At 39.0% G+C, this 144,179-nt stretch overlaps 1 protein-coding gene across 2 annotated transcripts; it reads left to right on the top strand.

Moving 5' to 3' along the window:
* Positions 1–41,076: 41,076 nt before the first annotated feature.
* PQLC2L (PQ loop repeat containing 2 like) lies at positions 41,077–89,535 on the top strand. 2 transcript variants are annotated; one of them, XM_025377423.1, is made up of 4 exons: positions 41,077–41,157; positions 68,935–69,066; positions 69,711–69,799; positions 89,273–89,535. In XM_025377423.1, the coding sequence occupies exons 1-4, from the start codon at positions 41,077–41,079 to the stop codon at positions 89,376–89,378; spliced, it is 408 nt and encodes a 135-aa protein (XP_025233208.1). In that variant the 3' UTR covers positions 89,379–89,535. The 2 variants fall into 2 exon arrangements, with proteins under 2 accessions (XP_025233208.1, XP_025233209.1); XM_025377424.1 differs by lacking the exon at positions 89,273–89,535 and adding an exon at positions 75,956–76,570.
* The last annotated feature ends 54,644 nt before the right edge of the window (positions 89,536–144,179 follow it).

The raw sequence follows: 144,179 nt of genomic DNA, 5'->3' as shown, positions 1-144,179 counted from the left end.
GCTCCAACATTTGGATATTTTGTTTATTTCTTTTTTTTTTTTAATAGAAATTGATCCATCTCTTATCAGGATGGAGTCTGCATTTCAAGGAATATTGTGAACAGTGGCTTTTGTAAGACCAGAAAAGTTTCCACAATACATTTTCCAAAGACAGTGAGAACCTCTTCATTCTTCATTACATAATTAAAAGAAAGAATCAATTGACTCTTACCTGAAAAAAGCAGATCTGCTGTAAGATAACTAGCTTTATTCATACAAGAGGAACAGGGGCCATTTCTTCATGGATAAATATCCAGATAGACAGGTGAATAAATGAGAAACAAAAAGAGAGAGGGGAGGAAAGAAGGAAAGAAGAAGGAAGAAAGGAAGGAAGGAAGGAAGGAAGGAAGGAAGGAAGGAAGGAAGGCAGGCAGAAGGAGGGAGGGAGGGAAGGAAGGAAGGAAGGAAGGAAGGAAGGAAGGAAGGAAGGAAGGAAGGAAGGAAGGAAGGAAGGAAGGAAAGGAAACCAATCACCAGGGTGTTAAAGGTGGATATCTACTCTGATGAAGCCACAGGAATGCCGTTTTTTCTTATTTTACTTCTCTTATTGTTTTTTCTGCACTGATCATGCTATTTTTGAATAGGAAAAATATGTTAACATTAATAAATTTAAAATGAAATTATATAACCATATATAACTAAGATTCACTCAGCTACAGAAAAAAATATTCTAATCTGATTTGAATTTTTGTTTTTTCAATGCAGTCATAATAAAAAGAGCGACTGATTTGAAAATGTCGTAAAATTAGATTTCTATCAATGCTTTAGAATTGAAACAGATTTATCTAAAGAGATATTTCAGAAGGCAAAATCATTGCATCAGAATTTTTGAGCTTCATAAAGAAATGGAATCTTTATGTTTTGAGAGGCATTCATTTATAATTAATTTATATTCATATATATCTTTTACATTGAAAAAAATTTCAACTATGCTTTGAAAGCTATTCATATGTACATAAATAATATAGCTACCTAAGGATGGATGCATAGATGATAGATGATAGATAAATAGACAGACAGATAGATTGCTATCCTTTTAGTTGCTGATAGCATTTCATGTTATGAATATAGCACATTTTTTATATCCATTCCTCTATTCCTTTATACCCATTCCTCTATTGATGAAGCTCTACGTGACTTGCAGAATTTTACTGAGCGATAATGTGAATTTAGGGTTGAAAGAGCACACTTGGGTTGGGCTGCCTGCCTAAGTTCAAATCCATTCCTACCATTTACAAGCCACATGACCTTAGGTAATGTCCTCAACATTTTTGTTATGTTAGTTTAAAAAAAAATCTATAATTTTTTAGGGTATCTTAATGGTACTTACCCGCTAGAGTTGTTATGAGGATTGTATGGGGTAATATTTGTAAAGTGCTTGGAATCAAGACTGGAATGTAGTAAGTACTACATGAGTGTTTGTTAGATACATGCCAAAAGGAACATTCTTGTAAGCGCTTCCTTGTTCACAGTTGCAGGAATTTGTCTAGGATTCATATCCAGAAGTGAAATTTCTGGGTTGTAGGGTATGCAGATTTTTAATTTTATTAAATGCTGCCAAGTTACACTTCAACATGTCAGTACTAATTAATGTTCCCACAAGGGTGACTTTTTGTCACATATCTGACATTGTTCAACAAAACCTCTTTAATTTGACATGATGGATGAAAATGATATCTTCTTTGTATTAATTTACCTTGTCCTGATAAGTGATGAGAGTAAATATATTTACACTCTGAACATATTCATAATTCCTCTTCTGTTAAATACCTGTTCAAATTAATATTCTTTTCATGGATTCATATGGAGTGGCTTTTTCTTACTGATTTGAAGGAATATTTTATATACTGCAGATACTAAGGCTTTGTTTGCTACGTTTGTTGTAATTATACTTAATTTGTTTTTCAGCTTTGTTGACAGGAAATCTTTGCTATATGCAAGTTTTGTTTTTCAAAATTTAAAATTAAAAATGTAATACATTAGCATAGTTAAAAATTTAAGATATATATATTAAAAGATATAGAGTGAAAAGACACCCATTCGCATAGCCTTGTTTCCCATTTACTTAGTTCTTGCCTGACCCTCTGCCACAAGAAACAAGATGTATCCCTCCCAAGTTTCTTAATTCAGATACAAACAAGTCACAGTATGTATTTTATTTCCACAATTATTTTTTTTTTTCCAGCAAGGTTTCTGATACCCAAGCTGGATTGCAGTGGTACGATCACGGCTCGCTACAGTCTCAACCTCCCAGCTCAAGAGATCCTCCCACCTCAACATCTCTCGTCGCTGAGACCATAGGTTTGCACCACTACATCAGGCTAATTTTCGTGTGTGTGTTTTGTCTGTTTGTTTGTTTTTGTGTGTGTGTGTTTTATGTTAGTTAGTTAGTTTGTTTTTTGTAGATGGGGTTTTGCCATGTTACCCAGGCTGGTCTTGAACTCCTAGGCTCAAGCAATCCACCCACCTCAGCTGACCAAAGTTCTGGGATTACAGGGATGAGCCACCAAGCCTGACCTATTGTCACGATTTTACATACAAAGTTGGTTGCTCTATACACTCAGTTCTGCAAATTGCTTTAATTACTTAACAATATATCTTGGTACTCTTTCCAACTCAGCATGTGGAGGGCTTACTGACTCTTTTGAAAGCTATTAGTCCACTGTGCAGATGTGCCACCATTTATTTAATGACTGGCACTTGCATAATTTTAATATTTTGTATTCCTAAAAATAGAGCAATAAATTAGATTGAATGCTTTTCATTTAAAAGAATCATTTTCTTTGATCATTTATGTTTTTTTCTGTCTAGTTAAGAAATCTTTGCTTACCCCAAGTTCATAAAGATTCTCCTTTATTTTCTTCTAAAATATGTAGAGGTTTTTTCCTGTTTATGTTTTAATGCAAAATTCATTTGTTGTTTTTAATGTGAGGTAGAAGTCTGTTTTTATTTTCTGTATATAGAGAGCATGTTTTTCTAATACAAATTTTTAAACGTAGTTATACTCTATCTATTAATTTATGATACCAACTCTGTTATACTCCAAGTTTACATATGTGTTCAGGTCTATTTCAGGAGTCTCTATTATGTTCATTGGTCTATTTGCTTTCTTCTGTGCCAGTACTATACCATTTTTTATTATGTTCATTTTTTTAATGTCTTAATATAGAGTAGAAAAAGTACCCCTTCATTGTTCTTTCTTCTTGAAATGTCTTAGCAATTCTGTGACTACATACATTTTACCTGCAACCAGAGTCCATAGAAATCAATTTGAAAACTTGATGAGAATTATAATGAATATATAATTTAGGGAATATCAATATCTTTCACATGTTGATTTATTTAATTTACACACAAGATAAAATTTCCACTTATTCAAGTACTCTTTTATTTTGCTCAATAAACTATTACATATTGTTTTCATTAAGTTCATGCACATATTTGTAGGGTTTATTCCTAGATACTTTATAGTTCAATCGCTGTTGCTTCTTTTTTATGTGATTCTTTTTTTCCTATTACATTTATATTTCGTTATTCCTAGTATAAGGGAACTTTAAGGTTTGTATATTGGTTTTTATCCACACTCTTGCTGAACCACATTATTAGTTTTAAATATTTATGTGTAGATTCTCTTGTATTTTGGCAATCTTATCATCTGCAAATATAAACTTTTTTTCCTAATTTATTTATCTCTTACTTCTTTTTAAAATTCATTTGTACCCACTTCTGATTTTTTTTTTTTTTTTTTGAACCATCTTGCCTGTAGTCATTTCAAAGAACCGGCGTCAGTTTTGTTGGTCAGCCTCACTCTCACCTTTTTCATTTTTATTTTTATAATTTCTATTTCGTTGCCTTCTACTTTTTTCTCCTTGTTTCTTTTCTACAACTTTTATTGGGTTTACATTTTCCCCTGGCCTCTTGGAATTACTATTTAGCTCTTCATCTTCGATTTTGGTTTGCTGAAGTCTTCGCTGTAAGTTGTATTTATGGATTTTATATTCTTATCTTCATTACTTCCTTCTACTTTCTCTAGGTTTATTTTGCTGTTTTTTTTTTTTTTCCACTTTCTTGAGCTTGAAGTTGACGTCATTGATTTTTTAGCTTTTCTTTTTCCCTCACATTTCCCTTTAAAACCATAAGTTTCATGACTGTAGTTGCCATTTTTAAGTATTGATATGTTGTATTTTTATTATTGAGTTCAAAATATTTTCTATTTTTATTGTGACTTTTTGACCCAAGCAGTTATTTACAAATCCACTGTTTGATTTCCAAACATTTGGAGATTTTTCTAGTTACCTTCTTACTCTCCAACAGTGGGCAGAGAGCCTACTCTGTTCAGTCCTTTAAAATATTTTGAAACTTGCTTCATGTCTCAGCATATGATCATTTAAAAAATGTTTTGCATGCTGAATCCAGTGTTCTATTCATGTACATTAGATCAAGTTTTAAAATTATTTTTTCTATTATTATAATCTTAATTTTTTATGCCTTGTTCTATTAGGTATTTAGAGGTGTGTTACAATTCTTGGTATGTTTAGGAATTGTCCATTTTTCCTTATGTCTGTTTTGTAATTCTATCTATTTTGAGTCTCTGTTATACCTAGAGAGAAAATTTGAATTGTTATAATCTTCCTTGTGGATAAAAACTTTTATTATTTTATTTTTATTTTTTAGAGACAGGGTCTTACTCTATCACCCGGCTGGAATGCAGTGGCATGATCATAGCTCACTGCAGCCTTGAACTCCTGAGCTCAAGCAATCCTCCCACCTCAGCCTCCCGAGTAGCTTGGACTACAGGTGCACCACCATGCTCTGCTAAGTTTTAAAAATTATTTTGGAGATGTGGTCTTGCTGTGTTGGCCAGGCTGGTCTTGAACTCTTGGCCTCAAGAGATCCTCCCACCTTGGCCTCCCAAAGTGCTGGGATTGCAGTCAGGAGCCACTACACCCAGCAAAATTAATTTTATTATTATGACGCATTCTCTAATAGTGCTTTTTCATTCAAAGTTAGCTTCTCTGATAATAATATAACTACATAATTCTTTTGGTTAATATTTGCATGCTATGTTTCTTTTCATCTTTTTACTTTTAACTTCTCTTTATCCTTATGTTTTAGATGTCTCTTTTTTACATTATATGGTTTTTATCTTTCTTTAAATCTATTCATCTTTGTCTTTTAACTAGAACATTTAGACAATTTGCATTTGATTTCATTATTTATATATTTGGGTTTAAGTTTACCATCCTGGTATCTGTTTTCCATTTGTTCTATTTGTTTTATGTTTTCTTTTTCTCTGATGTCTTGCTTTTGTTTACATTGAGCATTTTTATTCCTCTTTTCTCCGCAATAAGTTTAGAAATTATTAATATATACTCATTTACTATTCTTTTAGTACTTCCTTAAAGAATATAACAAGTAAACATGTATATAATTTTATATGTCAATATATAATATGTGTGTATGTATGTGTGTGTATATATACATATGTACATATGGAGGAATCACCATGACACATTTTTTCAGCAATGATATTATGATGTGCCTAAGTGTGGATTTCTTTTAATTTATCCTGCTTAAGATTCATAGGGCTTCTTGAATCTGTAGTTTGAGGTCATTTTTGGAGTATTTATAGCTGTTGCCTCTTCAAATTGTTATTCTTGCCCCATTCGCTTTCTTTTCCTTGTAAGTCTTCAGTTACATGTGTAAGAAACTACTTTATTGCACTATTTATGTCTCTTAATTCCACTTGTAGTTTCTATTTTTTTCTGATTTGTCTTCCACTTTTTAAATTCCCTCTTCAGCCATGACTAACAGACTTCCATCCACTAAAATTTTAATTTTAGCCATTGTAATTTTTGTTTATCAAATTTTCACTTGCTTCTTTTTTATATATAAATTCCAATTCTCTGCTGAACTTTTAATTATATCTTTTTCCCCTCTTTGAACATGGTAAGTATAATAATAATAATAGTTATTATTATTATTATTATTATTTTGAGATGGAGTCTTGTTCTGTCGCCCAAGCTGGAGTGCAGTGGTGCAATCTTGGCTCACTGCAACCTCCACCTCCTGGGTTCAAGCAATTTTCTTGCCTCAGCCTCCTGAGTAGCTGGGATTACAGGCACAAGTCACCATGCCTGTCTAATTTTGATATGTTCAGTAGAGACGGGGTTTCTCCATGTTGGTCAGGCTGGTCTCAAACTCCTGACTTCGTGATCCTCCCCCCTTGGCCTCCCAAAGTGTTGGGATTACAGGAGTGAGCCGCTGCACCCAACCAGCATAATTATCTTAAACTCTATGCCTAATAATTTAATTTCAGTACTTGGGGATTCAGAGAGTCCATTTCTGTTGGCTATTTTTTTCTAGTTTTTACTCATATTGTATTCTTTCCTTGTATGCTAAGTTGTGTGTGTGTGTGAATGGACATCGTATTTGCAGTGTCCATCATAGAAATAATTTAATGCTAAGGATGACATGTTCTTAGGAAGAGAATTTGCATTTGCTTATGCCAGCTACCTAGAGGCATTAGCATGGTATCAACTCAATTCAGTTTAGGTACTGAGATAAGTTTAAGCTGAATTCACTTCTATTTCCAGTTTATCCTGTCTCTGGGATAGATGCCCTCAGAGTTTCTACAGGGGTTTCTACAAGTCCCCTTTCCTTCTTGATAGGTCCTAAACTCTAACGGCCATTCACTTTCCTTTGTGAAGCTATGAAAAGTAATACTCAACTTCTCAGCCTCTTAGGCTTTCAGGTTCCCTTTGAGTCAGCAAAGCTCACCAAAGAAAAATGGACCCCAAAGACAGGTTCACCTCTCTGGGCTTTGATCCCTCTCCACATCTTGACTCACTGATACTTTAATATCTTTTTGCATTTTCAGAACCTTGGAACAAACTGTTCTTTCAAACATTTAAAAATTATATTTTTTTCCAGATTTTATTGTCCTTAGTAGAACAATTGGTCAGATTTATGCAGCCTATCTTTATTGAAAGTAGAATTCTGAAGCAGTTAATATTTTATTTTAAAAATGATTTTTTCCATAAGATTAGAAAATTTGTCTACACATGCACTGGGATTGCTTTGAAATGGCATTTGTGAATACTTTTGTGTCATTTCTACAACCTTACTTTTAATAGCTCAAGAGTTCACATTGTAAAGGCACTAAATAAAGCAATAAATTGCTTTGAAAAATGTCTCAACTCCAAATATGCTTCACCAGCATACATAACTCTAGTTCTTTATAAGCAATGGTATTAGAGTTGCCAGGGAAACACCTTAACTAGTTCCTTCATCCTTGAGCCATCATAAAAGATTTTCACCAACATTTCAAGGACTAAACAATGACTAACTTTCTTAACTAAAGGAGATTTCAGAAAACAACTACTAAGGCTGATATGAAACATATGCTAAGAAGGCAAGAGCATGAAATTAATTTTTTTTTAAATGTGGGTACTATTGTCTTTATCTTTACTACCCCATAAAGAATGGTTTGTGAGCTGGATGCAACCCCCATCCCTAATATGCTTCATTATTAAAGCAACACTTAATTAAGTGGCATACAAAGCCAGAAACATGCTGTGGTTTAAGAAAGTTTCTTAGGTTATTTTCAGATGTTTCTAGTTTGGCAAGAGCCAGAGCATATTTTGTTGAGCACATTTTATTCCTATGTGTATTTTAAGGGAAATTTAACCCATGTGTTTTATTTCATTAATATTTTGCCAAGTTAAATGGTTCTTTTGTAAGATATATTTAATGTTGTTATTTTTATGAGGCTTTTCCCCCTGGATTATGAATTCATATGTCACCTAAAATAAGTATACTTTGATCCAAATATCTTGTAGTTACAAAGTCAGAAACCCACAGAACTTGGGTGATTTTTCCAGCAGTGCCAAATACAATATTTTATGTGTACTACTAACATAATGAATTTTTCTCCTATTTGTCAATCAGCACTTTATTGGAAAAACAGAATTATCCACATTTTAAAGTCCTGCTTTTTGATCAATATCCAGAGGAGACCGTAGCCAAATTCAATATGAACCACTGACTTCAGGTAATGGGTGTAGATCTAAGTGTGTGATCTGTATAATGACTAAATCACAGCTACGCTGATTTAAGTGGACACATCAGAGGACTTGAATACTAACCCATATCAGTGTCAAAAGTGACCAGGCCGGGCGTGGTGGCTCACTCCTGTAATCCCAGCACTTTGGGAGGCTGAGGTGGGTAGATCACGAGGTCAGGAGCTCAAGACAAGCCTGGCCAAGATGATGAAACCCCATCTCTACTAAAAATACAAAAAAAAAAAAAAAAAAAGAAAAGAAAAAAATAGCCAGCGTGGTGGCAGGTACCTGTAATCCCAGCTACTTGAGAGGCTGAGGCAGAGAATTGCTTGAACCCGGGAGGCAGAGGTTGCGGTGGACCGAGATCGCGCCACTGCACTCCAGCCTGGGAGACAGGGCATTCTCCGTCTCAAAAAAAAAAAAAGTGACCAGTGACTATATGGACAATAGGAACTTTCAATCAATATTAGTCAGAGTACAAATTAGTAAATTGCTTTAGAAAACAATTTAGATTATCTAATGAAGTTGCAGATGCACATGATGTATAACCTAATAATTTCACTCCTAGGTATAGTCCTAGAGAAACCTGTACATGTAAACCAGGACACATATACAAAAAGCTTCACAGTGTCATAACAAAAAACTGAAAATAACTTAAATATCCATCAATAAGAAAATGGGTAAGTAAATTGTGATAGTCATACAGTGAGATTATACAGAGCAATGAAAATGAATGAATTATAGACACATACACAATTATAAACACATTAACATGGATGAATCTCAAAAACAGGGTGCTGAATGAATAAAAACAAGTTATAGTAGAAAAATGCACTATGATTATATGAAATTCAAAAATGTGTAAGAAAAGACTTTAACATTTAAGAATATGTATAAATATAGAACACTAGAAATAAAAACATGGAATGATATAAATAAAATTCAAGATAGTCATTATTTCTCATAGAGTAATGGAATGTCAAGGAGCTAGAATACATGAAGAGCTTTAAGATTGCATTAATGTTCTGTTTTCTAAAAGCTGCACGGTATGTACGTAAGTTTTCTTTTTTTATCCTCTTTGTACTTAAGAAATATGTAGTGAATATTATTTTGTATCTATTCAACTTTTAAAACTTAATTTAAAATGCAGATTCAAGCATGCAATCAACATACTGTATTATTTACCTACAACCCCAATTCCCATGAAACCAAAGCAAAAGGTGCAGTCTGTCAGAGTTTAGTTATATGTTTAATGCTTCCTTTCCTGTCCTGACTTAAAAAAAAAAAATCCCTTTGGGTCTTTCTACGTCTTACATAGCTGGGCTATTCCTTGTATTTTCGGATTAGATTAAATACTATCAGGCAGCTTCTGTCATTACATGTAAGTAGCAGTGATTACTCTATCAGAAAAAAAAATCTATAATAACATGGCATAGTAGTTAATGTTTGACAAGCAAGTCTCAGTGGTGTACTATAGCTGTCAGTATAACCATTAGTAACATGAAGACACAATGGGCTAAATTCTACAAGAGAATAGAACTCTCCCTCCGTGAAAACAAGCACTGAACTCTTTCCAAACAAGGAATCTATTTATTGTGTAGAATCAATTATTTACAAACTGAGGGCAGTTAGCTTCTTTCTTCCCCTTTCTCTGCCTTTCTCCCCTCTGTTCCTCACTTACTTCCTTCCTTTTCCAACTTTATTGTTGTTATTACTATTATTCCCTTCCTTCCTTCCTTCCTTCCTTCCTTCCTTCCTTCCTTCCTTCCTTCCTTCCTTCCTTCCTTCCTTCCTTCCTTCCTTTCCTTCCTTCCTTCCTTCCTTCTCTCTCTCTCTTTCTCTCTTTCTCTCTTTCTCTCTTTCTCTCTTTCTCTCTTTCTCTCTTTCTCTCTTTCTCTCTTTCTCTCTTTCTCTCTTTCTCTCTTTCTTTCTTTCTTTCTTTCTTTCTTTCTTTCTTTCTTTCTTTCTTTCTTTCTTTCTTCTTCTTCTTTAATTTTTTTAGAGCCTCACTCTGTCACTCAGGCTGGAGGGCAGAGATGCAATCTTGGCTCACTGCAACCTCCGTCTCTGAGGTTCAAGCAATTCTCCTGCCTCAGCCTCCCAAGTAGCTGGGATGACAGGCATGAGACACCATGCCCAGCTAGTTCTTTTCTATTTGTAGTTTCACCATGTTGGCCTGGCTGGTCTCAAACTGACCTCAAGTGATCCACTCACCTCGGCCCTCCAAGGTACTGGGATTACAGGTGTGAGCCACCATGCCCAGCCCTTTTCCAACTTTATTAAATATCTATTTTGTGCCAGTTGCCAAATGTTTATGTATGCACTGGTGTCCCCAAAGGATTGCTGGAACTTCTGGCAGTGCATATCCTGCTGTCACAACTCCTTTTCGTTCTGGAAAACAATGATACTTTCTTTGGTTAATCAAGTGACACTTTCACAAATTTTGCCATATTTGTTACTTGTATAATTTCTTTTTTTTTAATTGTGAGTTCTACAACATATACAAATGAGTATATGTAATGTATATTTATATATAAAGAATGATGACATTATATATTACACATAATCTATATTATGTGTAAGATATAATTTAAAGAATGACGACATTAACACTCATATACTCATGAATCAGGCTAAGGAATAGACACTAACTGCAATTAGAATGTGTACACTCACCAATTTTTCCTCCTTCTTCTCATTTAGAAATAATGCACTGCTTGAATTTTATATCATAATTCCCTTACTTTTTGCTTCATAGTTTTATAACCTATTTGTTTCTCTAAATATTTTACATGTTTTGAGATATTAATATTAATGTGGTAATATAGTACACATTCTTCTATGACTTAATGTTGTTTATTCAACATTCCATTCTTGTGATTCATCCTATGATGTTGTGGATGATTTACTTTTTACAGTTGCATAGTATTCCACTGTATGTCTTTTTCTCATTTTATCCTTTTTTTTTTGATGGACATATGACTTGTTCCCAGCTGTGGCAACTGCAAGAGTCAGCTTTGGACATCCTTATAGGTGTCTCCTAATGCAAACGTGCAAGTGTTTCTCTTGGCAATGACATTGTTAGGTCATAGGGTATTTTATTGAAAATGCTTATTTATTTTCCAAATAGCTGTCCAAATTTACATTCTCATCTGCAGTGGGTGAGAGTTCTTTACATCATTATTAACAGTTAATAGTGCTTGAGTTTTAAATTTCTTCTCATCAATGAGTTTGGACATCTTTCAATATTTATTTGCCGTTCATATTTTCTTCTGTGAAGTGTTTTTTCATGTCTTTTGCCTGTTTTTCCATTTTGTTCTTGATCTTTTTCTTCTTGATTCATGTGCTCTTTGTATGTATTTTATGTGTTCTTTTTGCTATATATGTATCTCAAGTATGTCCTCCCAGTCTGTAGCTTAAAGTTTGATCTCTTTATGATATTTAAAAATCTCCTTTATTATATTTATTTTAATGTAGTCAGCATTATAAATATTTTTCTTTATGCTTTGTGCTTTTTGTGTCTTATTTAAAAAATCCTTCTCTACATGATTATAAATATATTCTCCTTTGCTGTCTCCTAAAAGTTTTCAAAGTTTTGCATTTCACATTTAAGTCCTTAATCGGCAAAGAATTGACAGTTGTTCGTGGTGGAATATAAGGATCTGGTTTTTTTTTAAATTTTATTTTTGTATAATCAATCAATAGAGTTCCATTTGTTTTAGGAGTTAATCCCTTTTCCAGTGATCTGTACTGCCATCTTCACACATACCATTTTCTTCTAGGGAAGAGTCTGCTTCTGGAATCTACAATATGTTTTGTTATTTTAGAATATTGTCTATCCCTGTGCGAATACCACATTGTTTCAATTACCATATTTGGTAGAGCACATTGCCTTCTTTTTCCTTTCTCAAAATTATTCTAGTGATTCTTGACCCTTAGCATTTCCATGTAAACTTTAGAATCAGATTGCAACTTCCATGTAAAATTCTGTCTAAATTTAAATTAAATAGTATGGGACCTGTAATCCCAGCACTTTGGGAGGCTGAGGTGAGCAGATGGCTTGAGCCCAGGACTTCAAGACCAGCCTGGGAATTATTGTGAAACCTCATCTCTACAAAAAAATAGAAAAATTAGCCAGATGTGGGAGTATGCAACTGTAGTGGCAGCTACTCAAGAGGCTGAGGTGGGAGGACTGATTGACCCTGGGTTGAGACAGGGCTGCAGTGAGCTGTGATCATGTCATTGCACTCCACTGTAGGTGACAGAGTGAGATAGAAAAGGAAAGGAAGGGAAAGGAAGGGAAAGGAAGGGAAGGGAGGAAGGGAGGAAGAAAGGAAGGAAGGAAGGAAGGAAGGAAGGAAGGAAGGAAGGAAGGAAGGAAGGAAGGAAGGAAGAAAGAGAAAGAAAGAAAGAAAGAAAGAAAGAAAGAAAGAAAGAAAGAAAGAAAGAAAGAAAGAAAGAAAGAAAGAAAGAAAGAAAAGGGAGAAAGAGAAAGAAAGCAAGGAAGGAAGAAAGGAAGGAAGGAAGGAAAGGAAGAAAGAAAGAAAGAAAGAAGAAAGAAAAGGAAAGAGAGAGAAAGAAAGAAAGAAAGAAGAGAGAGACAGTATGAAATTTACAGATAATCTGGGAAGAATTAACATTGTTACATTAAATTTTCACATTCATAAGGTTGCCATAGTTCCAAAATTATTTAAGTCTTTTTGACGTTTTTCAATAAATTATTTTATTTCATATTTGGCTTTGAACATTTCTTTGCTAGGTACTTTATTTTTGTTACTATTGTCAGTGGTGGGAATGCAAATTGATAAGACTGTTCTGGAAAACTACATAACAGTACTTTATGATGTAGAAGAAGTGCGTGCCTATCCCTGGCAATGCCAGCCCCAGGTGTCTACCAAGGGAAGCTCTTGCCCGTGAACATCAAGAGATCCATAAAAACAGCCTTATTCACATTCAAAAACAAAAAACAATCCACATGTCCATAAGCAGTATAGCGGATAAATTACTGTGATAGATTCACTGAAATAGCACATAGGAATAAAATTAGCAAAATCTATGCATATTAACTTGTATAAACATTAAAATCATAATGTTGAGTGAAAAAAGCAAGTCACAGAAGACTCCATATAGAGATCCTTTTAATATAAAATGCAAGGACAGAAAATATTATATTTAAGTATATTAGGCAATATGTTAGCAGCACAGGCATATGTGGTAAGATTATTAAAAAGGCAAGTAAATGATTAGCATTGAACTCAATACAGGAGTTACCTGGAAATGGAAGGGAACAGAGTTGGTACTGGAGGGGCACATTGTCAGCTTTGAAATATTAGTCATTTTCTATTTCTTAAGTAGGCTAGAGGGAACATATGTGTTTGTTTTATTTTTTTTAAATATACAAATGTGTGTGTATATGTATGACATACATATATAGTGTATCTACTTTTGATGTATGATATCATCTACAATAAACTCTTCATACAATTTAATTAAAACTTTTAATAATTGAACTTTTTTGTTAATCCAAAGTACTTTTATGGTTTCATGATAGCTCATTAATATGTCAGCCTCAAGAGTGGCTTATGGCTGGAAAGTTTTCCTTAGCCCCCTGGAAAATTGAAAGTGGAATAAATGACAAACTTTGAGATCCTTTTTTTATTTCCAATACTCCTTTCCTGTTTAAAATTATCCACTCCAAGCTGTATCTTTTCTTTCTTTTCTTTTCTTTTCTTTTTTTTTTTTTTTTTTTGAGACGGAGTCTCGCTCTGCCGCCCAGGCTGGAGTGCAGTGGCGCGATCTCAGCTCACTGCAAGCTCCACCTCCTGGGTTCACGCCGTTCTCCTGCCTCAGCCTCCCGAGTAGCTGGGACCACAGGCGCCCGCTACCTCGCCCGGCTAGTTTTTTTGTATTTTTTAGTAGAGACGGGGTTTCACCGTGTTAGCCAGGATGGTCTCGATCTCCTGACCTCATGATCCGCCCGTCTCGGCCTCCCAAAGTGCTGGGATTACAGGCTTGAGCCACCGCGCCCGGCCAAAGCTGTATCTTTTCATACGTCCTGTTACATTGACTGAATTGCACGAAACTCTCTTATTTAAAGAAAGTAATCTAGTTCAAATTTTCCTAAACTTTAAGTCATTTGAAAATCTCTTTATAATTTTTGAGATATCCATTATCACATATGCTGTTACATATATTGTATTTTTCTTTATTTTTCATTTCATATTTTATTTCAAAATGTAGTATTTTTCATTAAGTTTATCTTAATTGGGCTCACTTTTGCTATACTTACCTCACCTTAAGAAATATTAGTGAAATCATGAGCTTGATGTGCTACTCCTATTTTATCTGCTATTCATGAAAATAGAATCATAACTATTAACATATTTTAAAGTTTTCCACATACCACATCTGATCAAAGGTCATTCTATGTCCACGTGCCATACTTCAGGAAAGTCTAATTAAAAGTAGAAACACACACACACACACACACAAACACACACACCACTGTCTGCCTCTCTTCCCATCTCCTCTGCTCCAACAGTACATGCTCACTGGAAGGGCAACCGGCAGCCAGCTTCAGTCTCAGCATTTGCCAGGTTGCCAATCTTCCCCTTTGTCTGCAGAATGTTTCCCATTTGGATTTGGTTTCTGCCTTTTATTTGGGCTTGCCATCTTTCTGTTGCCCAGCTCACTATAAAAGGGGGTAAATTTATGCCCTGGGAAACCAACATTCCCGCAGCTGCAATGCCAGCCGGTTGGCCAAGATAAAGTAGCAGAGCAGAATTAACAGACTGGTGCTCAAGTTTGTTTATACATGGGCCAAGTCAGTAGGGGCATGTGTGACTGTGTTAAGAGTAGGTTGTCAACCTCCCCATCAGCATCCTGCCAGTAGCAGGGTGACAGCAGGCCCCATAGTCTTCTGTGACAATCCAATTCACACATCTCCTCAAGTGATCATCAACCACTTGGGCTTAACTGACTCAAATTCTCCACCAACTTTGTAGCTTGGGCATTCTCGATTTACTAAGCCCTGCTTAATAGCATGAGGCATCTCTGACACAGTTTGATTAAAGAAATTTTTTTCTCTTCCTTTTAGTTGCTCTTTAAGGTCGGATGGTTTATATATTTCCAGAAGGCTTCCACTGCCTCTTAGTTCCACACATGTGTATATGATGCCATTGGCAGGGCCTTCCAGGCGTATAGCTGAGTCTATTAAGACTTAGTGAAGCCTGAAAGAGAGAATCAATGTTTCATTTACATCAGAAGGCTCTACATCACATCACATCCTGCTGGACACAGGCTGGACAATATCTTAATACTAATCAGCTTTTTCTGACATTGAATTCTAAGGCTTGGTATTTTGAAAACCAAAAGTATTGGCTCTGGCCCTCCCAGCTGCTCTCTGACAATTGTCTGCCCCCTTGCCAGACTGTACAATTTGACACTCTTGTTCAGTGACTTCTCACTCATTAAACTGATCAAGATACAAAACTTGTTAGTTAATTTTTCATGCACTTGGGGGATCTGGTTGCATATTTTAATGATCTGCTCTCAGAATGTGCTGATCAAACTGCATATTTTGTTGATTCACTGTGACATATCCTTAACCACAGTGTTGCTCACACAGGGTCCTGGGTGATGTGAGCTGCATCCAGGAAACGCTGAGTAGATGCCATGTGTGCTAATTGAGCTGTGCAGCTCTGCTGAGGCGCTGATGTACTCTTTATTGATTGATTTGAATAATAACCATTTGGAAATTTCATATTCCATATCCTAGGGCTCAGATGATATCAAAACTAATATTTATTAGAGTAGCATTCGTTCTAGTTAGACCCTAAGGCATTTTTCTCATTTGCTTAAGGTTTGGTCATAAAAACTGGAGACGCCACACACACGCGCGCACACACACACACACACCGTGCATACATGAGATAAACAAAGAAGCCAGGGTGGAAGTCTAGACAAGGTCAAACAGAAAGATAATAGCAATAACTTAGCTTGACTCTCTGGGTCTTGTTGTTGTTGATAGCTTAGGAATTGGTTGTATGTATTTGAAAAATAAATCATCTGACCTTGCTGTCTGTAACCACAGGCCATTAATTCCAAAATGTCTGCCTTAGCCAGAGAGGGTGCTAAGGGACCCCTGCAAATGAGGAGGCAGAGGGGCTGGGCCACCAGGGTCTCCTTCAGAAGGTCAGGGGAATTGGAATTGGGCTGTTGTCCAGACCCTACATAACTGATCACATAACTCCTAGCAAATAAATAAGGATATCCAGATCTCATTTGCCAAGTTTGTTTTTTAAAAAGATGAGCAAAGCCATGGGCACCTTCCACTTCTACATTCTATAAGGTATAAGTAGTCAGGTCATGGTTTTTAAAAAAAAAATCTCTACCAAGGAAAATTATTTTACATTATAGACAGATGGATTTTGCTTTAATATACTACCAAAACACAATAGTAATAAAATGGAAAATCAAAATTAAAAAGGGGGTTTGGGAGTAGTGGGATTGTCTTCTCAGAATAGAAACAAAAAGATGACATAAATAAACATGATTTTTCAGCATGCTTCAAATGAAGACTTTTGAGGCAGATAGTCTGTATGAACCTATAAAGGGCCAGATAGTAAATATTTTAGTCTATGTGAATCATATAGTCTCTGTCATACCTATTCAACTTTTCCATTATAGTGGGAAAGCAGCCACAGAAGATGCCATAAACAAATGAGTGTGGCTATGTATCAATAAAACTTTATTTATAAAATCAGGCAGCTGGCTGAATTTGGCCCAAGAGCAGTGATTTGTTTACCCTTGGTCTACAACATTCTCCTATTATTTTTCAGTTTACTCTTCTATAAAAATAAAAACTTGATAGAATCTACTATTTGAGAATGTTAGAAAAATTAAATGAATTATTACAATATTTAGTACTCAAGTACTTAGCACGATGACTCACACACAGCAAGCACTATGGAAATGTTAGTTAATTTTTGTTACTATTAGTTATTATTTGGATTGTATAACCAAATTAATTCATTGTCCTGATAATTAAGTCTCTACCATGTGTCATTTCTGGGTTCTGTGGTGACCTAATCAATCGAAGCCTTTTTGTCATGGAGTGCATAGAATGGGGTGGGAGTCAGAGATGAATAAAGAGATATCTATCTATCTATCTATCCATCTATCTATCTACCTAGCTATCTAGCTATTGAGAGAATATATATATATATATATATATCATAAATGATAAGATTATATCTATAGAAGGAAAGAGAAAGGATGGTTCAGGAGCACATGCACATAATAGAGACAGCCAATCCATGAATGGAAGAGATGATGTTTCCAGGAGGAAGGGATAGCTAAACTGAACATGCAAAACCAGCAGGACTTTGCCTGTCAAAGGGGACAAAGAGGGATGAGGGCATAGCTGGAAGGTAGAAGAAGAGTGTTTAATCAGAGGAAACAGACTGAGAAGAGTTGAGTGAATGGGAAGTGATGAGGAGGGAGGCTAAGGAGATGGACAAAGCCTCATGTGCCATGTTATAGATTTGGGGTGGATCCTAAACTGGAAGCTTGAATGGTTTAAGCAGAGGGGTGACATGATCAGATTTTTATTTTAGATAGAATGCTCTGGCCACACATGGAGAATGAATTGGAAGGGGCAAGAAAAAAACAGTGCTAAAAAAAGTGGCGGGGGACGGATGGCAACAAGAAAACACTCAGAGGGGGCAGAATCATATGGATAGGAGGTGGAGAGAGTATCAAGAAGATGGGAGGATGGTCAGCCATTTGAAACTTTTCAGAGGCGTTAAGAAAAATAAGGCCTAAAGAGAGGTCATCAGTGACCTCATAGAAAATGCTTGTAAAACAGTGATAAGGCCCAGCTTAGACTGTAAGGACAGTGGTCACTGGAAATAAACACAAGGATTAATTTCAAGAAAATTTGAAAGAAAAGTAGAAGTTGAGTCATAGGTAAGTAAAACTGGAACCAAATAGAGGAGAAGGAAGCATAAAAGAAGCAACTCACAAGGAGAGAGAAGCGGGGTGGTTGATGGAGATGGTCACTCAAGAAGGCTCCAAGGAACAAGATCCAGAACAGAGTTTTGGGTCAGCCTTGGCAGAAAGGAAGGACTACCCCACTGCGACACGCAAGAAAATGTCTTAGAGTAACAACAAAAATTAGTCTGTTGTGGACAAATGAGAGCCAAGAAAACTACCTTAGATCTTCTAAAGTAAGGGATGGAATATGATTTCCTAAGAGTGGGAAGTGGTATCATTGGGCTGAAAAACCTGGGGGTGGAGGAATAGGTCTGAGTCAGACACAATGGAGAATGTGATGAGATAATAAGAAAAAAATGAATACAAGATTTGAATGAAGGCTTGAGGTCTCAAGTCAGAGTTTGAGAGCATAAATACATGGTAAACTCTCAGCACCATTTGGGGATTTCTCCCTGCAAGCAATGCTCTCGCTTCTCAGTCCAGATCCAGAAAAGACAAAACAGAAAATGTGAGTGACCCCGAGGTGTGAACTGGCTAGGTGGGAGTTGCAGAAAGCTTCTGAGGAAAGGGTGGTAGAGTGCTGGAGACAGGGCCGTGGGGACCATAAAAGAATGACCCAGGCCGAGGAGTCTGCCAAGGGAGGCAAGAAGCACAGGGTGGCTACAGGGAATGTCACGGATGCCCAACCTCAGTTATTACAGTCATTAAACTGGTTTTGTTTCATTTCATAACATTCACTAGAATGAATTAATTTCCAAAGCTTATTGGGCTGTCATTTTGTGATTTGAGAAAGTAAAAGAAACTTACTCATTATAGTGACTAAAGAGAGGGGAAGTAACTTCCAAGTGTCAGTTAATTGAAATGGAATTCCCTAACTGATAACTATTTCACAAAAGTAGCATTTCAAACCCAGCTTGTGGAGCTCTCCTTTGAACGAGAAATAGGGGCAGAAACCTCTGTCAGCACATCTTCTTGAAGCTTCCTTCTTAAAGGAGAGCCCTTCAGGCTGGGTGTGCGGCCCTCACACCCAAGGCACACTGCTGACCTCCTTCCCTGATAGCCACTCTTCCACTTAGTCATACCAGTGCTTCCTGACATTTTCAAATACCTGCAATTTTGGCAGTATATTTGAGAAAATTAAAAGGCAAATACTTTTTTAAAAAAAATAAAAGCAAGTTTCAGAAAACTTTCTATAATTATCCTGTTATTTTTTTGTTTGCCCATTGGCACCATGTAGCTGCTTGAGTGGAAATGGTTACTGGCCCGATAAAGTTCTCTTGTGTCCTCTTAGAGTAGAGCTCTTCTGGGTTCCAGTAAACCTGGGGTCTTTCTGTGGTTTCCTTTCCCATTTCTGCCTTTGCCTATCACAGCAAGTTGACACCTGCCCCACACCACCCACCCAAATAGCCTTGCTCAGCCAAGTACTCAGCCCCTCACTGACCTCACCTCAACTGTGTAAAAACAAATTAGTCACATTGATCCAAACGTGTCTGGACAGATTGCCCCCCAACACACAGAGAATATGAGTTGAGGGGAACCTGGTTTCCGTCTCTGGAGCAGCCTTATAGAAAGGTTCAAAAATCTTCAGCCTCACAACTTTTACAGAGCCACAGAGCTTTCCTCTTTAGTCGGTGAATGTCTGTATCTGGAAGCCATTTTTAAAAACAGAAAAGGAAATGTCTTTCACTGTTTTAAACGCACACACTGGCAGGTAATAGTGATAGCTATTTCAGTTCTGCAGACACCACACTAAAAACACTTTCTATCCTTTACCTCATTTACTCCTCAGAGCAACCTTTACCTACAACAACAGCAGCATCTAAAAAGGCACTGTTACCATTCTGTTTTTCAGATGGGATGACTGAAACTTAGAGAACAGCAAAATGACGCCCTAAAGTCACACAGCTACTAACACAGCCACGATTTGCACCCAGCCAGGCTGAGCCCGGAAACAGCACTCTGAAATGCCTCATTTCAGTGGCTATTTCATTTATATTCTTTATTAATGATTCACATTTTCTGGAACTGCGAGTTTACCTAACCCAGGTTCTCCTTTCCACCTGGCTACACTCATTTCCTTATTTGATACAATGACTTCTTCCTTATATGGTTCTTTACCAAGTGTAGTCAACAGGCTTTTAATTCATTGTTTCCTGCCTCTTTAGTCCTCTCACCCACCTTCAATTCTTTCCCAAGATCTCGGCACAATAGTTTCCTCTCTACGGTTTTTTACTCACATCTTCCACAAGGGGGCACATTCTGACCATAAAGCTTTGAGGCTCTCCAGTCAGCTAAAATACAACCAGCGTCACCCTAATGCTTTCATTCTGTTACAAGAAATGCCTTTATTCAAGCTACATTCCTCATTGTTATTTCATATAGGGGAAACAACAGTAAAAAAGGAAACCATATAATTTTTGTGGACTGTTTCACAATAATTCATTCACTGGATTTCTATGTTAGGTATGGAATCCATTAAGCAGGATATTGAAGCTTATGAATGGAAACCTAATAATTCCTCTTTAATAAACATGAGTTACTTTTATTTCTTAAACTTTATTAGGCATTTACTCAAAACATTACTCAGAAATGTTTGTTAATAATATGAATGATGATTTTGATTCCGATTGCATTATTACTATGTCTAAGGGTTCAAAACACAAAGTCTGGATTATTCATAAAGACTAGAAAATGGCTGGCATTTGAATGTAAATCTTAGTGCTTGAGCCTAACTCCATCTTGACACTTCTCACCAACCCTTGTAAGGAAGGAGTGGCTGCTACCACAGTGGCCTTTTTGTGTAGCTGAGGAAACTAAGACATGAGGAGACTCACTCAGGCCTTATAAGAGTCACATATGGGGAATAGGGCTGGTTCTTGTCAGCTCCCTGAGGCTGCACTGGTCACCAAGCAGAACTACCACAAGAGGAAAATGAAGAATGAAAGAAATATGAAGGCAATTTTCACATTAAAGGCAAGCTCACCTTGTCCTCTTTGCCTGCCAGACTTCTAAATGCTGGATTCCTCCCAGCTTAGTTTCAGGCTCTCTTCTCTTCTCCTTCACTCTTCCCCTAAACAATTGCATCCGCTTCCAGGACTTTGAATATCTCCCCAGACCTCTCCTCTGACATACTTCCCCTGAGTCATAGCAACTACCTGTCTGAAAACTCCGTGTGGAGGACTCCGTGCCGTAGTAAGCTGAGTAAGTCCAAATTGAAGCAATTGATTTCCTGCCACGTCCCTGAAAAAGCGTCACCATCCTCCCAGCATCCCCCTTTCCCAATTTCAGAAAATGGCCCTGATGTCTACCCGGTTACTAAGAGCAGACCCCTGGGAGACACCCTGACATCCACCTGTGCCTCTTCCCGAACTCAAATGCATCAGCCAGTCCTCTTGATTCTATATCTAAAATAGATCTTGTATTTTTCCACTTTTTTTCCCCCATTTTGTGTTCAAGTTTCTACAGTCCCTGGCCTGGACCACAGCAGAAGCCTCTCCCTGGAGCACTGTTTCCATTCATGTTCCTTCTTCCACAATCCAGTCTCCACACAGAAGCCAGATTAGTCTTCTCAAAATACAGATTTGACTATTATTTATCCTGCTTAAAACCCTTAAACAGCTTCTCTTGACACATGAAATAAAACCTCACTTCCTTATTATGGCCCACAAGGTCCTGTACCCTCTGGTCCCCACCAACTGTCCAGACTTAGTCCACTGCTCACTAGGCTCAGCTGCCTTCTGTGGGACCCAGAGCAGACCATGCTCCCTCGCACCTCAGGGCCTCTGTGCTGGCTGTTCCTTCAGGCCTTCCTTGACCACCCTAGCTAGGTCAGTCCTGGTTATTTCCTAGTATCCTAATTTTTTCCTTTCTGACACTTTTCACAGCCAATAATTATTTCATTAATTTAGTTGCTTACTCATTTATTATCTTCCACCCAAACTATGTAATTCGAAAGCTGGTTCAGTCAATAAAATCACTATTCATAACAGAGTTGTACAAAAATATAAATAGTCCAGTTAAATTAAATGGCAATCGGACTAATTAAATAGTCCAATTTTATTTACAAATCCTTGTTCTGCCAAGGTAAAAAATGTAATCTGAATTGAAGTGGCCCCCTATCCATTTCCATGGGGTTGTACACAATTTGTAAGAGGATTACATGGGCACCCCATTAAGATCTCCATGTTGTCTGCCCACACTAGCACCTACAATGACAACTATTGTCCTTCCAGGTCTCTGTCAAGTGTTCACAAAGTCCACCAGAGGGACATTCTCTTCCCAGTCACAGGCCTCCTCCATCCAATGAATCTCACCACTGTTTCTATCAGGTGCAATCCACATCATTTTGCAGCTCCTGCACTATGCTGGGGTCTGGACAGACTGTGTTGTTGGAAGAGGCATGGTCTGTCTCAATCTGACTCTGCAGTCTTTCCTACCTGGAACAGGCACAAAGCCCCTTTTTCAAGACCCATCAACATCTGCACTCCTTTACCCCTCCTCCAACTCTCCTATCTTTTCAGTTCAGTTTAGTGAATCGTTTCCTAGAAGGAAGAGTGGAGGGGACAGAAAGGAGACTTGCTCTTATCTTTAAGGTTCCTTACTAAAACATTATATTCTATATTAAGTCTGTGTGTTCCTCTGAGGGCCTAATTTTTTGAAACACAAAAGCAAAGAGAAGGTTTTTCCTCTGCTTGCTGTTTTCACATCATTTCCCCAAATCTATGAACCCCAAAAACATAATTAGTTGAATTTGGGGAAAGAACTTACAAAGGAGATGGGAATATATATATACATATATATATATAAATAAGATAAGTTAAAGTTTCAAAATATCTCTCCCTTACACTAGTATTGTGCCTGGTACATTGTTGGTGTGTAATAGGTATTTGTAAATTAAAAATTAATAATAATAAATGAATGAAAACATGTTCAGCATTGTCAGAAAACTGCAGTTAGGTAGACAGTCCAGATTACAAATTAGGAGGGACAAGTTTAATTCTTTACCCTCCTGCTGAGTGCTTGATACTCTACAGTTCACTTAATTATTCCATTTCGAGCCTTCACAATAGACACACAATTATGGTTGATTCTTCATAGATGATGATAGCCATGTTGCTGAGTTCTTTGAACTCCTTACAACAAAATATAAGAATATGATTGTTTATAACCTTTGTAGAAATGAGTTTATTATACTGCCTTCTCTATGAGCAGAATACTTTCAAGGATTCTTCCATTGAATTGTTTTACAAGTTTATGCAAGTCCTCATATGTTAGGTGAGTCTCTTAAAGGCAGCAGATAGTTGATTGGTGAATTCTTATCCATTCTGAAATTCTGTATCTTTTAAGTGGAGCATTTAGGCCACTTAAATTCAGTGTTGGTTTTGAGATGTGAGGTACCATTCCATTCATCGTGCTATTTGTTACCTGTATACGTTGGTTTTTTGCTTTTTATTTTTGGTTTTTAAAATGTATTTTTGTTTTATAGGTCCTGTGAGATTTATGCTTTAAAGAGGTTCTGTTTGATGTGTTTCCAGGTTTTGGGTCAAGATTTAGAGCTCCTTTTAGCAGTTCTTGCAGTGGTGGCTTGTCAGTGGCGAATTCTCTGAGCATTTGTTTGTCTGAAAAAGACTGTATCTTTCCTTTGTATATGAAGCTTAGTTTTGCTGGATACAAAATTCTTGGCTGATAGTTATTTTGCTTGAGGAGACTGAAGATAGGGCCCCAATCCCTTCTAGCTTGTATGGCTTCTGCTGAGAAATCTGCTGTTAATCTGATTTTCCTTTACAGGTTACCTGGTGCTTTTGTCTCACAGCTCTTAAGATTCTTTCCTTTGTCTTAACTTTAGATAACCTGATGACAATGTGTCTAGGCGATGATCTTTCTGCAGTGAATTTCCCAGGTTTTCTCTGTGCTTCTTGTATTGGATATCTAGGTCTCTAGCAAGGTCAGGGAAGTTTTCCTTGATTATTCTCCCAAATATGTTTTCCAAACTTTTAGATTTCTCTGCTTCCTCAGGAACACCAATTATTGTTAGGTTTGGTCGTTTAACATAATCCCAGGCTTCTTGGAAGTTTTGTTCATATTTCCTTATTCTTTTTTCTTTGTCATTGTTGGATTGGGTTAATTCCAAGACCTTGTCTTCGAGCTCTCAATTTCTTTCTTCTACTTGTTAAATTCTATTGCTGAGACTTTCCAGAGCATTTTGCATTTATATAAGTGTGTCCATTGTTTCCTGTTTTGATTGTTTTTTATTTATGCTATCTATTTCCTTGACTATTTCTCCCTTCACTTCTTGTATCATTTTTTGGATTTCCTTGCTTTGGACTTTACCTTTCTCTGGTGCCTCCTTGATTAGCTTAATAACTAATCTCCTGAATTCTTTTTCAGGTAAATCAGGGATTTCTTCTTGGTTTGCATCCCTTACTGGTGAACTAGAATGATTTTTTGGAGGTGTTAAAGAACTTTGTTTTGTCATGTTACCAGAGTTGGTTTTCTGGTTCCTTCTCATTTGAGTAGGCTCTGTCATTTGGACACCCAAAAAGTGTCCAAATACCAAATATTGTTTAGGAGTTTGAGTACAAAGGACACCACTGACTGCTGGTAGAGTGCAATGGTGCTATCACCTTTAGAAAAATTTGATAGAAAAAATTTATCACCTTTGCCAAAATTAGTAAAATTGAAGTGATATATACCCATGGCCCAGTATTTCTACTTTGTATTAAGATCCCTGAAGAAACACACATGTATATATGAACCAGAAAATGCATAAGAATGTTCATAGCATCATTTCTTTAAACACTTCTTCTCAACCATCCTAGAAAGAAAACAAAAATAAAAAACATAAACAGGAGACTAGGTAAATAAATCGTAGATATTCACACAATAAAATAGTATACAGCAGGGAAAATTAATGAACCAGAGCCATAACTTTCAATGTGGATGAATCTCACAAATACGATTAAGCAAAAGCAAGCATATAAAGAGTGCAAATATTTGCAGACCATAGTTGTTCACAGACATTCTCGACTTTCCACTTTGTAATAAAATATCAATATTACTTGGAAAATTGCTTCCTATAATGACAGGGATCTTGCAGCTTGGTGTGGTTATGTGAGTTTGTTCTAGAAAATGCACTGCAAGTGGAAGTGATGATTATGATTTTCAAGAACTTCATAAAGGGGTTTTGCTCAGCTTCTAATGACCCTTTCTTTTGCCCTTCTACATTTTTCCCTTCTTCTAGCTCACAATATGGATACAATGACTGAAATTCTAGCAGCCTACTTTACACTAGAAGGTTACTTTAAAAATGGAAACTATAAGCTAGGATGATATAGAAAATAGGTACCTGGATTCCTAAATGGCACCATAAAAGCTCTGGTTGGCCTACCTCCAGATTTCTTTAATGTGATAGAGAAATAAACTTGAGTTTTGCTTGGATTACTGTCCTTTTGTTGTTTTCTGTTATATCTATTTGTTTCTATTTACATCTGATACAGATGTGCATAAAATACAGATATAAATAACATCTAAAAACAGGTAAAGCAACCAGCATGCGACAAGGCATGAGAAAGCACACAACGGCAAACTACAAATTTAGGACGGTGGTTACTTGTGGGCTAGAATACAGAGGGAGAAGATGGGAGATGTATATACAACCTCTACCGTATTTTGTTTTGTTTTATTCTTTATGCCTTTTTGTGTATCTAAAATACTGGTACAATATTGTTTAAGATGTTTAAACAGAAAAGGCCTCTGGAATTCTTGGAGTATAAAGCATATGGAATTATCATTATGAACTCTGCATTCTATCTGCCCTTCTCAAAATTCCTTGGCCTCTGGTGATCTGAGCTGAATAAACTGCTGATTCTCTTGGCTTTTTAAATTTTCTTTTCTGTTTTAGACAGAGTCTCACTGTGTCACTCAGGGGGTTCAGTGGTGCAATCTCGGCTCCCTGCAACCTCCACCTCCCGGGTTCAAGTGATTCTTGTGCCTTAGCCACCTGAGTAGCTGGGATTACAGGCACCCAGCTAATATTTGTATTTTTGGTAGAGAGGGAGTTTTGCCATGTCGGCCAGGCTGGTCTTGAACTGGTCTCAAGTGATCTGCCTGCCTCAGCCCCCGCAAAGTGCTGGGATAACAGGGGTGAGCCACTATGCCCAGACTTGACTCTTCCTTGAAAGACAAAACAGTCACTCTGTTTACTCCTTCTCCTCTAGCCTACCCTTGCCCCTCGAAGATATTCAGAAGTTGCAGAGAAGGCTTTCTTCAGCCAAAAGTCTTTCCAGTTTTATAACACATTCATACTTCTTTTCCAAATGTCACCTCAGTCTGTGTTTCTAGAAAGGAAGTAGTAGAAGGGGAAGGCAGAGGGCCTCTATCATCTCTGTGCCTAGAGGTGGAGTGTGGTTCTACTTCACATTAAGCTTTCCTTTGTTCATAAGGCAGTATTCCAAAGGGCTGGCAAAGCAGGAGTTTTGTTATGTGGCTAGCTGGTGCTTGGTGCTTGGCACATCGGGCTGCCATCTCCCCACCATGCTAAGAAGATGTCAAACATGGTTGGTGTTGAGGAGCATGCCAAGAACAGAATAGCTTCTACAATGACAGTAAACAATTTCCCCTCTGGAATGTTTCACAAATGGGCTGATGGGATTAGACAGCATGCCTTTCTTAGAAGACTTTATAGACACAATCACTTATATAAAGATGAAAGTGGTGTTTGGGGGAAAATGCCAAGTTGCAAATCTGAGGTGGAGAAGACATTCCATTAACCTTGTATCTATGAGGCTGTCTATTAATTTCAAACGATAAAGGGATGTCAGATAAAGCCAATTAGCATAAAACACTCCTACTCAGCTTTGCAGACCTTCAACAAATAGCAGCAAGGATGAAGGACATTTGGGGATGGAGGTTTTCCAAGGGACTATTAAAAGTGATTATGTCTTGACTTTCTTTCATCTTGTGTTTTCTATGTGCTAAGTCCTAAGGAAACTACTAAGTGATTCTTAAATCCATTCTTCTTCTTTTCTTTTCTTTCCTTTATGATTTAATGCCCTGTATCTTTGCAGAAAAGAGACAAATGGTGGCATATTCTTCTGAGGAAGAAAACACATGATTACACCTGATGTCCAGAATGACTGGAGGTTCCTCTACCTGCTGGGAAGCCACCAATTTGAAATTCTTGGTGCAACTGTAGTGATGAGATTTTTTACCTGGGATTATTTCAGCACTTAAGAGCAAGGATTGAGGCACCTTGGGTGAACACATACAAATTTGGTTTGTGTGGTGGTGACTCTGTTTTCCAAATATATCTGCAGGTATACTATTGCAGGTACATATCTGAGCATTCACCTTATGCTTGGCTCCAGGTAGATCAACATGGGAGACACAGGAGGCATCTAAGGTATGAAACTTTTTACTGCTGTAAATAACTTGGGAGCAAGGACCGTGCTTTTCTCATCTTTGTTTCCCCAGTGCCTGATACGTAGTGGGTGCTCAGTTATAATTTTTGAGTGAATAGAACCATAGACATTAAACAATTAAAAACATAAATGATAATATCATATGTAATAACTACCAAAATGTGATATTGACCATAAGAGCTATAGAAACTAAATAATTTAGAGAGACAATAATAATTACTATAGCTAGCATTTAATGAGTGTGTTTTATATACCAGGGGCTTTTCTTAGTGGTTTACATTCTTGAATACATCACAAGAGGTAAATATTTGAATGAGGTAAGGCAACGCTTCCTGCTCTAACAAATTACAAAATGTCTAATGTCCAGTGGCTTCAACACAATGGGAGGTTTTAAATTAATCAATTTATTTTCTGTTGCTCCATGTTCAGTATGAGTATTCCTGCAGGCAGGCAGGTTTTCCCCAAATGGAGATCCAGAGGGCCCAGGATCCTTCTATATCTTTTTGCGCCCTCATTTCTAATGTGTAGCTTCCTGGCATGTTCTGGGCACTGATATCAAGCTAGCAAATGAGGGAAGAACAGGTGGAGGAGGTGTGCTGACTTCCATACCACATTAACAGAAAGCAACACACATCACTGCTGCTTACATTTCATTGAAATAATCACATAGCCCCACATACATGCCAAGGGAGGCAGGAAATGTAGTTCCTTGTCAGGCAACCACTTCACAGAATAGTTCTACACTGTGGATGGGGAACAAAAATCATTTGTCCTTGAGTATTTATATCACTTCCATTTCAAGGTTGAACACATTGACGCATAGAGAATTCAAGCAACTTGCCTAAAAGCAGAGTGGTGGAGTATGTTGTATTCCTTGGAAACATTATCTGCCTTTAAAATCACTGCATTTTCTTCAGTGTTTACTTTGTTGATAATTATGGATACCTGTTGCTAAATCAGGCACTACTAGATGTAACAGGAAGATAATATGAAGATCAAATTAAACTGAAAAATAGAAGTTCATAAAGACTGTCCCATCCATGCGGCCTCTCCTCCCCCATCTTTGCCTGGAAATGTGTGGTTAGTTTTGATTGTCATACACACTGGGGTACTACTCTAATTTAGTGATCAAAGTCAGGGTAGCTAAATGCCCTATACTGCCTAAGACAGTGTGATTCTGTGAAGAATTTTCCCATCCAAAAAGCCAGTGGTGTCCCTATGTGACACTAGACTAAGGCTGTCCCTTCTGAAATGTCCCTAAATGTCAGTGTGGAGAAAAGTTTGCTGAGAACATACTAATAGAGTGGTTTAGTTGGAGTGTAGACTCTGGGGTCGTACCCTGAAAATTAGAAGCTAGATTAGGGGAAGTTAGATTATGAAAACTGTTCAACTGAGAGATGGAATGACTGAAGCAGATCAGGGAGCTTCAGAGGGAAGAGAAAGCCTATTTGGAAAAGATTTAGTTCTGTGTAGATACAGGCCAGGGTTATGGTAAGGAATAAGAGTGAGCCTCATTAAGCAGAGAGAGGCATAGAGACTGAAGCTCAGACCCTGTCCCCTGGATGTTTCCAGTCTTGAATGGAAGCACGTGTAGCACTGGATGTTTCCAGTCTTGAATGGAAGCACATGCTGGAGGGAAACAAAGAAGGCAACTGGGGCTTAAGAAGGATGGACAGAACACTATTGTGTTCTGAGAATAAGAAGTCTTTTCCAGTTTTTTTCATTCCTGTTCTTTTTTGGGTTCTCTCTCCATTAAGTGCTAGTGTAACTGAAGTGAGGCTCAGTGTCAAGACTCTAACGATGATCATTGCAACATCTGTGGAGTGCTTACTGTGTGCCAGACAGGTGTGGTTCCAAGAGCTTTTGTTATGTTCTGTACTTACAAAAGGGTGTCTCATTTAACCCAGCCTCTGGTGTTGTGTCTGGCACTTGGTGGGAGGTGATTTATTAATTGGAAATGAAAGCATGAAGGCATGCACGAGTGAGTCCTCACAATAATCTGCCTATTTGGTAGGCATTTCTATCTAGGTTAACAAGGATGATGAAACTGAGACTGCTAAAGTTTCAGTAACTTGGTTCAAGTTAAATGGCATAATCCTAATTTCAATCCCAAAGACTGCAGCATGCTGAGCTGTGGGTGGAATGTGTGAATAGGAAAGTATTAGTTTCCTATGACTGCTGAAAGAAATTACTACTTGGTGGCTTAAAACATTCTTCCACAGTCCTGCAGGCTGGAAGACTCCAACGAGTTTTACTGAACTGAAATTTAGATATGGAAGTGCCACACTCCTCCTGACGGGGCTGTTACCTCCTAGCCTGTTCCAGCTTCTGGTGGCTGCTGGCATCCCTTGGCTTGTGGCCACATCACTTCAGTCTCTGCTTCTTGCTCACATTGCCTTCTCCTCTTATATGTGGAAGCATGGAAGGGCCCTCTGTCTTTCTTTCTAAGGATGCTTGTGATTGCATTGGGTCCTACTGCTAACGCAGGAGTCTCCCATCCCCAAATCTTTAATCACATCTGCAAAGTCTTTTTCTTTTTCCCTTCCCTAGAATATAAGGTAACTTTTCACAGGTTCCAGTCATAGTACCTGATTATCTTGGGATGTGGGATAGAGGGCGAGGGCATTATTCAGCCTACACCAGAAAGCCTAGTTTTTTCTTGTATGCAGTACAAAGTGTGTGCGTGTGTGTATATGTGTGTGTGGTGCGCGCACGCGCGCATGTGATTGTGTGAGCTTGTGCATACAACTACGTGTTTGCGTGTAGTGTGTGTGAGTTCGGTGTACTGCAGCTGTGCCTGTGCAGCCCGTGTGTGAGTGGGAGTGCTTTGACTGCTGCAGGGTGTGATCACAGATGGAACGCAGCTTGCAGCCGCGGGGAACCGGTCCTAGGCCAAGTTATCGTCCAGCCGCCTGCAGGGGTTACTGTTCGGTCCCGTTGTCGCACCATCCCCTGCCCTGGCTTGCCCTCTTCCCCGCATCCGTGGGCCGCGCGGTAAGCGCGAAGAAGCCGGCGGCTGCGTGGCCCAGCGACGAACTTGAGGGCTGTGGCCTTGGGCGCGGCCCGCAGATGCGTGCAGCATGCGGTGCTGTGGAGCGCTCATTGGGGTTTCTGCGTGAATCGGGGGGTTTGCAAAGAAGGGACAAGGCTGGACAGGACCTTAAATCCTGCTCCAGGCAGAGGCAGCTGTTGGCCAAAGTCTCTCCACCCCCAACCCCAGTCGGCTGGTGAAAAAAACCAGAGGGTTGGGGGCGGGGGCGGGCGTGTCCCAGGGGTCTGGAAGTGGAGCCGGGACGTCCGGGAGATGACAATCTAAACGTGACCTGGAAAGGGGAGGTGACGGGAGTGGCTGCTTCCTGGGAGGTGGTGCTCGCAAACCTGGCAGCTGACTGGGTGTGGCGTGCCTTCCCTGGCAGTCGCGGAGGGGAAGGCTGAGGGTCCCCGTCCCCGCCCCGAGTGCTCAGGCTGAACAAGTTTTCCTCCCTGATCTCTCGGAGGCGCCTGCCGCTGGCCAACGCAGGGCAGCCTCCTGCGTGCGTGCTGTGGGTTTCTCCTTCAGTTTCCTCTCATTGCCTGAGGTTGGGCCCGAACACGGCAGTACATTTCCTTGAGGTTGGTAAACTGCCCCTGGGCCTCGCTGGATTTTGCATGGGTAATCTCGATATTCTTTCTGATGGGAAACCTAAGACCACCTTTGTGCAGAATGACCCCCAGTCCACTCTGAATCTCACTCATGAGCGTCTGAAAGTACCGGCGCGGGTTGGGGGCAGAGATGGGGTGGTGGAAAATTCAGCTTCTCGGGGTCAGGGTGCCGGCCCAAGTGGACCAAACTTTGAGAACCCTGCGGTAGAAACATGAGACTATCTTGAGGCCAGTAGGACTCCTGGAGCTCTTTCTCCTTTGTAGAGCGCTTGGTGAGGTGGGAAGAAAGGCTATTTTGCCCAAAGAGCCCGTGCAATGTTGTGTGCCTTCATACGAGCATACCACTGCTAGTCCCTCCCCTCCGTGGCCCTGTGGTCTTGGGCAAGTCACTTAACCCCATCCAAGCCTGGCTTTTCCCCTATCTCTGTGAGAACTGAAGACAAATCTGAAAATATCGCATACAGTGCACGTTGCAGGCACTCAATAAATGCTAATCTTCTTATTATTATTTTAAGACAGAGTCTCACTCTGTCACCCAGGCTGGAGTTCAGTGGCACAATCTCGGCTCACTGCAACCTCCGCCTCCCGCGACCAGCCATTCACCTGCCTCAGCCTCCCAAGTAGCTGGGATTATAGGCGTGAGCCACCACATCCGGCTAATTTTTTAATTTTAGTAGAGACAGTTCCACCATGTTGGCCAGGCTGGTCTCGAACTCCTGGCCTCAAGTGATCCGCCCACTTTGGCCTTCCAAAGTGCTGGCATTACAGGCGTGAGCCACTGTGCCTGGCCTAATCGTATTATTAAATTACATTGTCATCTTATTAAATAAGTCCTCATTGAATAGGGGTTTATTTAATGCATGGAAATAAGAAAAAAGGTGGGAGATGAACAAGGGAGAGGTGTTATGGTTTAGATTTCATTGCTGGCCTGTAGGTACTTAACATCTATAGGTGCTGAGAGAGGAGACATCTCACCTGGTTGCCATTAATGGCATATGATGGCAGTGGTGGGTACTTTCAGGAGATGGAGATGTACAAAAAGTATGTGATTTTGTGTTGGCCTGTTTAGGTGGGAAGGTTTCCAGCACCAAAAGTGCTGCATGGCTGATTTTCTGCATCATAAAGTGCTCAAGTAGAGTTTCCAGGCCAATAGCTCTCTAACGCCCCTCCTTCAAAATACTAAGAGCTACACCTAGCTTGTCTGACTGCCAAAACGGGACAGGCGTGGTTGTCTTCCAAATTACAGGCATAAAAATTAAGTTAACAAAGCTGTCTTATTTTTAAGTTTTCCTCACACACATTTCCTAATGCTTTGATGCTTCTCACAACTTATTGGCCTGTGAGTATGAACAGAGGGTAAAATCAGTGACCAAGGAGCAGATGACTATTATTGGCAAGATTCAGAAGCAGCTGTGAGGTATAACTCACAGATTTTTTCATGTTCCAGCTTGAGATTTTTTTTTTTTATTTTATTTTTTTTGAGATGGAGTCTTCTCTGTTGTCCAGGCTGGAGTGCAGTGGTGTGATCTCAGCTCACTGCAAACTCCGCCTTCCAGGTTCAAGCAATTCTCCTGCCTCAGCCTCCTGAGTAGCTAGGATTACAGGCGCATGCCACCACACCCGGCTAATTTTTGTATTTTTGGTAGAGATGGGGTTTCACCATGTTGGCCAGGCTGGTCTCGAACTCCTGACCTCAAGTGATTCGCCCGCCTCAGCATCCCAAAGTACTGGGATTACAGGCGTGAGCCACTGCACCCGGCCTTAGCTTGTGATTTTTATACTCCTCACTCATGTGATAAAATTACATATCATATATTTCATGGAGTTTCTCAGAGAGATTACCAAAATTTTGAAGACTCTTCTTCCTAAACCCTATTGAGAGCTTCAGCTCTAGAATTGAGATACAAATGACTGCTTGAGAGGCTATGATCCCTTCTTGATTGCTTGGGAAAGACTCAAACTCTCTGAGTCACAGTTTAAGCATATATAAGTTATTCATAATAATTTCTACTTTTGTGAATATTAGAGAATATAAAGTATCTAAAATTGTTGGCACATGAAACATGCTCAATAAACAGCCCATCTGACATAAACAAGAAAGCGCCCAAATGACACAGTATGTGAACTACAGCAGAGCTTCTCACACTTTAATGTACATAGGAATCACCTGGAATCTTGTTAAAATGCAGATTCTGATTCTCTGTATGTCTGGACCGGGGCATTGCTAATAAGCTCCCAGATGATGCTAATGCTGCTGGTCTGTAGACCAATATCAGTAGCAAAGAACACAACTTTACAATATAGCGACAGCACAGGTGATGGGTGTTGAGAGATGGGCTTAACCAAGCAGCACCTTGAGAGAAGCTCTAGGCAGGAGATACAGGATTCATAGAGAGGAGATCAAGGCATAAGGACCAATGTTTCATTTGGCAGTGGCTCTATCTTTTAAATTGAATTACACTCTTGAGTTCCCCAGGATGATGGTTTTCTTTCCTTGCTGTTGATGTGCGTTCATATTGAAGTTAAAGTAATTCCTAGCATTTCCTGTACGGACTCCTCAGATATTCTCTGCATATCACTGAGAAGGCTAGGCTAGGATTTCTGAGACTTGGCTCCAGCTGTCTGTGGGTTATAGAACTAGGGAAACAACCAGTCTTTTTTGTTGTTTTTTAAATGTTTTAATTTTTTACTATTATGTAATAGATGTACATTTTTGGGGGTACATGTTATGATTTGATACATTCGTATAATCAAATTAGGATAATTGGGGTATTTGTCACCTTAAGTATTTATCTTGCCTTTGTGTTAACATTTGACTTGCTCTTTTCTAGCTATTTTGAAATGTGCAATAGACTAATGTCAACTAAAGTCACCCTACTGATCTATTGAACATCATATCTTATTTCTTCTATCTAACTATTTATTTATACCCATTCATCAACCTTCTTCTCCCTCTCCCCCACCCTTCCTTGCCTCTGGTAACCACCAATCTGCTCTCTGTCTTCATGAGATCTTCTTGTTTTAGCTCCCATATATAAATGAGTACATGCAATATTTGTCTTTCTGTGCCTGACTTATTTCTCTTTACATAATGACCTCTAGTTCCATTAATGTTGCTGCAAATGACAGGACTTCATTCTTCTTTATGGAAGAATATTATTCCATTATCTATAGTTACCATACTTTGTTGTTGTTGCTGAGATAGCGTCTTACTCTGTCACACAGGCTGGAGTATAGTGGTGCAATCATGGCTCACTGCACCCTCAACCTCCTGGGCTTAAGTGGTCCTCCCACCTCGGCCTCCTCAGTAGCTGGGACTACAGGTGCATGCCCACCATACCCGGCTAATTAAATAAAAAATTGTAGAAATGAGGTCTCACTATGTTGCCCAGGCTGGTCTCAAACTCCTGGGCTCAAGCAATTCTCCCACCTGGGCCTTCCAAAGTGCTGGGATTACAGGTGCATGCCACCACACCAAGCCTGCATTTTCTTTATTCATTTATCTATTGATCGGCACTTAGATTCATTTCATATTTTAGCTAATGTGAATACTACTGCAGTAAACATTGGACTACAGATATCTCTTCAATATATTGATTTCTTTCTTTTGATTATATACCCAGTAGTGGAATTGCTGGATCATGTAGTTGTTCTATTTTTAGTTTTTTGAGGAACCTCCATACTGTTTTCCGTAGTGGAAATGCACTAGTTTACATTCTTCTGTGTGTGTTTATCCAGTTTTCCCAGCACCATTTATTGAACAGACTGAACTTCCCCCATCGTGTGTTGTTGGCAACTTTGTCAAAAATGAGTTGGGTGTAAGTGTATGGAGTTACATCTGGGTTCTATATTCTGTTTCATTGGTTTGTGTGTCTGTTTTTATGCCAGTACCTTGCTGATTTGGTTACGATAGCTTTTTAGTATATTTTGAAGTCAGGTAGTGTGTTGCCACCAGCTTTGTTCTCTTGCTCAGGATTGCTTTGGCTCTTTGGGGTCTTTTATGGTTCCATATACATTTTAAGTTTTTTTTTTTTCTATTTCTGGGTAAAATGTTATTGGTATTTTGATAAAGATTGCATAGAATCTGTAAATTGCTTGGGGTAGTATTTGCATTTTAACAACATTAGTTCTTCCAATCCATTAGCATGCAATCTCTTTTCTTTTTGTGTGTGTGTCCTCCTCACTTTATTTTATCAGTGTTTTATGTGTTTTTTGTATAGATCTTTCACATCTTTGGTTAAATTGATTCCTAGGTATTTTATATTCTTTTTTTTTTTTTTTTTTTTTTTTGAGACGGAGTCTGGCGCTGTCGCCCAGGCTGGAGTGCAGTGGCCGGATCTCAGCTCACTGCAAGCTCCGCCTCCTGGGTTCACGCCATTCTCCGGCCTCAGCCTCCAGAGTAGCTGGGACTACAGGCGCTGCCACCTCGCCCGGCTATTTTTTGTATTTCTTAGTAGAGACGGGGTTTCACCGTGTTAGCCAGGATGGTCTCGATCTCCTGACCTCGTGATCCGCCCATCTCGGCCTCCCAAAGTGCTGGGATTACAGGCTTGAGCCACCGCGCCCGGCCTGGTATTTTATATTCTTTGTAGCTACTGCAAATGGGATTTTTAAAAAACATTATTTTCAGATTGTTTGGCATTGGCATATATAAATGCTACTGATTTTTGTATGTTTATTTTGGATTTGCAACTTTACCTAAATCATTTGTCAGCTCTAACAGTTTTGTGGTGTAGTCTTTTGGTTTTTTGAGGTGTAAGATCATGTCGTGTGCAAACAAGGCTAATTTGACTTCTTTCTTTCCAATTTGGGTGCCACTTATTTCTCTTGCTGAATTGCTCTGCATAGGACTTCCAGTACTATATTGATTAAAAGTGGTGAAAGTGGGCATCCTTGTCTGTTCCAGATCTCAGACAAAAGGCTTTCACTTTTTCCCCATTCAGTATGATGTTGACTGTGTGTTTGTCATATATGGTCTTTATTATTTTGGGGTATGTTTCTTCTATACCCAGTTTGTTGAGGCTTTTTATCATAATAGGTTGAATTTTATTGAATGCTTTTTTGGCATCTATTGAAATAATCATATAGTTTTTGTTCTTGGTTCTTTCTGTGAATGTGATGTATTACATTTGTTGACTTGTGTATGTTGAGCCATCCTTTCACCCCTGGGATGAATCTCACTTGATCATGATGAGTGTTCTTTTTAATGTGTTGTTGAATTCATTTTGCTGGTATTTTGTTGAGCTCTTTTTTTTTTTTTTTTTTTTTTTTGCATCTGTGTTCATTAGTGATATTGGCCTATAGTTTTCTTTCCTTTTTTTGTTGTATCCTTGTCTCGTTTTGGTATCAGGGTAATACTCGACTCATAGAATGAGTTTGAAGTACTCTCCCCTCTCCAGTTTTTTTGAAGCGTTTTAGGAGAATTTGGTATTCGTTCTTCAATGTTTAATAGAATTCAGCAGTGAAATTATTACATCCTGGGCTTTTTTTAATAGGAGACTTTTTGTTATAGTTTTGATCTTATTATCCATTATAGGTTTGCTAAGGATTTCTATTTCTTCATGGTTCAATCTTGTTAGATTATATATATCCAAAAAGTTATCAATTTCTTCCGTGTTTTCCAATTTGTGGGTGGATAGTTGTTCATTACAGTTGCTAATTATCCTTCTGGTTTCAGTTGTTAGGTATCTTTTTTAATTTCTGAATGTGTTTGTTTGGATCTTCCCTATGTGTTTTTAGTTAGTTTAGCTAAAGGTTTATCAATTTTGCTTATCTTTTTAAAAAACTAACTTTCATTTCATTGTTTGTGTTTTTTAAAATATCAACTTCATTTATGTCTGTTCTGATTTATGTTATTTCTTTCCTACTACTAATTTTGGGTTTGATTTGTTCTTGTTTTTCTAGTTCTTGAGGTTCATCATAAAGTTGATTATTTGAAATATTTTTACTTTTTAATGTAGATGTTTATTAATGTAAACTTCTTTCTGAGTATTGTTTTTTCTATATTCCATAGATTTTGGTGTGTTGTATTTACATTCTAATTTGTTTCAAGAAACTTTTAAATTTCCTTTTTAATTTCTTCCGTGACCCATTGGTTGTTCAGAAGCATGCTGTTCTATTTCTATGTGTTTGTGTAGTTTCTGAGATTCCTCTTGTTATTGACTTCTAGTTTTATTCTACTGTGGCAAGAAAAGATACTTGATATGATTTTTTCTTATTTGAATTTTTTGAGACTCATTTTATGACCTATGATACATTATATTCTGGGGAATGTTCCCTGTGCTGATTGAAAGAATGTGTTCTGCAGTTGATGAGTGAAGTGTTCTGTGAATCTCAAATAGGTCTATTAGGTCTTGAGTGTAGTTTAACTCTGAGGTTTCTTTGTTAGCTCTCTGTTTGGTTGATCTGTCCACTACTGAGTGCAGTGTTGAAATCCCCTGCAATACTAATTGCCTACTATGTGGCAATCTACCTTTCCCTTCAGATCTGTTTGCTCTATATACTTGGGTGCTCCGATGTTGGGTGCATAGATATGTATAGTTGTGATATCCTCTTGCTGAATTGACCCCTTTATCATTATATATTGACCTTCTTTGTCTCTTTTTATAGTTTTTGACTAGTAGTATCTTTGATCTGTTATAAATATCGCTATTCTTGATCTTTTTCGGCTTATCTTTTTCCATCCCTTCACTTTCAGTATATATGTATCTTTATAGGTGAAGTGGATTTCTATTGGCAGCACGTAGTTTGGTCTTCTTTCTTTATCAATTTAGCTACTCTATGTCTTTTAATTGGAGGGTTGAATCCATTTATATCCATGTTATTATTGATAAGGACTTACTACTGCCATTTTGTTTCTTGTTTTCTCGTTGTTTTGTAACTCCTCTTTTCCTTTCTTACTGTCTTTCTTTTGTGGTTATTTTCTCTGGTAGTACATTTTAATTTGTTCTTTTTTTATCTTAGTGTATCTATGATAGATTTTTTCATTGTGGTTACTATGAAGCACACAAAAAGCATCTTTTAGATAATGCAAGTTATTTTTTAAAATGACAACTTATCTCAGATCACAAGGGAATAATAGAAACAAAGAAAGAAAAAACTTTAAAAAAAAAAAAACCTATACTTTAACTCCATCCCTCCTCCCCATTTTGACACTTTGTTGTCTTTGTTGACATGTTTTAATGTTGCCCATCTCTTAATAGGTTGCTTTAGCTATCCTCATTTTTGACAGATTTCTCTTTTGGGCTTTATACCAGAAGTATGAGCAGATTGTACATTGAAATTACAGTATTGGGTTTTTTTTGAGTTGTCTTCGTACTTAATTTTACCAATGAATTTTATACCTTAAGTTGTTTTTTTTTTTTTTGTACATTATTATTTTTTATTTCAGATTAAAAATCTCCCTTTAGCATTTCTGTAAGACAGTCTGATGGTGGTGAATTCTTTTGGCTTTTACTTACCTGGGAAAAACTTTATCTCTGCTTCATATTTGAAGGATAGCTTTGCTGGATGTAATATTCTTGGATGACAGTTATTTTCTTTCAGCATTTTGAAACTATTGTCCTACTCTTTCCCATCCTGCATGGTTTCTGTTGAAAAGTCTGTTGCCACACTAATTGGAATTCCTTTATATGTTATTTGTTATTTTCTCTTGCTGCTTTTAGGATTCTCCCTTTGTCTTGACTTTTGAGAGTTTGATTATTATATGCCTTGGAGTAGTCTTACTTGGGTCAAATCTGGTGTTCTCTGACTTTCCTGTCTTAATATTTGTATCTTTCTCAAGTTTTGGAGAGTTTTCTGTTATTATTTCTTTAAATAAGCTTTCTGCCCCTTGCTCTTGCTCAATGCCCTCCTGAACACCAATAATCCTTAAATTTGTCCTTTTGAGGTAACTTTCTATATCTTGTAGGTAATCTTCATTCCTTTTCATTCTTTTCTTTTCTCCTCCGACTGTGCATTTTCAAATAGCTTGCCTTTAAGATCACTTTTGAGATCAGTGATTCACTGATTGTTCCCTCTGCTTTATCCTTTTTGCTGTTGAGAGCCTCTACAGAATTTTTTCAATTTTGCAAATGTATTTCTCAGTTCCAAGATTCTGATTTTTTCAATTATTATTTCAATCTGTTTGTTAAATGTCTGTGAGGATTTTCTAAATTTCTCTTCTGTCTGTTTTTTTTCAGAGATCACTGAATGTCATTAAAACTACTGTTTTGAAATCTTGACCGGAGAGCTCACATATCACCATCTTCTTAGGGTTAGTCACTGGTTTATTGCTCTGTCCATTTGAGGAGGTCATGGTTTCCTGATTATTGATTTTCTTGTGGATGTACATCTATATGTTCACATTGAAAGATTATTTATTCCAGTCTTCTCTCTCTAGCTTGTTTTGTTTTTATTAGATATAGATGCTTGGTGATTCTTTGTAATTTACCTTTTGAATTTCTTAATTTTTTCCCTGCTAGGTCACTGCCTCCTTTTTGATAGTAGATGATATTGAAAGCCCAGGTTTGCTCAGCTCTAACAAATGATTGGACCACTGTGTGTCCTGAGTGAGGCAGGTCTCAAGAGGGATATCCCAACAGTGTGGGAAGGCTGACTGAGTTTCATGCTCAGAGGAACTTTGGAACATACCTGCTCTAACATGGTGCTGCTCAGCAGCCATTCTGATATAGTGTCTCTTTTGGCTGAGTTACAGAGCAGTTTTCAGGGATGGGAGTGGGTGTTCCACCTTCTCCCATTGTTTCTGGCTGCCTTAAGGATATTTCTTCCTTCAGGCACTCATGATGTTTCCTGTGGGTTGAGGCAGGGACAGGCCTCCTACCAGAGAACTTAAGATGATAGAGAAGCTTGTTGTCAACCTCAGTTTCACTTTTTCTAGTGTAGAAACCATGAGTCAGGGGAAGTTTTTATGTGTTTGATGCTGGGCAGATTTCAGGGAGAGGTGTTGCAGACATGAAAATCTGATTGTCTTACCATCTGCATGGAGCTTTTTTCATTTCTCTGTGGCATGAACTGACTAGTATGCACAGTTGAGTTCTGGGATATTATTAGTTATAATCTCAGTGCTGTATATATATTTTTTGGCTTCCTGTAGTAGGAAATGAAGCCAGCTTGCTCCTATGCCACCAGCTTGGAATCCAAGGAACCAATCTCATTGAGTCCATACTGTTTTCCAAGCACAGTGTTGGTTGCTTTACATATGTTCTTGTGTTTACTCTTCACTCATAAATATGTGAATTGATGCTCAGGAGTTCACTTAATAAAATCATTTTGATAAAAAAATACCAGAGACAAAGTTTTAACCAGATCTATGTCCTATCCCCAAATTAATTCTTTGCCTTCTAAACCTTGTTGCTTTATCATTCACCCCTTCAAATAAATAATTTTCTTATGGCAGTTAAGTATTATTTGGTGCCTTATTAAGAGTAGCACCATGCCCCCCATTAATTCTGCTGAGCCATGTTGATGTTTTATGGCAGATCACAGGGAAGGGGCAGAGTGGAGTATGGGAACAAGAGTATTATCTGACTTGGAAGACTTGGGGCCTGCTTTTCCCTTTGTTCTGACACTGAGAAAAAAAACTGTCATATTACTAAGATGGGGAAAGCCAACCACAGATATCTCAGATATGGCAGTATGATGGATTTTCAGGAAAGGAGAGAAATTAACAAGACAGAAAAGTTATCTGTAGCAATTTAACAAATAGCTTTAATGAAGTGAGGAGCAAAAAAGTAAATCTATATATACTCCTTCAGCAAGTAGGCAAGGTAAGATTTAAAAAGATTTTGAGTAGATAAGATGAATAGGAGACCAGAGATTTGTACTGGGCCAGTTTGTAAAGACACAGAGATCCCTGCTTCCCATTTTGAAAATACTGTCTTCCTTACAGAGTCTTCTACATTCATGCTGTAGAAGCTATGGAAGTCGTGGGAAACTATGGAGTCAACGCTGCAAACTCAGGCACTGATAGGTCCAGAGAGCACTTGACCTGTCTTAGAAGGAATGATATTGTGATTATATACATTAGCTTTTATTTGTGGTTTCTGCCTCATAACTCCCATAGCCCTTGTTATAATGTTGGGGTGCTTTAGGCCTCAGAAGTTGGCATCAGAAAACAGAATCTCTTTCTCTGACCTTCCCCTGCTTGCCTCTCACCTACTTCTTTTTCTCCCCCCAGGCAGGCTTTTCACACTAAAAATATACTCTATCCCTTACCTTTCTGTCTAGGAGCTGATCATAAAGAAATTCTTTGACTTATCTTGTCTCATTGTGGGTCATAAAACCCTCATTTCAGAAGGAGTCCTGCTCCATATCTGAAGGAAGGAATGCTACACAGAGAGGCCATGAAGAATCTGAACAGAAAAGGCCTTGCTGAGCTTGTCCATTCAGTCTATTAGTATTAGATTATGCACTTTTTGTCCAGTCACATTTCTACACAGTTGCCAATTATGGCTGTCCAGTGAAGTCTCTATAAAAGGATCAAGAGAACAGGGTTTGGAGGACTTCCAGGTAATTGAACACATGGAGGTTCCTGGAGGGTGATGCACCCAAGAAGGCATAGAGGCTCTGTGCTCCTTCCTCCATACCTTGTCCTATGCATATCTTCTATGTGGTATACTTGGGTATCCTTTGCAATATCCTTTATAATAAACTGGTCAACATAAGTTAAATGTTCCCCTGAGTTCTGTGAGCCACTTTAGCAAATTAATGGACTCTGAGGAGGAAGTCATGGGGACCCCAGTCAGAAGAACATGTAAAGCAACCTGGAGCTTGCAATTGGCATCTGAAGGGAGAGGACAGTCTTGGGTACTAAGCCTTCAACCTGTAGAATCTGACACTATTTCCAGGTAGACAGTGTCAGAATTGAACTGAATTAGAGGACACCTAGCTGATGTCTGCACAGAATTGCTTTCTTGCTTGTTTGTTATCTGGGGACAAAAAAACACCACACATTTGGTCACACAATTCTGTGTTGTTGGTGTGACAGCAGAGGAAGGTCAATTTGTGGTTTTTCCACTCAGGGAAGGTGAAGCTCCTTCTCAGCTCCAGTCCATTGCAATTGTGGAAAGACTACTCCAGTTGCCAGATTTTCCCGTTTCTAAGAGAAGCCCAAAATTTCTACTGATATTTGGAATTGCCTCGTTTTTAGATATTGACAATAAATTTTTAAAATTTACAACCAAAGCTCAGAAAATTACCCAGTTCCAAGCTATATTTGGCCACAGCCCTCAGGTATTTGTCTGCGAAATAGATCTTAGGAGGGAAGGATGCAAAATTGAAGCTAGTAGCAGAAGAGGATCAAGAGGAGTAAGGTGTGAACTGGGTGTACTGCCTTGGCAAGGTGGCCTGTGATTCCTGGCCCAACCAGTGCCTGTTTCTGGGTTGTCGGGAAGGACCTTATCTTAGATCCTAGTTTCTAAGCCCCTCTCCTACCCAAGGTGGATCCCAAGGCAGCCCTCCACTGTCTGGCTTTAGATAAGACCCTACAGCAAAAAGCCAATGGATGACTCTCTCAGACCTATTGTTATCTATATGTGATCTTCAAGGCTGTGGTAGAGAATTCCCTTGTAAATGGAATGCAAAAGCAAGTGGGAAAATTTTCTTTTTTCTCTGTCAGTCAATAGTGATCATTAGCCTTCTCCCCATCCCACAGAATGCCTCTTCCTTGCAAGAACCAGATACTGTCGCCTGGAACCTTGTGTGACGGAGATGAGGTATGTACTGAGGTGCCCTAGAATAAAGAAAAGTGGAAATCTCTCTGGATGAGATCCTCATGCTAAACTGTAGCCCAATAACTGGCAACACTGACCACAGGAGTAGAAATGTTGATGATGCTCGATTTACATTGTCTGTCATTGATGTCTGTGTGCTTGGCAATTTGTACATGGTGATCAGACATCACCAGGTCTCATACCTGCACCCTATTATGAGTTCAAGACTCCCATGAAGTCAGTGAGAAGAATAGAAAGTAGGATGCTATATGATATTTGAATAGTATAGCACAGAGTATAAAATGATTTTTTGTGTGAGATGAAAATTCTTTATCTGATACTTCTAACTTTGTCTTAATTAATGTCTTTCATTCAGTGACTTATGTTAAGTTTGCTCTTACATGGTGTGAGGAAATTGTGAAAGTGTGTTTTTTTTTAAGCAAGGGAGAGAGTCGGTATAGAATTTTTGGTAAGTACTATTTACCTTTTTGGTGTTTGAATGATTTTGATCATCAGCATAAAGATTGCGATCTGCCAAGATTGGATTTTATTTAGAATTTCTGGGAAAATACTAATGTATTTTCCCATATAACATTCCTGTGGAAGGAGTGCTATAGAAGTTTTTACAGAAACCTGTTTAGCACTTTAAATGCCAGTGGATTTTTTAAGGGTGACCTAAACTATCAACAACCACAACAAAATCTGTTTTGCCACCCTACCATGGTGGCTGTGTAATTTGTAGATGAATCCTGGTCAGAAAGCTGGACTGACATCTAAATATAAGTATATTCTTTGATGCCTAAATTGCATCTTGAATTTCTAACAACAGGATGGCACATATGAAATATTTGCAAGAGCTTACTAACATGCTTCATAGACTAGCATTTACTGGCTGTGGTGGACAGGTAATTGCTGTGTGTGATGTGTGAGATGTGTGAGCTTTCTCCTTTTATACTAGCAAACAATTTAGAAGAGTTTAGAAAGACTGAAACTGCCTGAATATTTGCGTCTGAATGAGAGTTTTGGAATAAGACTGGTTTTTTTTTTTTTTTAAGAAAAAGATATTTAATAACAAAATTATATCCCAATTCTTGTAACAAAAGTCCAAAAGTCAATGGAAATTAATTTTTCTGTCCTCTGTACCCTTCGTACCATTTTTTTTTTTTAAAGAAAACTGTTTTTATTAGAGAATAGAAAAACAACAGGGTCAAAAACACCAAAAGATAATTCTTTGAAGAATTCAACAAAAGCGATGAACCTTTAGCTAAACAGACTAAAAAAAGAAGAGAAGATACAAATAAATAAAATCAGAAATTAAAGTGGGAATATTGCTACTTACCTTATAGGAATAAAAATAATTACCGGAAAATAGTGTGGGCAATTGTAGGCCACCAAATTAAATAGGCTGGATGAAATGGACAAATTCCTAAAAACACACAATCTACCAAAACTGACTCAGAAAATGTTAAAATTCTGAACATATCTATAACAAGTAAAGAGATTGAATCAGTAATCAAAGTTGTTTACTTTTCAACAAAGAAAAGTCCAGGATTGAATGACCACACTGGGGAATTCTACCAAGCACTTAAAGAGCATTGACATCGGTTCTTTTCAAATTTTTCCAAAACACAGAAGAGGAGGGAACTAACTCATCTTGTGAAACCCATATTACCCTGATAGCAGAGCCAGACAAAGATAACCACAAGAAAAGAAAACTAGACATCAATGCCCCCTCTGAATACAGATACAAAAGTCATTAACAAAATACTAGCAATCTGAATTCAACAGCATATTGAAAAGATTATACACCATGGCCAAGGGGGATTTATCGCAGGAAGGCAAGGGTGGGTCAACGTAAAATTCAATGTAATTTTACATTGAAAATTAATCAGTGTAATACACCATGCTAATAGAACAAAGGAAAAATGCCACATGATCATCTCAATTGATGTAAAAAAAAAAAACGCATTTGACATAATCCAAAACACTTTCATCATGAAGATACTCAGACAGCTAGAAACACTGGGGAACTTACTTAATATAATAAAGGGAATTTATGAAAAATGCTCAAAGGTGAAAGACTGAAAACTTTACCTCTAAGACCAGAAATAAGACAAGGATGTCCAATTTCACCACTACTGTTCAAAATTGTACTGGAAGATCTAGCTAGGTCAATTAGGCAAGAAAAAGAAGTAAAAGGCATCCAAATTGGAAAGAAAGGAAGGCATCCAAACTATCTTTTTTTTTTACAGATGACATGATTCTATGTATATAGAAAACTTTTAAAATACTACTATAGCTAATAAATGAGTTACCAAAATCTCAGGGTACAAAATCAACACCAAAATTAGTGTGTTTCTACACAACAGCAATGCACAATCTGAAAAGGAAATTAAGAAAATAATTCCATTTACAACAGCTTCCAAAGGAATAAAATACCTAGGAATAAATTTAACCATGGAAATAAAAGACTCGTACACTGAAAATTACAAAACATTGCTGAAACAAATCAAAGAAGAACTAAATAAATGAAAGGACTATGTTCATGAATTAAAATGCTTAATATTGTTAAGATGCAATACTACCCAAAGTGATCTACAAATTCAATGAAATTCTTATGAATATTTTAACAGCCTTTTTTTAAATTCACGGAAATGAGAAAGTTAATCCTTAAAACCATATAGAACTGCAAGGAGCTCCAAAATGCCAAACAATATTGAAAAAGAAGAATAAAGTTGGAGGACTCATAATTTCTGACTTCAAAACTTAACTGTAAAGCTACAGTGATTAAAAAAAACCCTGTAGTACCAGTATAAAGTAGACATAAAAAATCAATGGAAATAAACCAATACATAGATGGCTAATTGATTTTTGACAAGGGTGCCAAGACTATTCAACAGGAAAAGAATGGTATCTTCAATAATGTTTCTGGGACAAGTACACATGCATACACAAAAATGAAATTGGACCCCTACTTTACACCATATATAAAAATTAACTCAAGATGGATCAATGGCCTGCATGTAAGTGCAAAACCTTAATACTCTTAGATGAAAACATTAGGGTAAGTTTTTATGGCCTTGGGCTCAATAATGGATTTTTAGATAGGACACCAAAACTTGAGCAAGCAAAGAAAAATGAAATAAATTGACCTTCATAAAAATTAAAATCCTTTGTGCATCCATGAATATTATCAAGAAAATGAAGACAATTCATAGGATGGGAGAAAATATTTGCCAGTCATATATCTTATAAGGGTCTAGTATCTATATTACATAAAGAACTCTTACAACTCAAAAAGAAAAAGACAGACAGCCCATTTTTTAAGTGGCCAAAGGACTTGAATAGATATTTCTCTAAAAGAATATACAAATGTTGAAGAGGTCCTTTACATCCTTTGTAAGTTGGATTCCTAGGTATTTTATTCTCTTTGAAGCAATTGTGAATGGAAGTTCATTCATGATTTGGCTCTCTGTTTGTCTGTTACTGGTGTATAAGAATGGTTGTGATTTTTGCACATTAATTTTGTATCCTGAGACTTTGCCGAAATTGCTTATCAGCTTAAGGAGATTTTGGGCTGAGATAATGGGGTTTTCTAAATATACAATCATGTCATCTGCAAAGAGGGACAGTTTGACTTCTTCTTTTCCTAACTGAATACCCTTGATTTCTTTCTCTTGCCTGATTGCCCTAGCCAGAACTTCCAACACCATGTTGAATAGGAGTGGTGAGAGAGGGCATCCTTGTCTTGTGCCAGTTTTCAAAGGGAATTTTTCCAGTTTTTGCCCATTCAGTATGATATTGGCTGTGGGTTTGTCATAAATAGCTCTTATTATTTTGAAGTACGTTCCTTCAATATCGAATTTATTGAGCGTTTTTTAGCATGAAGGGCTGTTGAATTTTGTCAAAAGCCTCTTCTGCATCTATTGAGATAATCATGTGGTTCTTGTCTTTGGTTCTGTTTATATGCTGGATTATGTTTATTGATTTGCGAATGTTGAACCAACCTTGCATCCCAGGGATGAAGCCCACTTGATCATGGTGGATAAGCTTTTTGATGTGCTGCTGAATCCGGTTTGCCAGTATTTTATTGAGGATTTTTGCATCGATGTTCATCAGGGTCTAAAATTCTCTTTTTTTGTTGTGTCTCTGCCAGGCTTTGGTATCAGGATGATGTTGGCCTCATAAAATGAGTTAGGGAGGATTCCCTCTCTTTCTATTGATTGGAATAGTTTCAGAAGGAATGGTACCAGCTCCTCCTTGTACCTCTGGTAGAATTCAGCTGTGAATCCATCTGGTCCTGGACTTTTTTTCATTGGTAGGCTATTAATTGTTGCCTCAATTTCAGAGCCTGCTATTGGTCTATTCAGGGATTCAACTTCTTCCTGGTTTAGTCTTGGAAGAGTGTAAGTGTCCAGGAAATTATCCATTTCTTCTAGATTTTCTAGTTTATTTGCGTAGAGGTGTTTATAGTATTCTCTGATGGTAGTTTGTATTTCTGTGGGGTCGGTGGTGATATCCCCTTTATCATTTTTTATTGTGTCTATTTGATTCTTCTCTCTTTTCCTCTTTATTAGTCTTGCTAGTGGTCTGTCAATTTTGTTGATCTTTTCAAAAAACCAACTCCTGGATTCATTGATTTTTTGGAGGGTTTTTTGTGTATATCTCCTTCAGTTCTGCTCTGATCTTAGTTATTTCTTGCCTTCTGCTAGCTTTTGAATGTGCAAACCACTGCTCAGTGAAATAAAAGAGGACACAAACAAATGGAAGAACATTCCATGCTCATGGATAGGAAGAATCAATATCGTGAAAATGGCCATACTGCCCAAGGTTATTTATAGATTCAATGCCATCCCCATCAAGCTACCAATGAGTTTCTTCACCGAATTGGAAAAAACTGCTTTAAAGTTCATATGGAACCAAAAAAGAGCCCTCATTGCCAAGACAATCCTAAGTCAAAAGAACAAAGCTGGAGGCATCACGCTACCTGATGTCAAACTATACTACAAGGCTACAGTAACCAAAACAGCATAGTACTGGTACCAAAACAGAGATATAGACCAATGGAACAGAACAGAGTCCTCAGAAATAATACCACACATCTACAGCCATCTGATCTTTGACAGACCTGAGAGAAACAAGAAATGGGGAAAGGATTCCCTATTTAATAAATGGTGCTGGGAAAATTGGTTAGCCATAAGTAGAAAGCTGAAACTGGATCCTTTCCTTACTCCTTATACGAAAATTAATTCAAGATGGATTAGAGACTTAAATGTTAGACCTAATACCATAAAAAAACCCTAGAAGAAAACCTAGGTAGTACCATTCAGGACATAGGCATGGGCAAAGACTTCATGTCTAAAACACCAAAAGCAATGGCAACAAAAGCCATAATTGACAAATGGGATCTAATTAAACTAAAGAGCTTCTGCACAGCAAAAGAAACTACCATCAGACTGAACAGGCAACCTACAGAATGGGAGAACATTTTTGCAATCTACTCATCTGACAAAGGGCTAATATCCAGAACCTACAAAGAACTCAAACAAATTTACAAGGAAAAAACAAACAACCCCATCAAAAAGTGGGCAAAGGATATGAACAGACATTTCTCCAAAGAAGACATGCATACAGCCAACAGACACATGAAAAAATGTTCATCATCACTGGCCATCAGAGAAATGTAAATCAAAACCACAATGAGATACCATCTCACAGCAGTTAGAATGGCAATCATTAAAAAGTCAGGAAACAACAGGTGCTGGAGAGGATGTGGAGAAATAGGAACACTTTTACACTGTTGGTGGGATTGTAAACTGGTTCAACCATTGTGGAAAACAGTATGGCGATTCCTCAAGGATCTAGAACTAGATGTACCATATGACCCAGCCATCCCATTACTGGGTATATACCCAAAGGATTATAAATCATGCTGCTATAAAGACACATGCACACGTATGTTTATTGCAGCACTATTCACAATAGCAAAGACTTGGAATCAACCCAAATGTCCATCAGTGACAGACTGGATTAAGAAAATGTGGCACATATATACCATGGAATACTATGCAGCCATTAAAAAGGATGAGTTCGTGTCCTTTGTAGGGACATGGATGCTGCTGGAAACCATCATTCTTAGCAAACTATCACAAGAACAGAAAACCAAACACCGCATGTTCTCACTCACAGGTGGGAACTGAACAATGAGACCACTTGGACTCTGGAAGGGGAACATCACGCACCGGGGCCTATCATGGGGAGGGGGTAGGGGGGAGGGATTGCATTGGGAGTTATACCTGATGTAAATGACGAGTTGATGGGTGCTGACGAGTTGATGGGTGCAGCACAGCAACATGGCACAAGTATACATATGTAACAAACCTGCACGTTATGCACATGTACCCTAGAACTTAAAGTATAACAATAATAATAAATAAATAAATTTTAAAAAAAATTGTGGTCCAAAAAAAAAAAAGAATGTAGAAATGTTCGAAAAGCGCTTGAAAAGATATTCAAAATCCTTCATCATTAGTCATTAGGGAAATGCAAATCAAAACCACAATAAGATAGCATTTCACATCCACTAGGAAGACTATAGTTTAAAAAAATGGAAAGTAGCAAGTGTGGACAAAAATGTGGGGCACTACTATTTGGCTGGTGGGAATGAAAAATGGTTTAGCCACTTTGGAAAACATTTTGGTTGTTCCTCATAAAAATAAGTAGATTCACCATATGACCCAACAATTCCACTCCTGGATATAAATGCCAAGGAATTTAAAATAGGTGTTCAAACAAATCTATGTACAGACATGTCCACAGCAACACTATTCACAATAGCCAAAAGGTGGAAATAACCCAAATGTTCATCAACAGACAATGGATAAACAAATTGTCATGTATGCATACAATTGGATATTATTCTGCTATAAAAAAGAATGAAGTGTTGATACATGCTACAATGTGGATGAACCTTATCAGCATTATGCTAAGTGAAAGAAGCCAGACACAAAATGTCCCATACTATATGACTTTATTTATATGAAATATTCAGAATAAGTAGATCCATAGAGATAGAAAACAGATTGGTGGTTGCCAGGGGCAGTAGGTAAGATGGGGAATGAGGAATTACTACTTAATGGGCATGGAATTTCTTTTGCATGGTGAAAATATTTTGGAACTAGATAAAGAATACAGTTGCTCATCATCATGAATATACAGGAAACCAGTAAGTTGTACGCTTTAAAATGGCTAACTTTACATTATGTGAATTTTACCTCAATTTTAAAAAATCTATTTAGGTATGATTCTCATGTACTAAAATGCACCCAATTTAAATGCATGTCAATAAATTTTGACATATATGCAATTTCATGTAACAACCACGTCAATCAAAATATAGAACATTTCTATTCACCTGAAGTTTCTTTGTGCTCCTTTTCAGTCATACTACCACCTTGAAACTCCTAGGCGGACACTGATCTTTTTTTCTCATACCATAGATTAGTTTTTCTTATACTAAAACGTTTATAAATCAAGTATGTGTATACTATTTGAAGGCTAACTTCTTTCACAGTATGTATTTGAGATTTGTCCATTTTGTTGATATATCAGTAATTCATTCCTTTTTAATCCTAAACAGATTCCCTTGTATGACTAAGACACATTTTTTTTTTTTTTACTCAGTTATCTATTTGTGTTGTTTCCAATTTTTGGCAATTATGAATAAAACTTTAATGAACATCTGTGTACAACTCTGTGGTGGATATGTTTTTATTTCTTTTGGGTAAATTCCTACAAGTGGAATTGCCAGGTTGAAGGTAAGTATATGTATGTTTACCTTTTTTTTTTTTTTTTTTTTCTGAGACAGAGTCTCATTCTGTTGCCCAGCCAGGCTGGAGTGCAATAGCATGATCGCAGTTCACTGCAACCTCTGCCTCCTGGGTTCAAGAGATTCTTGTGCTTCAGACTCCTGAGTAGCTGGAATTACATGCATGTGCCACCAGCCCAGTTAATTTTTGTAATTTTAATAGAAACAGTGTTTCGCCATGTTGGCCAGGCTGGTCTCGAACTTTTGGCTTCAAGTGATCCATGCACCTTGGCCTCCCAAAGTGCTGGGATTACAGGTGTGAGCCACCATGCCCAGCCTGCTTTATTTATTTATTTTTTTAAGCCAGCCTTTTTTCTGAGTACTTGAAACATTTTACACTCCATCAGTTGGGTATGAGTGTCATATGTTCCAAATCCTCACCAAGAGTTGGTATGATCAGTCTTTAATTTGAGACATCATAATAGGTGGGTAGTTGTATCTCATTGTGGTTTTAATTTGCATTTCTATAATGTTATATGATGTTGAGCATATTTTCACATTCATTTGCTATCCATATGTCTTCTTTGGTGAAGTATCTGTTCAAATCTTTGGCTCATTTTATGATTTTTTTATTATTGAGTTTTAAAAGCCTTTTATATATTCTGGCTACAAGTTCTTTATTCAATATGGGATTATTCAAATATTTTCTCCCAATTTATGGCTTGTCTTTTCCCTCTGTTGAAAGTATTTCAAAGAGCAGATGTTCTTAGTTTTAGTGGAGGCCAATTTATCTTTTTTTTTTTCTTCTACATTGTGATTTTGATGTCTTATCCAAGAAATCTTTGCCTAATTCAGCATCACAAATATATTATTCTGTGTTTTTTTCTAGACGTTTCATAGTTTTAGGTTTTACATTTGACCTGTGAGGTATTTGGAATTAATGTTTGTATAGAGTATGAAGTGGATGGAAGTTTCTCTGTGTATAAAGTATCTGGGTTATTTTTTGTTGTTATCTTTCCTGGCAGCTTTTAAGAATTTTTTCTCATTATTTTTATTACTGGTTTGTAGCATTGTGATTTTGATATGCCTTAGTGTGGTTTTCTTTTATTTTACTGCTTGTAGTTTTTTGGTTCTTGAATTTGTGGACTGACATTTGTAATCATGCTGTTGTAAGAGATATTGATACTTTAATTTCAATTTTCAATTATTTGTTTCTGGTGTGTAAAAATAAAATTTGATTTTTATATATTGATCTTGTACCCTGCAATATACTAAACTGACTTGTTAGTTCTAGTAGTGTTTTCATGGATTCTGTAAGTTTTCCTTTAGAGAGAAACAAACCCATTGTCTGTGGACAAAGACACTTTACATCTTCCTTTACATTCTGTTTGTCTTTAATTTCTTTTTCTTGCATTATAGCACTGGCTCCAACCTCTGTTATCCTCTTAAATAGAAGTGGTGAGACCAGATTTCCTCACCTTGTTCCTGATGTTACAGGGAGCAGTTTTTTGTATGGTCCTAATTTTGCCTCATTATTAAGGCAAAACTTTTCTTAGTATTCTACCCAATGTGTTGTAAGTTATCAGGTTTTCCAGTCTGAATAGTGCAAACATGCACTAGTCCTGGCTCTGCTGGAGTTCCAGAGATTTTTCCTTCTAATCTTTTTCTTTTTTTATACTTTAAATTCTAGGGTACATGTGCACAACGTGCAGGTTTGTTACATATGTATACATGTGCCATGTTGGTGTGCTGCACCCATTAACTCATCATTTACATTAGGTATATCTCCTAATACTATCCCTCCCCACCCCCTCCCCACAACAGGACCCAGTGTGTGATGATCCCCTTCCTGTGTCCAAGTGATCTCGTTGTTCAGTTCCCACCTATGAGTGAGAACATGCGGTGTTTGGTTTTCTGTTCTTGTGATAGTTTGCTGAGAATGATGGTTTCCAGTGGCATCCATGTCCCTACAAAGGACATGAACTCATCCTTTCTTATGGCTGCATAGTATTCCATGGTGTATATGTGCCACATTGTCTTAATCCAGTCTGTCACTGATGGACATTTGGGTTGATTCCAAGTCTGTGCTATTGTGAATAGTGCTGCAATAAACACACGTATGCACGTGTCCTTATAGCAGCATGACTTACAATCCTTTGGGTATATCCCCAGTAATGGGATGGCTGGGTCAAATGATATTTCTAGTTCTACATCCTTGAGGAATCGCCACACTGTTTCCACAATGGTTGAACTAGTTTACAGTCCCACCAACAGTGTAAAAGTGTTCCTATTTCTCCACATCCTCTCCAGCACCTGTTGTTTCCTGATTTTTTTTTTTTTATTATTATACTTTAAGTTCTAGGGTACATGTGCACAACATGCAGGTTTGTTACATATGTATACTTGTGCCATGTTGGTGTGCTGCACCCATCAACTCGTGAGCACCCATCAACTCATCATTTACATCAGGTATAACTCCGAATGCTATCACTCCCTCTTCCCCCCTCCCCTAATAGGCCCCGGTGTGTGATGTTCCCCTTCTAGAGTCCAAGTGATCTCATTGTTCAATTCCCACCTATGAGTGAGAACATGCGGTGTTTGGTTTTCTGTTCTTGTGATAGTTTGCTAAGAATGATGGTTTCCAGCTGCATCCATGTCCCTACAAAGGACACAAACTCATCCTTTTTTATGGCTGCATAGTATTCCATGGTGTATATGTGCCACATTTTCTTAATCCAGTCTGTCACTGATGGACATTTGGGTTGATTCCAAGTCTGTGCTATTGTGAATAGTGCTGCAATAAACATATGTGTGCATGTGTCTTTATAGCAGCATGATTTATAATCCTTTGGATATATCCCCAGTAATGGGATGGCTGGGTCATACAGTATTTCTAGTTCTAGATCCTTGAGGAATCGCCATACTGTTTTCCACAATGGTTGAACCAGTTTACAATCCCACCAACAGTGTAAAAGTGTTCCTATTTCTCCACATCCTCTCCAGCACCTGTTGTTTCCTGACTTTTTAATGATTGCCATTCTAACTGCTGTGAGATGGTATCTCATTGTGGTTTTGATTTACATTTCTCTGATGGCCAGTGATGATGAACATTTTTTCATGTGTCTGTTGGCTGTATGCATGTCTTCTTTGGAGAAATGTCTGTTCATATCCTTTGCCCACTTTTTGATGGGGTTGTTTGTTTTTTCCTTGTAAATTTGTTTGAGTTCTTTGTAGGTTCTGGATATTAGCCCTTTGTCAGATGAGTAGATTGCAAAAATGTTCTCCCATTCTGTAGGTTGCCTGTTCAGTCTGATGGTAGTTTCTTTTGCTGTGCAGAAGCTCTTTAGTTTAATTAGATCCCATTTGTCAATTATGGTTTTTGTTGCCATTGCTTTTGGTGTTTTAGACATGAAGTCTTTGCCCATGCCTATGTCCTGAATGGTACTACCTAGGTTTTCCTCTAGGGTTTTTATGGTATTAGGTCTAACATTTAAGTCTCTAATCCATCTTGAATTAATTTTCGTATAAGGAGTAAGGAAAGGATCCAGTTTCAGCTTTCTACTTATGGCTAGCCAATTTTCCCAGCACCATTTATTAAATAGGGAATCCTTTCCCATTTCTTGTTTCTCTCAGGTTTGTCAAAGATCAGATGGCTGTAGATGTGTGGTATTATTTCTGAGGACTCTGTTCTGTTCCATTGGTCTATATCTCTGTTTTGGTACCAGTACCATGCTGTTTTGGTTACTGTAGCCTTATAGTACAGTTTGAAGTCAGGTAGCGTGATGCCTCCAGCTTTGTTCTTTTGACTTAGGATTGTCTTGGCAATGCAGGGTCTTTTTTGGTTCCATATGAACTTTAAAGCAGTTTTTTCCAATTCGGTGAAGAAAGTCATTGGTAGCTTGATGGGGATGGCATTGAATCTATAGATTATCTTGGGTAGTATGGCCATTTTCATGATATTGATTCTTCCTATCCATAAGCATGGAATGTTCTTCCATTTGTTTGTGTCCTCTTTTATTTCACTGAGCAGTGGTTTGTAGTTCTCCTTGAAGAGGTCCTTTACATCCCTTGTAAGTTGGATTCCTAGGTATTTTATTGTCTTTGAAGCAATTATGAATGGAAATTCATTCATGATTTGGCTCTCTGTTTGTTTGTTACTGGTGTATAAGAATGCTTGTGGTTTTTGCACATTGATTTTGTATCCTGAGACTTTGCTGAAGTTGCTTATCAGCTTAAGGAGATTTTGGGCTGAGATGATGGGGTTTTCTAAATATACAATCATGTCATCTGCAAACAGGGACAATTTGACTTCTTCTTTTCCTAACTGAATATCCTTTATTTCTTTCTCTTGCCTGATTGCCCTAGCCAGAACTTCCAACACCATGTTGAATAGGAGTGGTGAGAGAGGGCATCCCTATCTTGTGCCAGTTTTCAAAGGGAATGCTTCCAGTTTTTGCCCATTCAGTATGATATTGGCTGTGGGTTTGTCATAAATAGCTCTTATTATTTTGAGATACGTTCCATCGATACCAAATTTATTGAGTTTTTAGCATGAAGGGCTGTTGAATTTTGTCAAAGGCTTTTTCTGCATCTATTGAGATAATCCTGTGGTTTTTGTCTTTGGTTCTGTTTATATGCTGGATTACATTTATTGATTTGCATATGTTGAACCAGCCTTGCATACCAGGGATGAAGCCCACTTGATCATGGTGGATAAGCTTTTTGATGTGCTGCTGGATTTGGTTTGCCAATATTTTATTGACGATTTTTGCATCGATGTTCATTAGGGATATTGGTCTAAAATTCTCGTTTTTTGTTGTGTCTCTGCCAGGCTTTGGTATCAGGATGATGTTGGCCTCATAAAATGAGTTAGGGAGGATTCTCTCTTTTTCTATTGATTGGAATAGTTTCAGAAGGAATGGTACCAACTCCTCCTTGTACCTCCGGTAGAATTCGGCTGTGAATCCGTCTGGTCCTGGACTTTTCTCGATTGGTAGGCTATTAATTATTGCCTCAATTTCAGAGCCTGCTATTGGTCTATTCAGGGATTCAACTTCTTCCTGGTTTAGTCTTGGGAGAGTGTACGTGTCCAGGAAATTATCCATTTCTTCTAGGTTTTCTAGTTTATTTGCATAGAGGTGTTTATAGTATTCTCTGATGGTAGTTTGTATTTCTATGGTGTCGGTGGTGATATCACCTTTATCATTTTTTATTGCATCTATTTGATTCTTCTCTCTTTTCTTCTTTATTAGTCTTGCTAGCGGTCTATCAATTTTGTTGATTTTTTCAAAAAACCAGCTCCTGGATTCATTGATTTTTTGGAGGGTTTTTTGTGTCTCTATCTCCTTCAGTTCTGTTCTGATCTTAGTTATTTCTTGCCTTCTGCTAGATTTTGAATGTGTTTGCTCTTGCTTCTCTAGTTCTTTTAATTGTGACGTTAGGATGTCAATTTTAGATCTTTCCTGCTTTCTCTTGTGGGCATTTAGTGCTATAAATTTCCCTCTACACACTGCTTTAAATGTGTCCCAGAGATTCTGGTATGTTGTATCTTTGTTCTCATTGGTTTCAAAGAACATCTTTATTTCTGCCTTCATTTCATTATGTACCCAGCAGTCATTCAGGAGCAGGTTGTTCAGTTTCCATGTAGTTGAGCGGTTTTGATTGAGTTTCTTAGTCCTGAGTTCTAGTTTGATTGCACTGTGGTCTGAGAGACAGTTTGTTATAATTTCTGTTCTTTCACATTTGCTGAGGAGTGCTTTACTTCCAACTATGTGGTCAATTTTCAAATAAGTGCGATGTGGTGCTGAGAAGAATGTATATTCTGTTGATTTGAGGTGGAGAGTTCTGTAGGTATCTATTAGGTCTGCTTGGTGCAGAGTTGAGTTCAATTCCTGGATATCCTTTTTAACTTTCTTGTCTCGTTGATCTGTCTAATGTTGACAGTGGGGTGTTGAAGTTTCCCATTATTATTGTATGGGAGTCTAAGTCTCTTTGTAAGTCTCTAAGGACTTGCTTTATGAATCTGGGTGCTCCTTTATTGGGCACATATATATTTAGGATAGTTAGCTCTTGCTATTGAATTGATCCCTTTACCATTATGTAATGGCCCTCTTTGTCTCTTTTGATCTTTGATGGTTTAAAATCTGTTTTATTAGAGACTAGGATTGCAACCCCTGCTTTTTTTTGTTCTCCATTTCCTTGGTAGATCTTCCTCCATCCCTTTATTTTGAGTCTATATGTATCTCTGCTTGTGAGATGGCTTTCCTGAATACAGCAAACTGATGGGTCTTGACTCTTTATCCAATTTGCCAGTCTGTGTCTTTTAATTGGACCATTTAGTCCATTTACATTTAAGGTTAATATTGTTATGTGTGAACTTGATCCTGTCATTGTGATATTAGCTGGTTATTTTGCTTGTTAGTTGATGCAGTTTCTTCTTAGCATCGATGGTCTTTACATTTTGGCATGTTTTTGCAATGGCTGGTACCGGTTGTTCCTTTCCAGGTTTAGTGCTTCCTTCAGGATCTCTTGTAGGGCAGGCCTGGTGGGGACAAAATCTCTATGCATTTGCTTATCTGTAAAAGATTTTATTTCTCCTTCACTGATGAAACTTAGTTTGGCTGGATATGAAATTCTGGGTTTAAAATTCTTTTCTTTAAGAATGTTGAATATTGGCCCCCACTCTCTTCTGGCTTGTAGAGTTTCTGCCGAGAGATCTGCTGTTAGTCTGATGGGCTTCCCTTTGTGGGTAACCTGACCTTTCTCTCTGGCTGCCCTTAACATTTTTTCCTTCATTTCAACTTTGGTGAATCTGACAATTATGTATCTTGGAGTTGCTCTTCTTGAGGAGTATCTTTGTGGCATTCTTCGTATTTCCTGAATTTGAATGTTGGCCTGCCTTACTAGGTTGGGGAAGTTCTCCTGGATGATATCCTCAAGAGTGTTTTCCAACTTGGTTCCATTTTCCCCCTCACATTCAGGCACACCAATCAGACGTAGATTTGGTCTTTTCACATAATCCCATATTTCTTGGAGGCTGTATTCATTTCTTTTTCCTTTTTCTTCTCTAGACTTCTCTTCTCGCTTCATTTCATTCATTTGATCTTCAATCACTGATACTCTGTCTTCCAGTTGATCAAGTCGGTTACTGAAGCTTGTGCATTTGTCATGTATTTCTCGTGTCATGGTTTTCATCTCTGTCAGTTCGTTTATGGCCTTCTCTGCATTGCTTATTCTAGTTATTCATTCTTCCATTCTTTTTTCAAGATTTTTAGTTTCTTTGCACTGGGTACATAGTTCCTCCTTTAGCTCTGAGAAGTTTGATCAACTGAAGCCTTCTTCTCTCAACTCGTCAAAGTCATTCTCCGTCCAGCTTTGATCCGTTGCTGGCGATGAGCTGCGTTCCTTTGGAGGGGGAGATGCACTCTGATTTTTTGAATTTTTTGAATTTCCAGTTTTTCTGCCCTGCTTTTTCCCCATCTTTGTGGTTTTATCTGCCTTTGGTCTTTGATGCTGGTAATGTACTGACGGGGTTTTGGTGTGGGTCTCCTTTCTGTTTGTTAGTTTTCCTTCTAACAGTCAGGACCCTCAGCTGTAGGTCTGTTGGAGATTGCTTGAGGTCCACTCCAGACCCTGTTTGCCTGGGTATCAGCAGCGGAGGCTGCAGAAGATAGAATATTGCTGTACAGCGAGTGCTACTGTCTGATTCTTGCTCTGGAAGCTTCATCTCAGGGGTGTACCCCCACCGTGTGAGGTGTGAGGTGTTAGTTTGCACCTAGTGGGGGATGTCCCCCAGTTAGGCTACTCAGGGGTCAGGGACCCACTTGAGCAGGCAGACTGTCTGTTCTCAGATCTCAACCTACGTGCTGGGAGATCCACTGCTCTCTTCAAAGCTATCAGACAGGGTCATTAACATCTGCAGAGGTTTGTGCTGCTTTTTTTTTTTCTATGCCCTGTTCCCTGAGGTGAAGTCTACAGAGACAGGCAGGCCCCCTTGAGCTGCCATGGGCTCCACCCAGTTCGAGCTTCCTGGAGGCTTTGTTTACCTACTTAAGTCTCAGCAATGGTGGGTGCCCCTCCCCCAGCCTCGCTGCTGTCTTGCAGTTAGATCTCAGACTGCTGTGCTAGCAATGAGGGAGGCTCTGTCGGGGTTGGACTCTGCCGGCCAGGTGTAGGATATAATCTCCTGGTGTGCCATTTGCTAAGATCCTTGGTAAAGTGCAGTATTAGGGTGGGAGTTACCCGATTTTCCAGGTGTTGTGTGTCTCAGTTTCTAAAGGGATTCCCTTCCCTCTTGTGCTTCCCAGGTGAGGCGATACCTCGCCCTGCTTCAGCTCTCGCTGGTCGGGCTGCACCAGCTGACCAGCAACGATTATCTGGCACTCCCCAGTGAGATGAACCTGGTACCTCAGTTGAAAATGCAGAAATCACCTGTCTTCTGTGTCACTCGCACTGGGAGCTGGAGGCTGGAGCTGTTCCTATTCGGCCATCTTGCTCGCACCCCACTTCTAATCTTTTAGGATGTTTTTCCTCTTGATCTTAGGTAGTTCATTTACATAGATATACTGATAAGTATTTAGTTGATGATTTGAGAGGGATTGTCCAGAGTTCTCTCTTTGTGCAGTTCTATCTTTGCCGGTACTCTATTCTGCAAACTCTAGCTCTGTGGCCTCCCTGAACTCCCAGTTCTTTCTCCTCAGGGTGATCTCCTGACTCATCCTGGCTTTCCAGTATTTGTAACACAACCTTAAGACTCTCTCCAGGCAATAAGTTAGGATAATAATAGAGTTCATTCACCTCCTTTGTTTGAGGTTTCTCAGGGTTCTCTATTCTTCATTGCCTGATGTCCAATGCCCCTAAATCATTGTTTCATGTATTTTATCCATTTTGTGATTTCAGGCATGATGGTGAATGTAATCCCAACTTATCACTGTTGAAAGCAGATGTCCCAACTATCTTTTGTTATTCCTCATTTATTTTTGTTGTGACCAAAAAACATAATCTGTATTATTGTGATACTTTAAATTTATTGAAACTAGTTTTATGCCCTATCATGTGATTTTTCTTGATGAATGTTCCATTTACTTGAAATAAATGTGTCCTCTGAACATGACAATGTGTGTAGTGTTCTATAAATGTCAGTTAGATCAAGCTGGTTGATAGGGTTTTTTGTGTCTTCTCTATATTACTGTTTGTTAAGAAGACATAGCAATTTTCGCTGAGTCAATAAGAAGTTAGCAAATAGCACTGTTCTATCAATCACTGAGAGAGAAGAATTGAAATCCTGAATATAGTACTGGATTTGTCTTATTTCCCCTTTTAATTCTTTCAGTTTTGCTTCATATATTTCAAGTTTCTGTATTAGGTGCATAGACATTTAGTATTGCTATGTCTTCTTGAGGAGTTGACTTCTTTATCATTATAAAATGTCTCTTTTTTCTTTAGTAATATTTATTGTTCTGAAGTCTACTTTTTCTGAGTATTATAGCCAACTTAGTTTTCTTATGATTTGTATTTTATGGTACACTTTTTACAAATCTTACTTTTAACTTTGTTTTTACCATGTTTGTATTAGTCCTTTTTCATGTTGTTGATAAAGACATACCCAAGACTGGGAAGAAAAAGAAGTTTAATTGTACTTACAGTTCCACATGGCTGGGGAGGCCTCAGAATCATGTGGAAGGTGAAAGGCACTTCTTACATGGCAGCAGCAAGAGAAAATGAGGAAGATGCAAAAGCAGAAACCCCCAGTAAAACCATCAGATCTCATAAGACTTATTTACTACCACAAGAACAGTATGGGAGAAACTGCCCCCATGATTCAAATTATCTGTCACTGGCTTCCTCTCACAACACGTGGGAATTATGGAGTACAATTCAAGATGAGATTTGGGCAGGGACACAGAGCTAAACCATATCATTCCACCCTGGCCCCATCCAAATCTCACGTCCTCACATTTCAATACCAGTCATGCCTTCCCAACAATCTCCCAAAGTCTTAACTCATTTCAGCATTAACCTAAAAGTCCACAGTTCAAAGTTTCATCTAAAGCAAGTCCTCTCCACCTATGAGCCTGTAAAATCAAAAGCAAGCTAGTTACTTCCTAGATACAATGGGGATACAGGTGTTGGGTAAATACAGCTGTTCCAAATGGGAGAAATTGGCCAAAACAAAGTGGTTACAGGGCCCATGCAAGTCCGAAATCCAGCGGGGCAAGCAAATATTAAAGCTCCAAAATGATCTCCTTTGACTCCATGTCTCACATCCAGGTCACGCTGATGCAAAAGGTGGATTCCCATGGTCTTGGGCAGCTCTGCCCTTGTGGCTTTGCAGGGTACAGCCTTCCTCCCAGCTATTTTCACAGGCTGGTGTTCAATGTCTGTGGCTTTTCCAGGCAAACGGTGCAAGCTGTCAGTGGATCTAATATTCTGGGATCTGGAGGATGGTGACCTTTTTCTCACAGGCCACTAGGCAGTACCCCAAGAGGGACTCTGTTCAATACTATGTGGAAGCTGCCAAAGCTTGGGGCTTCCACCCACTGAAGCCATAGCCTGACCTCTGCGTTGGCCCCTTCCAGCCATGGCTGGAGTGCCTGGGATGCAGGGTGCCAAGTCCCTAGGCCACACACATCATTGGGGACCCTGGCCGCAGCCCATGAAACCATTTTCTCCTAGGCCTCTGGGCCTGTGATGGGAGGCGCTGTTGTGAAGATCTCTGACATGCCCTGAAGACATTTTTCCCACTGTCTTGGGGATTAACATTCGGCTCCTCATTACTTATGCAAATTTCCAAAGCTGGCTTGAATTTCTTCTTAGAAAATGGATTTTTCTTTTTTCTTGCTTTCTTTTTTTTTTTTCTGAGACTGAGTTTTGCTCTTATTGCCCAGGCTGGAGTTCAATGGTGGCACGATCTTGGCTCACTGCAACCTCTGCCTCCCGGGTTCAACAGATTCTCCTACCTCAGCTTCCTGAGTAGCTGGTATTACAGGCACCCACCACCACACCACCTGGCTAATTTTTTGTATTTTTAGTAGAGACGGGGTTTTATCATGTTGGCCAGGCTGGTCTCAAACTCCTGACCTCAGGTGATTCACCTGCCTTGGCCTCCCAAAGTGCAGGGATTACAGGTGTGAGCCACCATGCCCAGCTGGATTTTTCTTTTATATCACATTGTCAGGCTGCACATTTTCTGAGCTTTTGTGCCCTGCTTCCCTTATAAAACTGAATGCCTTTAACAGCACCTAAGTCACCACTTGAACGCTTTGCTGCTTAGAAATTTCTTTCTCCAGATGCCCTAAATCCTCTTTCTCAAGTTCAAAGCTCCACAAATCTCTAGGGCAGGGGCAAAATGCTGCCAGTCTCTTTGCTAAAACATAACTAGAGTCACTTTTGCTCCAGTTCCCAATAAGTCCCTCATCTGCATCTGAAACCACCTCAGCCTGGACCTTATTGCCCATATCACTATCAGTATTTTGGTCAAAACCATTCAACAAGTCTCTAGGACGCTCCAAACTTTCCCATATCTTCCTGTTTTATTCTGACCCCTCCAAACTGTTCCAATCTGTGCCTGTTACCCAGTTCCAAAGTTGCTTCCACATTTTTGGGTATATTTTCAGCAATGTCCCATTCTACTGGTACCAATTTCCTGTATTAATCCGATTTCACACTGCTGATAAATACATACCCAAGACTGGGAAGAAAAAGAGGTTTAATTGTACTTACAGTTTCACATGACTGGAAAGGCCTCAGAATCATGGTGGGAGGTGAAAGGCACTTCTTACATGGCAGCGGCAAGAGAAAATGAGGAAGATGCAAAAGTGGAAACCCCTGATAAAACCATCAGATCTCTTGAGCCTTATTCACTACGGTGAGAACAGTATGGGAGAAACCGCCCCTGTGACTCAAATTATCTCCCACCAGGTCCTTCCCACATGTGGGAATTATGGGAGTACAGTTCAAGATGAGATTTGGGTGGGGACACAGAGCCAAACCATATCAATGTTCATGTTTTCTTTTAGCTTCTTCAACATATGGAGTATATCTATAACAATTAAATGCTTGCTAATTTCAACATCTCTATCATTTTGGTGTCTGTTTCTATTGCTAATTTGTTTTTCTTCATTATTGGACACATTTTCCTGCTTCTTTGAATGTCTTCAATATTCAGTTGGATGCTGGACATTATGCTCAACATTGTGACAATCTTCCTTGAAAACTTTAAAGAGTATTGGTGTTTATTTGGGCAAGCAGCTACTTTATTTGAAAATAAGTTTGATTATTCTAAGGCTTGTTTTTAAACTGTATTAGAGTGGGTCTAGCATAGCCGCTACAGCTTGTTTACCCTTACTCTGAAGGCACAGTCTTTTTGGGTGCTCTGTGAATGTTCCTTGTCTTCTAAATAATCTCTTTCCCCTGCCTGTTCAGAATTCAAATATCTCTTAGTCTTGTGTGAACTGCAGTATTTTTCAGTTAATAGTACCCTGGTAGCTTTTCTCTCCCTGGTAGTTGTTTTTTGCCTGACTTAAAGGAGTTTTGCCCTACTTTGCCTTCCTATTCAGCCAAAGGCACAGGTGACCTATGTGCAGATTTCTGGAGTTCTTTTTTGGAGTTTCCTCCTCTTAAGAACTCCGAAGTATAATTTCTGTTTCTCACTCTCACAATATTTTATTTACTTCTTTTTGTTGTAAAAAAAAAAAAAAACCCTCACATATATTAGTCCTCTTAATACATTTTTAAGTGTAAAGTATTGTTAACTATATGTGCATTGTTGTAAAGCATATCTCTAGAACTTTTCCATCTTGCATTGCCAAAACTCTATATCCATTGCACAGCAATTTTCCAATTCCCTCTCCTCACACCCCTGTAACCACCATTTGATAATTTGCTTCTATGAGTTTAACTACTTTAGATACCTCATATAAGTAGAATTATGCAGTATTTGTGCTACTGTGACTGCCTTATTTCACTTGAAATAGCGCTCTTTTTCCACAAAAGTTTGAGAAGGATTGGCGTTAACTTTTAAAATGTTAGATAAAATTCTCCAGTGAATGCTTCTAGTCTTGGGCTTTTCTTTGTTGGCAAGTTTTTGATTACTGATACAAACTACCTACTCATTGTAGGTATAATCATGTATTATATTTGATCAAGATTCAGTCGTGGTAGGTTGCATATTTCTAGGAATTTCTCTATTTCGTCTAAGTTAAACAATTTGTTCACATATAATTGTTCATAGTAGTGTTTCATAATCCTTTTAAATCTCTGTGACATCAGTTGCAATGTCTTTTATTTTTTAGTTCATTTATTTAAGTTTTCTCATTTTTTATAGTCTTGCTAAGTAAGAGTTTGTCAATTTTGTTAATCTTTTTAAGAAATCCTTAGTTTTGTTGATTTTTTTCTTACTGTTATTCTATTCTCTTATTTTATTTATTTTTCCCTAATTGTTATTATTTTCATCCTTCTGCTAACTTGGGGCTTTATTTGTTCTTCTTTTTCTAATTTTTTTTTTTTTGAGGTGTAAAGTTAAGCTGTTTATTTGAGATTTTTAAAATGTAGGTATATACTGCTATAAAGTTCTTTCTTAGTACTGATTTTACTGCATCCCATAAATTTTGGCATGTTGTGTTTCCATTTTCATTTGTCTCAAGGTAATTTCTAATTTGCCTTCGGTTTATTCTTTGACTCAATTGTTATTCAGTATTATGTTAGTTACCACATATTTGCGAATTTTTCAGTTCTTTCTTCTGCTATTATATTCTAGTTACATTTCATTGTAGTTGGAAATAATACTTAGTATGATTACAATCTTAAATTTGTTAAGGCTTGCTTGTGATCTGAGGTGATTCATCCTGGAGAATGTTCTGTGTGCTCTTGAAAAGAATATGGATTCTGCTTCTCTTGGGTGGAATGTTCTATATATATCTGTTAGGTCCAGTTGGTCTATAGCCTTGTTCAAGTTTTCTGGTCGCTTATTAATCTTTTATCAGGTTTGCTCTATCCATTATTGAAAGTGGGGTATTGAAATCTCCTACTATTATTGCACAAGTATTTCTCCCTTCAGTTCTGTCAGTGTTTGCTTCATATATTTGGATGCTCTGATTTGGGTGCATACAAACTTATAATTGTTCTATTTTCTTGATTAATTCATCCTTTGTCATTATATATTGTTTTTCTTTGTCTCTTATGACAGTTTTTGACTTAAATCCTATTTTGTCTGACATAACTATGGCCACATCTGGTCTTTTTCAATTACCATTTAAACAGAATATCTTTTCCCATCCTTTTATTTTCAGTCTATGTGTGTCCTTAAATCTGAAGTTAGTCTCATATAGACAGCATACAGTTGAATATTTTTTCGAAATCCATTCAGCCACTTTATGGCTTATTTGAGGAGTTTAATCCATTTATATTTAAAGTAATTACTGATAGTAAATTACTTATTATTAACATTATATTAATTACTTTATGTTTATCTTGTACATTTTTGTCCCTTTTCTCCTATCTTCCTTTGTCTTTCATTGATTTTATTTTTTGAGTGGCACATTTTGATTATTTTCTCTTCTGTATTTTTTATAGATGTTTTCTTTGTGGTTACCATGGGACTTACATAAATTATCTTATATTTATGACAATCTATTTTATGTTGATGACAGCCTTAACATCAACTGCATACAAATACTGTATTTTCTTTCTTCTACTACCCCACACACTTTAGATTATTGATTTCCCAAGTCACATCTTTTTATATTGTGTATCTATTAACATTTTGTAGTTATATTTATTTTTAAATTAAATACCAGAGTTAAATGTTATCACCATCATTACAGTATTTCAGTATTCTGCATTTGTCTATATATTTACCTTTTTCCTATGAATATTATACTTCCATATTCTTTCATGTTGCTTTCTAGCATCCTTTTATTTCAACTTGAAGGACTCTCTGTAGTGTTTCTTGTGAGGCAGGTCTAATGATGATGAATTATTTCAGCTTTAGTTTATCTGGGAAAGTCTTTCTTTCTCCTTCATTTCTGAAGGACACCTTGTCAGATAGACTATTCTTAGTCAGAAGTTTTAACCTTTTGGCACCTTGAATATATCATCCCACTTCCTTCTGGCCTGCAAGGTTTCTGTTGAGAAATCCACTGATAGTCTCAGGGGGCTCCCTTGGACATGACTCTTTTCTCTTGCTGCTTTCAAAATTCATTTTTTGTCTTTGACTTTTGACAATTATATTATATTGTGTGTCATTGTGATCTTTTAAAAATTTTTAAATTTGTATTATTTTTTTACTTAATTGATGTACATAATTGATGTATATGTTTATGGGGTACATGAGGTATTTTGATACAGGTATGCAATAAATAATAATCATGTCATGAAAAATGAGGTATCCATATCCTCAAGCATTTATCATTTATGTTATAAACAATCCAATTATACTCTTTCAGTTATTACAAAATGTACAATTAAATTATTGTTGACTATAGCCACCCTGTTGTATATCAGATACTAGGTCTTACTCATTCTGTGGGTTGGCTCTTCACTTTTCTTTATAATGTTCTCCGATGCACGAAAGTTTCTAAATTTTGATGAAGTCTAATTTATATTTTCTTTTGTTGCTTGTGCTTTTGGGGTCATGTCTAAGAATCTGTTGCCAAATCCAAGCTCATACATATTTATCCCTATGTTTTCTAGATTTTACAGAGTTATATAGATTCTCACATTTAAGCTTTTTTCTATTTTGAGTTAATTTTTGTATATGGTGTGAGGTAAGAGTTCAACTTCATTCTTTTGCATGTAGTTATCTGGTTGTCCCACTGCTATTTGTTGATAAAAGTATTCTTTCCTTATTGAATGGTCTTGGCTCCCTTGTCAAAATCAATTGACCGTAGATGTATGTTTTTATTTTTGGATGCTCCATTCTATTCTATTTATCTATATGTCTTTTCTAATGCCATTACCACACTGTTTTGATTACTGTCTTTGTCACACATTTTGAAATTCAAAAGTATTAGTTCTCTAACTTTATTCTCTTCATTCAGAGTTGTTTAGACTATTTGGTATTCTTAGCAATTCTGTATGAATTTTAGGATCAACTTGTGCAGTTTTGGAAAAGAGGCAGTTGGAATTTTGATAAGAACTGCATTAAATCTGTAGATTACTTTGGGTAGTTTTGCCATCTTTACAATATTAAGTCTCCCAATCCATGAATATGGAATGTCTTGCCATTTATTTAAGTCTTCTTTAATTTCTTTCAACAAAGTTTTCTAAAAAAAAATATTACACAATATTTATTTATTTATCTTTAATTTTTACAGATTTTAAAACAATTTGTAGCCAAACTTCAGTATGAATCAAAGCATTATTTTAAAAAGAAATATTCATTCTGACATTAAATTGCACTTTCCAAGAACCAGCAACATCAACCATCCAGACTTTAATTACAGAATCACAGGTGCAACTGTGTATCTCCTCAGTAGAGGACAGGAAGATTTGTGTGACTGGGACCATATGGATTTGGCATCTCCTGCAAGATGTGTGTCCAACTCCTGGGAATACTGGAGCATGATTATAGAATTGGTTTCTATTGACTGTTTTCTGTCTGTTGCTCTCCCGTAAGTTAAGAATCTTGGATTTCAAATCTATAGTGTAACACTCTTGTCATAATTTCTTATTTTAAAAAAAATTTAAATATTTTTATATTAAGTATTTTTTCAAACTACTTGGGCTTGCTATTGAACAAATGTTCTCTTTGTATTTTATATTTTGAAGGTGCTAAAAAGCATCACTCTAAAACATTTTGGAATATAACAGAAAGGTTGTTAATACGTTATACTGACTACTTTTTTCTTAGTTAAGATATACAAATCTTTTATATTTAGTAATCAGAAAGGCAATAAAGCATATGTACCTTACCTCTTCACTGTCCTATGTTGAATTCCTTTTCAATATGTTCTTTGATAAGAGCAAAAATTTAAGTAGTCTTTGGTGAGATATTACATTATGCTATTCTTTCCTTGTGGGCATGGGGATAATTTAAAAAAAAAAAAAAATCCAAGCAGTTTAGTCCTACAGGGGAAAGTTTTCCATTCTTGCTAAGTTTATTTATAATTAGAAGTCAGATACCAACTATATCTACCCTAGAAAAAAATATCAAGCAATATCAAGCAATATCAAGCAATATCAAGCAAAAGAGGTCTGCTTCAAAGGAATTTGTAAAATATGTGTGCCTAGATAGGTCATCTGTTTATAAAATACTGGGGAAAGGTAGAGAATACAGTCAGTCCTCAGATGCTTTGGAAATCTGAAACATAACAAAAAGTCTTTTGAAAACCACATTGATATATATACCATTCACCACCGCTTAATGGAGGAATAACTCAGCATTGATGTGAGTGGGATTTTGGTCTCCGATGTGAATTCCGGAAATATTAACTTTTAGGTAGTATATGTGGTAGTGAAAGATTATAAACTTGGAGTCAGGAGATTTAGGCTGATTCCCAGTTCTACCACTGGTGGCTTATGGACATCATTTAGCCTCAAGTGGGGCCACCCATTTCAAACCTTGGTCAACTTCCTGCAATAAACATTTCTGGTTTGAAAACTTAATCTTACTTTATGATATGGAAAGTAAGATTCTGAGAGATTAAGTAATTGTCTGATGTCCCACAGGTGACAAGCCATGTCTTCAGGTCTTTTGGATCCCAGGACCCAAGATTTTTAAAAACTTTTCCACATAAGAGGTGGCATCGTAGGGAGCCAAATAGATTTTCACATTGATTTTGCTATTTGTCCACCTGTCCACCTGCATGTGGGCAACTTGATTAGAAGTAAATTTAAAAGAAAAAATAGGTACTGGCTGAGAATGTAATAACTGATAAACATTTTGAACCTCTATTCTTACATTTTAGTGATATATCTAGTATCTCTAATTACATGACTTAATATCTTCCCCCATTATGAGGCCAAGAAAGAATAAACATGTGCTTAGGACATATATATAAATTCCAATGGGAAAGATAAAAGAAAAGACAGAGATAAGAGGCATTAATGTTTTAGTATTGTCACTGAGCTTCTTTTAGGTTTTAGATATTTTTGCTGTGTGCTGTGAATGAAGACAGGTTAAAAAGAATCCTAGAGGCTTAACTGGAAGTGAATGAGATGTTTTATTGCTGTAAATCATCGGTTTTGTTTTTATCTGGTGTTGAGTTGGCTCATTAAGTTCTGTGCTCCACGTGTTTATTTGTCAATTGTCACTTTCCAGTCAGCTCTTTGTAGCCTACAGAAATGGAAGAGTGGATGAAGCAGTCTCTCTGGGTTTTCTGCTTTGCTGGATAGGTGGAGACCTGACAGATTTCAAAGGCTGCTACCTGACTAACCAGCTGCCTATTCAGGTAAAACTTTCTCCAGATTTATCTTCAAAAGAGTGAAGGTTCTGGGTTATGTGTGCATAGAGAGCTTCATGTGTAGAGTTGACAAATTTAACAAACAAAATACAGGACACCCAGTAAATTTGGATTTCAGGTAAACAACAAATAATTTTTTAGTATAGACATGCTCTAAATATTGCATAAGTGTTCTGTATCTGACAATCCTCTTAATGTGGCATCTTTTAATAGTAGAATAGAGGCCTGTCTGTTTTCAGATATATTTTTAAAGTCTACATCCAGTTTTAATTCCTTTTCTTCATACAGTTTTAATATTTTCTTGCCTCAAGGTAGCTGAACATGATATGTTGCCATTAGGGGATTCTTATTCTTTTCTATACTAAGACTGAACAATAATCCACTGATGCTGACACATAGTCTACAATGAGAGTCATGATTAAAAATATAGTCAGTGGCTATAGGCAAATATTTCTATGATAGTATTCAAATGAAAAAATAAAGTGGAATATTTGTAAGCTTTTAGAATACTTTGTTAATGTATTTAATCATGTAAATGACTTTGTCACCGTCATACACTGTACTATATATATTGGATAATGGTGGCCTGGGATTTTATATTTATAGATGTCCATCCTTATTTAGCACTCCAGATTTTGACAGCCATCTTTGACATGAACACGGATATAATCATACTCTTACAATTCATGTACTACAGGTTAAAGAATCATAAGAACAAAATGTAAGATTGGTAATAGTTCTTTCCGGTACTTCTATTTGTAATAGAACATTTTCTCATTTAAAAACCAATAGAGCATCTTTGAGTTATTTTTAATGAGTAAGGCATATTTTGAGAAGACATAACATTTCTCTCAACCATCCAAGTGAGTCCTTTGAGAATTTTTAGATGTGGCACATTTAGATTCCATGTTATTACCTTTTTTTTCCAATTGGTCTGTGTCATTGGACACATTAACACATCTATGTTATAGGAAAATAAACAGAAATGATTAATCAGAAAAAGGTAAGAGAGAGATTGACAGGAATAGTCAAATGCTTTTAGAGGTTTCTCCAGGTGATAAGCGGTACCACTTTTCTCTTGTGGCTAATCTAAAAACATATCCTCCACAAGATGATAGCCACAAATAGTTTTTAAGTGCTTACCATTTGTCAGTCCTGTTGTAACTTATTTAATCTTCATATCACCCAATGGGACAGGCACTATTTTAATGTTCAGAGGCTGGCGCAGAATAGGCCTGCAGTATAGATTCACTGAATAACTGAATACTATTATTTTTATTTTTGCTTTGACTGCTGTGTTTTTAAATGACTGTTTGTTTCTTCACGTGTGTATTTATGAGCCAGCCCAACAATGAAATTTACTTTTAGCTGTGTACCTATGAGAGTGGCCCCATTTTTCCCCTTGGGACGTGTGGAGCATATTTTTCTACTGCCCCCTGGTGGTTGTAACTATTACAAGGGTGAGAACAGCTACTCAAATCTACAAATCAAATACAAATCCCACTGGATACTAGAGTGAGGAAGGCAGGAAGATTACCCCCAGTTGTGTACCAGGCATGGTGAAAGACCTTTTCTATGTGCTCATTGAACTCACTTATTTTCCATGGCAAACTCCTTTATACAATTGAGGAAATTGAGGCATCAACAAACTGGACTGAGGTCACATAGCCAGCTGGTAAAGGGATTAGATTTCAAAATCAACCTAAGGTGATATCAGGTATGTATCAAGCTGATTTACAGTGTAATTGGTGTTATGTGAATCATAAGCTCTATAAGAACAGGGACTGTCTCAGTCTTGCTCAAGACTGAGCACATAGCCAACATTCTGCGAATAGTGGTGGAATGAATGAATTGTAAAAGATATGGAAATCTCCAGTAAAGCATTTGGTACTTAAAGGACACCCAATCAGTTTCCTCCCCTGTGTCGCTCCCTACCCCCACCAAACCTTATATATATATATATATATATAGCCACCACCATAACTAGTTTAATCAATCTGGAACTAACCATGAATTTCTGTGGCAAACAGTCTAAAACAGTATGACAGGCCAGCTCTCTTCAATTTACTCCCTCAGGGCTAAATTGAGCAACTCACACAGTTTATGAGGTTTCTGGAACAGAGTTTTGCTTAGCTGCAATATATTCTGTGGGCAAAGTAGACTGAATTTGGAATACTGTTAAACTTAGGGTCAATGCAGAGTTCAAAAAAAAAATTAAGTTTCACCAAGGAACATGTGCTTAATGGGCTATCCACCCTGGAATGTTGAGGGATAAAGCGAATCCCTCAAATACAAAGTGTGTCTGAAGGTAATTTTTTATTGAATTCTATTGTCTTAACATGTGGTTGTAATATATGAGAAGCCATGAGCTGTACCTTTGCAGTTATAACTCTACAAATGTTTTAAAATAAATGCTTCATCAGTTTTTATGTTAAACAAGTGGGAATGATTTAACCAGAATGTTGCAGTCAGATGTCTGTGTGTCTGATGTCTGCTGATATTAACCCTAGTACAGATGAAACATAACTAAAAAATTAAAAATAGAACATAGAGGTTAAAGCTGCATGGACCTATCCTGCCCCTACCAACCCATGGTAGATGATTGTCTGGCTTATAAGGAAACATGTTTTCTACTTAAACATAGGTTTTTGTATGTTTGTTTGCTTGCAGTTTTTGGTTTTGTCTTTCACTTTTACTTAGATTCTGCATCCCAGTATTTCCTAGCTTCCTGAACAAGAGTGTTCAATTTGACCATCACTCCTGGAAGTTCTCATGCTTTAATCATTAACTGATAGAGTAAGAATATAGCCAGCCACTGCCCATGGAGAATGAGTCACTCTGCTCTGTATAGTTAACAGTTATGGATCAAGTGCTTTTTGATTTTTCCTCAGAGAGCTTTCCAAAATGTACCTTGACCTGGCTCTGCTGATTTAAACTCTGAGTCATCTAGATGCAGATTTAGGAGATAATATCCATAGGATGTAATGACTTAATTTATAGTCTCTTGGAGTAGGGGCATAAATTATTTAGTTTTGCATTCTTGGTTGCTAAGAATGTAGGTGTTTAGTAAGAGTTTGTCAATTAAATGACTGCTCTTCTACATCTCTGGAAACCTGCTTGGCATGTTCCAGTGGTGCCTGGGTTTTTCATAGTCTCTTTGCTTTTTATCTGTCTCAAGCTCAGGGCTTTTTGCTTCCTCTCTCCTTCTCTCAGCGGCCTGAATCACACTCCCTGTTGCTGCCTTTAATTTCTGTTGGCTACTGTTGCCACTGACACCACTTTTAATCTCCTCTGATCCTATTCTGTGCTATCGTCCTACTTCATTTCTCCAGTGTTCTTCTTTCTTGTCTGCTGTTCCCTCCCAAGGCCTGTCAGCACTAGAATGGATGCACTGAGCTTGTAAATGTGTAGCTGGGCAATTAAAGTAGCACTTTCCTTTCCTACAATTGATCCAGCCAATCACAACCGTCCATCAGTTGCTTTCTGTGGTTTTCCTATTCTCAGATGCACTTAGTGATCTTGAGTTCTAACTAAACAGCATATTTTTTCTGGATGACATTTATTGTGTAACCATTCTGAAAACTCAAGTATTCTGGAGATTAAATACTAGATAAGTGGCATTTAGCTGCAGTAAATATATGTGCCATTGGACATCATTTCAGCAGCTTGTGGCAGTTGTTCACCATTGCCCTGGTTGTTTTTAAGCACTAGGGGGTAGAAGCCTGCAGAATTTATATGTGACTTGGGTGCCAGTGTGCATTGTGCTGTCAGTGACAATACCAAGTCTATTTTTGATGAAGAATCAACCTGAGACTTCAACAGAAGCAAAAAAGGTAATCTTTATTTGAAAAGCCCATCAACTCTTTGTTATGGATCCATTTTTTGGTCACTTTAGAAATATTTCTGCAGAATTTTTCATTGTTGTTAATTTTATAAACTCCACAAAAATATTGTAGAAGTGCTGAGGTTAGTCCAGGAAGTATTTTATTTCAAAAATGAAATGACAGAATGCCAGGGCACAATCCCCACCTCTCTCCATGTTCTCCCAATAAAAAAATACAAGAAAGAATTTTTGTTAACTTTTAGAAAAACTTCTAAGAAACTTCAGTCCTTTGGGATTTCGCAGGTAGTGGTTTTAATATATTAGAATTGACCAGGGCTCAGTAAGATCCTGAAAATCCCGAAAGCACCTTCTCTCCTTTTGGGATGTAGGCTGGTGGGCAGAAAGGCTTGTCCCAGACTGGGGAGACCCGTTCTTCTGGTGAACCTGCCCACTTGGTCCATCTACAGGCAGGTACTTTTATATATTCCAAGCAGAGAAAGGGTTCTGTGGGGTTGAACCAGAAATCCAGATGGAAACCCCATAGATACACTTATACTGAAGTTATTTTTTCCAAATCTTAATTGCCATTATTCAAAACAACTTAGCATATCCACATGCATGAATAAATGATGTTACTACTTGATTAGGGAATACCACCCATCCTAGAAAGATGATTAATATTCATTGGCCTCCAAAATAACAAGGCTGCAGAGAATAAATACTTCCACCCTAGTTTTATCCAATGAACCTCCATTTCCCTCGAAATATTGAGATTCTAATGTATGTTTAGATTGATCCTTAATACTATCACTCTTTGTGTGTTACCGCTTTTAGGATACTGTTGGCATAGTTGAAATGTTAGGCTTTATTTGCAGCTATGTATTTTGTGTATTCTACTTGGATCTCGATTTCCCCAACTATATAGAAATGTAAGTACGTTATTTGCTTTGTTCGTTCTGATGAATCAAAGTGCTTCTTATGACTTTGTGTCTACCTTTAGAAGAGATCTTGGAATTCTGAGTAGTGCTTTTGGGACCAACAATATGGAAGTCACAGTCACAAGAATCTATTCTTGATCAATTTTTTGTTGCTTGTTTATTAAGCTCCTTTAAGTTTAGGCAGCAGAATTTAGATCAGCTGGAATTGTTGTCTAAATCTCTTTTCCTGGGTTTGCATATTAATGCCAGTGTAATGAAATCACAATAAATTATACAAAGCATTTGGCATGGATGTTGTGGCTGTGTTCAACTTGTGAAAAAGTAATGATTCCCTTGCACTTTGCAACTAATATACTTCACTGTAGCAACCTAGAAGGGACCAAACGTGTACATGTGTACTTTATCTCTCCGAATTTTCAACCACCCATGGTTTATTCGAATTTCCAATGGTATATTCTTTTATTTACCACAGGTCCTGGAAACTGAAAACTCGAACTGAATTTCTGAATGCTAAATGGGAGTGAAAGAGTAATTTTCTCTAATTCATTCATTTGAGTTTCCATCTGGTCAAAATAGTCTCACATGTTTGTCAACATTTTGAAATGAAGTATTGCAAAAGGGTACACTACAGACATTGAATAAAGAAGCTTCATGCAAGCAGTACTTTTTTCAGGGGAGAGTATCATAGTCTCTCCCTCAGAATTGCCTTAAAAATGATCCCAAGAGGCAGCTTCACAGTAAATTAGCATTTACTAACTCCCAATCCAGTACTGGACTGCATGATTAAAAGGATAATAATTGTTATCATTGTCACATATAGATAATATTTTAAATGTTTAAATCTTAGTACTTTTGAATCTTAAAAGAAATGGATAAGGGAAAAAATTTATAGAATTAACTATAAATATTTAATATGTCTGTACATCAAATATAGGTGTAAAACCAAAACATACAAAACAGATAGGAAGCACATATGGCAAAGAACAGAATTTTAGTAAGAATTTCCATAAATCAAAAGGAAAAAACAGTCCTATATAAAAATTTACATAGGACTCAAAAAATGGATAATTCAAAAAGAAGGAACGGCAGTGGCTCATGCCAGTAATCCTAACATTTTGGGAGGCCAAGGCGGGTGGATTGCCTGAGCTCAGGAGTTCGAGACCAGCTTGGGCAACATGGTGAAACCCCATCTCTACTAAAAAACAAAGAAAAAAAAATAGGCGGATGTGACAGCATCCATGGCAGTGTGCGCCTGTAGTCCCAGATACTTGGGAGGCTGAGGCAGAAGAATTGCTTGAACCCAGGAGATGGAGGTGGCAGTGAGCCGAGATTGCGCCACTGCACTCCAACATGGGCAACAGAGCGAGACTTTCTCTCTAGAAAAAAACAAAAAACAAAAAACAAAAAAAAACCATGAAAAATAATTTAACTTCTCTAGGAATTAAATAAATGTGAAATAAAATAACAACTTTTTAGTCCACCAAATTAGCAAATATAAAGAAATTATAGGAATCACAGCTGATAAGGATAGGGTTTGTTTGCACATGCATACACTGCTGAATAGATGTTTAAAAGTCTTTCTGGAAAACATTTTGACAGTTTGTGTCAACATCCTTAAAAGTATGAATTTCACATCTAGATATCAATTCTAAGGAAATTACCAGAAAGATGGAAAAATATGTACGTACTGAGGAATTTGTAAAAATGCCATCTATAAGATTGGGGACACTCAAATGCTGAATACAGTGGAATATTCTGAAGCAATTTTAAAATGTTGATAAACAATTTTTAATGACATGCAAAAATTATTATAATACATAATACTGGAGAAAAGGATGTAACAAAATATTATGTATACTGTGTATAGTCATGTACCTTGCATAAAAAGAAACAAATGAATTAGAATATTTCATGAGTATTAAGATTATGGGTGATATTGTTTTAGCCTTCATGTTTTCCACATCTTCCAATATTTGTACAGGAAACTTTTTTTTTTTTAACAATCAGAAGATATTTATGATAATAAAATACAATTTAAAACGGGTGATTTGTGAAGCTGTGTATTGTATAGGGAAGAGAAAATAACAACTACTGTCATCCTTGCTTCTGTTGTTAGTTCTGAAGATTTACTGAGGAACTTCATTTCTGCTATTTGTATTGACTATTGATTGGGAACTGCACGTATGGACTTGGTGTGGTTTTAAAGATACCAGCTGGTAAGTGTCACAAGAGTACTTACTTTGTGCATCATCTTCCTTGGCTTATTGCAACATGTGGAGTCTTATTCCTTAACTCTTTTGTGTCTTTGCCATCAGATTGCCATTAGAGAATAAACATGTATAGATACTTAATATATCACCTAAAAAGTGTGTATATATATATATATATATATATATCTTCTAAGAAGTGTAAATAACTAATGCTATAGCCATTTCATTATTGTATTTGAAATATTCATTTATAAGGAAAGTCTTCTCTTTCCCAAAGTATCCTAGATTATTATTATTCTAGCAGAGGATCAAATTCAGATGAAGATTTCTTGGTTTCTTTCGTTCTTCTGATAAAAAAAAAAAAGTGGGGCCAAGATTAGAAGTGTTGAAATTAACACATCTTAGATATTAAATTTTATTAAATTATAATAGCAGATATTAAGAAAAAGCCATGCCATCTCTGAAAATTTCTACAGAGAACACTTTGAATTAATAAATGACAACTGATGCCTTGCCTTTTGTTGATAAAAGTGAGTCTCATGAATTAATAGTTTATGGTAAATAATACATTTAGAATGACTGGTTAATGAATTTAATGAAAATTGGCAATAATGTTTAAAACTACATTTATCATTTGTATGTGGGAAACAAATACGAGGGTGCTATTAGTTCTCAATATCTAAACTTACTTGTGATGATTAATACTGAGTGTCAACTTGATTAGATTGAAGGATGCAAAGTATTGATCCGGGGTGTGTCTGTGAGGGTGTTGCCAAAGGAGATTAACATTTCAGTCTGTGGGCTGCAAAGGGCAGACCCACCATTAATCTGGGTGGGCACCATCTAATCAGCTGCCAGCGCAGCTAGAATATAAGCAAGGAGAAAAATGTGAAAAGGAGAGACTGGCCTAGCCTCCCAGCCTACACCCTTCTCCTGTGCTGGATGCTTCCTGCTCTTGAACATTGGACTCCAAGTTCTTCAGATCTGGAACTCGGACTGGTTTCCTTGCTCCTCAGTTTGCAGACAGTCCGTTGGGGGACCTTGTGATGATGTGAGTTAATACTTAGTAAACTTCCCTTTATATATGTAATATATATATTATATTATATTATATTATATTATATTATATTATATTATATTATATTATATATTTTTTATATTTTTCATATATATTATATACAAAATATAAATAAAAATATATTATATATTTCATGTATTCTATATTTTTCATATATAATATATACATCCTATTAGCTCTGTCCCTCTAGAGAACCCTGACTAATACATTACTAAAATTTATCATAGTTATATAGTTAAATGGAAATATCTTTGTGTTCTCTTGCTCATTGGTAGTTCAAGTTTCAAGAAACATAGGGGTGTATATTTATGATAGGCTTGATAAAATTGGCATAAGCTGTCAGTCTGATTGTGAAGTGAGGAATCCAAGGTTTATTTTATGGATTGTCAAAGAATCAAATAATCTCTGAATAATTCTTGGCATGAATTTTACTTTTATTTTTTGGACTCAGCCATTAAAGAAAATGAAAATGGCCACTTGCACTTTAGCAGCTCTTTATGATTTTCAGTACTTTGTGACAGATCACTAATGAGTTCACCAAAGATGCTTTTGAGAAGTAGAAAAATAAGAGCCTCATTTAAAATAGAATACTTTGAAGCAGACAGTTAGGAATACACTGAGTTAGCAACAAGGTCTGGATGATTCCTGAGCACCTGTGCTCAGTGGGGAGTCCCAGAACAGAACAAAGGGGTAACCTTGAGTCATTTCCCCTTCTTCAACCTTCTAGTAAGATGGGAATCAGGGGAAGGCGAGCATGAATGGAAGAAAGGGGCTTCTTGCCATTGAGAGACTAGCAGAGAAAAATTGTGGTTAGGTGATAGTGTTTCCATTTCTTTCAAAACCCAACTTCACCACTACGCAATATATTCATGCAACACGACTACCCCTTAAATTTATATAAATAATAATAATAATAATAATAATAATAAAAATAAAACAAATTAGCAGAGAGGGTAGATTTATGATCTTTTCAGTGAACAACCCAAAATTCTGTTTTTATTTTAACTTGATTATATGAATGCTTAATCTTCTGCTCCAGATAGGGAGCACATGGGAGGGCAATGTCCTCTATCTGACCTTTCCCCAAATCGAATCCTGTCTAAAAGCTGAAACCTAAAACCCAGAATCATTGGTCTTAAAGAGGTTTTCCCAAGATAATTAGACCATTCCTTTTTCATTTCTAAATGTATGTGCCTTATGCCTGCATTCAGGAAGTGTGGTATCCTTGGCCTCAAGCCTCCCTGAATTTTAGGATATGTGTATAAGCAATAATCTCTCTGTTCCAACTTGATGGGAGCCTGAATCCAATCTCTCCTGAAATTAGTTTCAAATCCAAATTCAATTAAAAACAGATGTTTCCAAGTAGACTGAAAAAAGGCTATAAAGAAAAGGCAGGCTCACTGCCTTGGGAATTGGTTGAATTCTCTAGGTATTTATAATCATAAGGAAGAGAGAAATCAGAGCTGTTCCGGAGAGTTAGCTCTTCCTTTCACACTGGGTCATCCAAGTGCTCAGAAACAGTGTCTTTTAAGGAGGTGTGTTATGATTTGCCAGGCTGGATTTTTCTACCTGAGCCACTTTCTGATTTATTCCAGGTAAGGACAAATTTGAATCTTGGGTTAGGCACTTAATAATTCTTATTGCTAAGAATTAATTTCTACATACAGCAGAAGGGACACATTAAAAAATAACTTATTTTCTAGAAGTACTGGCATATCAGGGATTCTTGCACAGAAAGTTTCATTTAGCACATTTTTAAAAAACTCCTTCTAAAGTTAGCCTAATGGCAATTCAGAAAACATTAGTGAGTTTTGGAACGTTTTTATTTTTTTCCCCCATTGAAATCAAAACCCCATTAAGGAATGCATGGTGGGAAGAGAGAGAAGAAAGCTTACTTGTAGACAAATAGTACCCATGAACTTTAATACATTAAACTGGATTCATAAGTTTTTCAAAGATGAGAAACATGTGTTCAATTATTGTGAGATTCGCCACTCCTTACAAGTTCAGAGCAGACAGTCCTCATCTCCCTGTCTTAAAGTGCACATGTCTATTTTCAGAATAATTTTTAGCATTAAGTCTGGACCACCATTTGATTTTTAATCTCCTCTTTTATCCCTGGAATCTTGCATTCCTGGTGTACTTCATCTTTTTTTGTGAGTAATAATATCCTTCAGAAATCTTTGATGCATCAGTGAATTAAAAGAAAAAAAATGAGATGTAAGTGCTTGCTCTATTTGTCATTTTTAATACGTTTTGAACTACTTGATTTATGACTAAGCATTTCTTGGGAGAGGAGAATATTTAAGGTGGTATTTTGAGCTCCATTTAAAGCAATTTAGTTGTCATCAGGCCTCCTCACCCCATAACCTTTGTAAGACCTTGCTTCATAAGTTGGACCCAAACAATTGGCTTGTGTTTCAAGTAGACAAAGCCTTATGGAAATGATACTTTTTAAGTGTTTTTATTGGACAGCTGGGTAAGAGTTAGCCTTTGTCAGACCAGTCACAAACTATAGCTAGCCTGACTCCAACACTCTTGGTGACAATTTCTGTTCTTAGCAAACTCTTTCTAAAATTTATTTTAAATTGAGAATGAATGATATTATCTGGATTCATTTCCCCCCTGCTTTCTGCTTTGGTTCCTGATTCAGTGGCTAAGGTTAAAAATATTCACTCAATTTTCCCCTCATCTTTAGGTCAGATCTCTTCCCTTCATCCTGTGGGATCCTACCCTAGCATCAGGTGGAATCTCTGTAGCCTATGTTATGCTCATGTTCTACCAGGATGTTGTGGCTCTGCTAAAAAATGGCAGAGGGATTTCAGGTCCTGGAAGTACTAAGTTGAGCTCAGCCAGCTTGAAAGATAACCAGGATTGTCTTCACTCTCATTGCCTCCTCTCAATGAATCGTCTAAATCTAAACTAACATTAGATGACAGTAGCATAGAACCTCTTCAGTGTCTATGTGATCAGATGAGAGACAGGAGAGGTTACTACAATTCCACTCTCTTTCTTTCTCTCTTTTCTCTCTTTTCCTTCCTTTCTCTCTTTCTCTCTTTCTCTCTTCTCTCCTTCTCTCTTTCCTTCTTTCTCTCTTTCTTTCTTTCTCTCTCTCTTTCTTTCATTCTTTCCTTTCTCTTTCTTTCTTTCATTCTTTCTCTCTCTCTTCCTTCCTTCCTTCCTTCCTTCCTTCCTTCCTTCCTTCCTTCCTTCCTTCCTTCCTTCCTTCCTTCCTTCCTTCCTTTCTCTCTCTCTTTCTTTCTTTCTTGACGGAGTCTTGCTCTGTTGCCCAGGCTGGAGTGTAATGGTGCGATCTCGGTTCACTGCAACCTCCACCTCCCAGGTTCAAATGATTAAATGATTCTCCCACCTCAGCCTCCCAAGTAGCTGGGATTATAGGCACCCACCACCATGCCCACACTAATTTTTGTACTTTTAGTAGAGATGGGGTTTCACCATGTCGGTCAGTCTGGCCTCAAACTTCTAACCTCAGGTGATCCACCTACCTCAGCCTCCCAAAGTGCTGGGATTACAGGCATGAGCTACTGTGCCCAGCCCAATTCCACTCCATTTCTTAATAGCAAAATTTACCTTTCATTTTAAATAAAGGAAAGCAGTGTAGGCAGTATCCTTTGGGTGACTGTCAGATAGAAAAGACTGAGGAGCTCCATATAGTATTTTTCATTGCTTGTATGGAATGGTATACCTGGAGAACACTGCACAGCCATAACATTAATTCTAGAAATTCCTGGACCCAAAGGCAGAGTATGTCAAAATTGGTGACAAGGCCAGGGAGTGGCTTGGCTTAATATGAATCAAAAACAAAATAAATAAACAAAAGGGAGAGGGAAGATGCTCAGAGTATTCAGAAAGTGAGTTTTCTTCTAGTTTAAAGTGAAAAAAAAAGTCTGTTTCCCCCAAAACAATGGATTCACGAGTGATCCAGGGAGCTGACAGGAGTAACACTTCATCCAAGCACGTGATACCCACCTTGTTTTTTCCCTCCTCAAAGTTCTGGGGCTTTTTGATAAGTGTGAGAATTTTTAAATTGTGCAACCTGTGGAGGTGTTGATTGAACTCCTTTCAGTGAGAATGCACACCAGAAATCTTATTAAATAAAGTTTTCATACTCACAAGCCCTTAACTTTTCCTAGATGTGACTTCAGAAAATTGAGATGCAAATGTCATCCCAGTTTATGGTGATAACAGTGTTTTAAAAAAGTTTTTTAGTTGACAAAGCAGTTTTACACATGACACCTGAGACTTGCTGTTTTTTGGAGGAAAGGCACTCAGTGAATTCAAAGAGAGCACAGCCTGGTCTGTGCTTTACCAAGTGCCTGTACTAGTAGCAACTGGAGAGCAATAAACATGAACAAATAGAGCCAAAGAATACTGCTAGAACCAACTTTGGCCTCTTTACACCTCAATTTGCTAGTCAATAATGGAAATAACTGAATTGTATCTTTTTAAAATAGTCTTTCTGGCTTTAGAATTCTTTGTCTATTCTCTATATTCAACTCAAGAGGTTTTTTTAAAAAATTTTTTGTTTTAATTCCTTGGTGTAGGACTTAAAGGAAAACAAGCAAGCCAGGGAACATGCAAGGAAGGCAAAGATCAGGAAAGGGAAACAAGAGTGAAAAAGAACTTGGAGAAGAACAAAAGGAAATAAGCTTATAGATAAGTAATGGGGTGAGAGAACTACGGGAATTGGATCCATTTCCTGTATCTCAGATTTAATATGAGGGGGAAAGAGCTGATGATTTGCAACATAATTTTGTAAATCATGTCAGAGTTAATAAGCCCTTTAATTTTTTCCCTTAAGAAGAACGCACCAGGTGAGTGCACAGTTCATTCCGTACTACAGGCAGAGGACACGATGACCCAGTTTGGTTGCGGTGCTGAAAGGGGAACCATTACCTGCTAATGAGGATGAATCCTAAAGCCTGCACGGCAGCCTCTGTCCATGGTGTGGTGAGGAACGTTGCTGCGTTGATCCTTTTCTTGGTGAAGGGATGAGTTCGTGCCTTTTCTCCCTGCAACACATTCATTCTATAACATTCTGCCCCAACCACAGGCATTGGTGACAGAATAAAGAATATGTTTATCGTTAAGGTTTTCTGCAACTTAAAAATTGTAGTTGATCTGAAAATCTGTAGAAATTACTATCTCCGTTTCTAACTTTATTCAATGGTGGGTTTTTTTTTTTTTTTTTTTTTTTTTTTTTGAGACGGAGTCTCGCTCTGTAGCCCAGGCTGGAGTGCAGTGGCAGGATCTCTGCTCACTGCAAGCTCCGCCTCCCGGGTTCACGCCATTCTCCGGCCTCAGCCTCCCGAGTAGCTGGGACTACAGGCGCCCGCCATCTCGCCCGGCTATTTTTTGTATTTCTTAGTAGAGACGGGGTTTCACTGTGTTCGCCAGGATGGTCTCGATCTCCTGACCTCGTGATCCGCCCATCTCGGCCTCCCAAAGTGCTGGGATTACAGGCTTGAGCCACCGCGCCAGGCCTTTTTTTTTTTTTAAATGTATAAAAAAATCACTCAGATGTGTTTTGTATGACACCCTGGTCTCTTAAAGCAGACTCTGGTTGAATGGTGTTGCACATACTTTCTGTTGTAGGTAATTATAAAATGTCTTGTTTCCTATAGATATAAATAAAACATATCACTGAACTGTGGATTCAACTCATTCTGGAAAAGATTGCAAGCATTTTCAAAGTGCAGGTGGCTGATGCAGAGTAGGTCCTTTGCAAATGTTGGATGAAACACTGCCGAGTGGACTTCAACCTGTGCAGGTAGGCATGGCTGGGAGGAGTCCCCAGTGCAGACATTCCTCTCCAGGCCAGCGAGGTGAGGGAGCTGTGATGTAACTGTAACCACTTATCCAGAAAGTATGTCTCTGTTATGACTGTGTTTCACAGGCAGTTGCCCTGAACTCTTTGTTTGGAAAGAAACTGTATTAATCCTCAAGTCTGTCAGATGCTGCCCAGAGCTTAGCAAGTCCTAAAGGCAGCTCTTGTGTCTTCTTTGCTTATGAAAATCACACCTTGGTACAATCCTTCATTGGCATGGCAGCTTTTTCAGGTGTGTTCCTGTTAGCTTATGCAAGAGGGATGGGTAGTTGGATGACAAATTGAAAAGTTAAATAAACTGAAGAATCATTTTAAAAAATCCTAATACATAATATATACTATAAACATTTATTTTAACTTAAAATAATAAATTGTATATTCATTCAAGATAATTTGATGTAGGAAGGCGAAGTCTTTTCTTGGAATCTAGGTCTGATATTGGAGTTGTCTTTCATAAACCACATTTACAATACATCATTTACAATTTCTGGTTTTGTTTAAAGTTATGGTTTTGTTAGAGTAGAGTAGGAACTTAAAGACACTCATAATCTGAGAAGAGATGCCTCTAGATTATAATTATTATTTTCTCCTGACTTTATAGTTGTTTCACTCACACATAATTCAGGAATACTTTTAGGAGCTCCCTTTTGTCAAGCCTTTTCAAAGGAACCATCTTAATTTTTCATAAACAGTCTCTCCCTTTACACTCATATGTCATTGCATCACACAATTTTTAGTTAAATTATTTAAATATATTAAATCCAACAGGGCATACACAGGGTTGAGATCAAGCACAACTGATTCTTGGTAAACTTACAGCTCAATTGGCCAGAGTAGAAGCACACAAGCTCCAGAAAGCCTGCTCTCTGCTGGCCCTTGGGGCACTAGGGGCAAGCAAAAGGTAGAATTGCAGAGGGCATGAGGGGACAATTCATCTGCAGAATTTGTAAGTGGGGGCCTATTAAGCAGCTTCTACTCTAATAAATTCTTACTATGTATTGTGCAATGTGCTAGTCCCTAATTGGGGAACAAAGATAGAAGTACAATTGCTGCTAAGTATTGTGTGCAGTAGAGGCTGTCGACACAGAGGAGGAGAAATCCCTTCTGGCTGAAATAGCAACAAGAAGCAAGCTGTTTTGGATTGAATTGTGTCCCTCCAAAAGTTCATGTATTGAAGTTCTAACCCCTAGTACCTCACATTGTAACCACAGTTGGAGATAGGGTTTTTAGAGAGGTAGTTCAATTAAAATGAGGTTATTTGCCAGGGGTTGGGGGATGGGGGAGCGATGCTCATACAATATGACTGGTCTTCTTATAAGAAGATAAAATTTGGACACAGACATTGACAAACGGAAGACCGAGTGAAACACAGAGAGAAAATGGCCATCCGCAAGGCAAGGAGAGAAGCCTGAAACATAGCTTCCCTCGCAGCCCTTAGAAGGAACCAAACTTGCCTGCCGACACCTTGATCTTGGGCTTCTGGCTTCCAGAACTATGAAAAATTAATTTCTATTGTTTAAGCCACCCAGTCTATGGTACTTTGTTACAGCATCTCTAAAAAAAGACTGCAGAAGCCTTCAAGGAGTGGGGAGTATTTGATGTGGGATTTAAAAGATGGGTAATTTATCAGTAGCCCAAGATGAGAGGAAGGAAATTAGAGGCAGATGGAAGAGTCAGAACAAAGACTGAGAAGTGGGCCAGTATTCAAAATATAAAAAACAGACCATTTGGCTGGAGGAGAGAGTCAATGTAGGAAAGGAATGGAAGAATAGGCTAGAAGAGGTAGGACAGATCCGCAGGGCCTTGAAAGCCACCTGTGGGCAGTGGGGAGTCACTGAAGGCTATAGAGAGATACAGTCAAAGCAGCATTTTGGAGACATTGTCTCATATAGAGCTGTCAGGGAAGGCTGTCTGCTACATGCTGAAGTCCTTTATGGCTGTCAGCAATGTGACTTTGTCTGGCTCCCTGGCATGGCTGATGATTCTGCAAGGTGATGAGTGGGAGAAGGTTAGGACTTGCTGTGGCAGAACCATAGGAAAGCATGACTGCCTTACTAAACTTCCATCCTGCCCTGCCCCCGAAAGAGAGGCTTAACAGACTACTTAACATTATTTGCTTCTTAGTTGAGCAGGGAGGGGACAATGTGAGTGGCAGAATTCAGGAAGTATGCTTGGCTCTGGGCTTCTTTCAAAAGTCCCAGCCAAACCCGTGAGTGAAGAACTAGGCTTCAGTTCACCTGTGGGTTGATGTGACGTTTCTCACATTTAGGTGTTAAAGTTGAAACAGTGTTTTATCCTGCATGCAAGGTAGAAAATAAAGTTCCATTTCTTGCACATCTAAGTTTATGGACAATATTCCCACCTGCTACATTTTTATAAGGAATTTAGAATTTCAGTTTAATTGAGGTTATTTGGGGATGGTTCTGGCAGGGACGTGTTTTGGCAAACAGATTTTATGTCTTTTGTTTTTTGTTGTTTAGAGCTCAAGGCGATCAAGAAGAGGAGAAGATCCTCTTTAAATTAGAGTTGAAAGCAGAAGGCTCTCCTAGAGGGCCCGTGAAATTATTGATACTTAATAAATATTTTTGAATGAAAACAGTAATGGCCATTTCCACAGTTTTTGATAAAACTTGCAGTCAGTTGCATTAGAAGAGGTTTCTCAGACATCCATTGTCACTAACTATTGTACAGCCTTGTGACATTTTTTAAATAACCGCCCAGCAAACGCCCTACCAGGAGAAATTATGATTCAGCAGGTCTGGGATAAGACCTGGCTATATCTACTTACAAAAAAATTCTACTGATGACTTTGACATATACTTAGGGCTGAGAAATCATTGATGACATGCAACTTGGTACACTTTTATAACACTTCTGAGAGCAATATTATATTTGATACCACATAATTTTATATTTTAATCCTTATGATTCTAATTTTAAACACTTTTTTGGCTTATCTTGGAAAAAGTCTTTGCCAATTCAAACTAGTGACTTCCAAATGGCCACTTCTGCTTTCAGCTGTAAATTAAAGTCTTCTCTTACTCTTGATTCCTTCAACCTCTAAACAACAAACAAACAACCTGAATAAAAGATATAAAATCTGTTTGCCAATACCAGTCCCTGCCCAGAACCACCCCAACTAATCCCAATTAAGACAAAATTCTAAACTCCTTATAAAAATGTAGTAGGTGGGAATATTGTCCTTACACTTATGTGTGGAACTCATCTGGATTATCATATTTTCTGCTGGCATCCACTGAAATGTCCTCATTCCCATTTGGTCCTTATTGCTATGTCATACCTCACACCCCAGTGCAAGTCTTTGGGTCTTCACTCATTTCCATGCATTTCCAAGACACAAGAGGACGAGCCTGCTCCTCCCACTCTGTCCTGTGCAGGGCTAAACTATGTGGTTGCCTCTGGCAAATTTATGTTGATATAACAGGCAGTACCCTGAGATCTTGCTACTCCCCAGGCTCTTGCCAGGAAACAGAGATGGGTTTCCTCTTTTACCAGGTCTCCAAGCCTCTAGGTGTGTTTGCAATTGCAAACTGGGGGCCCTCTGTTAAGGCCCCCAGTATTTACTCACTCCTTGCTACTCCTTCCTTTGCTATGGGGAATATTTCCTAATCTCTGGGGCAGCAAGCCTTGCACTTACACAACCAAGCATCCTCACAGATTTGTCACATTGTTTATGCACAAGTATCTTTTCAGTTTTCCTTCAAAGGTTAGACTTTTGAAAAATCAGAGAACATGCTTTGGTTTTCTCTTTTAGGTACCATCACTTGTTCCCGAAGGCAGTAAGGCACTCAGCTGAAAGTGTGTGGGTAACACTAGGGAGTAATGGGACTAAAAGGTTAAACCTTATTTGAAATGCATTTGATTTAGCCTTGGCTGAAATTGTGACCAAAGCTAGAGGATCACAAGCTTCAGCACTCAGTTTCATGACTAATTTTGAAGAATGGGAGATTATTGGCATAGGAGTTGGTGAATATGAAGCACTGAGTCAGCCAGAAATCCTTAATATATAATAGGGAAATACAAGATTATTTTAAACACGCTAAGAATATAAACAGCAAGATTCAGATGAAGGTCTCTTTTCTTCATGTTTGTATTTCTTCTGTTTCTTTTCATAAAATTATTCCCTAACTGGTTTGCAGTAATTTCCTTGGAGAAGTACTGACTTTAAACTTTTATTGTTATCTTCTATGGACTATAAGTTTAATCTTAGAGACATGCTTGCTTGGAATGGGAAATTGCATTTACTCACTATAAGTTTTTGAAAGGAAATTGAATTTGATAGAATGTTTATTGCTAGAAATCAAGTCACTCACCTAAACGTGTAATGTACACACCAGCTCTATGTCCTCTCTAACTTCATTCTGTTATTTTACTCTTACATAAAGGTCTTGACTTCATTTAGTTAAAAAGCATCCAGCCCATCATTTAGCTTTCTCCTTGTAATCATGTTGGAAAAACTCTGAGACTTAACAGAAATAGTTTTAAAGAACAGTATGAATTTAAGTTTTTCTCCACTAGTGAAAAAAGGAAATACCAAGGACTGGGGGAAAACATTGATTAATACTTCACTCTGTTATTCTTCCGCAAAAGCTTAAATATGTTTCTAACGTATCTTAGTGGCAAAAACACAAATTCAGAATTGTGCCATTAATGGGGACATGAAAAAGCCACAGAAAAGCTGAGGAATTAGGACATGGACATAGTCAGTTTCTCAGGTTTAAAGTGCCCAATTCTGTCTTGGTACTCGGGGTGATACTACTATAGAAGAAATTGGTAAAATCTATTCACATAAATGCATTGGTCATGACCTACTTGTCTCCTACACTGTTACGTAAGATTTATGGAGGCTGAGATTTTGTCCATTTGTTGGATACCAGGATAGTCTATAGAAGCATGGTAGGCAGTCAATTAATATTTGTTAAAATAAAATTTAAAAAAAGAATGAATAGCTTCTCCCAGGAGTCTGGGTAGACTTTTGCTCTATATTTTTTAAAATGCTATAGAAAAATGGCAAGTGTTTGTCCAAAGGTGTGAAAGTGGTTGGCATGCCAACATTAACCATAGCCGTCCTTAGAGCAAGAGCCCTTCCCTAGATTCCTGAAACCACACCCCTCATTGGTCTGAAACAGGAATTCTTTGGAAAGCTCCCTTTGTGTCTGCCCATTTTTTAGTTGGTGAGCTGCATCCCTCTGTCTAGTGGGACACACTTGCATATTAACAAATGGGTATTTTCCTGGGAGTAGTTTACGTAATTTTGTCATATGAATGGTCAGTGAATTATGTAGATGAGGCCTGGAGGAAAAGGAGCAAGAAAACATCCTAACCACTTTCACTTGGTACTATATCTACACAAGGTAACACGTCTGCCAGGGCTTGAAGAAGGTGGAGACACAGCTGTGTTGGGTCACTATGAAAGGACACGATTCTACCTTCATGTCTTCGTGTCTTTCCTTCCATTACCCTATCATTGCTCCTGAGCCTCTCTGGCCAATTCTGAACTGACAAGTTTAAAATTTATTCTTTATATTTTCAAATGTTTAAGATGTATGCAAAGAATAAAAGTAACTTTACTCCCCCTTCTCATTGTTCTGCATTTTATTTATGCAGCTCAGAAACTAGGTAGTAAAGCTTAATGTTTAGGGCAGGAGCCAGGGACACAGGCACATGCCTGTATATGTGCATTGTTTTGTGTTTAGCAAAATATTGAAACTAAATTAACACTGATGATTTAAAATGGCCTAAGTATAAAATTTAATATTCTTTCAAGACTAAGAAACTGAGCTTCATAATGTTCACTTTTTGTTTTGTTTTGTTTTTTAGTATAAAAGCTAATTACAATTTGGTTTGAACGTTAAAGTTTTTTTTTTAAATGTACTGCATCTACAGCACATTTTAAAATTTATGATGAAAGAATTTTGGTTCATAATTATCATCATGTGTTTATAATTCATTATAACTTGTTATTCAGTTTACTTTTCAATGATTAAAAAGTTTTCATTAGCAGCATGTTGACTACCATAAACATACCTTAAATATACAAAGTTATCTGGTCTCATCCAGCTCTTGCTGTATCAACTACCTTTTTTAAGTGAGTAGAGGTGCGATGCCAGAAAGCCTTGTTTGGAACTAGCAAATCTAGTTCACAAAATTTTCATGGACTATTGGCAAGACTTTTGCAAGTTGGTATTTTGTTTTGGGATGGAAATCAGCATTTGTTGAAATTGAAATTTAAACATTGAGCAATATTTTATTTTCAATGTTCCCTTCTTTCCCCAGGATATTCCAGCCTCAGTTATTCAAAGACTCCATCACCAGAGAGAAAGTCAGATTGTCACTTTGGGCGGTCCTATGCCCTGTATATATATATTCCATATTCTTTTAGATAAGTGAAAATAGCATATATGGGTATTACAGTTGTTTATGCCATACTACTATAAATACTTCTAAGAGAAGATTTATTTTGACTTGAGACTTGGCATTTTGTTAAATGAATGCACAAATATATATGACCATAACTTAACTATGATTTGTATATTAGCTGAGTCAAGTGGCATACATAAAAGCAATGAAGGCTTCTTGGACATTCTATACCAAAATGTGTAGAATTTTTTAAAAATTTATCTTTCTATTTTCCAGTAGTGCGGTAAATGTAAAGTGCTTAGCATTTTGCATGACACATGGTAGGGCCTCAATAAATATTAGCTAGTATCATTATAAACCACAGAGGCCCTGTTATGTGGGAGTTTGTATCTCTCTCTCTCTCTCTTTTTTTTTTTTTTTGAAACGGAGTCTCGCTCTGTCGCCCAGGCTGGAGTGCAGTGGCCGGATCTCAGCTCACTGCAAGCTCCGACTCCCGGGTTTACGCCGTTCTCCTGCCTCAGCCTCCCGAGTAGCTGGGACTACAGGCGCTCGCCACCTCGCCCGGCTAGTTTTTTGTAATTTTTAGTAGAGACGGGGTTTCACCATGTTAGCCAGGATGGTCTTGATCTCCTGACCTCGTGATCCGCCCGTCTCGGCCTCCCAAAGTGCTGGGATTACAGGCTTGAGCCATCGCACCCGGCCTGTATCTCTCTCTTGACTAATAGAAGCACTTTGCAGATAATATGTTACACAATCTAGAAAGGTAGTGCTTAAAGGAATTGGCATATCTCCTTATTTTACAAATGAGGACATTGAGGCCCTAGTAAGCTAAATGACTTAGACAAAATCACAAAGGTAAAGTGGAAAGCCCAGGAGAAATCCCCTGGCCTTCAGCCTGATGTGATTTCTACCAACTATAGGTCGGAACTTTTCAGACAAGTGGCACCTGCAAGTGTCTTCGAGCAAGGCCTCAACCTCCAGCACAGCTCTTGCCACCTGCAAACGCCAGGGAAGAGCAAGATTGAGTTACATGGCTTGGAAGAAGAGTGAAACATCCCACAAGACCCAGAGAAAACTCCACATCCATTTGCAGCTCATTTTAAAGCCCAAATAAAAGCACAATCTTTGGAATCACTTTATCTTTGGTCAGGCAGATGTTTAAAGAGCAATATTATATACATCTAGGGTAAGAACAATTCATTAATTTAGATGGATGAATTGTCAAAAGGTTGTTTTGCCTGTAAATGTGAGTAAATTGAATATCAAGTCATCATGAAATGTAAACACGAGATAATGTTCTTCTTTCATTTTCCTTTTTCCTGAAGACATGGGTAACCAGAGACCTTTACATCCAGCATTACTTTTGGAAAAAAATTAAAGTAGGCAGCGCTTCTTATGAAGAAAGTTATTTCCCTCACTTGATAGGAAATCTGATCCAGAGAAATGAGGGGCCATGGAGATTATGTCCTGAATCTGAAGTTCATGATGAAAAAATATAAGTCAGTTTATGTTATAGATAACTGATAGTCACTCTATTTTTAGATCAGCATCTCTTGAGAATATTCTTTAACATCAAGGGAAATTAAAATGAAATATTGTCTTTGCTCTTTTAGAGCTTTTCTATTCAAGAAAAGAAAGGGGATTTAGAGCTTTTCTTTTCAAAATATGCATTTGGCCCTAACCTCACTCCTCATTTCAGCAGCCTTTAAATTGAGATAGAGTTTAGCAGGTGACCAGCAACATGTTTCTCTGACATATCAGAGGTCAGTAACACCGCTAAGTAATTTAGATGTAAAGTTCAGAAAGCTTTGGACAGGGCATGGTTGGAAGAACATGGGAAAGAGGGCTCTTGAGCATTTTGACTTTTTAATTATTCTTATTTTGTAATTAGAACCACGTGGATGGTAGTTTAGAATGATTTACCTTGGCTTTTAGATGAGATTTGTGTAAAAAGGGAAATCAATTTACTTCTGCTCAACAAACTTCCAAGTGCTTCCATTTGTATAGCAATTTGATTATGAAATAGCACAGGATGAATGAATTCCCAGGTGGAATTCCTTGAAAATAATGGATAAAAACCTCCAACAGTCCACTAATACCAGGAGATGCTACAATAATTGGTAAATATCTTGTCTGATGAGCTGTAATGACTGAGAGCAAATCATCAAGGTCTTCTGTTAATTTTTGTTTCCCAAACTATTGACAGACAAGAGAAACATACACTTCCTATTGTTTTCCACATTTTAAAAAACCTTTTTTGTGTAATTGTAAAAATAATGATTGTCACAAAAACTAGCAGAATAACTCTGGGATTTTATTTTATATTTTAAGAGACTATCCTAGATTTCCTAGACTCTATCATATTCCGATTTCTGCCACCTACATTATACTTGGGAGATCTCATTGCAAAAATGACTGTTGGGTTTTCTTTGAATTTGGTTTACATGAATCCTTCTAATCAATTCTTTTGACTGTAAATATTAAATGCCTTCTATATTATCAGGAAAGGAAAACCCAAAGTTTTATTTTAAGTTTAATCTTTTTCTTGTTAGCACTACTTACACATTGATTATTATTTCTGGGACTACCTTTCAACCTATTTCTTAACAGTTAACATGAAATGTTTACGAGATGTTGCTGATGCTTTTCTAAGTCAGATTGCTGATTCAGCAGCTTCCCCTTTCATACACAACTTTTGGATCCTCAAACAAAACAACACTAAATAAAAAATACTAACAAGTCTGAGAAAGATGACGTTACAATCAACACCACTGATAATTAAAATAAGCCTTGCCTGAAGTAGTAATGAAATTTTCCAAATAGTGTGTATTTGCAGTAGAGGATAGAAGTGGCCTTAATTTTCAGTCAGCAGACGCCTACGAAGAGCTTATCATTCGCAAGGGACTGGAAAGAACTTAAGAACATGCCATTGCTTATGAGCATCTCAAAGTGGGGCCTATAAAGTGAGGGTCCTGCGACACACCTTCATGGAAAATGCAGATTCAAGACTTCCACCCAGACCTATTGAATCTGAACATCTAGGGGAAAGCCCAGGAACCTGAATTTAGCCATAGTCATATAAATTACAATTTTAAAATGATTAAGCTAGGGGTTCACATTCTTTAGATCAGGAGACAGACTTGTGGGAAAATAATAGAAATCTTTTAAAGCCAGGAAGATGAACTAGGCTATAATAAAATTCCAGAGGCGTTTTTTGACAGAATGAGTCAAGAGGAGAAGGAGCATGGTTCTACACAATCTCCTCCTGGGGAGCACTGAAAGATGAGACTTTATCAAGAGTGTAAGCACGTTATCACATAGTCAATATTCAGCAGCATCTGAGAAGTTGAGTATTTGTAGCCCAAGGAGGAAAACCAGTTTCCAAAATCATCCCAGACAGAGTACTTAGAGCAACTTCCGCCCACGCAGTTCTCCTTTCTGTCAGTGACACCATCAGCCTGCTGCCTCAAGGCTAAATTCATACAATCAAAACCTCCCTTCTTCCAAGCCAAAACCTATGGAAATAAGAATGTGGGATAGTTGGAACAGTAAAACAGCTGATTGTGTATAATTTAGGCCCAGAGACCGCATGGTATAGGCAGATAGAAACTTGATTTACTGGCCAGGCATGATGGCTCTCTTCTGTGATCCCAGTAAGGTGGGAGGATCACTTGAGGCCAGGAGTTCAAGACCAGCTTTGCAACATAGTGAGATCCCCCATTTCTACAAACACACATGCACACACACACACACACACACACACACATAAATTAGCCAGGCATGCATGGTGGTGCATTCCTGCAGGAGGCTCAAGTAGGAGGATCTCTTGAGCTCAGGAGTTCAAGACTGCAGTGAGCTATGATCCTGCTACTGCACTCCAGCCCATGTGACAGAGCAAGACACTGAGCATCCGCCCCCACCCTCTGCCAAAAAAAAAAAGAAAAAAAGAGAGAGAAAAAGAAAAGAAAAACAAAAAACAAACAAAAAAAAAACCCACCTGATTTCTTGATCCAGTAGTAGCTGTGTGAGCATTGGTGCAATAATTCCTTCTGGGCTTCAGCTTCATCTCCTGTAAATCCTTGATGTTTGCAGGATTTCAGATCTGCCTGATTTGATTTGCGAGTGTCAGTGTCTTATCTAATTGCATGGTTGTTAGAAAAATAAAGTCTAGAATCGCGCAGGCCTCAAGCCAGTCCTGCAATCTACTCAGGAACTGAAATCAGCATCAGCTTCTCCATCTCCCAATGGTGTGGTGGTTAAGAAAACAAGCTTTGAATCAGGTAATCCACAGTGTCAGCCCAGCTCTGTCACTCACAAGGTCTGTGACCTGGAGCACACTTCTCCCAACCTCAGTTTCTTCGTCACTTAAATAGGTATAATAATATCCACCTCACAGTGCTGGATAAAGTACTAAACAATGTTTGTAACATGTCAGCTCCATACCTGACATATAGGAAGGGCTCAGTGATAGTAGTTACTATTATTTTTTAAAACTGCAGAATCAAATTTTCAAAAGACTGCAGACACCTAGTTCTTTCACTGTGAACTCCTATCTTTCATCTCAGAGAAGTGCCATGTTAGAAGAGAAAGGCCACCATTGATGTCAATATCAATGTTTTAAAAACTTACTGTGTAATGCATTGCAGTGACATACCTAGTTTATTTGATGCCTGGAGTAGATCATTTTTTAACATCTCTTTCTCTCTGTGATAAAATTATTTTCAGTAATCATCACATAAGGATTAGTAATAATCATTTTTTTCTCAAATTGTTCCTTCATTTTAAAAACAAATAATTAACAATTTTATTAGAAAAGCAACGTTCAATTTTAAATATATTCAACTTCAGTAAAACATTTCATGTATGAACTAAAATTTGCACTTGCCAAACTAAAATATTATATCTTGAAGTTCAGAGTTTCCTTCTTCTAAATTTGAAACATAAAACCTCTGAGTGATTACACAGAAATGACAGAACTGGTGTAACTCAAGATCTTTGTGTCCTTGTTTCTACAATCACTGAGCTACCATCATTTTTGAATCTACCATTTAAACACAGGAAGAGATGATGCCACAGGGCTGGAGACAAAACCTTCAGGGGAACCAATAGGTCCAGCAATTTTGAACCATTATACACTTGCTTTATACCAAACTCTTGAGGCTGAGTCCACTCGTGCTGAGGAGTGGAGTGGGGAAGGCACCTTGAATAACTGGGCATTCTTCAAATTGACTTCCTTAATAAAGAATACAATGTTTATTAAAGGACAAATAATAAAAAACAAGAATACATACCTTACATATATTCTATTAAAACTCAATAGTAACCACAACAGTTCCCTGGAACTGAAACCAAGAGATTTTAGGGAGAAAGAAACTTGATCGCTGACATTGTTTAAAATTGTTGGCTAATGCTGATAATAAAAAGCAAATCAACTTTTTTTTTTTTTTTTGAGACAGTGTCTCACTCTGTCACCCAGGCTAGAGTGCAGTGGCATGATCACGATTTGCTGCAGCCTCCATCTCCTGTATTCAAGCCATTCTCCCACCTCAGCCTCCCATATAGCTAGAACCACAGTCACGCACTGTAGCAGGACGAGCCGCAGACAAAACTCCCCAGACACCAAGTTAAAGAAGGAAGGGGTTTATTCGGCTGGGGGCATTGGCTGAATGCTATCTAAGACTCCTATCTCAAGAGCCGAGCTCCCCAAGTGAGCAATTCCTGTCCCTTTTAAGGGCTCACAACTCTAAGGGGGTGTATGTAAGAGGGTCGTGATTGATTGAGCAAGCAGCAGGTACGTGACTAGGGGCTGCATGCATGAGTAATTAGATCGGAACAAAACAGGATAGGGATTTTCACAGTGCTTTTCTATACAATGTCTGTAATCTATAGATAACATAACTGATTAGGTGGGGGTCGTTTTTTAACTACCAGGCCCAGGGTGTGGCGCCAGGCTGTCTGCTTGTGGATTTCATTTCTGCCTTTTAGTTTTTACTTTTTCCTTCTTTGGAGGCAGAAATTGGGCATAAGACAATATGAGAGGTGGTCTCCTCCCTTAGCACCATCACACCTGGCTAATTTTTAAACTTTTTTGTAGAGATGGGAGTCTTGCAGTGTTGCCTAGGCTGGTCTTGAACTTCTGGGCTCAAGTGAGCTTACTGCCTTGGCCTCCCAAAGTGTTGGGATTACAGGTATGAGACATTGCACCTGGCTGCAAATAAAATTTTAGTCAGCTTTATTATTGATTTTAAGTTCTTTACAGAGAAAACACCTCCTACTGCCTACACCTGGTGCATCCTCCCTCTGTCCTGCCCTTGGCATTCTACCATTCCAGTTATTTCCTTAACCTGTGAATTTCCAGAATCTTCTGAATTCCCCACACCTAGTACAGCCCTTTCTATATAGTAGGTACTTACTGACTGTTTGTTGAATTGCGAATGCCACCCACGCTACATTTTCTCATGCTCATTATTTTTTAAATGCCCAGGGGCAAGGATTTTTATCTGCATCTTACAAGCAGGCTTTGAGAAATTATATAACGTGTCCAAATTCATACAGCTCATTAGTAGCAGAGCTGGGATTCGAACCGGGGTCTCTCTGGCTCATGTACATTGAGCACACACGTCCATGTACACAGCTTCTCATCTGTGCCACACTGTACTGACACTTTTGACTACTGACTTTAGAATTTATAATGCATAATTAAAGAAGTACCCTTTGTGGGTACAATTCAAGCTTGTTTGCATCCTAAATGCAAGTTGGAAAAATATTTGGCACCAGAGACTGTCACATTCATTAGGCGCCTTAAACCCATCTGCAGCTCTATTGATATTCATCAGCCCTGCTAAATCATTTACACCATCAGGAAATTAGTCTAGAATGACACTCCCTTTCAGAGAAAGGGACCAGGAAAATCCAGAGAGGCAAGAAGTTGAACCCTGATGGGAGGCGAATAATAGCAGGTAACTGCTCCAGGCCCCACTGCCAAGGGGACAAGGGAGCCGCTGTCATCCATAGGTTGGAGAAATGAAAACCAAGCCGCAGTGGGATTTTCATTCATATGGCAACACAATCCAGTGCTTGGCAAGTCACTGAGCCTGCACAAGCCAACCATCTGTTTCAAAGCCTCCTGCATTTTCCCATTCATGTAGCCATTTAATCTGCCCTTGGCAGGATTGGAAATAAAATTCGGGAGACTCGCTGAGAAACGCATGCCTCAGAGAAGCCCTGACTCAGATAAACCCAGACCTAGCACACCCTGGCCGCTGCAGAAAGCTGTACAAACGCCCTTCCAGCCCAGGGATCTTTTTCTAATCAGAAATTATCCCACGTGCTGTCACCAGGGGGCGCCCCCACAGGAAGCTGCTGGCCTGCAAGAGCACTGCGGAGGGACTGGGGGACCTCAGAGCTTCAGATTCAGCCACCTTTGCTGTTGCAAAGGTTGAGGCCAGGAGGGAGATTTGGGCCTTTTCCTTTTTTGGCTAGACGTAGCACGAATATGGGGAAAGGAACAGTTGACTTATCTTACCATATCTTCTATTTAGGGGCTCGCGAGTTAAGGAAACACCAGGTTGCAAATGTATTTTATAATGTCCACTTATAGACCAGACATCTTTTATTTTAAAAACTGTTTTTTAAAAAAGTAAAAATTTCCCTAGAAATGCTCAGTCCCATGAAACTTCCTTGTGGCAGAGCTCAAATATGCATCCTACATAATTATAAATTAAAGGATTTGACCTTTTATAAATTCTCTGAAGTCAGTGGGTCCAGACCCAGAGGAGCATCCAAATGACCCAAGAACCTTTAAAAAAATATAGGTGTGACTCAGCTGATATGAGTTGATGTCCAGGCAACTGTGTTAGAAACTGATTTCAGAACAACTGCTTGAAAAGAGGCTCCATAACCCTATTTTATTTGCCTAAACCAGCAAGGGCTCTGAATTTCAGTTTGATGATGCCAAATAAAAGAGTTACTTGGTTCTTCTAAATAGGCTTCTACCCTGGAACCTGTATTTCCCAGACTTGCTTGCTTTTAGAGATTGGGAATTGATTCTCAAACTTGACTGCACATCAACATCATCTACAGCTCCTTAAAAAGCCCCAGTGCCTAGGTGCCGCCCCCAGCGACTCTGATTTTATTGGTCTGCGGTGGGGCCTGGGCATCAGGATATTTTAAAGCCCCACTGGTGGCTGTAATGTGCAGCACAGTCTGAGAACCATTAATGGAGGGGGCTGTCAGAAGCACAGATGTCTAGGCCCCAAGCTAGGCCCACGGAATCAGTGTCTTTAAAGAAGATCCAGAATGACTGAATTTTTTTTTTTTTTTTTTTTTTTTTTTTTTTTTTTTTTTTTTTTTTTTGAGACTGAGTCTGGCTCTGTCGCCCAGGCTGGAGTGCGGTGGCCGGATCTCAGCTCACTGCAAGCTCCGCCTCCCGGGTTCACGCCATTCTCCTGCCTCAGCCTCCCGAGTAGCTGGGACCACAGGCGCCCGCCACTTCGCCCGGCTAGTTTTTTGTATTTTTTTAGTAGAGACGGGGTTTCACCGTGTTAGCCAGGATGGTCTCGATCTCCTGACCTCGTGATCCGCCCGTCTCGGCCTCCCAAAGTGCTGGGATTACAGGCTTGAGCCACCGCGCCCGGCCGAATGACTGAATTTTTAACATGCGTGACAAGTGGGCCTTATGATCTGGCAAGTCTGTGAACCAAAAGAAGCTCACATTTCTTTTTTGCAGGAGACTGTAGTCCTTCCCTGTCCCTGTAGTACTGAGAGCAGTCGTTTTGCTAGAGCTGCGATAGAGGAGGCCTGTGGCTGGTCTGGGGCCAACCTTGGGCTCCCACCCTCCCTCCTTCTGCCAACCATCTACACACATGTGGATGTTTCTATAAATCACTTCTGATCTGTGGTTCGTATTCAGGAAGTGTTCTGACTGCTTACCCATGTAATGATGGAGTGGAGGAAAGGTCTAATTTTGGAATGACGGTGGCTTAGGCAGCACCGTGTTCCCTGCAAGTTGAATTTCTTAAACGCAGTCGCTCCACCACTCTGGCGGCTGCTCACCACAATTACACAGGCAGTTTAAGGCACTCTATCCATCACAGCAAATTACTGGCATGATCCACTCAAGAATCAGGCTGGACAGCCTTGCTGATGGCAATCTTTGCAGAACCTTCTTGACAACCAAGAGGAAGGCAAGGTGGGAGAGAGAGCTTTGCAGGTCAAGGCCATTGAATCAATTAACAAGAGCTCGCCCGATTCCAGAGTAGCTTCCAATCTGACCGGGAAGACAAGATTTGTGAAAGCTGTTAGTACAGACAGCATCATATAAGAGTGTGAGTTCTTACCGCCACAGTTTCACAGGTACAATAAAACCAGGGAAGGAAATTAACTTTTGTGGGATGTCTTACATAGTGCTAGGCTCTAACATACATTGTTTTATGTAATTCACTCAACAGCCCCAGGATGCATCATTACTCTCATTTTACAGATGAGGAAACTGAGGCTCATTTTATCCAGATCACTCAGGTACATGGAGGCAGAGAGACACATTCTCTGAGCCCTAAACCCTTCCCCTTCCCAGTGGCTTAGGCCAGTTGAAACCACACAGATGTTGGCCTCTGTTTCCTCCTGGGGAGCCTGGGAAGCCAGTCAGGGAAGTCTGCTTTGACAGTAATAACCTGTGAAGGAGCTGCTGTGCTACTTCTCTGTAGGGCAGGACCAGGAAATGGAACTTCACTCCCCTGCCATGAACACAGAACACTGGCTCTTCTTGTCTGAAGCTCCTGGTTTGGTAAACTGGTAAGAAGATGCTGGTGCTGAACCCTTGTCCCAGGAGTATCTTCCAAGCTAGAAAGGGCCTTCTCTTTCTGTTGCTGGGGTCTTTACAAATCTCAGCAAACAATGTTGTAAGACTCCTGACGTCATCCTTGGGTTCCTGGGTCTGTATTTTCTGGTAAGCACCCTATGATTTTAACCTTTGGTGACTTGCGGGTGTTGAGGTGGCTGAGGAAACTGTAGTGTGATAAAAGACATAGAGCTTTGCTCTAGGTTAGGCTCCCCAGAGGCCCACCATGAGTCATGTATCTGGGTGCAGGGAGTTTATCTGGGAGGCAATGCAAGGAGTATTGGTAAGAGAGTCAGAAAATGAGTCAGAAAAGGGAAGAAAGAGAAGCCTATAAAGGGTGCATTCATTGTTAGGCAGTTTCCACTGTGGGCAGCTGGGGCTCAGTCCCACTGTGGAACTGGAGAAGACAGTGTAGATTATTGTACACACCTCTGATTTATCCCCGTCCTTACCCAGGGGTGTGAGAGCTGTGGTATTGATACTCCAATTCCCACCCATCATTGACTGAGGGCTGTTCCTGGGGAGAGGGAAACTAACTCCCTCTATGATACAAGATCCAAGGGCTGGGAGGCAGCTCTCAGACTGTCAGTGGGTCCTGACCACTAAATAAATAGGAGGGACACAGCCAAGGCCTGAATCTACTCCAGGTTGGAGAGGCTTATGCCATTCAGTGACTCTGATGACACTGCCTTGAGGACATCTGTCCACATGATGGGGACACACTGGGCTCAAGGACAGTAAGGCTTAGATGGGGGTCGGCTAAGCAGAAGGAGGACAAGTAGCCACCATCAGATCTGGCCCAGGCCTCGGATTCTGAAGGGGGCAGAAACTCACCCTATGCCTAGAGTTGACAGATGAAATACAGGCTGCCCAATTAAATCTGAATTTCAGATGAACGACAAGTGATTTTTAATTATAAGAACAACACACACAATTATATGTTGTTCATCCGAAGTTCAGATTTTAATGAGTATCCCATATTTTTATTTGTGAAGTCTGGCAATGCTACCTGTGCCTCCTCTCTGAATTGGGAGAGAGGGTGGGCAGAGGCCACTCTGGTCTCTAGCATGCCAGAGTGTTTGACACGAAGCAAAGGGTAGAAGGCCGAAGGCAGCCTGACACTCCTCAGTTAGGTAAGGAGGGGCTGTGGCTGTGCAAAGGGAAGGGAATGAGGCTTCAAATAAGGAAAAATGTTGGCGTTTGGAAACAGAGTTGCAGAATCTACAAATATCCTCTGGAGTTCACGGTGTTGCTAATGGTTCATTTTGGAATTCGTATTTAACTAACACTTCTTTTTTTTTTTTTTTTTTTTTTAATTTGAGATGAAGTCTCGCTGTGTCTCCCAGGCTGGAGTACAGTGGCAGGATCTCGGCTCACTGCAAGCTCCGCCTCCCGGGTTCACGCCATTCTCCCGCCTCAGCCTCCCAAGTAGCTGGTACTACAGGCGCCCGCCACCAGGCCCGGCTAGTTTTTTGTATTTTTAATAGAGACGGGGTTTCACCGTGTTAGCCAGGATAGTCTCGATCTCCTGACCTCGTGATCCACCCGCCTCGGCCTCCCAAAGTGCTGGGATTACAGGCTTGAGCCACCGCGCCCGGCCAACTAACACTTCTTGAATACCTACCATGTACGACCTTCTTCCTGATCACCATGTCACTTCATCTTCATGACTGCTCTTGTTTACCCTTGAGGACAATGAAGTCTTTCAGAAGACAGCATTGTCCAAAGTGGACACATGAGTAGTCGAACCCCAATTTCTGGCCCCAAGTCTCAGGATCCTTTCTGTTGTAGCACAGCTGCTTCTAATGAGGGGTGTCTGACCCCACGTCCCATGTCCAACACTGCTATTGCTTGTTTATATCAGGTTTAAGGCAGAGGCTTGGCTCAATCAGTACGATTTTTGGTCCACATGCAAAACTGATTTACAGACAGTTTTTAGTTCACTAGTGGATTGCTATCTAGGCCATTCCACAAATACAGAATACACTTGAACTGTATTCCGCATATTAATAAACAGCATACATTCCTTTGGAAATATTGTCTCTGTGAGAAAACACACACTGCATTTGACCTGAGAATGCGGGACCGACTCGCTCCTTGCATGAACCCTGTAAAAATGAAACTTTCTCCTTCCACAAAGTCAGTCCAGCCACCAATTCTTACAGGAAAGGGCTGAGGCTGTGGGGCCTCTCCTGGTAAAGACTCTAGCCGGTGGGGCTGGAGGATGAGATGCTTCCTCCTGGAGGTTGACATGGTTTGGCTGTGTCCCCACCCAAATCTCATCTTGAATTGTAGCTCCCATAATCCCCATGTGTCGTGGAAGAGACCCAGTGGGAGGTAATTTAATAATGGGGGTGGTTACCCTTATGCTGCTCTTGTGATAGTGAATGCATTCTCATGAGATCTGATGGTTTTGTAAAGGGCTTTTCTCCCTTTTGCTCGCCACTTCTCCTTCCTGTCACAAAGTGAAGGACATGTTTGCTTCCCCTTCTGCCATGATTGTAAGTTTCCTGAGGCCTTCCCAGCCATACTGAACTGTGAGTCAATTAGACCTCTTTCCTTTGTAAATTACCCAGTCTTGGATATGTCTTTATTAGCAGCATGAGAACGCACTAATATAGAGGTGGAGGCCCCAAGCATGAGGGGTTGGGAGGCAGTGGCAGAGGCAGGAGAATTGGAGACTTCAGACATGGCACCTGTGTCATGAGAAGAGCTGGGGAAACCACAGAGAGGAGGAAGTCATCGCTGTGGGCTTTGGTCTTGAAACCTGGAAACTTCAGAGGCAAAAGCGGAAAAAGGAGGGAGGGCTGAGACAGATGAGGGGCTCTCTAGCGGCACTTGCTCTGGCTAAGAGTAGAGAGACAGACATTTCTAGAAAGAAAAGAGGGGGACATCAAGGAGCCTTGATGTCAAAAATAATTTGCAACCATTCCTATGACCCTAAACTAGATTCTGAAATTAACCAACCAGTCAATGATGCAGTGCCTAATGGGGACAGGGGCAGCCCTGTGTCAGGTATTGATGAATTCAGAGAGTCACTTTATATCAGAGAAGCATGAGTCATGAGCTCAGCCTTCCAAGAAGATCTGCGAAGGGGGAGCTCGGGGAGGTGAATGCAATTATCTAATGCAATGGCAGCCTCAATAAAGGATGGCAGGGGGTGAACAATAAAAGGAAAGTACTGGAGCATCTGTTTGGGACCCCAAATATAAAAACAATAGTGAGGATTCTCAAGAGAGTAGAGACAAAGCTTCCTTCTGGGGCGATATGAAGCAAATAGCCCTATTCCTCTCCCTCACTCTCCTCTGAAGACTCCCATGAACCCACCACAAAAGAAGCCTTGCAGGACTTTAAATCCAAAATCAGGTTTGCACGAAGGACAAACACTGGATTAAAGTCATGGGATGAAGAGGCCAAAAATTTGGCTTTGATAAGTTAAGTAAAATATTTATCCTGAAGGAAAAAAATAGCACCAGATGTCTTTCCTTCTAGAGAATAATCCAGGTGAGGCTGGTGACAGCTTCTTATTCCATGATGGCATCCCAGAGGGAAAAAGGAAAATGAAAGGAAGCTCTTCTAATCTTGGCACCATCTCAGATCTGATACTTGGAAACAGGTTTATTTTAAAAAGCAGATCAGCAGCCCCAAAGGAACATGCATAACAGGAGCCTCCAGCTTTGTTCGGGGCCCGGCTGTTCTTGGGCAGACTGACATGGCTTCTCTTCTGCCAGTGTCAGGCCAAGCATATGCTCCTTCCCCGCTGGTGCTACAAAGAGCAACAATGCACGCCGAGGGACAGAAGAATCAGCCCACAGGCAGGAGTCTCTATTTCCCCAGCCATCACTTAGGCCTGTTGATGGTTCAGAGTGTAGACCCCACTTCCAGTACAGCACAGGTCAGGAAGTTAAAGGCCTACTGCAAAGTCACACGGGAAGAACTGCAGGACATTCTCCCCACTGCTTCACCTGTGGGGTCAGGCAGGACAGCAGATCTTCAGCAAACAATGTGGGCTGTGGAAGACCCGTGACTATCTTGTGGAAGGGTGAATTTGAATCACCCTCCCAGAAAGGCAGAAATGAGTTCTTTAGTAGTGAATGGGCCTAGCTGGCTGCCCAGCAGTGTTCTTGCTTCTGTGGAGGGTGGGCTGTATCTAAATGTGCATTCAGAAACATACCATGTTCTGAGAAAGTGTCCCTCAGGGATTGTCTACTCCAACATTTCCTACAGATTCTAAGACTGAGGCCCTGGTCCCAGCGTCTTAGAAGGGGCCAGTTAAGGGGCCAGTTAAGGGGCTGTTGTCAGCCCCTGTAAAAACTCCACATAGTCAAGTAAGTGTAACAAGACAGAGATTTTTAAAAACAGTTTCTTTATTTGATAAAGATGTTCATGATCATCATTGTCCTTGAAAATAAATTTCCAAAGAGTCATGGGCTTATTTTCTCTGTAGTTTAGCATCAAGCAGAGAGAAAAGGCATCTGACCAATAGCTACCCTCTGGGAGCTGGCCTGTGCCACCCAGTTGCCAGGAAACCTGCGCCATCCAGACTCACTTGTGCTGAGGATGGCTCCTGGTGCGGTGGCACCCCGTCCTCACCATTCATGTTTTTCTTTCCCACAGTCCCAAATCTATTCTAATTTATCAGTGAGGAAAACAGTTTGGGAATAAAACTAAAATTGACATGACTATGCCTGGCCCTTGCCTTTTCTAAGACTAGAACAGAGTTTTAGATGGCAAGAGGGCCCCATCATTGTGCAGATGAGGAAAGGAAAAGGAGGGAGGTGAGATGGCTCACCCAGCAGCACCGCAGGGGTCAGCAGAGCCTGGAAACCCAGCACTTCATTCCCAGCTCCATCCAGTGGCCACTGCCATACCACGAGGTGCTACAGGTTTCTTATCTGATCGTATTGAACAAAAACCAGGGTGGGGGTGAGGAGGTAAACATTGACTGTCATATTTTAGGCCTAGAATCCCCACATTCTATATTAACAGAGTGAACTAAAACTCTTTTCCAAGTAAAAATTAACCAATACACAGATGTGAATACGGATGATGTCTTAGTCTGTTTTGTGTGCTATGTGCTATAACAGAGTATCGCAGACCAGGTAATTTATAACAGACAGAAATTTACTTCCCACAGTTCTGGAGGTTGGAGGGTCCAAGATCAAGGCAGGTTTGGTGTCTGGTGGAGGCTGTATCCTTTGGAAGGGGGCTAGCAGAAGAGCAAGCAAGTGAGCCTGCGTGCATAGCCACTTTTATAAGAGTCAAACCCCATTCACCAGGAGGAGCCCTCATGCCCCAATCACTTCTTTAAGGCCTCACATCTTACTATTATCACACTGTAAAACTTGAATTTTGGAGGGGACATGTTCAAATCATAGCCATTATTTTGGCTGTGTTTCCTACCCCCACGCCATTCATGAACCAAGTTAGAATCAATGAGCTTCTGCCCAACCATTGTGATGGATCTTCTCAAAAGACTCATGCCTGTAATCCCAGCACTTTGGGAGGCCGAGCTCGGCAGGTGGATCACTTGAGGTCAGGAGTTCGAGACCAGCCTGGCCCACATGGCAAAACCCTGCCTCTACTACAAATACAAAAATTAGCTGACCATGGTGGTGGGTGCCTGTAATCCCAGCTACTTGAGAGGCCAAGGCAGGAGAATCTCTTGAACCTGGGAAGTGGAGGTTGCATTGAGCCAAGATTGCGCCATTGCACTCCAGGCTGGGCGACAAGAGCGAAACTACATCTCAAAAACAAGCAAACAAACAAAATAAAACAAACAAATAAACAAAAACTCACCTCCCTATCTCACAGCTCCTGTCTCCTTTTGGGGCTAAGGAAAACACCAGTACCATAGGAGAGGATGAAGGTAAATGGGAGGGGAGACGGCTCTGGGACTGGCCTCTTATGAAGCCACAGTAGCTTCATTCTCTCAAGAGGAGACTTTTCCAGCCAAGCATGTCTCAGGCTGCACCCATCAATCACAATGCTAGAAAGAAGAGGCAAAGGAGTCTCTGAGACAGGCTGTCTCAGAGCGCGGTGGCACTCCGTCCTCACCATGAGCTGAGGTCAGTGGTGCTCTGCAAACCTTCATCCGAACTTTGTCTCAGATTTCCTTTTAAGCTCCAGGAAAGACTAGAAGTCACAATCTTAGAGGAAATGGACTTGGGTTTTCATTAAATTTCTCCCATATGGGGCACTGGGCAATGGGCATGTGAGTTCAGCTACTGACATGGTGACTCCCTTTGCTCTGTTTGAATAGAAGCCACACTTCAGGGGAGAAAGAACAGGTAGTAGTGGTGTCTGGACTTCCGAGTCACCCTGGTCAGGATACACCAGGTCAAAGTGCTTACCTTTCGGTCATTTGGATGATTTACTGCTACTTGGCTGGTCTCCCTTGCCTTGATTTTTCCCTATCTATCTTTTCTTTACTCAGAGGAAATACGTATCTCCTTATCTTACCCTAATCAAGAGATGTCTTTGGTGGGTCTCCACTGCTTTTCCATTCAAACTCCTCACCTCAGAGTCGCAGGTCCTTCATCACGCTGGCTCACTGCTCCCTTCACAGGCCTGCTTTCCTAACAAGTCACATTTCTGAGAGTTCCCTAAATTTAACCTTTCTCTTTCAGCTTTTTCACCCATTGACATTATTTCAGAGTAGTTCCCTCACCTAGTGCACCACACTGCTCTTGCTACAAACCTCTCTATCTGCCCAAATCCAGCCATCAAAGCTTACCCCTAATGTAACCCAAAGTCTAACATGGTCAGTATCTAAATGGTGTTGATGAGGAGGAGGATGTTGGTGAATAGCATGTATTATTATGTACCAGGCCACGTGTTAAGTGCATGGATTTTTTCCTCAAAACCACCCTATAACGTACGTGGTGTTATTATCTCCATTTGACAATGGAAAAGAAACAACAAATGCACGAAGAGGTGACATGAGACTTCACTCCAGCATGGATTGTAGTAAGTCATACCACTTTGCATCTTCCCTTCTAGGGGAGCAGGAGTGGGGCCCTAGGCCTCTTCTTTTGCACCCCCTGCCTACTGCAGTGCCCGACACATGGTACCTACTGAGTATATTGGGAGTCATTTCAGAAGGGCACAAGACAGCTGCTTATTGTGTTTTCTTGCAATTGGCTATTCTTTCATTTGGTGACTTAGTTTTATATTTCAGAGATCAAGTCTAGCGTGGACAGAGGAGAGTCATCTGCCACAGCAGAAGGAAGCATCATGTAGGTTCCTGATGGAGACAGGGAAGAAGATGGGGGGAATCCTTTCTTCTTCTTTGGGATGGGGGCAGTCACTCCATGTGGTCATCTGTGATCCAGTTCTTCAAGCCTGGACAGGATTGGCCACAGTTCTGATGGGAGTGAATGGGTATAAAGGAAGAAAACAAAAGGTTTGGAACTGGTAACTTTGGTGTGTATGTGCATGCGTGCATGCGTGTGTGTGTGTGTGTGTGTGTGTGTGTGTGTGTGTGCTGTGTCACAGCATGAACACTAGAGACTCAGGGCTGATTAACTTCATCAATCATATCCCAGACAGGGGAAAGGCCAATCTTTCTGTGCCCCAGTGCTTTTATCTGTGGTGGTGGGGACAGGGGGTCATGGCTTCCCATGTGGAGCCCAGGCTTCCTGTGCCAGCTGGCAGTGGAATCTGCATTTCCAAGATCACAGAGACCCAGGCTCAAGTTTAGTGTTGCCACTTATAAGCCAAGTGCCCTCTGGCAAGGAACTCACTCGTTCTGAGCCCCAGTTTGCACCTATGTTAATGCTGGTTAACATACTTGTATTTCAGGGTTGCTGTCAGGTCTGGATGAGACAGCATACACAGACCATGGGCATGAGGCCCAGGCAGGGGCTCAGTGAAGAAGAAGGTGGAGCTTCATCTCAAGCTCCCAAAGCCCATGTGAAGCCACATGGACACTGCTGTATGCACATGTGGTGCTTCTCTGCTATGAAGGCCTCAGCCCCTAGGCCCCCTGAGGCTCCACTTTCCCCAGCAAGTGTTTCTTCTGCTCCAGGAGAAGCCTGCCTTCAGTGGGGCCAAAGTCACATTGTATGCCCACTGGGATGTCCTTTGCATGGCTTTAAGAAGCAGGATTCTACTCTGTTTCTGATATCCCATAATAAGAAATGATATATTTTGATAATTCTTTGATTTAGTGGGTCTTTAGTATGCATGAGCTAGAATTTTAGAGACCATGACTATAATCTGGGGCTTGTAGTTAAGTACAGATCAGAGGCCGGACATAGTTCACCACTGCTGTATGTCCTTGGGTCTTCCATGTGTTCCACTCATTCTTTGACGAAGATTGCTTTAGGATGTTCTATTTGCTTCCTTATCTCCATGCCCGTCTTCTGAATTCAGGCAAAGAATAATTCTGTTTTAAAAGTTGCTCTAAGAAGCTCTAGTTTGATTGGTTGTTTTGAGCTCACCTAAACCCAAAGCCACACTCTATGGATGAGGAAAATGGAGGTCCAAAGAGATTTAAGTAACACATGCAGGTAATTACAGAGGGTGAGTGGCAGATCCAGAGGAGTGAACAGGCCCTGGAGTTCCCAGAGTGGAATCTTTTTCAGCTCATGTTGCTATTGGCCTGCATCCGTGAGATGTTCCCGTGTCCATATACTTTCTATACAATTATTTATTCAATATTTTTTTCTTCAAATTGACTCATATTTTTATTTCAATACATTTATCTTAAAGGGAAATTTTATATCATGACTTTGTGAAAAGGCGGTATCACTTGCCATTAATAGGAAGTTATTAACTAAAGACAATGCAAAATAGTATATGAAATTGTAACTGTATTGTTGCCTGGGCAAAGAAACCATGCTGGAAATCCGTTCTCTTTTATTAGAAAGCATGATTGCCAGGTTTCAGGGATGTTAAAGACCTAAGAGGACTAAACCAAATCTGATTCTGGACCTGATTCCAATGCTATCTAATGCCATCTTTATATCAGTGAGAAGAATTTTTCTCCAATACGCTCAGTAGTATAATTCTCACACTTGGAGACCACTGCAGTGAACAATGTAGCCACAACAGATCCCCTTGTTTCTTTACAGGTCAGCAGACTCCTCACCTTTCCTTGCCCAGCAGGCCCCATCAAGAATATTAAACTTAAAAACGGTTCATAGACATTTTGCTTAGTGACCAGATACCCAATGAACGCCTAACTCCCCTTCATTTTCTCATGTTGAAGAATACATGTTGAATTTAAGCATACATTTTCATAAATTTTCTTATGGACTATTTTGTTCACCTCAGAAACAATGTCAAGATAATTAAATTTTAAATAATAAGTCAGGGAAGTTGATCTCAGCAATAGAAAATGCTGTGATTTAAATTGCCAATATACAAATACTTTTAGTTCTTGCAATCCACTGCCAACTGTGCCTGCCGGAAGTTAAATTCTCAATAGCTTGCTATGATTGATACAGGCATTAGTCAAAAAAAAAAAAAAAAAAAAGGCGAACTAAATAATTTGCATCCAAAGGATGACATCAGTAACACCATGAACTTGTTGTTCAAGAAACTGACCACTAGATGGAGAACTTGCAATTCAAAAATAAAATAACTCGGCCTCTTCCGTACAAACATTTTACCAAAGGCTCTATTGTACTTACAAACTGCATCTACACAAGCCAGAAGGTACTACTTGCCCTGAAGATGGTATTCTTTTCTTTTCTACCAGACTTTGATATTCCTTTCCCTCCTTCCTCAGGACAGGTCATTTCTCCCCACAGTCAGGTTTCTGTGTGAGTTCACCTTTAAAACTTTCAGCGTGTCATTATCGTATTCCCAGCCCTGTGACTGAGTAGAAAAATGTGTTCCTTAAGATGTGGTCTCTTTCTTCCCCCTGCCTTGACACCACTCACTCCTGAGCATGAGGGCTTCGCATCATCAAGACTCATTCCTGAATGCGAATCCAATGCAGCCTGCAAAAGCACCTTGATTTGTAGGACATTTTTTTCTTCTCCATGAATTACACACCATCTTTATTCTCCGCTGTGATAACAGCAATAAATCCCCTTTAAAGTTTTTTTTTTAAAGAAATTCTATATCAATGGAGTGGTTGTTCTTGTACCAACTCTTTAAATATGGCTATAATGAGATATATGAGCCCAGTTGTCAGAGTGAGGACAGGGAGTAGGAGTGACACCTTCATGCAATAGGGTCTAAAACAATAGAATACATTGAGATCATTGCAGCAAATCAGTGAGTTTATTTGGAAGTTCTAATTTAGGGATATCTCTTCCCCCCATGGCTAATGGTGTGTATGTGCATGTGTATGTGTGTGTGTGTGCGTGCACGCGCGCATATGCATACATGTGTGTGCGTGTGTGTGTATTGGTGTGGCATAAAGGGGGAGGGCAGAAGAACTGAAACATTTACTTATTTTCTTTCTATATAAATAGGCACATGAACAAAATCAAGCACAAAAGAGATTCTTTGTGGCTGGGGTTTCCTGACTGCAGCCCCAGAACCTAAGAACCCAAAGCTCCATTCCCAAGTGGTCTCTCCTAATTTGCTAAATAACCTTGGGCAAGTCACTTAACCTTCCCAAACCTCAGCTTCTCCATCTATAAAGGAGGATGCAGAGCGCTGTCTCTTTCCAGCGTCTCCGGGAAGTTGTGAGGACTAATGATAAGAGAAAGGCAGTCAAGGGTCTGGAGTTTCTTTAAGAAAGGTGCTGCTTACCCTTGAATAAGAGTGCTAAAAATAAAAGAATAAACAAGAGCAGTCCAGGCCAAAGTCGCAAGGGCTCTGTGCCTTGTGGTTTCCACATTTTCTATTCCTCAAAGAGGGTTGGTGGGGACCAAACAAAACAAAACACCTAATAAAGCCTTTGTCTGACAAAATTCTCGCTGGATATTTATCTGATTACTCTGTGTCTATAGATGAATTGATTTTTAAACGTCCTGAAAGAACTGAAAGGAAAAAATGTCTCTGCCCAAAGACGCCAGGCATTCCTGTCTAGTCCTTCATCGCACAGAGAGGAAAGAACTCCTCTGACAATTAGCCTTCTATTTTGGTGACAGTAATTATCACCATTGGGGGCTTTGCTTTGCTCTTATGATGAAATATATATTTATGCTGCAGAGGCTCCAATCTGAGGACTATTTGGGCAGAACCCAAATGCAAGGAAAGGATCGATTTTAACCTATTTTAAAACATTTGATCTAATTTGATATTTCTAGTTTTCAACGGCTTACAGCAAATAGATGAAAATAAATGTCTTGTCACATGTTGTGCTGTGGACTATGCCTTTTGGTTTTCAAAGACTCCTGAAAACAGGAGGAGAATCCTCTATTAGCTGTGTCTGATGCCTCAGGATTTTCCAGCTGTCGTTGTTCAAAGGTCTGTCTTTTGGAGCCTGGTGGAATGACCAAGTGGATCATTTGCTCTAAAATTCTGTAAGTGATCTGTTTCTGAGTCTTTTGGCTAGAATAATAAAAAAGGATGGGGCAGAGAAGCAGCAAGTCCAGACAAGTGTTTGTGGGTGTGTGTGCATTCTTGTGTATATTTTCAGGCCAGACATCTAATTCTGATTATTTGGAGAGGAGTAAGAACAATGAATAAGCATGGATCATGCTGCTACTAGCTTCCTTTTATGAAGTGGCCCACTGCCTTGATTAAGGCTTTCCTCTCTAAATAATTAATTTGCCTTTATGCAAGCATATTTGCCTCTTACATTTCCTAACACACAACACTGAGGACCCAGGCTCAGCAAACCCACTTTCAAGCACATAAATAATTGCCTTGGAATAATTAACAATTAACCTTGGTAAAAGGAGAGCTAAACATTAGTGTACTATGTTAATTCAAAACAGATATTAGCTGTTTGGTGTTAGAAAATGTTATAAACCTATATACAGTTATAAACCTATATACAGTTATAAACCTACATGGTCAGTAAGTTTAGTTAGCTGGAATATGTTAACTAGTAGTTTTGATGTAAATATTTAACCCATTTGCTTCAATCTATTTCACAAGCATTTATGCAAACTGGCCTTTTTTTTTTTTTTTCATGAAGTCCCTGAAATCAAGAAGAACTGGGATTGAGAGTATAAATGGCTTATCAGGTTCCTCACTTCACCTGTAGCAAAACTCAACACAGATGGTCTATGACAATGGGTGAGCAGCATATTCTTCACATGCCAAGAATTTGGGTGTGAAATACACATAAGCAAAATCCCATCCACTGGGCTGCTGGATTCATGGTAGGGAGGTTTTTCATAAAGAAATATACTAAGACAGGCCAGGCACAGTGGCTCACAGCTGTAATCCCAGCTACTCAGGTGACTGAGGCAGGAGAATCACTTGAACCCAAGAAGCCAAGGCTGCAGTGAACTGAGATCACGCTGCTGTACTCCAGCCTGATGACAAAGCAAGACTCCATCTCAAAATATATACATATATATATGTGTATATGTGTATTTATAGTGACCAGCTTGGCCCATATAGCGAAACTCCATCTCTACTAAAAATACAAAAAAAGTTAGCCAGGCATGGTGGCACATGCCTGTAGTTCCAGCTACTCAGGAGGCTGAGGCAGGAGAATTGCTTGAACCTGGGAAGGAGAGGTTGCAGTGAGCCGAGATCATGCTACTGCAATCCACTGTCTCCTCTGTTGAGAGAGCCATGGAACAGATTCTCCCTCAGAACCTCCAGGAGGAACCAACCCTGCCCACATCTTGATTTTGGACTTTTGGCCTCCTGAACTGTGAAAGAATAAATTTCTGTTGTTTAAGTCACCCGGTTTGTGGTACTTATTGTTACATCAGCCCTAGCAAACTAACACACAAGGGTGCTATGATGTTACCTCTATTTCCCATACAAGAAACTTGCCCAGCATTATCTAGTTAGTTGGTGATGGGTGCTGGATTCAAATTCAGGCCTGATACCAGGGTCTATATGCTTTTGCCAACACTTCCCAGATCACTGTGCACATGGTGTTGCAAATTTGATCCCTTCTCTTTTTAGTCTAAATTCTGTGGGAACAAACGTTATGGCTTCATGTCTGTAGGGTGGAGACACCACACTGTAACACGCTGGCCTGTCTATATATATATGTGTGTGTGTGTGTGTGTATAGACAGGTCAGTGTGTTTTATATATATATAAATATATATAAATATAAATATATATATACACACACACACATATATATTTTTTTAGAGATAGAGAGAGAAAGAGAAATCCTTAGTTTCTAAGCCTTGTCTGTCTCCATTAACATCCTTATCAGGTAACAATATGAAAATGTTGTGCCTACCCTTGTCACTTTACAGCGAGGGGACAGACGTCTGGACGGCGTTCTCCGAGCATCGTTCTCATTCCCACCCCTGTCCCACTTTCAGATATTACCTCATTCGCTTTCAATTCAGCCAACAGAGCTTGAGATAGAGGAGGGTACGCAAGAGGGCACTCCCACACAGGGAGTTATGGAGTTCCCCTCCATCCCCAGGGTCCCAGAGCCATCAAACCCTAGTGTCTCCCTGTTATCCTCATAAAACTGACTCCTTCACACCAACTCGTTTGGCTAAAGTTTGACTTCAGCATCAGCTGATATGCTGATTAATCCTCACTGATTTTCTGACATCTTGGGGTTCAGCTTTGTCCTAACCTTGTTCCCCCAGCTAAATTTGAGTTTACCATTACCGAAGGGATGTATCTGCTGGAAGTATTCCAGGCCATACATTCGAGGAAGAGCAGCTCCACTCATGACTGAGCCCACTCCCTCACACAGGCTATCAAACATCTGGCACTGGACCTCTCTCTGTAGGCTCCTGTCCCCAAAACTGCAGTGGTGCTTGTGAATTTTACTCTAAAAGAAACTTTTTCCTGGACTCACAAAGGCAGGTGATGCCTCTGCATGCCTCACTTTTGTGTGTGTGTGGTGGTGAATTTGGTCATTTCTGCAGTTGTTTTGTGATTGTTGATATTATTCTTATGAACTGAAATCCCAGAAGAATGTGTACGAGGCAGGTTCACTATACTTGTCCTTTGAAAAAGCCCACACAGACTTTTTTCTGCAGAACTTCCTTTCTGCCACTAGATTTAATATTTAAAGATAGGAATGGGGGCATCAGGGTAAATAGTGACACAAACAAAACTTCTTGTGTTGGGCACATTTCCTTAGCCTCCAAGATTTTTCAACAGGCCGGCTTTCAGGAAAAAATTCTGTTAGAATTCTTGGTAAACTCACCACTATCTTAAATTGCTTTTAGCTGGTTTGTATCAAGAGCAGGGCAAGGAGAGAGGCAGAACACATTTCCCCTGGATGAGGCGTATCCTAAAGTGGTATTCCCAGCAAGAGTAAGGGATAAGCAAGGAGAGCCAGGAATTGTCAGCACTGATCAATATTGATTGTGTATATACCTGGTGCTGGACAGCTCAGGCACAGGAGTGATGATCAGAAAGCAAGGGACAGGGGATTTTGGAAGCATTATAAATGGTTGTGATAGAATGAGGCAGCTCATGAGCCTGCAAATAAGGTATCAAAAAGGAGAAGGCAGGTGGACTCTCCTACGACCATAATGTTAAGCTATCCCTGGAATAACTGAATTGATGAAGGAAGGAAAGAGTTGAAGACTATGGAAGAAGAAAGTATTAGCTGGTGGTTTGCCTACTGTAGACAGAACACTTTTTTGACTGTTTATTTCCTTGCTTTTTTTTTTTTTTTTGCTGGATTGCGTGTTTGAAATTTTCTTTTTTGATCTTTAAATAGTCCTGGGGGAAACACTTATAAGGCAGACAAGATGTTTGCAAACTTTTGTATTTTTCATTAAAAAATAAATATTACAGAGGAGGTTGTAGACCAGATCAGTTGCTGTAGTATAATTAGCTAAGCAAATCTACCCTTTCCTTTGCCATGATTATAATGAGGTCATTCACCTTAGTTTGTCCGTCAGTAAATTGCGGATGCTACATTTCACCAACTAGCTGACTTGGTATTTAAAACGATTTTAAGCATCTCTAAAACTCTATGTTGTATTATAATAAGATTTATAGCTCTGTACATTTTGTGCAGTGATAGAAAGTTACTGCTCTATATCATCATTATTCTGAAATCTTCAGGTCTTTGCAATAGTTTAAGACTGTGACAATGAAGGATTTAGTCAAAGAATCTGGCATTGCACTTTTCTTATTCTGTGCAAGGTTCTGAATTAATGCAATTGAAATTTTAAGAAATAGTGTTTATATTTCTCAATATCAAGTGCAATTATTAAATTTTTATATTTCTGCTGTATTTCTTAACCCTTTATAAGCATTTTAAAACATGCTTTTTCTATTGTTTATCCTAAATAGGTTTTTGTGGCTATTACTGAAGCACCATTGGTCTCATTGACTAGCTGCCATTCAATATTTACCAATAAGCAGACAGGCATGAAAGGCCGTATTTGCTTACATGACAGTGATTGTCTCTGTGAGAAACATTCGTAGCACTTTATTCGTTTGTTTGTTTGTTTGTTTTGATACAGAGTCTTGCTGCGTCACCCAGGCTGCAGTGCAGTGGCATGATCTCGGCTCACTGCAACCTCTGCCTCCAGGGTTCAAGAGATTCTCCTGCCTCAGCCTCCCAAGTAGCTGGGACCACAGGTGCCCGCCACCACACCCGGCTAATTTTTTGTATTTTTAGTAGAGATGGGGTTTCACCATGTTAGCCAGGATGGTCTCGATCTCCTGACCTCGTGATCCGCCTGCTTCAGCCTCCCACAGTGCTGGGATTACAGGTGTGAGCCACCGCACCCGGCTATGTAACACATTGTTTTTAAAGGCATCTCCACTTACACTGGAAGAAATAGCTGAGTCTCAGACATTTCTTTAAATTTTACTGTAGTTTTCTATTACATTCCTAAATAAGATGAAAAAATCCTTAGGAAATCCACAGATTTCTAATGAAATAATAGTATTTTGTCTATAATTGAGAAACACAATCTGATAGTTATGCTGACTACTGAACAGGTCAAAGAAGCACTTTTCTAAAGCATCATGCTCTCAGAGGAGGGGAAGTAGCATTTTGTGAATCCCTACTATGAGCCAGGCACTGTGCTAAATGCTTCTCTACATTGCCAAATAAAATACTATTTACAAGGCCGTGGCATGGTGTAGTGGGTCAAATTGTGTCCCTGCCCCTAAAGATATGTTTAAGTCCTAACCCAAATGTGACCTTATTTGGAAATAAGGTTTCTGCAGATTTAATTAAGATGAGGCCATCATTAATTAAGATGACTGAATCAGAATGAGCCCTGAATTCAATGAATGGTGTCCTTATAAGAGAAAGGCAAAGGAGATTGGATATAGAGATACATGGGGAAGAAGGTCATGTGATGACAGAGGTGATTGGAGTAGTGCACACACAAGCCAAGGGATGCCAAACATTGCCTGCAACCATCAGGAGCTAGGACAGAGGCATGGAACAGATTCTCCCTCCGAGCCTCCAGGAGGAACCAACCCTGCCCACATCTTGATTTTGGACTTCTGGCCTCCTGAACTGTGAAAGAATAAATTTCTGTTGTTTAAATCACCCGATTTGTGGTACTTATTGTTACATCAGCCCTAGCAAACTAACACACAAGGGTGCTGTGATGTTACCTCTATTTCACATACAAGAAACTTGCCCAACATTATCTAGTTGGCAATGGGTCCTGGATTCAAACTCCAACCTGGTGCCAGGATTTATATGCTTTTGCCAACACTTTCCAGATCACTGTGCACATGATGTTGCAAATTTGATCCCTTCTCTCTTTAGTCTAAGTTCTACGGGTACAAACGTTATGGCCTCATGTCTGTAGGATGGAGAGACCACGCTGTAGCACACTGACCCGTTTTTTGTACTTTTAGTAAGGAAGACCCCATAGACTGAAGCCAGCTGCTGGCATATCACAGAGTGTCCCTTATGACAGCAAACTGATGTGAAATTGTGCATGAAGTGGTCAAATATTTGAAACATACCAACTAGATTAATTGAATTTTCCATCTTTGATGAGACCTATAAAGATGTTTGTTGCTGTCACTAATCCTAATTCCTACTGAGTTCCTAGGACAAATAGCAGATCCAGGGAAGATTACTCTTACTTTCAGACATCAGTTGTTTTGCTTTTCAGTTTATACTGCTTTCCCCAAAAGATTTAATTTTTGTTTCCTAAAACCCATATAAAAATTTAAAATTCAATTAAGGCTTCTGTAACCCATGCATAATATTAGTCTATCCATGAAATAATATATCGAATGTGGATCTTTTGGTGTTATGAACTTTTCTGCATTGGAATGAATTCAGAACATTTGATCTTGACAAATAAGGAATAATTTTCTAGTTCCAGGAATCATTGCTAGAGGTGGTTGTTTTTCTTCCAAATGAGTGGACTATAGTACAGGGAAGTCAGACCAGGTTGTGAGTAAAACACGAGTAGACTTCAGTGCTGGTGGCGAAGGAAGAGGAGGACCTGGTCCAGAGAGCTCTCAGGGCTGTGGTTCCTCTCCACCTGGGCAGGGGAAAAATCAAGCTGAAGGTGTAGGAGGGCGAGAGGGATGGAGCCCTCCTGAAAGCTCTGTGAACTCCAAGACAACCAGGTCCTTTCTTGCCCAACAGTGAGATTCAGCAGGAACCAGGATGCTGTATCCAAATAAATTCCCAATCCTTTAAAAGCTTATAGAAAAAGCCATTCATATGTTAACTTTTCAAATATGACATTGGCTCCTAGCTTCAGACTGGTGTATTATAGTCAGGTTGTACCAATAAGCTGTGTCTTTCAGGTCATAAGCATCAGTCACTTTAGGAGACAAGCAGGCTACAGAAAAAGTCTTGGAATAGAGTGGCACTTGCTTGAAGAATCTCACGCTCCACACAAAGGGTTTCATGGGGACCTTACCAGAACAATGGCAGTATCGAATTTTGAATCTTTTATTTTCCACTCTCAACTCATCCTTGTGTGTACTGTAGAATATATACCAAACACACATTTGGCCACACAGTGTCTCCTTTCAGACAGCTTGGCCTAGAGCATCATGTTTTCCCTACTCACCCCACAGTTCCAGCTAGGAGGGCAGAAAGGTATATCCTGACCTTTTCTTTAGCAGCTGTGGACTAGTTGTTAGCATTGTGAGCAGAGTGTCACTGAAACATTGCTCTAGATCAGGAGGACATACCCTATGGTGTAAAGGTGGGAGTGGCAATATGAGTCCCCAGGAAGAGTGATTTCAGAGCACTGTGGAACCCTGGGATGGGATGAGTGAACTTGGGAATATTCCAACTTGCCCCAGATGCTTCTGACTGTCCCTCTCCCACTAGTAGAGATAGCATCTCCAGGTAAACAAACTCTAGCCTCTTAGTATCTGTATAGTGCAAACGAAAAACAGAAGAATAACAAATCCTTTTTTGGTCAATATTTCCTTCTTTCACCATCGTGCAGTGAATAGTGGGCAAATAGATGGTTTGCTTACAGATACACAGGTATTTCCAAGTGTGATGAGGTGGCAATGTTGCCTGTTCTATTTCCCTCTTCTTAAGTGTTTATATTCTCTTTATTATATCATTCTCCCACCCATTTGATTCTTGTCTTGTTTCTTTGATTTAGAAAATTGTTTTTGAACTTTTAGACAAGTACAAAGAATAATTAAACACTTTTACCCATTTCCAAGAACTAATAAATATTTACATTTTGTCATATTTCCTTCAGATCTTTTAAAAAGCTTTTGTTGAGGCAGAATTTATATGCTCTACGGTTCTCCTATTTAAAGTGTACAATTCAATGGTTTTTGGTATAATATATTCTTTTTTAAAATTATGGTAAAATAGATATAACATAAAATTTGACATTTTAACCATTTTAAGTGTACCATTTAGTGTCATTAATTACATTCATAATATTGTGCAACTACCACCATTATGGTTTTCACCACCAAAATTTGATCATCACCCTAAACAGAAACTTCATAACCACTGAACAGTTCTCATTCTCCCTTTCCTTTGACCTTGGTAATCTCTAATATACTTTCTGTTTCTGTGAATTTGCTTGTTCCAGACATTTCATCTAAGTGGAATCATACGATATTCGTTCTTTTGTATCTGACTTATTTCACTTAGCAAAATGTTTCCAAGGTTCATCCATATTGTAGCATGTATCAGAATTTCATTTCTTTTTATGGCTAAATATTAGTCCACTGTATGTACATAGAACATTTGAAAAATCCATTCATCAGCTGGTGGACACTTGGGTTGCTTCCATCTTTTGCTATTGTGAATAATCTTGTAATGAACATTGGCATATAGTTATCGGTTTGAGTCTCTGCTTTCAGTTCCTTTGGGCATATAAGTAGATGTGGAGTGGCTGGGTCATGTATAACTCTACGTTTAGCTTTTTGAGGAACTACCAAACTGTCTTTCATAACAGATGTACCATTTTCCCACAAGCAAGGTATGAGAGTTCTAATTTCTTCACATCTTTGCCAACACTTATGTTCTGTTTTTTTATTTTAGTTTTGGTTGTTGTTATTGTTACTGTTTTTTAAATAGCCATTTTATTTTGTGTGAGTGAAGTATCTCATTGTGGTCTTGATTTGCATTTCCTAATGACTAATGACATTGAGCATCTTTTTATGTGTTTATTGGGTGTTTATCTTCTATGATGACATGTTTATTTAAATTCTTTTCCTTTTTTTGAAAAATTGGGTTGTCTTTTTGTTGTTGCATTATAGGAGTTCTTTGCATGTTCTGAATTCTAAACCCTTATCAGATCATGGTTTCCAAATATTTTATCCCATTCTCTTGGTTTTCTTTTCACTTTCTTGATAGTGTCATTTGATGCTTAAGAGTTTTAAGTGTTAATGAAGTCCACTTTATCTATTTTTCCTTTTGTTGTTCTCACTTTTGGTATCCAGAACTTTTTTTCAGATGAAAAGTAAAACACAGCTGGTAAAGATGCTGTTCCCTCTGTATTCTTCCCCAGTTCAGCTCCCTTTCCTCCCTAGAGGCTACCATTTTCACGAATTTGGTAGAACATTTCCTACCCATGTTTTTATATCATCAATACTTACGTATTCATAAATCACAAATAACATTATTTTGTATACTTTTAAAATTATACTTACATTTTATCATATTTCTTTCCGCTCTTTTTTTGAGCCCACATTTGAGATCTATTCATGTTGATCAATATTGACTTAGTTTATTCATTTTTGTGTTTATAATGTAGTCAATCACATGATTAGGAAGTAATATTCAAAATATTTAACAGCTGGCATGGCTGTGGAACAAACAACACACATAGGTGCTCATCCTAAACAGCAGTAACCCTGTATCTATGTGTACCTGCACATACCTGACTGAATACCAGCCCAGCTTCCACACTTTATTTACTCATTCCATTATTGTGAAAATTTAGATTGTTCTCAATTTTTCATGATTATAAATAATACTCTAGAAATATTCTTGTAGCCTTCTCTTCATGCATATGTGTGAGAATTTCTCTAGGATACATGCTTAGGCTAGAATTGATGGGTGGTCTGCTGCCTACATGTTCTATTTTATTTTCCCTGTTGTATCAGAATTGTGGCTAAGGCCTAAAGATGAGGACAAAAAATGTTAAGTTCCCAACATTCCATATAACCACTATGATGCCATGTCATAGAAGTTGTGATCAGCTATCTTCCAGGAGGGCATACTGAAAAGCACCAATGCTAAGAATAGGTTATTCTAACCACGTCCACCCAAGTCAACTTAAGGAGAGAATAGGAAGAAAGGAGGGGGCCTTTGGAGGAAGTACTAAGTTCATGAAGAGAGGATATTCCCTCTCTTCACATAACCACAATATTCACCATAAAAGCCAAGTACAGAAGACCAAAGATAATCACTGATAAAGGTTTTCTGGGCATCTGTCAGGATCATTCTCCTTCCCTTCCACATATAACTTAGTCAGAGTCTGGTCCTCTCTCATAGGAAATTAGGTGAGAGCTTGGACCTTCAGAGTCCCTGATGTTGCCAGGGTGTGGAGGAGGAGGCAGGAGAGAAGATAGGACTGAGAGAGGGGCACCTGCCCTCCCACCATTTAGCATGGCAAGTATCCCACTGCCAGTTTACATGAATTGAGAGAACATCATGGAACATGCCTGGACTTCAGCCATCTTTGTGGTACTCCACCAGAGTGCCATTCTCTAGGGGAGCATCATGCTCTGTCAAGAGACTGAGGCAGGGTGAAGGAAGTGAAGGCAGGTTAGATCCCATGTCAGACAATTACTCAGAGGATAAGTTCCCATGGGGCCCTTCAAAGAATCCATACCTGCACCCCATGAGAGCCCAGCATTTGGATGTTGCCATGTAGAGGAGGACATCAAGAGCTCATTGGCATGGGCCAGAGATGTAGCTAGCACTACAGAGAGAAGATTGCACCCTCACCCAATCACACAGGAAATAACTTTGCTGTTTTCCCTTTTCTCTGGAGACATAGAAAGTTGGTATCTGAGAGTCTGCCAGCTGGGATTCCACCTCCACCGGCTAAGAGAGCCCTAGCAGTAGCTGTAGCCAAGAGAAGAAGAAAAAGAGCTTTGCATCAGATAAGAGATCAAAGCTTGGAAACAAGCAAGAACGAGTTTTAAACACACCAGTAAGCAAAAGGTATAAAAGCTAGAGAATTTGGCCAAAGGTTATTAAGAGAGCTTGTCCTCAGCTGGCAGGGAGACTCGACATGGTGCAGTTAGGGCATTCGTCAGAGGGCATAAAATCTCATCATGTTTATTATCCAATGAGACTAGACTGCTCAATAAATGAGTGAACCTCTATAAACCAGGAACTGCCCAGGAGCTCTCCAATGGGAGCTAATTTATATTCCCCTCCTCAGGGAATGAGAGTTCCGTTGACAATCTGATGGGTGTACAGTGGTATCTTTAGTGTCGTTTCTACTTGTTTAGGTCTTCTTGTTATTCATGAAAAGCATTGATTTAGGGCAAAAAAAAAAAAAAATAAAGAAAACAATCTGACCAAAACACAAGAAAATTGCCAAAAGAGTCATCATTATATTGGGTCCATTTTTATTTTCACAAAGAGAAATTAGCTTGCCTCAAAATATTAATTTTGAAGTAGCCAAGAAAACTTATCCAGTTCAATATTTTTCCTTCATCAGAATCCTGGCTTCCTGAGGACCCCTAAAACCTCTTCTTTCCTCCCTTCTACTCCTCTCCTCTCAGTGATGTCAGAGGCATCTGAAGATATGAACCTGTGGTCCTGGGAGGCTCTACCTCTAGCCTTTTGTTCAGAACGTCTTGCTGGGTGTCCTGCTCTCAATTTTCCACCCATTCGCCTCACCCTGGACCTGCATCTTGCCAGTGCTTAGCTTCTTCAGATGGACAGCCAGCTGGCCTGCCAGCCTGGTTTTCAGCTGCAGATTTGCTTCCATGAGGATGGCTCACAGTGGAAGCCCATGGGCTGGGACTGCATCTTGCCTTCTCCCCTCCATCACCAACCCCCAGAGTCCAGTCTCCAGGTATCCTTGGTCCAGGAGGAGGGCTGGGCCCACCTTGAATCCATAGGACGGGAGTTTGAACACATTCTGCATGTAATCCCTTTGCATTTTGTTTTTAATTTAAATGGATGGATTTGCAGGCTAATTGTTATCCTGCCACCCTCAGCTGACAGGATGTATCAAGGGAACAGTCCTTGAAGGTAAAAGAGCAGTACAGCTGGATTTAAGTAATAATGCGTCTCTCACAAACCTGCACAAGTTGCAGTTTGATGAAAATTACAGTCAAACCTTGTGTTGTAAAGTGCTGTTTACTGGAGGAAAGAAAAAAAAATCCTGTACGATATAGAAATAGTATGTGAGACAAGCTGGCAGGGTGCTTGGAATCATTATGATGTGTAAAGAATTCCTTGACAATGACGGATCACCTGGGGAACATCTGAGCAGGGCCTTTTGTTTATCTTCACTTGCCTTTGCATTTATGTCATGTCTTTCACTTGGGGGTGAGATTTTGTCTTTGAAAGTTGAAACAATTTTTAACTCCAGAAAGGTTTACTTGGTTTTCATGAACTTGTTTTTTGTGTCCCCCCACCACACATCCCTCTTCTACTTCCCTCTCTCTCCTCTTTTCCTCCCTTCCAGCTGGGGTGTGTCAGTCCTGGATACCAGATGCAAAACGATTAAGCCAGTGCAGTTTTCCAAGTTGGACTCGTTATTGATTAGCACTTCCTAAATCAAACAGAATTGCTGATCGCTATTGCAGGGCATCCACCACTTGCTTGGGATCCAAGTTCTGCTGCAGTGTTTGTGCCTGAGCAGGCATGGGGGTTTTTGATGTGTTCCCCCAACTTAATCATTGCTGTTTCCTGCAAAGGAAGAAGAATGGCAACTTTCATCACCAATTCGTGTTTCTTAAGCTCTGACTGTGTGTGTGGCAGCGTACAGTCACACAGGGGACTTTGACAATTAGCAGGAGCCACTCTCTTTACTCTCCTTAGCTGCGATAATTAATGCCTTAGGACATTTTTATGAGTTGGTATGTGCCTGGCACATGACACATAGTACTAAGATTGTCAGTTACATATGACTCTCTTAAAAGGATGGGGAATTTAACAAAGAGGTCATTTTGTCCATTTGATTTGTAGATACACTAGCAGGCCATTTGAAATGTTAGTGAAATAAAATTAGAGAGGTTCTGTTTGAAAATCAGCCACTACCCAGTCATCTGTCCAAGAGTCTGAGGACCAACCTCACTCTTACATCACCCTGTCCCAATTTCTGCTCTTGGCAATGTATCAGGACACACGTTGGTGATCTCCATGTGTATATATGTGTTTCTTCTCATCCCTGCACCTTGTCCCCCAGCCTACCGTGGAAAGATACTGGTGAACTTCTAAAAACTTTTATTTCAAACAAACAAAATTAGCTGGACGTGGTGGCGGGTGCCTGTAATCCCAGCTACTCGGGAGGCTGAGGCAGGAGAATCACTTAAACCTGGGAGGCAGAGGTTATAGTGAGCTGAGATTGCACCATTGCACTCCAGCCTGGGTGTCAAGAGCGAAACTCCATCTCAAAAAAAACAAACAAAAAAAACAAAACAAAAACACCCAACTTGTATTTTTAGATAATTCCAAATTTAAAGAAAAATACAAGACTAATAAAAAGAACTCCTATGTACCTTTTACATGTCTTAACCAAGTGTTATCATTTTGCTCCATTTTATTACTCTCCCTCCCTCTTTCTTTATCTGCCCCCATCACACACATACACACACTCTTCTATAATTGCTTTTCTTAACCATGTGAAGGTAAGTTGTGTACAACAATTCTCCTTGTCCCTAAATACTTTAATGTATATGACCTAAGAAGAAGAATGTTCTTTTACATGACCACAGTATTATAAATTCCATTTAACATTGACATAGTACTATTATGTAAATTTAGCCCATATTCAAATTTTATCAACCCTACTGTTATGGACTGAATTGTGTCTGCTTAAATTCATAAATTGAAGCCCTATCCCCCAGTTTAAGGGTACTTGGGGAGGGGGGCCTTTGGGAGGTCATGAGGGTAGGGTCCTGGTCTGATGGGCTTAGTGCCCTGTAAGAGGAGAGACAAGACTGCTTTCTCTGTCTTTTCCTGCCATGCAGAAATACAGCTAAAAGGTGGCTGCCTGCAAGTCAGGAAGAGAACCGTCACCAGACAAGACCTGCTGGTACCCTGATCTTGGATTTCCAGACTCCAGAACTGTGAGAAAATAACATTTCTGTTGTTTAAGCAACCCAGACTATAGTATTTTGTTCTGACAACCAGAGCTAGCTAATACATGTTCCAATAGTGTCCTTTATAATATTTTTTCCAGCCCTATCAAGATCTAATCATGAATCCTGCATTACGTTTACTTATCATGTCTCTCTAGTCTTCTTTAATCTGGAACAGTTCCTCAGCCTTTTACTATTTTGTCTTTTATGACGTTGGCATCTTTGAAGACCACAGGTCAGTTATTTTGTGTATTATCCCTCAGTTTGGGTTTGTCTGATGTTTCTCATGATTAGATTTGGGTTGTACATTTTGAGCAGGAATTCTACATAAGTAGAATTATGTCCATCTTAATGAGCCATATCAGGAGACACATGATATCAGTTTGTCTCATTTGCAGCAGTTACCTAAGCTAAGCTTTTGTTAAAAGTTTGTAAACTCACTTTTTAAAAAGCTATCAGAATAGTTGGCGAGTATGCAGTGTTGAAGACCTTGAATCCCAGCTCTGAGGATTAAAGAACAATTAGCAACATGTGATTTTGTGTCTGACACTTGATATTGACCAAATATGCCTAAAAGTGATCTCCTCTGCTCCTAACAGCAGCACAAATCCAATAGTTCACAAATTAGAACATTTCGAGTGTGACTAATCGTTTAGGAACATTTCACTTTTCACTTTCTCTTTCACCTTTCTCTCCACTCACATGCACTGTGAATTATTATTAAACCTGAGCTTTATCTTCCTTCTCTATAAAGCAAAGAGGTTGGTGTTGATGATTCATAAAGTTCTCCCCAGTATCTACCATTCTTAATAACACAGGCAGAGCACCTGGAATTTGTGAAATACATAGCCTGGAATTTAGGAAATAGAAAAATACACTTGCAAGAAAGAAATGATGTGGAAGAGCTTTGCCTCAATGTTCAGCAGCCAGGAAGGGAAGGTTTCAAATCAAAGGCTGCCTCAACACAATTTAGAACCATTCTTATACGTTTCTCTGCTTTTTTGGCCACCAGAATATTTCCTGAGAGATGGATCTTATGCTTGGGAGGGCATGGAAGTTCTCACTTTTATGAAATTTTTTAAGTCGCTACTTCTGGAACATAGATAATTTTTGAAAATCTGAGTTATTTTCTACATTCTTATTGGAGCTGACTTGAATTGCCCTCTACATCTTCTTCTTGGAGAAATATTTGATGTTTGATTTTTGCTTGTTCATTTGGTATGCTAATGTTTCTCCTTGATATAAAACATTAGTTTATTCATTTTAAATTGAAGCTGAACTGCTATCCAAGGTTCGTGCCAGACTTCCTAGGTGTTTGTTGGGAGACAGCTGGCAAATGGGCTGTTTCCAAATGACTGCCTGGTTTCCAGATAAAGAAGAATTCTACTACATTTTAGAATAGCCTCACCTCAGAGCCAAGAGGAGGGATAAGGAAGGAGAATTACCGTCTCAGAAGACATTCTAAAAAACTTCACTGTGTCACTGAAAATGGAGCAGAGAGACAATGCTGAGCATCTGTGAAAACTCATTGCCTCCACAGAACTTTAAAAACAGACCTTCCACATAATCTCATTACAGGTAAGTAAACTGAAGTCCAAGGAGTTTTCTTGTTCAGTATCAAACAGCTAGTGATAATATTAGCTACCATTTTCAAAGCACCTACTATGTGCCTTGCACCTTACATACATTGTCTTTAATTCTCACAGCACCCCATGATAAATTATGACTCTTCTTTAGACATTAAAAATCAGAATGAGCAAAGTTAAATAACTTGTCCCTACTTATCCAGCTAGTAGGTAGCAGAGCCTGGTCTCAAACACAGGCCTGTCAGATATTCAACTCCCTGCATGTTCTTGCACTGCATCATTGACAAGGAGAGGCTAGCCAGAGTGCCTATGTATTATTTCCTCCTATCTCTTACTGTCCTGTGAGAGATATGTGGAACTTGTGTGAATGGATGCTATTTGAATTCTTCAAATGGATTTACCCTGTCAGAGCACTTATTATGTATTGCTTTTATTTATTTAATTTACCGTCTGCCCTCATCCTGACCATAAGTCCTCTAAGGCAAGAATCCTGGCTTTTGTCCAAGTTATACCTCATGCACCAGCACAGTGCCTAGAACATAGAAGGTGTTCAATAAATGCTCATTGGGAAGAAAGAAAGAAGGGAAAGAGGGAGAGGAAGAAAGAAGGAGAATAAGAGGGAAAGAGAGAGAATAGAAGGAGGAAATAAAGGAAGAAAACTGTAGACAAAAAAAGCAGAGTTCTCACTTTATAAGATTATTATGGCTTACTTGTTTGTTGCAAATCGCACAGGAGCCTAATTTAGTGATTTCTCAACACCCACACCCACACACACGCACACACACTTACATTTTGGTTTTATCTATAGCTGAGAAAATTGCAAACAACCTAATTACTCAAAAATTGGTAGATAAGTAAGTAAATTAGGTGCATCTAATCGATGAAAGAATATGCAAATATTAAAACATAATTGTTATGAAGAGTAGAAGGAAATACAGGAAAATGTATTGGTTAAGATAGGTTTAGTGGTTTAAAAGGAAACAGAATACTAAAATGTAGAGATATGCAGATGAACAAAGACAAAGAGTGCATACATAGATAAGAGTTTTATCTTATTCTTCTTTAAATCCATAGGACCAAATCTAATGTTGGGCACACCATTAAGGTAAAAAATAAAAATAATCCTGATTTGTTGAGCATTTATGCTGATTTCCAATATGGAGTAACAGGAACTGGATTTACCCTACTGCTTTATACCACTAATGAAGCAAACAAAACACGTGGAAAAATGATTTTCAGAGATCAGGAAACAGGCTGCATAGTATAACAATCCCTGAGAACAGGGAAACAAACAAGGTGAACCCTATGACTGCCCCGGCTTATTGCCAGGAGAGAGTTTTCAGGCAACTCTGCAGGGAGAGGGAATCCAAACAGAACCTTGAGGTCTCTCTGAGTTGAGGAGATGAGCTGAGAATTAAGGAAGGCCAAAGCAACTCTAAGTGGACAGAGTTACTAAGAGGAGAGAGCTGCAAAGAGAAGAGACATCTAGAGGCCTGCAGGTATTCCCCTTTGAGCCTTTCAGTGAGGGCTGATCAGTGTATGCAAGTGAAGAAACTATCACAGGTGAGGAAAGAACTACTGGAAAGGAACAGACCAGGATTAATTCATGCTCTCACTAACCACGGTGGAAAGACCTTGTAAGGATTTTATTTTTATTTTTTGAAAAGCATAACAAATTTTCTTAACATATTTGGGGAGATTTTGTTTGTTTGTTTTTAGTAGAGACAGGCTTTTTCCATGTTGTCCAGGCTGGTTGTGAACTCTGGCCTCAAGTGATCTGATCTGCCTGCCTTGGCCTCCCAAAGTGCTGGGATTACAGGTGTGAGCCACCATGCCCGGCCTATTTAACAAAGTTTTATGTGACATGGGAGCCTTTGGAAATGAAGACCCAACCACACCTAGGAAAAAGTGTACTTTTATGCTAAGTTTGACAAAAGAAGTGGATAGCCGTGGGGAAATGTGGTTGGACAAAAGGAGTATGAGCTAATGGTAATCAATTGAAGGGAACTCAGCAAGGCCTGTCTGTTCAGATTCTACTTGGCCTCTCTGTGTAACATTCCTTCCCCTGGGTATGGGGAAGAACTCTCTGGAATGAAGGTCTTGTGGTGTACTTTTGGGAGATGTAGGTCAGAGTGTGACCTTTCTAAGTTTTATAGCTTGCTCTGGAAGAGAGTAGTTCTAGTTTCTATGACCTACTTTATGAGAGAAGAATTCTGGTTTCTATGACACATCTTGGGGGAGAAAGGGAGTGGGAGACAGGAGGGCCAGAGAAGGTCAGAGAGACCTTAGACAAGAATTTTTAAACAATTATAACTAGAGACCATAAGTTCAAAGAGTTAGAGAAAAGCATAAGCAAGTTAAATAGAGGAAGATAGAAAAATATGTAATTTGAACTACCAGAGATGAAAACTAAAATATCTTGTAGGGCAAATACACTGAACAGAATCAACAGTAGACTAGACACTGGTAAGGTAAAGATTACAGAACTTGAGGACATAGAAATAGAAACTCTCCAAAATAAAACACAGGGAGACAAAAGACTAAACTAAAAGAAATATAGCATTAGTAAACAGTGAGACAACTTCAAGGAAACTGAAAAACATGTAATTGGAGTTTCAGAAGGAGAGGTAGAGATAAAAAAATTGATGAAATAATGAAAGTTTCTAAATTATAAACTATAAACTGGCAGATCCAAGATGCTCAGTTGACTTTCAAACCCAAGATATTTGTTTCTTAAGGAAGAAGGAAACATGACTATCTTAAGGGAGATAAACATATTTTTGTGTGAAAACTCAGTATCTTAAAGTACAAAAGGAGGACTAATTAATTTTGGGTTTATTATGTACTTAGATGAGATTCTATGCCAATTTATTTACCCAATTTATTTCACGTAATAGTTGCAAACACCCTACTAGGTCAGAATATTTTTTCTGTTTTTCAGATGAAGAAACTGAGGTGCAAATAGATAAGGTTACTTGTTCAAGGTCCAAGATATTTGGGTTTGAAAGAGGGATAAGGAAGGAGAACTACTTGGCTCAGAAGACATTCCAAAAAAACTTCAGTGTGTCACTGAAAACGGAGCAGAGAGACAATGGTGGGCATGTATGCAAACTCATTGCCTCTGTAGGACTGTACACCAAATCACCTAATAATCAAATTGCTTTAAAATAGTGATAAAGAGAGAGTCTTCAAAGCAGCCAGAGGAAAAAAGACACACTGTATAAAAGGGAATGAAGGTAAGAATGACAGCAAACTTCCCATCAGAAATAATGCAGGCCAGAAGACAGTGGATCACATCAATCGATACCAAGAGATAAAAGTCAATCTAGAATCCTGTGCCCAGAAATAGTATCTTTTATAAATGAAGATGAAATAAAGACTTTTTCAGACATACAAAAGCTGATGGAGTTCATTACAAGGAGACCTGCTCTATGAAAATATCAAAGGTAATCTTTCAGGTGGAAGGAAAATCATACCAGATAAAAATTTACATGTACAAAAATGAATAAAGAGCACAGAAATTCACTGGCATGTGGGCAGAAAAGCATAGGGTGTATTTTTCTTCTTTTTTCCTGAGCATTTATTGTGTACCAGACACTCTGGTAGCTGTTTTGCATACAAATCTTGTCTTTAAGTTAACCCTGGAAAGTGAGACTAAATGAGCTGAAGGCTACACATCCTAATTAGTGTTAAGGTCAGGATTGGTAGCCAAGAATGATTCCAAAACACATAGCAGATTCAATAAACAGATGTTTGAGAAAGTGAATAAATGCCTTAGCAAAACTCAAGCCTGAAATATTTGGCTTTCAAACCTAAGACTATAGAATCTGACAGCCTCCAAGAAAAGCCCTGACTTTTTTTTTTGAAGTTTCTGAATAAAATTTCCCAAGGAAGTAAAAGCATGCATAAAGGTAACAAAAATTAACACTTGTTTATAGTTTATGTTGTAAGATGGTGGAATACATGCCCTCCGCCTCCCACACACCCTGCCAAAAAATGCTAAGGAGTATCAGTGGACCTTCATAGACAAACTAACAGTATCTCTATGAGAAAACATAAGGGTTAGGTAGCAATGCAAGAAGCTGCCATCTTGGTAAGAAATCTATTGCAAAAAAAAAAAAAAAAAAAAAAGGGTGCACAACCAAGAGGCATCAGCATTTGAGGAAAGTCAGTGTCATGAAAGGAAAGAGGGGGATAAACACAAAACATTAAGTTAAAAAAAACTACATAGAAAGAAACACAGCTAAAGCAGTTAGAAGAGAAATTTAAAATAATTAGATTAAAAATCTCCAGTGAGATAAAGAAAGAATTGCATCTGTGGGCCGGGCGTGGTGGCTCACACCTGTAATCCCAGCACTTTGGGAGGCTGAGGCTGGTGGGTCACGAGGTCAGGAGATCGAGATTATCCTGGCCAAAACGGTGAAACCCCGTCTCTACTAAAAATACAAAAAATTAGCCAGGTGTGGTGGCGGGCACCTGTAGTCCCAGCTACTAGGGAGGCTGAGGCAGGAGAATGGTGTGAACCCGGGAGGTGGAGCTTGCACTGAGCCGAGATCACACCACTGCACTCCAGCCTGGGTGACAGAGCGAGAATACGTCTTGAAAATAAAAGAAAAAAAAGAGAATTGCATCTGTGAAACAACAAAAAGAATTGCATCTGTGAAACAAGAAGAAGAGATTATAAAAGAAGAGTAAGACGTCATGAGGAAGAGCGAATTAGCAATCTTGGAAAGAAAACTCCTAACTTACAGGGAGGCAAAACTGTTCAGGTGTCAAAGAATCGTGTTTTTCAATTTTCCAATGGGAAAAACTGACTGCTGTAGTAGCTATGGCCAACTTATGAAAGATCTGAAAACTATAAAGTAAAAACAGTCAAGTTTCATCAGAATCAAATTACCAAGGAGACTCCTACAGAAGTTTACTTGTTAACCATTTTCTCCCCGTTTTTATTCAGTGTAAGGGGAAAAGACTGTCATAATAAGTGATTTTCCAGAGTGTAGTGTTCTCTTTAATAACTGACATAAAATATGGCAGGAGAGACACACAAACTGTTGGCCCATGGCGTCATGGGCCCACATAGTTGATTTGGTCTGTGCAGTAACAATGGTTGGTAGTGAAATGCTGTGTTGAAGAGTTCCATGTTTTCCTTAACTCTCTTATTATGATGGACCATGCAAATTAATGCCTGTGAAGGAACAAGCAAATGAAAGACTTCCTAGAATTGTAATGAGCCCTCAAATAAAGGCTTTTGAGGAGGTCATTTCATCTCTTACAAATTAGCAAGAAGAAAAACAAACACAATAGTGAAAAGCACTAAATATCCAGATTAAACAGCTGGATTTAAACGTGCTGAGACACAAGACAGTCAGGGCTTTGAATTGCTATTGGCTCTGAGAGAAAGAACTTTCTCTCATCTGTGTTGAATAAATATCACCCAAGATGCGGGAAGCTGAAGCCAGTTGTGTGATCATGGGAATAACCCCAGAATGCTAATGGCAACCTGACTGTAAGGGTAGGCAATGAGGCATGTGTAATCCAGGCTACAACACTTCGGCACACTGACATGTCCCAGAATCTCCAAGGCTTATTGGACCTCACTTCTTGCCTGATGTTCTTGAAAGGATTTTCATAAAGTTTCAGCAACTTCATAAAGGACTATCCAAAAACCTGTGGAAGCTTTCTTTATATTTAAGTCAGATTGGATCAATTTTTTATTAAAATAAAACAAATTTTTTGAAGAACTATTGATAGATCATTTTGGGAATCTGTAAACAAGTTTTGTCTATGTAGTCTTATTAAATGATGATATTAAAAATGTCATCATGACTGCATAATGATCATCATTCTAACTATTCTAAATAACAGGAGTAAGAAATAAGAAGAAATGGGCAAAATTCATTTTTTTAAATCTGGCTTGCAAAATACTGCTTCTTGCAAAAGGCTCAAAGGAAAAGAGTCTTGTAAACCAATAATTTGGTCAATGTTATATGTCTTTCTTGGAAATTCAAAATTCAGATTCAAATATTGAGGACCCTTCCTGAGAAGGCCTACAGTAAAGAAATTGTAAACTTTGTTAAGCCTAGAACTTTTGAAGCTTATTTGTTCATGGATCTATTTGTCTGCCTATCCATCCATCCATCCATCTGTCTATTTATACATGATTATATTTCATGCAACTAGTGTTCCACAGAGCACACTTTGGAAAACATGATACACCGGACATAGTTTAAATCACTTCTTATCATTTCTGTGAAGTTTTCCTCAACTCCTCAACCGGAATGACCCATACAGGCCTCTGCATTCCAATAGGACTTTCCACAAATCACTTATAGGATGCATAATGAGATTAAATGAAAGTGTGAGGAATGATTTTGATGACTATAATAGCTAATAGAATATGTGTGTCTTCTCAGACTACACACTCCTCTAGGCATGAAGTATTTTCTTATTTATTTTATATTCTGAGCACATAGTGGATTGTTAAACATTTGCTGAATCATGTGACCTGTGGGTGAGCCAGGCATAGCTACCTATGTGTTGGAGAAACCTTATTAACTCATCAGATAATGAAATAAAAATATTTTTCTCATTTCTTTATAATAGTTTTATGGAGAAACAGGTTGGTATGTTTTGCCTAAGCCCATCCTTACTTGTCTGAAACAACAGAGGATACAGGCAGCAGGTACAAGGAAGGGTAAGAAAGCTATATGCTGAAACCCTAGATAATTCTCTCACTGCAACAGAGGTAACAGAATCTCTTCCCCACTAGACATTTTAACAAAGGTACTTTGGTTACAAGGGACAGCAACTGGTTTAAGTGAGCTTCACTTTTTTAAAAAGAGCTATGGAAATGATATAGATTAAGAGTAATCACATAGAGCTAAGTTACACTAAGTTTAGCTGGACTGTTAAGTCTTTAGTTTACAGCTCTTGCTTCTTTCTTGGTCTACACAGTCTCTCATTTTTGCTTTTCCCTGCAGAAGGTCCATTCTCCTGCAGACTGCCTTTGTCTGCAGGGCTTATAGTTTTTGCTTCCTCATGACTTCAGCTCACACTTAGGCCGGAGTCAACTTGGCCTTGAGTCTGTGACTCTTGAGATCTCAGGCACACCATCTCTTTAATTACTGTATCTGAATCTGTTTATTCAAATTGTAAGGAAAAATCTGGCTGAACCCAACCAACGTTTTGGTTGCCCTTAAGTTAGCCACCTACCCTTGGTCTGATCAGCTGTGGTTTGGTCATGTAGTATGAAGGAGTGATTCCCTGCACGTGTGAACAGGGACGTTTGAGTGAGAAGAGAGGTAAAGCATGGCTGGAAAATTGACTTGTCAGCCCTGCTTCACCACCACACATGTGCTTTACCTGCCAGGCACACTCACTATAGAGATGTTCATGAATATCAACGTGGATTCATTTAGTCTCTTTTGAGATTTTTACTCTTACTTCTCAGGAAGAAGTGAAATAGTGAAGTCTCATAGTAATTAAAAGGCAACAGATAAGATAAGGTTTGAGGGAAGCAGGAACCATTGATACTCATCAAATGAAATAATTAGCCATTAAGTAACAAAAGTTAACATAGTATAAGAAAGTATTATTTTATGCATATTTTTGTTTTTTCAACATCCACTCCAGTTGCTTAAGATGAGTTGACAAAAGAATTTTGGCTAAAACAGAATACTTTCTCCACATACCTAGGATTGTCTGAGTGGTCTGTCTAAAACAATACACACTGCAGTTTAAGTTCCTAAAAAGTTACCTCCCATTATCCCATAAATTGGTTTTGAGCACTTTCAAAGTATATGTATTGGTTAAAACAAAATTCTATATTTTTTATTTAATATTGATTCCTTTTTGACACCAACAAAAAGTTTTTTTAAACACTTTGTTCTATATGAGTTTTTAAATGACAGAATTTTTGGATTTTTAGTGTTAAAAGAATCTTAGAACTATCTAATTCAGGAGTCTCAACCACCAGTTTCCATCCCCTAATTTTAAAGCCAGTCATGGGATCTATAAGCTACTTTTAGTGTTTTTGAATAAGCTTAACAACAAGCAACATTTATCCCTAATAAAAACACAGGAGCTAATATACCAGTTTTCCTTGCTTTAGGCTTAAACATTGTTTGTTCAATAATAACACTAGCAATTTTACATTAATCAGAGAATCTGATGGGCAGGGATTATCAGATTATCAGATTATCAGAGTCCATTCTTTTTTTCTTCTTGGATTCGTCCATCAGTCCTCAGGAAAAAAACTTCTGCTAACTTCAACTCTCCTACAGAAAGCTGTGGAGGCAGCTTCCACCCCTCCTTCCATTCCCTTACTTAACCCTCTTCACAAAAAGAGATGAGAGAGAGAAATCTGCTTGACGAGGGTGGCCTGATGTTCCCGGGCCTCATCTCTCTATCGAGCAGGGATGGTGCATTAAATGTTGTCTCACTGAAGGCTGGATCTCTTGTCACAGCTTCCTTCTGGAGCTGCCTATGCTTACTCCAAGAGGTGCATTGAGCAGTCTCATTGTCCTCTGGCTACCCTGAAGGTCACTGGCCAAGGCTGGAGTGGCAGTGGAGGTGGCAAGTGAGAATGGCCCCACCATTCCCAGCACCCAGTGAGCCTCTCAACTGTTTTCTAAGATAGATAAAGGATAGTATTTGATGCCCACTCAACTTAGTACTTTGCATTTACACAGGATTAGTCAAAATATGGCAAAGAAAAGTAATCTGTAGAAGGATTTAAGCACCAGGTCCCTTCTTTAAACCTCTGACAGTATCTTCAATTTATTTAATTGGGGGGGATGTTAATTAACACAAATGAAATTTGATAGATGTAGATTTTTAAAAATATATATATATCCATTTGGGAAGAAGGCTGTGTTAGGACATTGTTAGATTGCAATAAAGAAGTACCAGAGACTGGGTAAGTTATAAAGAAAAGAGGTGTAATTGCCTCACAGTTCTGCAGGCTGTACAGAAAGCATAGCAGCATCTGCTTCTGGGGAGGCCTCAGGAAGCCTACAATCATGCTGGAAGGCAAAGTGGGTGCAGGCACATCACACAGTGAAAGCAAGAACGAGAGAGAGAGAGGGGGGATGCCACACTTTTAAACAACCAGGTCTCGTGAGAACTTGCTCGCCATCGTGAGAAACAGCACCAAGGGGATGGTATAAACCATTCATGAGAAAGCCACCCCCATGATCCAATCACCTTCCACTAAGCCCCACCTCCAACAATGGGGATTACAATTCAGCATGAGGTTTGAGTGGGGACACAGATCCAAACTACATCCAGGGGGCTTAAAAGGTAGTCACTGATAATAAAAGTTTGGAAAACACCCATCTAGTCTAATTCCTTCATTTTTTCAGGCCAGAAAGCTCAGATCCAGGGCATTTAAGTCTAAAAGAGTCACATTTCTGTGGAGCAGTAGAAGAGAGCCCTATCTGGAGCCCAGATCTCTTGGCCACCTCTGTGGGGTCTCTTTCCACCCCACCACCCTGTCTCAAATCCAACTAGTGAGTTAGGTCAGAAGGATCTTGGAATTTAACATTGTTTGAGCTGATGATTCTGATCACTACTATATAAGAGGAAATGTGGGAGTGGGACTCTCTTGAATGCAGCAGTTTGCAACCTTGGCGGTATATAAGATCCACTTGCTGAACTTTAAAAAAATTCCAATGTCCAGGCCACATCCCAGGCCAATTAAATGAGAACTCAGGAGGTGGGATTCAGGCACTATTATTTTTAAAAGCTCACCAGGTGATTTTAATGTGCAGCCAACTAGAGAAGAACTGCCCTTACGTTTTTCTCAGTAAAGACAGATGCAAAGGTTTTGATTAAGAATCACCTTAACCTCAGCCACCCAGAGGGCAATTAGGAAGCACTTCAAATTAACTTGACTCCCTCTAGCACAATGCCTTATGCATAGAGGTGATCAATAAATATTTGTTGCTGTAGGAAGATGTGACACTTAAGCATCAGCTTTGACTTAAATAAACCACCCAAAATAAGAGAGACCCTTTACTGAAATTTTAAGAGAATTTGGGTTGGTGAGGCAGACTGGAGCCTGTTCTCTTGAACACAACCTTTATGTAGAACAAAAAACCTCATTTACTCTGTGGGAGCCCAGAATTTGTACCTGAAATCTACAAAGATCAGACAGGAACTAAATTTGGGTGATTCTCTCTTTCTGCTCTTTAAATGGTCTCTTTTCAAAACAGAGAAGACATTTTGGCTAACTGCGCCCCTTAATCCCAAAGAAAGAAGATGATGGGTGTCAGTGTATCTAAGAGTGGGAGTCGTCATGGTGAGCAGATAGGAGTGGTCATGGTGAGCAGATAAAAAGCAGACACCAAGAGGGCTTTGGGTAAAGAGGAATAATTATTTTCTGTTTTCTCTAAGATTGGGCTCAAGGGTAGGATGGGAAAGAACCTAGAACTGAGCACCAGAAAGTAAAAGCTTCCATTCTTTCTTTGTTACTAAAGAGCTGTGTACGCTTAGAAGTAAAAGTCTCTCTGATATCAGTTCTCTTGTTTTTACCTACCTGTGTGTGAAAATCAAATTAAATAGTAAATGGGAATGTTGTGTGAGAAGTATAATGTTCCCCAAAGATGTAACCAATCTAGACCTTGCCAAAATTGTTATTTAATCTAGAGTCAAGAAAGCAAAATCCACACATCTGTACTTCTGTTGAACAAAACTTAATGAGGAATGTTCGCTTCTGAGTGCTGATCTAGGAACTGTTGACATAAGGGTGGATTAGGTAGATGTGCTCTCTGACCTCAGGCTGTTTACTGTACCAAGAAATAAAAAGAAATTGGCCGGGCGCGGTGGCTCAAGCCTGTAATCCCAGCACTTTGGGAGGCCGAGACGGGCGGATCACAAGGTCAGGAGATCGAGACCATCCTGGTTAACATGGTGAAACCCCGTCTCTACTAAAAAAATACAAAAAACTAGCCGGGCGAGGTGGCAGGCGCCTGTAGTCCCAGCTACTCGGGAGGCTGAGCCAGGAGAACGGTGTAAACCCGGGAGGCGGAGCTTGCAGTGAGCTGAGATCTGGCCACTGCACTCCAGCCTGGGCGACAAAGCTAGACTCCGTCTCAAAAAAAAAAAAAAAAAATTTCACTGACAGGTCTTTAAGAAATAACTATGGGCTCTTCGCGGTGGCTCATGCCTGTAATTACAGNAAAAAAAAAAAAAAAAAAAAAAAAAGAAATTATACAGAACAGTCAGCCTTTGCTGGGTTATTGGGTATCCTGCAGCAACAACCCCCAAATCTCAGTTGTCTTACACCTACAACTGATTTTCGTTCATTCATGTTTTATGATGCTGGTTATGACTTTGCCCACATGTCTTTTCATTCTGAAATTCAGGCTGATCAAGAAACCTTTACATGGAATATGCTGTTTCCTTGGACAAGGAGAGGAAAAAACTCTGGTGAGAACACACCAAGGCTTATAGGACATCCATCAGTCCTAAGGTACATTGCATTCTCTTCTATTGGCTACAACAAGTCATACAGCCAAGCCCATTATCATTGGGGCAGGCAAGGATACTCCATGAAACCTTGCAAGTTGCATGGTAACAGGCAGTAATATATAACCCTTTTGGGGAAGGAAGTTATTAACTGAGCAGAATAATCAAATATGTTCCACAGCAGGCAATCTCAAGATGGTGTGACAAGCTGAGGTAAGGAAAGTTTAGGGTACCAGGGAAGGCCAAAGAAGGAGGACCTGACCCTGACAGAATTATGGATATAGGAAGTGACTTCCGGAGATGAGCAGGAATTAGTCAAGTGATTGGAGTTGGAGGAGGAAAAATGTTTTAGGCAGGAAAAAATTCATGCATAGTGGGTCCGCAGCAAGAGGAAATATGGCAAATTCAGAGATCTCAAAGTGGTTTGCATGGTTGGATTCTTGCCTGGGACCCATTGTACATGATTTTTTTTTTTTTTTTTTCTGCCTAAACCATTTTTCCTCCAAATCCATTCTCTTGGCTAATGCCTGCTCATCTCCAGAAGTTATTTACTCTGGAAAACCTTCCTATATCCCCAATTCTATCAGGGTGAGGTCCTCCTTCTTTGGCCTTCCCTGGTACCCTCAACTTCCCTTACCTTAGCTTGTCACACCATCTTGAGATTGCCTGCTGTGGCGCAGATTCTACCATCTGGAGCACAGAATAGAAAGGTGGAGTGAGGAAAACTAAGACTAGAGAATTTGTGGCCTTATAAATAGGGTGCCCACATAATTTATATTCTATCATATATAGCTTCTAAATCTAAACACTTTTGAAAGTGAAAGAAGATGCTGTTAGTAAGTATACTGGGACAAGAGGCACAAATCATACTATCCCAGGAAATCCAGGGTGAAGGTCATTTGACTGACAAGCCTTGTTCTGGAGCTAGGACTTTAACCTGTGACAAGACTTTGAAGGGCTCTAAACAAGGAAAAGACAAGTACAAAGATTTACATTTTAGAAAGCTCATTCTGACTACAGTGTGAAGGATAGATTTGCAGGGGAAGAACAGAGTCAAGGACACCCTACACTACAGTAATAAGCCAGGTGAGAGAAGATGGACAGCTGGACACTCACATACATGCACACATACATGTATACACAAGCACATAGACATGCACACACTCATGTTGCTATATATAAAAGCTGGGTTCATTTCAGCCAAATGAAATATTCCTGGCCTACAACAGTCTCATAAAGTCATGTTTGTTTTCAGGGAGTGATTAGGAACAAAAGGAAGAAACTAACAACTTCAGATCATTATATACAGGCTAAGGAATATTTAGTGATAACAGGAGTTCTTCCATTGAACAAACGTATGAAGTAGACTAAAAAACATGTAAACACTTATACAGGACTCTCAGTTCCAAGAGAATAGCTTTTCTTGAGGATTTCTAATGTGAAATGTGATTGGTATATACAGCCAGCCGAAATACCCACTGTGCTTTGTGCCCAAGACAGCTCAGAAATGGGGTAGGTTCCAGTTGCCTGGATTGGTAGCACTAGTGATTTGTGTCTGAGATCTTCTGGGTGTTTATGCTGAGAGCCCTAAAATGAAAAGGGCCATCATTATTATCTGAATTCTTTCCACTGGGGCAAGAGGACTTTGCTGAACTATCTTTAAGATGAACACACTTTCTGCTCTCTGGTTGAAGGGGATGAGCTAAGATTGGAAAAGATGCATTTGTGATGTTGCATTGCATCTTGTGTGAGAATCTGGAGGTGAGGCAGCATTTCTCAGTGAGCAATTCCAGTCAAGGAGGGTTAACCCTAACTATTGGCAGAACAGAATACCCATAAACAGTGATCCACAAGCTCCAGGGGACCTTCTTTCCACCCTGCTGATGCCAAGAGTCATGCCTTTCATGTCACACTTGGCCTCCTTTCTCTCTTTGTCTGTGTCTTGTTTTTGTTTTTTTCTTTCTCATTTTATTTTAGCACATATTACATTCTAACAACTATGCACAGAACTCTTTGATATAAAAGTATAGCAAAAATATTCATGCATTTGTCCCAAGTTTGAACTGAATGCAATAATCCATTTGTCTATGATCCCATCCCCATCAAACCCTTAATCATATGTGTATGTCCTCTGTTGCTTATTTTGCAATTTTGCAGCACAGTCTGACACGCTCACAGTGCAAATATCTCCCTTGGTTCTACTGTTCTGCTCCCTCATTTCCTCCCAGGCCCTTTCAAGTCAGGTTTTGTAGCTGTTCCAGGCTTATGGTGTTTTCTAATCCACATTTCCAGCCGCCATGTCTTCTTGCCTACAGCAGTTCCATTGCTGATTTTTTTGCTCCTTTTCCTTTTTCCATCAACCAGCCTCACACAGTTCTTAAAATATTTTAAAAACAAATGCTTTTGAATAATAGTGGCAGCTAACACTTTCTGACAGCTTCCAGTGTGACAGGATGAGCAATGAGCCCTTTGCATGGACTGCTTGTTTCACCCTCACCTCCATCAGTGAGGTAAGTGCTTTTATTAGCCGTGTTGGACAGAATTGGACACTGAAGTCAAGTACACAGTCACAAAGTGTAGAACTTGATAAGAAAAAGCCCCAAGTGCCTGATATAGAGTATGTGTATAGGTTAGAACTGTGTTTGGCTGCAAGTAATAGAAAGGAAAGGAAAAAACCCAACTCCAATTTTAAAAAAAGTTTTATTTTTAATTACAAACAATTATATATATTTATGGGGTATCAACTCCAATATTTTAAATGGGGGTATACTCTTACCACATTGTAAGAAATCCAGAGTTAGGGAGATGCCGGGATTGGCTCAGCAAATCAACTGTGCTATGACTGATGTCTTTCAAGATGGCCACATCTGCCTTCATGGCCAGAAGAAACAGGACCTCCTTCTTAAGAGTTTTTGTTTATTAAAGCAATAAACTACCCCCTCCCTCACAACCACTACCACCACAAGAAAATTTCCCTTACTCCTCACTGGCCAGAACTGGGCAACACCCTCCCCTCCCTCAGTAGATCAGTTATTATCCAGTGGTAGGGAATTTGCCATGACTGATTTACACCCCTCCTACCTCATTCCTTGGAGTTTGGGTAGAGACCTGCACACATTAAGCTATCTTTAATTCAGTAATGGAACAGACTGGGATTAGGGAAAAAGGAATGGAGATGGCCATTGGAGAGGCAATTTATAATATCTACCGAAACTTAATGTAAGTTTGTCCCCGTCCCTACTTCCTTTAGAGTAGAGAGAAATTTAATCCAGGTCATACTCTTTCAAGTTGAGTTTTCAGTATGGCAGCTGAATTCAGGTGGATAGCCCTTGTGGATGGCACAAGGTAACTAGATCTTAGAGTCAGTCAGATTTTTAGAAAACAGCTAAAGCTTGCTGCCATTCCTCCAAATATCTGAAAGTGTCTGATTTAAAGAGCACTTATCAGCGTATTTGAAGAACTCTTAAGCATTTTGTGGGACTCAGTGTAAATTGATTCCATGGTAATTTGAAGCACCAAAGACTAAATGTTATTCCCCTCCCACATTTTGGTCTCTGATTATCTGATGTTTATTTAAAAGTAATGGGTCATCTTGTCAGCTGATGGACAACCATCTTCCTTGGGAGATAAAGTGCCCAACCAAATTAATCAATTTTCTAGCCTTCATTTGAGACTGCCAGAATGTGGATGTGAATCCTGGAGATGCAGCAACCACTTTGCAGCCATGACACAGCAAGCATGAAGAAGAAGTCAGTACCAAGAGCAGCAGAGCAAAGTACTAGGAGACTGAGAGGTGCTGACATTGCATAGCTACTACACAGGCCTGCATCATCTATCCCCGGACTTCCTGATAGCTGAAAAAACAGTATTCAAAGCCCTGTATGTGGGTTCCTGTTACCAGCAGCCTAATACAATTGCAACTGGTGTAGTTTTGTGTTGCAATTAAAACAATTGCCATGTAGATGAAAGTCAGGTTTCAGAACATTTTGGGATAAAAGAAACCTTGAGCCTCATCTGAATAAGTAATTTTCACTTAAAATTATTAACTAGTCCAGAGTAGAAGTGACCAATCCTAAATGTCCTTTTGGGCTCATCCCCGCTTCACTTGCCTCTCTTCCTAAATATATAACCACTGAAAATCCCTTAGCTTTGTGTCGACCTGTGGTGAGTACTCAAAAAATATTATAGATTATTAAGCTTTTAAGGCTGTTTCAGTTTCACTTTCACCATCTTTGAAGTAACGGCAATAATATTCTGCTGAATTGTCAAGATTAACAGAAGTGACATATGTGAAGCAGCCAGAACACTCAATCATTCATTCAACAAACATGAATTGAGCACGCACTATGTGCCAGACACTGAGGATACAAAAGCAAACAAGATAGACAGAGAGTCTGCTCTCATCTTGCTGGCGGCAGACAGATCTATAAACACATTGGCCAACTAGGTTGTCTGCTGGTGATTGTGCTGCTAAGAGACCAAAACAGGTGCTGGGATAGAGATGTGTAGGCAGGGTTTTATTTTAGTCTGGGTCAGGGAAGGCCTCAGTGAGGAGGTGACCTCTAAGCTGAAAGTGAATGATGAGAGAATGCAAAGGGAGACAAAGAACTCAATAGATAGTCTTTCTACTACTTATTTATACTGTTTTGTCACTTAAGCCTTGCAACAACTTTACTATATTACTTCCATTATACAAATTGCAAAAATTGAAGTCTAGTAAAGTTAAGTAACTCACTTAAGATTACAACACAAATAAGGGCAGAGCCAACATTTGAACGACCATTCAGCCTGAAATGAGAGCTAAACTCCAATACTGTTTAAGGGATAGGCTGTCTGTCAAGACATGTTTATGCTGCTGCAAGTGTGAGCAAAAGAGAGGGAGCCTCTCAGCAGGTGGGTTTCAGCAAGAGTTAAGACCAAGCCTTGGAAATAACTGACTGAGTTCAAGCTGCAGAGCACATGGTTCTTGCCTGCTCATCCAGGTGTCTTGTGCCTGGCTGCCTGATGAACAGGATTGGGAACTCAGTGTGATTTCAAAACATCACCAAGATGGCCTGCGTTTGAGACTCTAGAGAGTCTGGAAAGATGAGGCATTGGTTCTATTCCAATAGCCAATGTCATTCTAGAGCCATCTTTGCCCTATCAACTTGTGTAATACTTTGGTGACTTAAGTTTCAATTCTGCCTGATAATAAGTTAATGAGGAAGAAAAATTTTGAGAAGAAATTTTTCACTGCACTCCCCTTAAAACTCTAACATTGTTTTATTCATGCAAAAAATAACGCTTGAGCACCTACTATGTGTCAAATGCAGTGAAAAGGACAGATAGGTTCACTGTTTTCATCAGACTTTCATTAAGAGTAATGGAAGGAGACAAAAAAATAAAATAAAATAAACAAAAGAATCTCAGGAATAAAGTGATGGGAGGAAAATAAAACTGTGGAAAGAGAGGGACAGGCCTACTTCAGAGAGGCCAGCCAGGGAGGACAGGTGAACTGAGGCCTGAGGATGGGATGACAAGGAAGAGCCAGCCCTGAGAACATCTGGGCACAGTGTTCCACAGTCTCACCCAGCAACATCACCTGAGAAAGGAGAAAACTTGTTGCATTCAAGAAACAGAAAAAACAGGCCAGTGGAGCAGAACATGGCAAGGCAGGGGAGGAAGGAGTGTGATGAAGTGGAAGAGGTAGGCAGGGGTCACATCACATGGGACCTTCCTGGACACAATGAAAAACTGGAGTTGCCTATTAGTTCAGTGAAAGTCATGGGAGTGTCACTGTGGCAAGCATACACACATGTACTCTTTTATGCATGGAAAGCTTGGGGGCCCCAATCCCACCCCCAATCACCATTGAGGGGCCTCTGTGAGAGCCTGGTGTCTACCTTTGACTTGGTCCATTCCTGGATTTCCGGAAAGATAACTGGAATATGAATGAAGCTCTCTGGATGGTGTGGAGCACCATCTTCCTACATGGATGGATGCTTCCTGTGCAAGCATCCATCACTGGGAGATGACAGATACGCCAGGAGGCTAGAAGCCAAGTGAAAAATATCCCTGTTTTTCTTTCTCCACTTTGGCATATACATATTTCAAGAAACAAGCCTTTTCCTCACCAACCTGTCCCACAGCCACCCTGAATTTCTCTGGTGTAAATGGACATGGTCATTTCATACTAAACTCATGGAATACACTGAATACTAATGAAGCAGGTCCTTGGTCCAGCCCCGTGAAGTCATTTATTGGAAGTAATTTTGAGTAGAAAATGTCCTTTTCAGGATTTTTAGCTCTTATATGAAGTTATTCCAATACTACTCTCAAGAACCCAGAAAGGTCAGATATTTTAGTCCAAGCCCATCTCTAATTAATTGTAGTATTTACGTTTAAACAGATCAATAGCTGAGTTTGACCTCAATGCACAATGTGAGCTATTACAATATCATTGCAATATGAAGGAAGCTGTGATGTGTGGGCCAGGCAGACCACTTATATCGAACCCAGCAATATGGACGAGAAGCTTTTGTTCTAATGAACATTGTATTTCAATGTTAAAAATGGGAAAGCCACACTTGGGTTCCATCCACAGCTGAGCTCTGAACCTGAAAGGAATAGGAGGATCCTGGGGGAAGGAATTATAGTTTCCTTTTAGCAGTAAGACAAACCCAGCTGGCTGGAAACCACAGCCACAGCTCCAAGTCAGTTTGTCTTCTTGAAGAGGAAAAATAGAGAAAAATGAACAATTCTCTCATAACTTACACACATTATTCTTTTGTGTTCAACAATTATTTTAAGAATTACTCTTAAACAAGTCATACCTGGGGGAAAGTGGAACCCTGACAAGAGGGGTTGGGGCCAAATTTGATTGAGAAGATATGTTAACATCTTTTCAAGAATGTTTATTTAGTGAATATTTGCCTGAGCTCCTGATTTTACAGATGAGAAAACAGAGGCCAGAGAACGCATGTAATTTGCTCCAATTAGAAAATTCTATTATCTGGACTCCCAGTCCATATTCAGAACATACATATACACTGCACTTGGACCCACACACTCACAGAGAGACATGTCCACAAATACCAACACCTGTAGACTCCTGCGTATACACATATGTGGCCCCAAGGACAAAAAAAGCCTCCTCAAAGAAGCAACTTGAAGTACATTGGGCCAGCCCTCAATCTCTGATTCTCTGTGTGAAATTACATCAT

This window comes from Theropithecus gelada, chromosome 2 (assembly GCF_003255815.1).
Source record: "Theropithecus gelada isolate Dixy chromosome 2, Tgel_1.0, whole genome shotgun sequence".
Classification (NCBI taxonomy): domain Eukaryota; kingdom Metazoa; phylum Chordata; class Mammalia; order Primates; family Cercopithecidae; genus Theropithecus; species Theropithecus gelada.
Note: the sequence above shows the minus strand (reverse complement) of the source record. Positions and strands in the feature narration are given on the sequence as shown.

Coding starts and splice junctions, on each gene's coding strand:
- PQLC2L (XM_025377423.1), top strand. CDS start 41,077: ATGGAAGTCGTGGGAAACTATGGAGTCAACGCTGCAAACTCAGGCACT. Junction 41,158..68,934: donor AGCACTTGACCTGTCTTAGA/AGGAATGATATT, acceptor TTGTCACTTTCC/AGTCAGCTCTTTGTAGCCTA. Junction 69,800..89,272: donor AAGAATCATAAGAACAAAAT/GTAAGATTGGTA, acceptor TTCTTTCCCCAG/GATATTCCAGCCTCAGTTAT.